General features: G+C 40.0%; 2 protein-coding genes across 2 annotated transcripts; both read right to left on the bottom strand.

The window, feature by feature from the left end:
- Positions 1–12,954: 12,954 nt before the first annotated feature.
- On the bottom strand, positions 12,955–115,230 carry LOC100358989 (A disintegrin and metallopeptidase domain 3). Its single transcript, XM_017350395.3, has 21 exons — positions 115,075–115,230; positions 114,323–114,405; positions 95,945–96,000; positions 93,051–93,126; positions 88,296–88,372; positions 87,328–87,505; positions 86,230–86,295; positions 83,874–83,945; positions 83,502–83,668; positions 82,313–82,394; positions 76,852–76,988; positions 72,817–73,003; positions 66,545–66,643; positions 58,559–58,754; positions 57,991–58,078; positions 57,543–57,723; positions 33,713–33,799; positions 31,060–31,174; positions 16,116–16,281; positions 13,665–13,715; positions 12,955–13,117 (listed from the first exon to the last, which is right to left on the bottom strand). The coding sequence occupies exons 1-21, from the start codon at positions 115,130–115,132 to the stop codon at positions 13,111–13,113; spliced, it is 2,229 nt and encodes a 742-aa protein (XP_017205884.1). The 5' UTR covers positions 115,133–115,230; the 3' UTR covers positions 12,955–13,110.
- On the bottom strand, positions 106,392–107,297 carry LOC100349704 (large ribosomal subunit protein eL29-like). The gene has a single exon (XM_051832386.2). It carries the CDS (start codon positions 107,256–107,258, stop codon positions 106,521–106,523), a length of 738 nt encoding a protein of 245 aa, XP_051688346.1. The 5' UTR covers positions 107,259–107,297; the 3' UTR covers positions 106,392–106,520.
- Positions 115,231–126,071: the final 10,841 nt, after the last annotated feature.

Genomic DNA, 126,071 nt, shown 5'->3' with positions numbered 1-126,071 from the left:
TGGAGGATGGCCCAGGTCCTTGGGCCCTGCACCCCATGGGAGAGTAGGAGGAAGCTTCTGGCTCCTGGCTTCAGATTGGCACAGCGCGCCGGCCGCAACGCACCAGCTGTAGCGGCCACTTGGGGGGGTGAACCAACGGAAAAAGGAAGACCTTTCTCTCAGTCTCTGTCTCTCTCTCACTGTCTAACTCTGCCTGTCAAAAAATATATATTACATAGCAGAATCTGACATAAAAATGTTTGAAATGTGGAAGCCCCAGCTATTCCTTTGCATAAGTCAGTGTTTACCAGTTGAGCATTTTGAATTCATTACAGTTTCTGTACCAATTTCTGGTTATACATTGTTCTTATTTTTTGTTTAAATACAATGCAATATTAAAAACAAGTTAGATAATGGGTGAATATGCTCATTGATGTTTTGGATGCTTAAATTTGTAAAGTGCAAGTAAATTTAGTTTAATTTCATTATTTTGGAGGTTATTTTTCATCGATAATATCTCAGTGAAGTGTCATTGTTTTTATTGAACTAGGTAATTTTTATATCCACATTTCCTAGTGTAGTCACACAGAAATCATGAGCAAGGTATAGAGAAACTTCATTCTTAAAGGTACATTTTATAATCTGCTGAGTTGATTTTCATGTTTTATGTAGTAAAAGTATCATTTTTGGGGAGAAAAATGAATCATGCAGAGGATTATTGGGTAAATGCATCACATAGTCAGTCATGCCAAGTGAAAATTCGTATCATTGTATACTAGGGAAAGAAAGGACTGCTTTTAGATACGGGGAAATAGCAGCAAAAGATCTGGAGGAAGTGCATTCCCAGGGGAGAGCTGGAGAGAAACTGGCAGTGGAAACTCTATAGAAGGAAGAGGGAAGCTGTGGACCAGTGTGGAAGGTGCAGACTTGCAGCAACAAATGCAGACACAGCACCCGACCTCCGCAGCTGAGAACTGAAGGAAATGCCAGCTTTGGAGAGCCAGGTGAGACCTGACTTCATCAGCCCTGGCCACTGGTGATATAGCTGGAGGGAGAGCCTGGTGGAGTACACTGTCTTTGAGTCCAACTTGGAGCCCTAAGGCAGACAGAGTACCAGCATAACCCAGGAAAAAAAAAAAAAAAGAAGTGTTTCTCCCTTCCCATCCACCCAGAACAGCACCTGGCAACAACGTGGGAGAGGGTGCCACTTTGACATCAGTAGCGACTGCCATGGCTCTTGTTCACACACCTGGCAACAGGTGGGGAGAAGGTGCCATTTTGAAATGAGTAGCGGCTTGCAGCAGCTCTTGTGCATGAGGGATATCACCATAGGGAAACATCTGCATTCCTCACTGACTCTGAGTCTGGCTGGAGGAGTGACAGGTGGCTGGGACCCACTTGGGACTATGAGGTCCCCCGGCCTCTCAACATATCACAGGCTCAAACCACTAACATGGAGCATCTACATGCAGCTGGCTCTTGGAAATTCTTGGCCTCTCCATGGACGGGATAGGCTAGTGGGGGCAGACTGGATACTCTGTACCCCATTACTGTGGGATACTTGTGTGCTGTGAAGGTGGGATGCTGTGACTCCTAGATTGGTCACAGGGTGTAGCTGGGTCTCTGGGCAATCATTGTGTGTGGTGCAAAAGACTCAGAGCTGTCTGATTGCCTTGGGTAAGTCATTGTAGCAGATCCATGTCCACATGAGGACTGTACAGATCCTTTGTGTGGTGTATTGCAACCCGGGTGTATATTGCACTCACAGTCCATTAACCCAGGGCAATGGCCACATTAGAAGAGAGGGGGTGAGGGTGTGATTATACCAACAGATATGATTATACCTTCCTCTTTGCTGACAATAAAGGAGATCTAGCACACTGAACTTGAGTGTCACTCTGGATACTCATCCCACTGACTAGAGCTCCCTGGAAAACCCAGCGTATGCCTCTAGGCATTCACTGAAAAGAGAGAAAATCCACTAAGCCACAGAGGAATAGTTCAAAGATAAAATCCATCATAAGAGCAAGCCAACAAATATTCCCACAAATGCCCAAAAATAAATGCAGAAATTCAAGAAACAAGAATAAGAAAGGCAACATGACCCCACCAAAGGAACACAACAACACTTCAATATTAGAATGTGGAGATGAAAAGATTGATGAGGTGCTTGAAAAGGAATTCAAAGTTACTACTTACCAGTAGTCACATTGAACATTAATGGCCTGAACTGTCCAGTTAAAAGACACAGATTGGCTGATTGGGTTAAGGAACAAAACGCGTCTATTTGCTGCTTACAAGAAACACATCCTTCCAACAAAGATGCATACAGACTGAAAGTGAAAGGCTGGAAAAAGATATACCATGCCAACAGAAATGAAAAAAGAGCAGGCGTAGCCATCTTAATATTGGACAAATTAAATTCAACACAAAAACTGTTAAGAGAGACAAAGAGGGACACTATATAATGATTAAGGGATCAATTCAACAGGAAGATATAACGATTATCAATGTATATGCACCTAACTACAGGGCACCGGTTTATTTAAAAGGTTTGTTAAGGGACTTAAAGGGAGACTTAGACTCCAAAACAATAGTGCTGGGGGACTTCAATACTCCACTCTCAGAAATAGACAGATCAACCAGACAGAAGATCAACAAGGAGACAGTAGATTTAAATGACACTATAGCCCAAATGGATCTAACAGATATATACAGAACTTTCACTCCTACAGCTAAAGATTTTACATTCTTCTCAGCAGTACATGGAACCTTCTCTAGGATTGACCACATACTAGGCCATAAAGCAAGTCTCAGCAAATTCAAAAGAATTAGAATCATACCATGCAGCTTCTCAGACCATAAAGGAATGAAGTTGGAAATCAGCAACTCAGGAATCCCTAGAGCATATGCAAACACATGGAGATTGAACAACATGCTCCTGAATGAACAATGGGTCTTAGAAGAAATCAAAAGAGAAATCAAAAAATTTCTGGAAGTAAATGAGGATAACAGCACAACATACTAAACTTATGGGACACAGTAAAAGCAGTGTTAAGAGGAAAGTTTATAGCAATAGGTGCCTACATCAAGAAATTGGAAAGGCACCAAATAAATGAGCTTTCATCTCAAGAATCTAGAAAACTTGCAGCAAACTAGACCCAAATCTAGTAGGAGAAGAGAAATAATTAAAATCAGAGAAGAAATCAACAGGATTGAATAAAAAAAAAAAACATTACAAACAGTCAAATGAGGAGCTGGTTTTTTGAAAACAAAACAAAACAAACAAACAAAATTGACACCCCATTGGCCCAACTAACTCAAAAAAGAAGAGAAAAGACCCAAATCAATAAAATCAGAGATGAAAAAGGAAACGTAACAACAGACACCACAGAAATAAAAGGAATCATCAGAAATTGCTACAAGGACTTGTATGCCAGCAAACAGGGAAACCTATCAGAAATGGATAGATTCCTGGACACACGCAACCTACCTAAATTGAACCAGGAAGACATCGAAAACCTAAACAGAACCATAACTGAGACAGAAATTGAAACAGTAATACCGGCCCTCCCAACAAAGAAAAGCCCAGGACCAGATGGATTCACTGCTGAATTCTACCAGACATTTAAAGAAGAACTGACTCCAATTCTTCTCAAACTATTCAGAACAATCGAAAAAGATGGAGTCCTCCCAAATTCTTTCTATGAAGCCAGCATCACCTTAATCCCTAAGCCAGAGAAAGATATAGCACTGAAAGAAAATTATAGACCAATATCCCTGATGAACATAGACGCAAAAATCCTCAATAAAATTCTTGCCAATAGAATGCAACAACACATCAGAAAGATCATCCACCCAGACCAAGTGGGATTTATCCCTGGTATGCAGGGATGGTCCAATGTGTGCAAGACAAACAATGTGATACACCACTTTAACAGACTGCAGATGAAAAGACATATGATTATCTCAATAGATGCAGAGAAAGCATTTGATAAAATACAACACCCTTTCATGATGAAAACTCTAAGCAAACTGGGTATGGAAGGAACATTCCTCAACACAATCAAAGCAATTTATGAAAAACCCATGGCAACATCCTATTGAATGGGGAAAAGTTGGAAGCATTTCCACTGAGATCTGGTACCAGACAGGGATGCCCACTCTCACCACTGCTATTCAATATAGTTCTCGAAGTTTTAGCCAGAGCTATTAGGCAAGAAAAAGAAATTAAATGAATACAAATTGGGAAGGAAGAACTCAAACTATCCCTCTTTGCAGATGATATGATTCTTTATTTAAGGGATCCAAAGAACTCTACTAATTGACTATTGGAACTCACAGAAGAGTTTGGCAAAGTAGCAGGATATAAAATCAATGCAAAAAAATCGACAGCCTTTGTATACACAGACAATGCCATGGCTGAAGAAGAACTTCTAAGATCAATCCCATTCACAATAGCTACAAAAACAATCAAATACCTTGGAATAAACTTAACCAAGGACGTTAAAGATCTCTACGATGAGAATTACAAAATCTTAAAGAAAGAAATAGAAGAGGATACCAAGAAATGGAAAAATCTTCCATGCTCATGGATTGGAAGAATCAATATCATCAAAATGTACATTCTCCCAAAAGCAATTTACAGATTCAATGCAATACCAATAAATACCAAAGACATTCTTCTCAGATCTGGAAAAATTCATATGGAGACACAGGAAACCTCGAATAGCTAAAGCAATCTTGTACAACAAAAACAAAGCTGAATGCATCACAATACCAGACTTCAGGACATACTACAGGGCAGTTGTTATCAAAACAGTATGGTACTGGTACAGAAACAGATGGATAGACCAATGGAACAGAATTGAAACACCAGAAATCAATCCAAGCATCTACAGCCAACTTATATTTGATCCAGGATCCAAAACCAATTCCTGGAGTAAGGACAGTCTATTCAATAAATGGTGCTGGGAAAATTGGATTTCCACATGCAGAAGCATGAAGGAAGACCCCTTCCTTTCACCTTACACAAAAATCCACTCAACATGGATTAAAGACTTAAATCTATGACCCGACACCATCAAATTATCAGAGAGCATTGGAGAAACCCTGCAAGATATAGGTACTGGCAAAGACTTCTTGGAAAAGACCCTGGAAGCACAGGCATTCAAAGCCAAAATTAATAACTGGGATTGCATCAAATTGAGAAGTTTCTGTACTTCAAAATAAATAGTTAGGAAAGTGAAGAGGCAACCGACAGAATGGGAAAAAAATATTTGCAAACTATGTGACAGATAAAGGGTTGATAACCAGAATCTACAAAGAAATCAAGAAACTCCACAACATCAAAACAAACAACCCACTTAAGAGGTGGGCCAAGGACCTCAATAGACATTTTTCAAAAGAGGACATCCAAATGGCCAACAGACACATGAAAAAATGTTCAAGATCACTAGCAAACAGGGAAATGCAAATCAAAACCACAATGAGGTTTCACCTCACCCCGGTTAGAATGGCTCACATACAGAAATCTACCAACAACAGATGCTGGAGAGGATGTGGGGAAAAAGGGACACTAACCCACTGTTGGTGGGAATGCAGATTGGTAAAGCCACTATGGAAGTCAGTCTGGAGATTCCTCAGAAACCTGAATATAACCCTACCATACAACCCAGCCATCCCATTCCTTGGAATTTACCCAAAGGAAATGAAATTGGCAAACAAACAAGCTGTCTGCACCTTAATGTTTATTGCAGCTCAATTCACAATAGCTAAGACCTGGAACCAACCCAAATGCTCATCAACAGTAGACTGGATAAAGAAATTATGGGACATGTACTCTATAGAATACTAAGCAGCAGTCAAAAACAATGAAATCTGGTCATTTGCCACAAGATGGAGGAATTTGGAAAACATTATGCTGAGTGAATTAAGCCAGTCCCAAAGGGACAAATATCATATGTTCTCCCTGATTGGCAACAACTAACTGAGCAGCAAAGGGGAAACTTGTTGAACTGAAATAAATGGACACTATGAGAAAAAAAAGGAATTCAAAAGTTTAATAATAGACTTCCTCAGGAGCAATGAGAAGCAAATTCACAGGTTAAAGAAATCTATACATGACATGCAAGAAAGATTCTCCCATGAGATTGAGATAAATTAAACTGAAATATTAGAAATGGAAAGCCTAAATAAAAGACTTGATGAGGCAGAAAAAAATATCTGAGTGAGAAGAGAAATCTTTGGAAATCTCTCAGTCAGGAAGAAGAAGGAGAAGAAGAGGAAGAGGAGGAAGAAGAAGAAGAACAAGGATAAGAAGAAGAAGAAGAAATAATTAGAAAAATTAGAAACAGTGTTGGAGATTTATGGGATACTATGAAACAATCCAATATAAAGATGTTAGGAGTTCCTGTAGGTGTGGAAAAAGAGAATGAATTGGAAGGCCCTATTCAGTAAACAATTAACAGAAAACTTCCCCAATGAGGTACATAGAGCTGCTAATAGACATGACCAGAAAAGATATTCACCATGACACATTGTAGTCAAACTTTCAACAGTAAAACATCAAGGAAATATTCTACAATGTGCATAAGAGAAATGTCAGATTACTTTTGGATGATCTTCAATTAGACAGCTGATTTCCCATCAGAAACCCTACCGGCTATGAGAGAATGGAGGACATAGCCCAAGTATTAAGAGAAAAAACTGTCAATGCAGAATACTGTACACTGCAAAGCTCTCATTTATGAATGAAGGTTAAATAAACACCTTCCGTATCAACCAGAAATTTTAAAGAATTTATCACCACTCATTCTACCTTACAAATGATGCTTAAGGATGTGCTACACACAGAAACACAGATGGATCATCACCAAAATGAAAGAATGTGAAGGCTGAACATTTCCCAGTAAAAATACAAAGGAAATCCAAAGCAAACAATAGGAATGTTCATAGAAAGATGGCAGCAGCAAGTCATTACTTGTCAATAGTAAATTTTAATGTAAATGGCCAAAATTTTCCAATTAAAAAATACAAACTGGCTTAATAGATCGAAAAGCAAGATCCATTTATTTTCTGCCCACCAGAAACACTCCTCAACAACAGAGATACATGCTAAATGAAGGTGAAAGGATGGAAAAGATACTCCATGATAATGGAAAGCAAAAATGAGCAGGTGTAGGCATGCTAATATCAGACAAAATATACTTTAACACAACTGTCAAAAGAGATGAAGAAGGGCACTATGTAATGATTAAGGGATAAATTCAACAGAAAGATGCCACTATAATAAACGTATATGCATAAAATTACAGGGAACTTGGGTATTTAAAAGAAATGTCAATGGATCTAAAGGGAGACATAGACTCCAATACAATAGTAATGGGGAACTTCAACACCCTACTTTCAACAATGGACAGAGCAATTAGACAGAAAATCAGCAAAGAGACAACAGAGTTAATTGGCACTATCGACCAAATGGACCAAACAGATATCTACAGAACTGTTCACTACACAGTTGCCAAATACACATTCTTCTCATCAGCGTGTGGAACTTTCTATAGGAGAGACCATATGCTAGGCCATAAAGCAAATCTCAGCAAATTAAAAAAAAATGGAATCATACCATGCATCTTTTCTGACCATAATGGAATGAACCTGGACTTTAACAATTCAAGAGTCTTTAGAACATATGCAAACACATGAAGACCAAACAACATGCTCCTCGATGAACAGTGGGTCATAGGAGAAATCAAAAAGGAAATAAAAAATTCTGGAAACAAATGAAGATGACAATGCAACCTATTGAAACTTATGGGACAGAGCAAAAGCAGTGTTAAGAGGGAAGTATAAAGCAATTGGTGCCTACATTAAGAAACTGTCAAAAAAAAAAGAAATTGGAAAGGCATCAAATATATGAGCTATCAATGCATCTCAAGGATGTAGGAAAACAACCACAAACCGATTCAAAATTAATAGGAAGAATGAAATAATTAAAATTAGAGAAGAAATCAAACCAAAAAAATATAAAAGATCAGTGAAATGAAGAGCTGTTTTTTTTTTTTTTAAATAAACAAAATTGATACACCTTTGGTCTAACTAACCAAAAAAGAGAGAGAAGAACGAAATCAATAAAATCAGAGGTGAAAAAGGAAATGTAGCAACAGATACCACAGAAATAAAAAGAATCATCAGGAATTAGTACAAACAGCTATATGCCAACAAATTGGAAAATCTGGAAGAAATGGGGAGATTCCTGGACACATACAATCTATCAAAATTGAGTCATGGAGTATTTCAGGCATGGAAAGCCAAGATACTCTGGGGGGGAATAAAACCTAAATGAAAGATCTCTGTGAGTGAGATCCCAGTGGAAAGAATGGGCCATCAAAGAAGGAGGTACCTTTCTCTGAAGGGAGGAGAGAACTTCCACTTTGACCATGGCCTTGTCTAAATATGATCAGAGTCGGTGAACTCAGGGGGCTTCCATAGCCTTGGCAGCTCATGACAAGAGCATAGGGTGATTACTCAGGCCATAAACAAGAGTGTCAATTTGTTAAGTCAACAACAGGAGTCACTGTGCACTTACTCCTCATGTAGGATCTTTGTCCTTTGTGTGCTGTACATTGAAATTTAATGCTATAACTAGTACTCAAACAGTATTTTTCACTTTATGTTTCTGTGTGGGAGCAAACTGTTGAAATATTTACTTAATGTATGCTAAACTGATCTTCTGTATATAAAGAGAATTGAAAATGAATCTTGATGTGAATGGAAGGGGAGAGGGAGTGGGAAAGGGGAGTGTTGCGGGTAGGAGGGACGTTATGTGGGGGAAGCCATTGTAATCCATAAGTTGTACTTTGGAAACTTATATTCATTAAATAAAAGTTAAAAAAAAAATGAGTCATGAAGACGTAGAACACCTAAACAAACTGATAATCCAGACCTCGACTGAATCAGTATTAAAGACGTTCCCAAGAGAGAAATGCCCAAGATGGCTTCACTGCTGAATACTACCAGACATTTAAAGTGTGTGTTTTAATTTCACTTTCCATATATATATATATATATATATATAATATATATATATATACGTTGCTATTATGTAGCGACACAAATTTAATTTTATGCATTGAAATTGTGTCCTACAATCTCGTTGATTGCACATTAATTCTGTAAGCTTATGATTTTGTAGATTCTTTCAGATATTTTAATAGACACATCTTTCAGAAGCAGGAATGGTTTTCTTTCTTCCTTTTCAATCTATACTTTTTTATTTATTTAACTTGCCTCAATTTGTACTTGCTGTAATCTACAGTTGAATGACAACAGGAAGGCTTTTCCTCCTCCCATGTCTCCCAGCCATAAGGAAGAAAGTAATCAGTCATTCATTCATAAGGATAATGACTCCTGTTTGCTTTACTCTTATTTCTTGAATTGTTTTTTCTTTTATTGATTTGAGAAGCTTTCACTGTTAAGGATAATGTCTTCAAGTATGTTTTATTCTTATATCCTGAATTGTTCTTTTCTTTTATGAATTTATTAGAGAAACAAAGAGTGCTCCCATCCATCAGTTCACTCTTCAAATGCTTACAGCTGCCTAAGCCTGGGCTGAACTTGGCTGGGACAAGCTGACGAGAAGCCAGGAACTTAATCCAAGTCTCCAGCGTGGATGACAGGAATATCACCAGTGGACTCATCGCTACCACCTCCACCTCACAGGGTCTGAATTAGCAGGAAACCAGAATCAAAAGCCAGATCTGGGTGCTGAATACAGGCACTCGGATGGAGAACACAGGCGTCCTAGCTACTGGCATAATTTCTGGGTCACATGGCTAGCACTGGAGATTTTCTTATATGTTCTCGATTAAGTTGAGGAATCTCTACTCTTGTTTTTGAATGTTGAGGTTTTTTTCCCTTTAAATAGTGTTTAGGTATATAAAATACATTTTCTGCAACAGTTGATGTGATCATATGTTTTTCCTCCCCTATTTGCCCATGGGTGTTAGCTACTAAATTTCAAACCTTGAAACAGATTGTACACCTATGAAAATTTTCTACAACTTCATCCCAGAATGTATAAGTGTTTTTACTCATGACTGGGATTGTTTTGCTGATACCTTGAGTGAGGAATTTTTGGTACAGGATTTTTCCAATTTTGAATTACAATGATTCTGTACTCATAAAGCAAATTTCTTACCTAACTGTTTTGAATTCCTCACTTTGCATAGGAGTTTTGCCTTTTAGCTCATCCAATTGTATCAGTGTGTGCTTTATGTTCACTCTCCAAATGCCCACAAAGATCGCAGTGGGGCCGGTCTGAAGCTGGATGCTGGCAATTCAAGGGAGATATCCAACGTGGACCTTGGGGTGGAACAACTTGAGTCATGATCAGTGGTTGCCTCCCAAGCTCCTGGGAGCACAACCAGCACTCAAACCCAGTCACTCTGATACAGGATGTGGAAATTTCAACCTCCCATCTTGACAGGAGAAGCTGACGGCCATTTACTTTAGTATGCCTTTCAAATTATGCAGTGTTTGTATCTAGCTGCTTTTTAACATCTTTTAATTTTATCTGCCCCAGTCCCTGTGTATATATTTAGGATTGCTATATCTTGCTGATTGATGCTTTGTAAAAAGATCTTATTTATTTGAAAAACAGAGTGAGAGAGAGGGAGATGGGGAGGAAGGAAGGAAGGAAGGAAGGAAGGAAGGAAGGAAGGAAGGAAGGAAGGAAGGAAGAAAGATCTTCCAACTGCAGGTTTAATGCCCAAGTGGCTGCAATGAAGCCAGGAGCCTGGAACACCATCTGCGTCTCCCAGGTGGGTGACAGGGACTGCAGTATGTGGGCCATCTTTTGCTTCTTTCTGAGGTCCATTAGCAGGGAACTGGATGGGAAGGGGAGCAGCCAGGACTCCATTCAGCAACCCAACGTAGGATGCAGGCATCACAGGCAGAGGCTTTAACTGCTGCACCACAATGCCAGCTACTACTCTACTTTTTCTATGCATTGCTTCTGCTCAGTTTCTTAAGTACTTGCACACACTATGTGTCACATGCCATTGCATTTTATTTCATGTTTCAATTTTGGAATAATATTCAGAATCTCATGAAAGAGAAGTGAGTGCATCATTCTTTTTGTTTTTAGCCATTCGGATTTTCTAAAATCCTCATGATACTGAAATTCTCTTACAGTATTGTTTCCTTCGTATTTTGCAAGTTGCTTTTGCTATTTATTATGGATCCTGGTGGAAAGAGGACTTTAGTTATCCTTTTTCTGAAAAAAAAAAAAAGTCTTTAGTTGTCCTTTATGCTACAAGGATGAATTTGCCAGATATAAAATTCATCTTCCTCCCTCCCTCCCTCCTTTCCTTCGTCCCTTCCCCCCTCCCTCCCTCCCTTCCTTCCTATCTTTTCCTTCCTTCCTTCCTTCCTTCCTTCCTTCCTTCCTTCCTTCCTTCTTTCCTTCCTTCTTTCCTTCCTTCTGGCATAATTAGCAGAAAGGGAGGGAGACACACATATACACACACAGTGAAAGAAAAAGAGAAGCAGAAGTCTTCCATCTGTTGCTTCACTCTTTAAATGGCTATAACAGCTGTAACTCTCCATCCTGTCTGCCCTATGGGTGGCAGGGCCAAGAACTTGGTCCATTGTCTGCTGCTTTCTCAGGCACATTAGCACAGAGCTGCATCACAAATGGAGCACCAGGATTCTTTTTTTTAAATTTATTTATTTATTTGAAAGTCAGAGTTAACAGAGAGAGAGAGAGAGGCTTTCTAGCCGCTGTTTCACTCCCCAATTGGATGCAATGGCTGGAGCTGTGCCTATCCAAAGCCAGGAGCCAGGAGCTTCTTCTAGATCTCCCATATGGGTGCAGGGGCCCAAGGACTTGGGCCATCTTCTACTGTTTTCCCAGGCCATAGCAGAGAGCTGGATGGGAACTGGAGTGGCCAGGACTCGAACTGGTGCCCATATGGGATGCTGGCACTGTGGGCAGCAGCTTTACCCACTACGCCGCAGCTCCGGCCCCTGCCAGGATTCTAACCAGTGCTTATATTATGGTGAATGGATGTACCACTTTTCTTCATTCATTTATCAGCTGATGGACTTATGGAAAACATGAATGGGCCTTCACAATGGAGTTCTTCCACCTCTTCCTAGGAGAATTTTTTTCTTTAAAATATTTATTTATGTATTTAAAAGGAAGAGATACAAAGAAGAGAGAGAGAGAGAGAGAGAGAGAGAGAGATTGATTTTCCACTTGCTGGTTCACTCTCCAAATGGCCATGACTGCTGGGGTTGGGCCATGATGAAGTGAAGAGCTAAGACCTTCCTTGAGGTTTCCCACATGGGTGCAAGGGCCCCAGTAACTGGGACATCTCTCACTGCTTTCCCAGGTGCCTTAGTAGGGAGCTAGATTGGAAGTGGAGTACCTGGGACTCTGACTAGTGCCCAAATCTCTGCCTTTGCACGGAGACCCTGCAGGTCCTGGCTGCACTCGGGGTGCAATGCTCTGTGGTACCCAGCAGGAGGGGGTGGGAGAGGGAGACTGCAGCAAGGAAAGCCTACCCAGGGAAGCTGCAGTGAAGACAGAGCAGCAAGTGTGGGGTCCCCAAAGACAAGCGAGCACCTCGGGTCTCAGTTTACATGGGGCCCAGGAAGCACCACCTGGAGATGGAACAGAGATCCGTGAGCAAGGACCCACCTAGGGCCATCCTTGTAGATACAGCAGATGGCAGGACCATCTGGGGCTCTGGAGATGCCGCGACCCGGTGACGCTCCCACTGCATGCTCCACAGCCTGGGAGAGCTGTTGGAGAGGTGCAGGGTCACCATGGCCAAGGGCACCTGGGGCGGGCAGCAGTGGACAAGGCGTTGTTTCCCGCTGGGGCTGCAGCAGCTTCCAGGGCAAAGCTGCGTACTTCCCGGTGAAGGTCTGTGACCGCACCAGAACCACAGACAGCAGCCTGTGCACTTTGAGTCACAGGGTTTATTTGTGTTGCTGAAAGTGAAAGCCTGAAGCCACACCAAAAGGAGAAACAGACATAATTATTCATCTTGAGTCAGGGTAGTTAGCAGTGAGTTTCTTGGTCATACCCTTTCTCCAGTCTATGGTTTTTGATGTTCTTGCTTAGTGGCTGTGAGGGAAATACAGACATTAGAAATGCTCAATTTTCATCATTAATAAAAGTCGTCCACTGTTAAACTAAAGGTATAGCAGTTGATTGGTACACACACACACACACACACAGAAACCCACTGCCTATGTTGAATTTTGTGTTTGATTTCTATGAAATTTGTAAAGCATGGTTTCTCTTTCACGAGTAGTTTGAAAAGGAAGCATTATAAATTAACACTCAGGTGTTTCATATACAATGTCTCTAAAATATATGAATAAAAGAAGATTACCCATGGGGCCTCTTTAAAACCTCTTTAAACTCATTTCTTGTCATAAAAAAAGTTGCTTAATAAATCTCAGGTTGATACGAGTTAACATTCAATATGCCCAAATAAATATGAGTGCTTATTTCAGCACAGGAAATGAGTAAATAAGAACTTAGATGAAATGAATAAATAAAAATTGATATTTGGATAATAATTTTGGTGAATTAGGTAGGGCCGATAATCTAAAAGGACTTCATAGATTATATTGTTTTTGTCAGTAATTTGATGCCTTTGGTTTACCTTTTACTCTGTGACTGAAGGCTGCTACTATTACCGTCTTCTGACACTGATCTGTATAAACGAAGAAAGCATTTTACTTTTAAGGATTAGGAAACAAAGCAATCTGGAGCAATAGCAATAAAACTTAGAGAATAAGGGCTGATGCTGTGGCACAGCGGGTTAACATCCTGGCCTGAAGTGCCGGCATCTCATATGGGCGCCGGTTCTAGTCCTGGCTGCTCCACTTCCCATCCAGCTCTCTGCTATAGCCTGGGAAAACAGTAGAAGATGGCCCAAGTCCTTGGGCCCCTGCACCCATATGGGAGATCTAGAAGAAGCTCCTGGCTCCTGGCTTTGGATCGGCACAGCTCTGGCCGTTGCGGCCAATTGGTGACTGAAACAGTGGATGGAAGACCTCTCTCTCTGTGTTTGTGTGTAACTCTGACTTTTAAATAAATAAATAAATCTTAAAAAAAACCTTAGAGAATTAAAAGTTAAATCTGTGCTAATTCATCAATTATGTGTGAAATTAATGTGGGGAAAGATTATTACATCTAACATAATAATTCCCAAATGTTAGAAAGATCCTGTGTATAAACATCTTCAAATTCTCAACTCACCGTGTATCTACTCATAATTTTTCTGCAAAATAACTATTTAGAGATACAATTATTGGGACTAACCACTCACTCTCCTTATTGAGAGCTTTAATGAGGACCACTAAATCTTCCAGTTACATGTGGCCACATTTTATGGTGCTTAGAGAACCTGCACGCTTGTTTTAGAACACCACTGCGGAGGGCCTGCGCCGTGGCGCACTAGGTTAATCCTCTGCCTGTGGTGCCAGCATCCCATACAGGCGCCGGGTTCTAGTCCTGGTTGCTCCTCTTCCAGGCCAGCTCTCTGCTGTCACCCAGGAGGGCAGTGGAGGATGGCCCAAGTGCTTGGGCCCTGCACCCACATGGGAGACCAGGAGGAAGCACCTGGCTCCTGGCTTCAGATCAGCTCAGCATGCGGGCCATGGCAGCCATTTGGGGGGTGAACCAACAGAAGGAAGACCTTTCTTTCTGTCTCTCTGTCTCTCTCTCACTGTCTATAACTCTACCTGTCAAATAAAAAAAAAAAAAAAGAACACCACTGCACACACCACAGTTAGTGTTGGAAGGGGAGGGTCACGGCTTCCTGCTTTCTGTTACACAGCTAGGACGCCTTGACTATAGTTGATAAGAACAGGTTTGAACGCTGTCCTTGGACTGCTAAGTCCGTGCAGGGTCTGAGTTTAGGTGCCCTAGTGCGGCTGTGTACTTTTGTCTCTGGAGACTATGCACTGAGAAGGCAGTGGCTGTGGGCAGGCTGTCAGCGCTTTCCTTGAAAACTCATGCGGAAGTGGTCGGAAGATGTGCGGGACCCAGTGTAAGCAGAGCGGTCGTGGAGGGACCAGACAGAAACAGGATGAGCTGATTCAAGACTAAAGCCTTTGGGGAATGGAGAGAAGGTCTCGGCTTCCGACCACGCTGCTCATGTCCTCCACTCTTCCCTTCAGCTCTGTTTTGTTTCTCGCCCCTGGCTGTGATGCTGCGGGCTCTTGGGATCCAATTTTGTCATTTGTAACCAACGATTCCTTATTATGATATTTCTCTAAAGGTCTAAATTACTCTTGTCGACTAGTTATGCTTTCTGAGATGTCTTAAGAAAGGGCGCCAGGAAGACCTACGCCAGCTGTCATTCAATTAAGTCAATCAACACTAATTTGATTATGCAAATATCATTATATAGAATCCAGACTACTACTCTGAATTTAAATATAGATTGCTAGCCTTTTGATGTCTTCACTGATTTCATAAATAGAGGTGTTAATGGAAATTTTAATCATGCTTTCGCCTCCATCAGCATTCCTGAGAAACAGCCATTTTAATTTTGCACAGAATGAGATCCACTTATTTATTCTCTTTTCTCTGTTAATACTTCCGTAAATATGCACCGAGCAAATTGTGATTGGCATGGTCGTTATGGTAAGTAAAAATAAAAACCTGTGCAATAGCTTAATTATAAACACATGAACAATATTACTTCTGAGCAAAGTTTAGAATATCCTGTATTTTCTCCCTCATTCTGTGACAGCTCCTATTTTTTAATCACAGCATTTGCTTCCCTGACTGTGTCTGTTCGCCTCCCGAGCACAGGTGGGTGTCAGGGCAGTGGCAGTGGTGCTGCCTGGGAAGTCAACAGAACCTCCTAAAACAATTTCAGCCAATGTGGCTGCTCCTGCAAAGGCCCCAAGGACTTCCTGAGCCGCCACAATTGCTCCTGTGAACATGAGGGATACCCAAGTGCCTGAAGTCTGGGACTTTCTTATTCAGTTCTTCTAAAAATTCACCCTATTCTTCTGAGGATCCTACCTGTAATATTCTAAATGACATTCTTACCATAATTCATTTTAAAACTCAACTTAAAAATAATATGTTTACCTACCCTCTACTCAAAGTTTCTTCTCTGCGCCAGAATCTCTTCCTTCTATTCCAGTTTAGAGCAATGACAGCAATCACAACAACGAGTGGCAGATAAATGTAGAAACTAATCAAAAGGCCATTTTTCTTAGGTGCACCCTGATAGGATTCAGGGAAGTATAAGCTTTTACCTGAGAAAATGAATGCATGGGTAAACTTTTGGAAAAATTATATTCAATTTATACAAATAATTTGAATCATGAAAATTTGGATTTCAAATAATACAGCTGAATATTCAATTTTAATTTACATGTCTTCCCAACCTTCTATGAGAGTAGCCCAAAGTATATTATCTGTTTTGTCAATTAAATGCACTTACACATATCATGACAATAGCTACTGTTAACAATATATAAGTCACATAAGGTTATTTATAATCTCTTTATGCATATTTAGTCTGTACTTCTTTAATATTATCATGTTATTATATTCTCTCAAATTCCCTTACATGCACTACTGTTTAGAACACATTATATAAAATTATCTAAAACTAGGTTTTTAACTTTAAAAAACCTGGAGAAATATTAAAAAGAAGTAAATAAAGAGCTACAAAAGGAAAATAAAAATGAATAACAGTGGTGTTTGGGATCTCTGGGATGCCATCAAATTAACCAACATTTGAGTTTTGGGAATTTCTGATGGAATGCAAAATAAGAATAGTTTAGAAAGTTTATTCCATTAAATAGTAGCAGACAACTTTTCCAATTTGGGGAAAGATTCAGAGATACATATATACAAATTCCTAACAGGGATATGATCAGAAAAGAAGCTCACCATGACACATTATATTCACACTTTTGAAAATAAAATATTTAGAGAGTATCTTAAAAGTTAGGAGAAAAGCATCAGCTCATTTTTAAGAGAACTCCCGTTAGATTGACAGCAGATTTTTCAGCACAGACCTATATAGGCCATGAAAGAATAAAGATATACAGTCCATGTTCTAAAAGATAAAAACTACCAACCCAGAGTACTTTACCCAGTGAAGCGTTCACTCATAAATGAAAATGAAATACAGCTCAACAGAAGCAACAATAGAAAGAATTTATTACCATCCTGCCAGCCTTAAACATGATACTTAAAGACGTATTACATGCAGAAACAGAGAAAAACAACCAGCATCTGTGTCATAAGAATATGAAAGTAGGAAACCCAATAGCAAAAGAAAAAAGGGTGTTCAAAATAAGCAATATAAATTTGTATGGCAAAATGGCAGGACCAAGTCACTACTTTATTAATAATACCCTTGAGTGGAAATGAGCTTAACTCTCCAGTTTAAAAATGCAGACTGGCTGAATGGATTAAAAGAAATAAGACCTAAGTGTATGCTTCACACAGGAAACACTTCACTAGGACACAGACAAACACACACACACACACACACACAGAGGTACTGAAAGTGGAAGGATGGAAAACATTCCATGCAGATGGCAACCAAAAGTGAACAGGAGTAGCTATACCTATATCAGAAAAAATAAAAATACAAAAACTTATCTTAAAGCAAAAACTCTTAAAAGAGGCAAAGAAGGTCAATATGTAATGAGTAGGAAGAGATGCGTTCAGCCTGAAGACAAGACTATTTTACATGCACCTAGCTGAATTCCACAGCACCCAGATTTAGGAAACGAATGTTAATGGAGCGAAAGGGAGGCAGAAACTGTAAGTCCAGGTCACTTTACCATTCCATGTTCATCAATGGACAGGTCAGCCAGGCCAAAATCTACAAAGTAAGAGCTAATCTATACTGTACACAAAATGGACCTAGTAAATATCTACAGAACATTCAGTCCCGCAGGTGCAGAATATACATTCTTTCTATCAGCAATGGAGCATTCTCTAGCACAAACCATTCAATAGGCATAAAGCATCTTAAAATTTTTCTAAAAAATATAATCATATCATGTATGTTTTCTCAGCCCAACACAATAAAGCTGGAAATAAACAACAAAACAAACTCTACAAGTTATGTAAATGCATGGTGACCAGACAGCAAACCTCTGAATGAACGGTGGATCATTGGGAAAACAAAAAGATTAATAACCAGAATATATAAAGAAATCAAGAAACTACAATAACAAAACAAACAGCCCAGTTAAGAAATGGGACAAGGACTTAAACAGACATTTTTCAAAACAAGAAATCCAAATGGCCAACAGACACATGAAAAAATGCCCAGGATCAATAGCAGTCAAGGAAATGCAAATAAAAACCACGGTGAGGTTTCACTTCACCCTAATTAGAATGGCTTTCATACAGAAATCAACAAACAACAAATGCTGAGGAGGATGTGGGGAAAAAGGTACCCTTATCCACTGTGGTGGGAATGCACACTGGTTAAACCACTGTGGAAATCAGTTTGAAAGACATCTCAGAAAACTGAATATAGACCTACCATAGGACCTAGCCATCCCACTCCTGGGAATTTACCCAAGGGTAATGAAATCAGCAAATAAAGAGTTATCTGGAACCCCATGTTTACTACAGCTCAATTCATAATAGCTAAGACATGGAATCAACCCAAATGCCCATCAACTGAAGACTAGATAAAGAAATTAAAAAAATAAAATCCGGTCATTTGCAACAAAATGGATGAATCTGGAAAACATCATATTCAGTGAAATAAGCCAGTCCCAAAGGGACAAATACCATATGTTCTCCCTGATCTGTGACAACTAACAGAATACCTAAAAGGAAACCTGTATAAGTGAAATTGACACTTTGAGAAGCCATGACTTGAACAGCTGTTGTCTTGACTGCCTGCCAAGGAACAGTTTTTTGTTTTTTGTTTTTTGTTTTTTTTTTTTTTTGTTTGTTTGTTTTTGTTTGTTTTTCTTAATGGAGAATGGGACAGGGAATGGGAGGAGGAGGAGGTAGGGTGGGAGTTGGGGTGGGAGGGGGGATACGATGGCAAGAATCAGTATATTCCCAATGTTGTACTTATGAAATTTGTACTCATTAAATAAATCATTTCTCCAGGAATAAAATTAAATTAAATTAAATTAAATTAAATTAAAAAATAAAGCCAATAAATAACAAATACTAGTACATGGTGGAGAAAGGGTTCCTTAATACACTGTTGCTGGAAATGCAAATTAGCACTATTATGGAAAACAGAACACAAATTCCTCAAAAAACTAAAAATAGAACTATCATAGCATCCAGCTACATCACCTCTAGGAATATATTCAAAGAAAATGAAGTCAAGAAAACATGGCAAATTAATTTTTAGCAAAAGTGTAAAAAAATTAAATAGGCAGTGAATAACTCTTTCAATGTTGTGTTAGAATATTCAAATACTCATGAATCAAAAATTCAACTTTGGACTTGTGGCACCACTGTCATATATTCTTGTCATGGCTGACTCCTATATTAGTGGGCCTGAGATTGAATCCTGGTTCTGCTATAGACTTGGTTCCTACTAGTGTGCACCCTGGCAGGCAGCTGGGGATGGCCTAAGGACTTCGAATCTTTGGCACCAATGTGTGAATTTCAGAGGAAGTTCTTGGCTCCCAGCTTCAGCTAGGTACAGCCCTGGCTGTTGTGTGCATTTGGGTAGTGAGCAGTGGTAAAAATATTCTCTCCCTCTTTCTTTCTCCCTCCTATCTTTTAAATAAAAATAAATAAATAAAATGTGAAAAAAAAAACTTTTATCATAAGATTCTGCTACTCCTTACAAAAATTAACCCAAAATGTGTTATAACCTTAAATGGAAAACGTAAAGTTATCCCTTTTAGTATAACAGCAGAAAATCTTCAGCTCCTAGGAGTGATAGAGTCCATATAATTGACAGCAAAATCGCTAACCAAAAAGGAAAAAAAAATAGATTCTTCAAAATCATAAAAAAAAATCTTGGTATGAGAAGAAAACAAATTACTGATTCATGAAATCACATGAAGAAGAGCAATTTAGCGGTTGCCAGGAGTTAGGAAAGAAGGAAGAGAGGATGGATATATTTACAAAGGGAATAACAGCAGGGATCCAAGGAGTGATGGCACAGTTCTATATCACAATTGTGGGCATTCCAAGAATCTGAACACCCCAAAACTGCATAGAACTCATACACCTATATGCACATAGATCCTGGTGAAATCTGATTTGGATCTGTGTATTTTTCCAGTCCCAATTTCCCAGTTGGATATTGTAGAACAGACTTATAACATGTTGCCACTGATGGATGCTGGGTGGAGGTAACAGGGTATTTCCCTCAGGAGGACTTTGTAACACTTTGTAAATCTAATTACTCTGATATAAAATATTAATTTAAAGCCAGTAGGCTATAAACAGAACTCCAAAACTTGGCAATAAAGATCAGGCAAGACAAAACAAAAACTAGATAATATTGTATGGTGGTAAAAGTGTGGATTGGTTGTGCAGTGAAACTGTCATAATGGAAAGACAGTTTGGAAAAATTTTTAGCTTTTACCTGTAAAATTAAAAATCCATTTATGATGTAGCCCAGCAATCTATTTGTGACTTAGCCACGAAATAACCCAAAAAAAACTTATTTATACACAAAAGCCTGTGTACCTGTTTACAGTAGATTTTTTTTTTTTTCACAATTTCCTGTCGCTCCCCCTCTTCATGGAGGAACGACACAGGACCCTGCGCTGTTCTTTTGTCTGCTCGGCCCTCCCCGGGTTTGCTGCTGGTTCTTCCCGGTTGGCTACTGACCCTTCCACCTCCGTGGAAGGGCGGTTCCCCCTAGCCACTTTCCCCACTTCCGCAGGGGAGCAGCACACCGCCGGCCGGCTCTCTTGGGGGCTGCACAGGTGTTCCTTCAGATAGATGTTCCTGGTGCATGTTGTCTCTCTCCTCCTTTATAGTCCTCTTCCACCAATCCCAACTCTGCTACCCACACGCCGAGTACACTGCTCTCCTCCAATCAGGAGCAGGTCCTGCTGTTTATTGGTTGAACTGGAGGCAGCTGTGTAGAAGCTGTTTCCTCCTCTCCCAGCACCGTATTGTGGGAGAGCAGATGCATAGAATAAGTCTTAATTCGAGTAACAGTCTAGTCTGAGTTGCTCCCCACAATTACCAAATCCTGGAAACGGTTCAAATATCTGTCAATAGATGACTGGATAAGCAAACTATAGGTCTTTTCAATGGAAGGCTTTCAGCATCAAATAAAGTTCAAGGGTTGAAACCCATTATAACATGGATGAACCTCAAATACACACGTGTTATACATGAAACTCTAGAAAAAGTAAATCTAGAGGGACAGGCAGCAGGTGATCTGTTGGCGGGGTTGTGAGAGACAACTACAGAAAAGCATGCAGAGGGATGACTGGGTTGACAGGTGTATTCCTTGTCAGGATCATTGTGGTAGGAATGAGAGCCTGTCTATGTCGAGTAGCTATGGAACTCTATTCCACAGACTGAATGCACCGTGCATACATTATTCTGAAGCCTAAAGTGTTTAACATAAATTAAGAATTAAAAAGGAAATGGGCATTGTTTTGCAGAGGGAAAGTTACAGCCTGAGTTGTCTGCACCTCAAATAGGTACCAGTTTGAGTCTCAGCTGCCCTGTTTCTGATCCTGTTCCCTGCCATCGTACCTGAGAGGGCAGCTGAAGGTGCCCAAAGAGCTTGAGCCCCGAACACCTACATGGATGGAGTTTCAGGCTCCTGGTTTTGGTCAGTCCCTGCTGCTGAGGTCATTTGGGGAGTGAACCAGTGGATGGAAGATAACTCTTTGTCTCTCTCTCTCTCAACCTTGCTCTCAGTGTCCCTCTACCCACACACCTTGTAACTGCTTTTTAAATAAATAAATAAATCATTTATTAAAATAGTTTTATTATTTTTTAAATCTCCATAAAGGGAACAAATCTCTTGTATTTCGTTTATACAGTTTTTAAAACATAATGAGGCCGGCTCCGTGGCTCACTAGACTAATCCTCTGCCTGTGGCGCCAGCACACCGGGTTCTAGTCCCAGTCGGGGCACCGGATTCTGTCCTGGTTGCCCCTCTTCCAGGCCAGCTCTCTGCTGTGGCCCGGGAGTGCAATGGAGGATGGCCCAAGTGCTTGGGCCCTGCACCCCATGGGAGACCAGGATAAGTACCTGGCTTCTGCCATTGGATCAGCGCGGTGTGCCGGCCGCCGCGCAATGGCCGCGGTGGCCATTGGAGGGTGAACCAACGGCAAAGGAAGACCTTTCTCTTTGTCTCTCTCTCTCACTGTTCACTCTGCCTGTCAAAAAAAAAAAAAAAGTAATTATACTTCCCATCATACCCTTCCTACCTCCCTCAATTTTTCCACTCTCCCTCCACCTTCTTTATATTTTTCTTTTAATTTGTAATGACATACTTTCAGTATACTTTATAATCATGAGCTTACCCTCCAATAAACAAGACTACAATAAATAGTGAGTAGAAAAACCACTGTTCCTCACAGGGCTGTGAAAATGCAGGGATTATATTATTGGGAAGAATAATAAAAAAGCTTTCTGAGATGCTGTCTCTGGCCTCTGCTGAAGAATGAGATTGGGTGCCCAGGAGAGCTACAGCCTGGGCCATCCCTTCTGCCTTGGCTGCTGATTCTCAGCTGCCCCGGCCAGGGACTGAGAACAGGTGCAGAGAGTGAGGGCTGTTATTTCACCCACCTCTTTCTGCTTTTACAATGGCGTCATTGGGGATTGAGAGCAGGTAGTAGTTGCAGAGTGCTGTGATACCCCTACCACTTACCCCTGCAAGCAGCTGTGTTTGTACCACTTCTGGGATTCCTCTCCCTGACCCAAGGCCAGTGACCTGCTCTCAGAACTGAGGGTGAGTGCCGTTAGAAAAACAGAACAAAACCTTGGAGCTGGAGCTGCCAGTGTAGACAATTCTTCTGGCAAAAAGCATGTCCCAGTGGTTCCAACCTGATCCAGGTGCTTCCATATCACAGCAGCCTCACAGTGGGCATGCCTCCAGTTCATTACGGTGTGCACCGCAATGGTCTAGAATGCCTTCCAGTGACCACTGGAAACTCTGATTCACTCACTGTCTTTTCAAGTATTGGCTACAGCCAAAGAAATGATATACTATAGCATCCCAGTTGGTCCAAGGACAATCTTGTTACCAAGCCAACACACCACATCACATATCCAAGAGAAAGTAATTATCAGGAAAGTTGGTGATATAAATGGACATAGAGACACCTGATCTACCATATGCACAGAAACAAAGGTAGCTATCATGGAGAAAATATGAAATTCTAAAATTCATTAGGGAAAGAAAAGGGAGATTCAAAATAACAACAGTTGTTTACATGATAGTTGATCAATAATAACTTTGAATGTTAACAGACTAAAATATGCAATAAAAGGATATAGACTGGGTGCAAGAATAAAAGACAAAATGAAACAATATGCAGCCAACAAATGAGCGACTTACTCCAGATTTGTAGAAACAACCAGACTGAAAATGGAGGGATAGAAGAATAAGTTCTGAGCAAATGGAAACAAAGAGACAAGTGCTTTTAACACAGTAGTATCAGATAAAAAAGACTTTTATGTCAAACACTGTACAAAGTGTAGGTGGATGCTGGGTCTATTCGGTGACATGAGCTTACAACTGTACACACATGTACCAACAGCAAAGCTCTCAATACATACCACAAATATTATCAGCTATAAAGGGAGAGCTAGATGGCAGTCCAGTAAGATTAGGGAAGTTCAACATCCCATTTCCAAAAAAATGAATTAATTACCTGTGGGGAGCAACTCGGACTATACTGTTACTGGAATTAAGACTTATTCTATGCATCTGCTCTCCCACTGTGGGGAGCAACTCGGACTATATTGTTACTGGAATTAAGACTTATTCTATGCATCTGCTCTCCCACAATATGGCGCTGGGAGAGAAGAAAGAGGCTTCTACACAGCTGCCTCCAGTTCAACCAAGGAACTGTAGGACCTGCTCCTGATTGGAGGAGAGCAGCGTACTTGGCGTGTGGGTAGCAGAGTTGGGATTGGTGGAAGAGGACTATAAAGGAGGAGAGAGACGGCATGCACCAGGAACATCTAAGGGGAACATCTAAGGGAACACCTGTGCAGCCCCCGAGAAGAGCCGGCCGGCGGTGTGCCGCTCCCCTGCGGAAGTGGGGAAAGCGGCCAGGGGGAACCGCCCTTCCACGGAGGTGGAAGGGATAGTAGCCAACCCGGGAAGAACCAGCAGCAAACCTGGGGAGGGCCGAGCAGACGAAAGAACAGCGCAGGGTCCTGTGTCGTTCCTCCACGAAGAGGGGGAGCGACATAATGGTGCCGTGACTCGGATATGAAGCCTAGGCAGGGTTTAGTGTCGTTCCTCCACGAAGAGGGGGAGCGACATAATGGTGCCGTGACTCGGATAGGAAACCTAGGACGGATAGGAAACTTAGGAGGGAAGAAACGGGAAGAAGCAGGAAAATACCGGAGAGAGAGACTAGCGAAGAGCCTAGGGGAACGCCGGACGAGAAAGGTGCCGGAAGAAGCTATTGAAAGCCTAGGCATAGACTTGGATATGGACTGTGGGAAAGAAGTTAGGATTGAAAGCGAAAGTGAAAGCTTTCATAGACTTGGATGCGGACTATGGCGGGGAAGCTAGGAGACTGAAAGCGAAAGTGAAACCTGGAGGAGGCTTGGACTCGGATATGGACTGTGGGGAGTAGCCAGGAGAAATGAGAGGAATATTGTTGGAAGAAAACTTAAGGAAACATACCGGGTAGAGAAAAATGTTAGGGAGGATGAAGCCGCAAGTGCAGGCCGAGGCGGAGATATAAGCCACCTTGGAATTCTTCAAGTCACCCCGGGGAGCAAGAGGCGAAGATCTGGAACCAGAGGCAGAGACGTGGGCCGCCAGGTTGAAATTCGCCAGGTTAGTCCGGGGAACTTGGACTGAATGCCGGTGGTGGCGGAAACATTCGCGGAAGCCGCCGCGTGCAGAGAGAGCACGGGGCGTGAATAAATAGGGAACGCGGGGCTGGCGCGAGGCCGTGGTGCGGGCGCGAAGTGCGTGGAGACTGCGGAGCGTGCGCGCAGAGCCGGGAACCCGCCGGCGGGGCGAGGCGCCGGGAAGCCGCGCAGAGCCGTGAAGCCGCCGCGGGGCGGGCGCCGGCGGGGCGAGGCGCCGGGAAGCCGCGCAGAGCTGTGAAGCTGCCGCGGGGCGAGGTGCCGAGAAGCAGCCTCGGGCGGGCGCCGGGAAACCGCAGGGATAAGAGAAACAGAAGTTTAGAAGTAAAAGGAGAGAAATAGGAATGCTGGAAGATAGAAGTAAAATGGGAGAAATAGGAATGCCCGGAGATAGAGAAATAGAGAAATAGAAAGGCCTCCCCTCAACATGGCAATGAGAAAGCTTGGATTAGGTCTGCCTGATTAAGTGAGGCGATGAGCACCTGGGCGGCTAGCAGCTTATGCGCTGCAGGTCACCGAAGACAGGCACGAATTAACATCAGTAAGGCCTCCCCACAATACTGCAATTAGAAAGCTTGGATTCGGTCTGCCTGATTAAGTGAGGCGATGAGCACGATGAGCACCTGCGGCGGCTAGCAGCTTATGCGCCGCAGGTCACCGAAGACAGGCACGAATTAACATCAGTAAAGCCTCCCCACAAAAAGGCAATGAGAAGGCTTGGATTCGGTTTGCCTGATAGGGCTTGTAAGCCCCTGCAGGCTCGACCAGAGCATGCGCTGCAGGGCACCGAACACAGGCACGCATCAGCGCCTAAAAACCTCCTCACAACATGGCGAAGAGAGGACCCGGATTCGGTTTGCCTGATTGATAGGACTTGTAAGAGCCTGTGGTAACTCTAGCAAGTAGAGCAGAGTGTGTGCCACGGGACACCGAAGACAGGCGCGTATCAACGCCAAAAAATAAAAAGAAAGGGGGATCTGTGGGGAGCAACCGGACTAGACTGAGTTACTGGAATTAAGACTTATTCTATGCATCTGCTCTCCCACAATATGGCGCTGGGAGAGGGGTAAACAGCTTCCGCACAGCTGCCTCCAGTTCAACTAATAAACTGTAGGACTTGCTATTGATTGGAGGAGAGCAGCGTACTCGGCGTGTGGGCAGCCGAGTTAGGATTGGCGGAGGAGGACTATAAAGGAGGAGAGAGACGGCATGCACCAGGAACATCTAAGGGGAACATCTAAGGGAACCTGTGCAGCCCCCGAAGAGAGCCGGCCGGCGGTGTGCCGCTCCCCTGCGGAAGTGGGGAATGTGGCCAGGGGGAACTGCCCTTCCACGGAGGTGGAAGGGATAGTAGCCAACCCGGGAAGAACCAGCAGCAAACCCGGGGAGGGCCGAGCAGACGAAAGAACAGCGCAGGGTCCTGTGTTGCTCCTCCACGAAGACGGGGAGCGACAATTACCCAAACAGAGACTTAACTGACAAACATCAACTCTAAACTATCCTTTTGACCTAATGGACCTAACAAGGATATACAGACCATAGAACGCAACAGCTGCAGGATACATTTTCTGTTCTAGGGCACAAGTAACATCTACCAGGATTGATCATATGCTAGTCCACAAAATGAGGCTGAAAATATATATGGAGATAAAAATAATTTCAAAAATACTTCCTAAACACAATGGTACAAACCCACAAGTCAGTTAAGAAGGTTAACTTTGAAAACTTTACAAACTTTACAAAGGCATAGAAATTAAAAGAATCAACTATCCAGAAAAAAATAATAAGAAACTGGGTCTGGTGCTGTGACTAGCAATTAAAGACACCACCTGCTTTGCTGGCATCCCTTATGGGCATCAGTTGGAGTCCTGGCCGCTCCACTTCCGATCCAGCTCTCTGCTAATATCCTGGGAAAGCAGTGGAAGATGGTCCAAATGCTTGGGCTCCTGAATCCATGTGTGAGACCTGGAAGAAGCTCCTGGCTCCTGGCTTTGGACTGGCCCAGCTCTGGGCATTGCAGCCATTTGGAAAATGAACCAACCAATGGAAGTTCTCTCTCTTACTTGTTCATTCTCTCTCTCTCCTTCTCTCTCTCTCTCTCTCTCTCTCTCTCTCTCTCTCTGCCTCTAAATCACTCTGTAACTCTGCCTTTCAAATAAATTAATAAATCTTTAAAAAAACAAGGAAACTAAACGTATTGATGCACATGACAATGAAAACACAGTGTACTGAAACTTAAGGAATGCAAAAGCAATTCTAAGGGAAGTTCATGCCAATGAACTCCAGTGAACTCCTGTGTCAACAGAAAGAATGAAAATGCTACATTTAAATCAAGGAACTAGGAAAGCAAGATTGAAATGAATAAAAAATACAAGAAAAGTAATGAAAAAGATAACAGCAGAAACAGAAACATGAAACACAAAAGCATAAGGCAATAATTTGAAATTTTGATGGATATATAAAATGGGCAGAACATTATTTACACAAAGAAAAAATGAAAGAAGACTGAAATAAATAAAAATTACAAATGAAAGAGACATCACAATTTTGTGACAGTGGAAAAAGTATCCTAACACAATAAAAGTATGGCAACAAGTTTTATAATCTAGATGAAATGGCTAAATTCCTGGACACCCATACAACTTACCAGCATTAAACTATAATTAAATACAAAATATGAATGAACTCTCCAATATATAAGGAGGAGATTGAGTTCATAAGAAGACTTCCATAAGAGAAAAGCTAGGAAGAGTTGGTTTCATTGACAAATTATGCCAAATAGTTAAGGAAGAACTAATGCTCTTTATTCTCAAACTATTTCAAAAAATCAAAAAAAAAAAAAATAAGGCATACTTGAAAACTTCTGTAGGCCAAGAATTATCCCAATACAAAATCGGAGAAAGAAACAACAACAAAGAAAACTACAGGCAAATAGTCCTGATGAAAATAAAGGCAACACTCCTCAACAAAGTATTAATGAACTAAAATAAGAAGTACATCAAAAAAGATCATTCACCATGCTTAAGTGATATTCATGACACGGATGCAAGCATATGGTTAGGTTTAAATACCTCGCGGTTCTGGCCTTTCATAGCCCCCTCAAAAGGAGACAGACGAAAGAGATGGAGACTGACCTCAGCAGAGACAGCTTGCTTTATTGAAGCTAGGTGGTGGCAACAGTCTCTTCTTGGGAATGAGCTGGGCTTTTAGCTGGTTGCCCTAGGAACTCAGCACCAAGGGCTTTTCAGGAGCCTTAGAGGCCTTTCCCTTATCTTGTTTTGTAAGCTGATTTGCCAAGTGTCTAGAGAGAGAGAGAGGTCCTGAGTGGACCTCTCACGAGGTGGGATGGGTCTCTGGAGGTGGGAAGGAAGTAGGGGAGTGGTCAGGACGAGGACTGCTCTGACTTTCTCAAGCTGAGTAGGGGTGGATCTCAAAATTGAAAATAGTCCAGTGTCTTCCAGAGGCAAAAGAGATGGGTGGGGGGCCGGCACCATGGCTCTCTAGGCTAATCCTCCGCCTTGCAGCGCCGGCACACCAGGTTCTACTCCTGGTCAGGGCGCCGGATTCTATCCCGGTTGCCCCTCTTCCAGGCCAGCTCTCTGCTGTGGCCCGGGAGTGCAATGGAGGATGGCCCAAGTGCTTGGGCCCTGCACCTGCATTGGAGACCAGAAGTACCTGGCTCCTGCCATCGGATCAGCATGGCGGCCATTGGAGGGTGAACCAACGGCAAAGGAAGACCTTTCTCTCTGTCTCTCTCTCACTGTCCACTCTGCCTGTCAAAAAAAATAAAAATAAAAATGAAGAGATGGGTGGGGGAAGGGAAGGGGAGCCAGGGGAGTCCCCTCCGTGGGTGTGAGCTTACTGACAGCCTGGAGGAAGATTCTGGTGTTCTAGTGCGCCTCAGCGTGACTACAGCTCACAACAAAGGATCGCATTGCAAAGTAGCTGGGAGAGAGGATTTTGAATGTACTCACCGCAAAGAAATGATAAGGACTTGATGTGACACGCTTTACTCTAATTTGATTCTTGTACAAAGTATAAATATATGGAAACAATTCATTTTATCCAGAAATATGTAAAATTAGTATGTCAAATGAATATTTTAAAATGAGCTAAATGTCAAAATCCAGTGTTCAATACCACGTGTGAAGGATATGAGTTCTTCGAAAAGTGCCTCTTATGAAAACTCCCTATGAGGATTTAAAAAAAAAATTTTGTCCAAGATAAACTTACATCTTAATTCTATTTTCCATGAACTTTTTGAAGTACCCTAGCATTTAAAGTGTAAGTGTATATTGTATGTAAATAACACAAAAAATATTTAATGCCTAAGAAGGAACACACAAAGAAAATCAAAGAATGTTGAGGAAATGAAAAAGTAAGTTAAAAGAAAAAGGATGAAATATAAGTTGTCAAAATTAATGAAATAAAGTCATCTGTGTCGAAAATTGCTTCTTTCACAAGATACATGAAGTTCCTACATTCTTATCAAAAATGAAATACATACATGTGTGGGTTGCAGGGAACGGAGGAGGGAAAGAAGAACAAAGTATCGATATTACACATTGACCAAAAGCCATCAGTATCATTTATACAGACAAGATCAGAACATTTTGAAAACTTTATAAGCAAAAAAATTATCAATTTGGAGAAAAATGAACACATTCTTTTCAAAGTACAATATCCTATAGTTGACAAACGAATAAAAATTTTCATTAGTACTATGTCTGTAAAGAAGCCTAGTATTTTTAAAATTTTTTTCCTGCAAAGAAAAATATCTTACTGATAAATTCCAGCATTATCAAAAGCAGAATTTTTAAATAATGACACTGAGCTTCTGAGATGAAGAGGAGTCACTTCCCAAATTGGTTCTTCTGCAGGAATAGCTAGAAAAGCTGCACGTTTAATTATTACAAGGAAACAACAATGCATATAAATAATATTTGTAAATTAACAAACATTAAGATATATCATATCAAATATTTTTATGCATCTGGATCTTTATAATTGTAAACATATAAGGAATGCAAACCAGGATGTTACAGTGTTCATCATATGATAAACTACAAGCAGTTAAAAACTGTGAGAATAAAAATACTTCTCCAGAAACCAGATAGTAAAATAAAATAGACTTAAAAGCAGAAATTAACAGAGATTAAGGCAGACATTAATGATTAGAAAATGCAATTACAATACACAAAATTAACTATGTATATAAATGTACTCTTTGAATTGATGTGTATATATATTTCAACTATTTTTCCTTCAATTCACTGAATTTTTTTAATTTTCAGGGTATTTGTGGGGGCAAGGAAAAACATTCTAACAACCTTCTTGAAATATCTTTTATTCTTAACCTCCTAGCCTTTAACTCCTTTACACCAAGCTCTCATGTTATTTATGCAATTATACAGTTATTAGATATTTAATTGTCTTGGCCCATTTGACTTGAATTCATACCTTAAGTATTTATCTGGATACACAATTCTCAGTGTTAAAAAACTGGTATAACGGAAATGAATATAACTATGTTCATTTATACCTTTGTGCCAAATAAGTTTTAAAATAATTGCTGCTGCACACTATCTATTTGCTGTGGGAATGGAGTATTTCAGTATTCTTCCCTTTCGATAGTAGGGTTCATTGTAAAGATGGGACTCAGCACATCACAATAGTTACCCTTGGAACATGCAGTCTACGTAACAAAACCATCACTTTCTCTGTAAGTTACCTGTAGCTGTGTGAAAACTTTGCAGTATCAAGATAGACGATTTGAGGACCCTGTTTGAAATGAGTGGGAGATTTTTCTAGAAGCTCATTCTGGTGTAGCACAAAAACATACACAAAACTTTCATGGATCATGTGATCCAGAGCTGCACTGAATACACAGCCCTGGAACCACTGACATGTAAATTTACACTGAAATGGAAATTCCGGTTTCTCCCCAGCACTGCACCAAGTGCTGAGTCACCACATGAGGACAGCAGAGATCTGGAACTGTTCCGCAGAGCATGAGGACTGTGCTGCTCCGTGAGACTTACTTGTAGGCAGCCAAAACCCGTCATCCACACTTCCGCCTGGTGAAAATGCTGTTTCGTCACATCTAGGAGGGGAGTATCCAGCATCACAGTGACAATTAAGTCGTTCGTTGCAAACCTATGCCAAAATCGGATGCAGTAAGAACATTCATACAGTCGACATACAATTAAATTCATACGTGCACTTGTTTGACCATGTAAATCATTCAAATATTGTAATTTATTATAAGTAATTTTTAACTTCATGTGGAAAATATTTTTCAAATGACAGGTAAATAGCACAAATGTGAATGCAAAATCTTTTCACAGAGGAGTTTTCATGTCTCTTGCACTTCCAAATAAAAGCAGACATAGTGAAAATAGATCTTTGTAAAAAAATAAGAATGGGAATAGGAGAGGAAGGAGGAAGAAGGGTGGGAGTGTGGGCGGGAGGGAGGGTAGGATGAGAAGTACCACTACGTTCCTAAATTTGTATATATAAAATGTATGCAGTTTGTATACCTTAAATAAAAATGTTTCTAGGTTAAAAAATACATAAAAGTGGGCCAGCGCCGTGGCTCACTAGGCTAATCCTCCGCCTTGCGGCGCCGGCACACTGGGTTCTAGTCCCGGTCGGGGTGCCGGATTCTGTCCCGGTTGCCCCTCTTCCAGGCAGCTCTCTGCTGTGGCCAGGGAGGGCAGTGGAGGATGGCCCAAGTGCTTGGGCCCTGCACCCCATTGGAGACCAGGATAAGTACCTGGCTCCTGCGATCGGATCAGTGCGGTGCGCCGGCCGCAGCGCACCGGCCGCGGCAGCCATTGGAGGGTGAACCAACGGCAAAAGGAAGACCTTTCTCTCTGTCTCTCTCTCACTGTCCACTCTGCCTGTCAAAAAAAAAATACATAAAAGTGGACAGCATTCTTCAAATAATTGAAATGTCTCATGTTTTCTAGGTATAGAGATTATGAAACTAGAAAGAATAAGACAGAGGTAAAAATTGTTATGAATTGTGTTCGATTTAAAAAAAATAACAAGGGGCAGTTGTTTGGCCTTATGGTTACTACACTGGTTGGGACATTTGCGTCTGACATCTGAGTGTCTGGGATCCACACAGCTCCTGAGCCCAGCTTCCTGCTAATGCAAGCACTGACAGAGCATCCGGGGCCCCTGTAGCTGGGTTCCAGCCACCGGTGTGGGAGACCTGGTTGAATTTCCGGATTGCAGCTCCAGCGTGGCGCAGCCCTAGCAGATGTGGGCATGTGAGGGGTGACTCAATGAATGGGTCTATTTTACTTTGTCTCTGATTCTCTCCCTCAATCTCAACTAAATAAATGAAAATTCAATAATATAAAATAACCATGATGATAATCAATTTTTATGATACATCGGGAGACCAAAAAAAAAAAAAAACTAAAGGAAGAAAGAAATGTATTAATCGGATATTCATAACCAACATATGTGGAAGGTTAGAAAATATCTATCAATGTGATCAGTGGATGAATATAAAAAGTGGCAGAACAGAACCCAGACATAAGTTCACATGAAAACTGAACAAGCGAGGAAAGAAACAGAAATAAACTAAAAATAGCAGGGCATATAAGCTATGTGCAGGAAAATGCTGAAGCAAGACATGCAGATAGCTCACTTCCTCTTGCTTCACTATAGAAAGCATGAAATATCTCTGTAGTAGAAGTCACTGGGTACAATGTTCAAGCACGCGTCCAAATTCTTACAGAATCTACAAAGTCTCCATCACCCAGGGGATCACTGAGTGACCGATACACAAATGGAGAAGCAAGCAGCAAATATGAACACGCATGCTTCAGAACTGTAGTTCAGTTACTGCTAATAAATCAATAATGTATTGAGCATCTTAGAAAAGGTTTAAGAGATGGAAAAACTAGTCTGCCCGGACAGAATTTGAGGAAATTCAATTTTTTTTTTTTACTATGATGGGTGGGAGTAAAAGCTGAAATAATGTTTCTGAAAGACAATGTACTCTCTGAGACAATTTAAATGGTACATACATTTGGTCAGATAGATTTTATTGCTAATAAATTAATAAATCAGATAGATGTGCCAAGGTGTATGCATACCATTTTCTGTTGTACTACTCTAGGTAAAAGTGAAGTTAAAACATAACATTTCAAAGGCCATCAATAAATAACTTTTCAAAAATAGCATAGAAGATCCATACAGGGAAATAAGTTGAAGGTATCAAAAGACTAAGCAGATCTGAATGGGCAGGGAACTCTGATCCTCTATAAATATTATATGATATGCAACATGCACAGTAAGAAAACACTGTTGTAAGTTGTTATAAATCTATAAGTAAACATGCAATGATGAACATGTACATGTATGATTAAATGCACGGTGCGAGTATAATCTTTAATAATTTCATTTCTAAAACCTAGAAACAGTTCTCTGACACTTTAATTACGCCTTATGTTAAATTTTTATACACAAGTGCAAGATTAGCTCATGCAAGTCAATAACAATCTGATATATGCATAGATGATATGCACACGTAGAAACAATGCAATCTGCCTTCTTCATTTAATTGCAATTTTCCAAAAGGAATTTCCACATTAAATAATTTTAAATGTTATCCTGAAAAATGTGACTGACACAGATTAAAATCACTATATTAAAAAGAGAGTAAATGTTACATACCCCATGCCCCTGACAAAGTGTTTGTGAGTCACAGTTGGGTTTTTCAGCATAAGCATTTAATATTTTGCATTCTCCATTGAGACAAATCTACAAAGCATGATAAAAATGTTAAAGAAACCAAAAGCAGCAAAACTTTAAAAGTGGAAAATCATAATTAATATGAGCAGTATGTACAGGGGTGATACACACAACAATCTGGAATTCATGTCATCCACTCAGTAAAAAGAAACTAACTCAGAATTAATATTGGTAGCAAAATTGTATACCATGATTTTATAAAACACTAAATGTTGCATATGAGATACTATGGTTTTCCTTCAGGGAGTAGAAGCACAGATTTAATGCTATGAGTTGGTATGAGAACAAATGTAGCCAACAAATAATTGGTAATGATTAGAATTTACATGAGCAATTTCTATGCATTTTTATATTATATAACTGTATAGAGCCTGAGTAGAGATTTTCATCCTCATTACATACTTGATGGTAATTAAATTGGCGTCTTAACCCTTGGGCCACGTGTTATTGACAAAGCCATTTTTAAATGGAGAGGCTGCTGTGCTCACCCATCTGAGAGATGAGTGCTACCTGCAGCTATTTAATCTTCTGTTTCTTTAATGAAAATCTCACTTGTCTTTCAGAGCTGTTATCTTCAACAAATTATTGAGTCACTCTGTACATCCGTTCATGTATCTTTGAATTTGCCATGGTAACTAAACCTATCTCACAGGTTAACAGGATTGAACAAAAACAATACCTGGTAAATAGCAAATGTTCATTAAACACAAGCTACAATTCTATTAATTAATTAGAATCACACTGTGATTTATAATTTAGACTCTATATTGCATGTTAACATTCCTTTATCCAGATTAATTTGAATTAATTTGAATTTGAATTGCTTTCAGGCAGCCTCCAACATGACATGCTGGCTTTCCTCTAGGTATCTGATGGAATATTCCAAACATGACAAATGGTTTGGGTTAAAAAGATAAGAGAGAGATGGTAGCTTAGTACCATGCCCCATCAGTTGCCTCTCAAAGAGGATACCAATCTGAACAGCTGTTCATGTACCGTTCTTCCTCATAACAGCTAAGGAAGTCAGGTGAGAGTCCATACTGGCTGGAATTAGTATAGCAATAAAAAAGGATGTGTTGAAGCAGGCAGGAAAAAAAGAGTTGTCCACATCACCTCTCTACCAACTCCAAGCAGCAAAACATGGAGGGAGAGAGAATTAAATACAGACCCAGTACCAGGCCCACCACAGTGAAGATCAGTGTTGGGCAGAACCCCGTGTTCCCTACTCCCAGCTCAGTACCTGAAGAATGAGCCTCTGGCCCAGGGACCAACTTCACCTACCCACCTCCAACTTGGGCAGTGCAGCAAGGGGAAAGACTGCACAGGCTGGGGACTGACCATCTCGACACCCCACCAACTAGGCCCAGAGAAGCAGCTGCTCCCAGAAGTACTGCTGATCCACTCAGGTGAACTGTCCAGTAGGACCTGCTCACCCACCATGGCCTCAGGGTAACAAGCTGGGTGGTATAGCCTGTGTGATTCAGCCTGCAGAGGACGTGTTAAAATAGGGGCACCACCCTTCGCCCCCACTCCCCTTCTGCCCTGGAAGCAGCTGAATGGCAGAGTTCTTGCAACCTGAAATCTAGGAAGCAGCCAAGAGGAAAGCCACTAACTCTCCATGCCCCACAGCCCATGGTCCAAAGAAGCGGTTAAGCCAGCAGTTCTCCAAAGCTGAGCTCATTGAGACCCGAGAAGCAGAGGCTCAACTTCGCTCACTCACTTTTGCACCCCTCACACACACACACACACACACACACACAAAGCTGGACAGGCCTCCCATAGCGGGTTGCACTCAGAGGCCATGTGAAGTTACCAAGGCAGCCATGGACACTGGCCAGTACCTAACTCTGCCACCAGGCCCACTATGCCACACTCACCTAGGTCCAGTGGGATGGCCTTGCCCTCTTGCTACCCATAGAAACTGATGGGCACACACACTCACAGCCCAGTGTTCTGCAGACTGAGCTACCAGCAAACCCCCCTGCACCTAAAGGAGTGACATGCCAGCAGGGAGAGTAAACCCACAGTCACTGAGGCTTAGACATCACCAATACTGAATGCAGCTACGTGGACACCACACAGAATCATCCACTTCAGAGCAAAACCAACTGAGTCCCTCCAGTCAACAGCATAGGACAATCCCGGCAAAGTTTTTTTTATTTTTTATTTTTTTTATTTTAATGATGAGACCACCTTATAAATCGCTGGCAATAACTGACTGGGAAATGCACAAAAACCAACCTAAGGACACATAAAAACATGTAAAGAGAAGATAACATAATGCTTCTAAAAATAAAATAACTTGGAAACAAAAGTCCCCAATAGAACTCGAAATGGACAAAGTGCCCAGCAAAGAACTCAAAGGGATGATTTTTATGTAATGAGATATAAGAGATTGATTGATGGTAGACAATGTGGTGGGTGTGGGAATACAATGCATTATATAAATTAGAGTTTCAGCAAAGAGACAGAGATCAGAAAACAGAATGCATTGGAAATACTGCAGCTAAAGAAATCAATAAATACAAATTAAAATATAGTTAACAGCCTCATTAGTACAATTGATCAAGAAGTAGAAAACATTTTCTGAGCTCTAACACAGATTTTCTGAAATAACCAAGGCAAAAAAATAAATAAAAGAAGAAAAATTAGAAAGAAAGAAAACCTTCAAGAATTACAAGATATGTTTAAGTGAGCAAACATCTACTCTATACAAAGGAAGCAAAAAAAGAGGGAAAAAGACAGAAAAAAGCATACACAGTTGACTAGAACATTCTAAATCTTGGGAAATGTACACACATCCAAGTCCAGGAAGTCCCCAGAACGACTAATAGGTTCCACCAAAAACATATCCTCCCAGAGGCTCACAGCTGTCACCCAGTCAAAAATACAAGGAAAAAAAAATAGAATTTTAACAACAGCAAAAGCTTCAATGTCATTGATGAGGGAATCATCAATAGAGTAATGGTAAACTTCTTAACAGAAAGCATTGCAGGGCAGGAGAGAAAGGGGTAAAATATTTAAAATCCTAGGGGGTGGGTGTGGCGAGGCCAAGGCAACTTCTGCTGGCTGACAAGGACACAGCAGGTCTGTCTCAGCAAGGCCTGAGCAGGACAGCTGAGGTCCTCTGGGTGGTTTTAGGTTTGTTGGAACTGCACTCTGCATAAGAAAGCCAGAGCTTCCTGGTGGTCCTGCTACTGATTGCTGCATTCCTAATTGTAGGGAAGAGCGCTTAGTCTCATAATCCCCAAAATGTCCATCACTTTGTAGAATTTTAATCAAGCAGAATGTTAGTGTGGGAGAAGGGGTGATGCTTTATGCAAGGTTGAGCTGCTTGTGGAAAAGAATTAAAAGGCAACAGGCTCCTTGGTGTATACTTCCCACTAGAACAAAGGTAAATGTCATTAAAGCTTTAATTCAATATGTGCTACAAATACAGCAATGGTTAGGATGCCAAACTGTGGAGTAGATCTCAGAGAACCTTAAATAAGTGCAATAAAGAAATTAAAGAATTACAGAAAGAACTGCAGAGAGGGGATACATTTTAAAAAGGGCCTGCTTTGAACTTGGGCCTTCTGGTAAAGATTAGATTAGGAAGGTACTCTTCTAGCTTGTGTAGCCAATTTCTGCATAGCTCAGCAGCACTCCAGGCTTTGGCTTGTGTGGGCAGCCCGTTTCTCACACCTGTCTGTGATTGTAACCCATGCTCTGAATGTGCCCTTGAAAATCAAAGAAATTGTAATTAGAAAAAAATGGACAACAGACTTGTTATTATGAGAAAAGAGAATCATTATGTGACTTATGATATAAAAATAAAGTCTGGTGCCTGAGAACCAGAGCCATGCCATGCGCCTTGCTGTGAGTGTCTCTCATTTCTTCGAGCGCCGACACCTCTCACACCTTGGGGCCCCTGGACTGGCTGGAGCTGGTCTCCGGCAGGGGTGGTGGGACAAAAAACCTGAATAACAATCCCAGCAAGGATTGTGGAGAAATAAAGATTTTCCATGACAGGCAAAAACTACAAACTCACCAGCATCAGGTAGGACACACTGGAAATGCTTAGGGGAGTCCCTGCTTGGAGGTAAAAGGTTGCCACTATGAATCTCAGCAGACACAGACAAGTGAAACAGAAGAAATAGCTAGCAATCTGGTTTTTATTTTTACTGCTTTTTTAAATTTGATTTTCACTTCTATTAATTAGGATTATTACATTGTAATTTTTCTTCTTTATTTGTTGGGTTTTTCTAAAAAGTATTTATTTATTTGAAGGGCAGAGTGACAGAAAGAGGGAGGCCGGCGCTGCGGCTCAATAGGCTGATCCTCTGCCTGCGGCACCGGCACACCGGGTTCTAGTCCCGGTCGGGGTGCCGGATTCTGTCCTGGTTGCCCCTCTTCCAGGCAAGCTCTCTGCTATGGCCTGGGAGTGCAATGGAGGATGGCCCAAGTGCTTGGGCCCTGCACCCCATGGGAGACCAGGAGAAGCACCTGGCTCCTGGCTTCAGATCAGCGCGATGCGCAGGCTGCAGTGGCCATTGGAGGGTGAACCAATGGCAAAGGAAGACCTTTCTCTCTGTCTCTCTCTCTTTCTCTCTCTCTCACTGTCCACTCTGCCTGTCAAAAAAAAAAAAAGAGGGAAAGACAGAGATATGTTCTATCCTCTGTTTCACTCCCCAAATGGCCCCAGCCCCACAGGAATTTCCCACATGGGTGCAGGAGCCCAAGTACTGGGACCATCCTCTGCTGCTTCCCCAGGTCTCTTAGCAGGGAGCTCTAATACTTTGATGAGATTACAGCGTCACTGTTGGTGGGTTAATTCCTGCCTCACAGGTGGGTTAATTCCAGCCCCACCTATCAGGCTTTATAAAAAGGTACCAGAGTTTTGCTATTTGCTCTATACCATTGGAAAGCCCCCTACAAGTTAGCTGGCTGCTTCTCATTGAGCATAAATCCTGGTTTTCCTTTAGAATAGGAAGTTTCAATAAACATTTCAGATTACACTCTACTTGCTTTTGCTAATCCAGTAAAGTTAAGGTCCCCTTTGTGATCTTACTGTGTTTTTGTTGGCTTGTGTGTTGGTTTTTGTTTTCTGCTCTGGGATGTTTTTTAGACTCAGTCTCCAGTTTAATTTCCTTCAGCATCTTAAAAATATATAACTAAACTATTGTGATGCACCTGCTAGTCAGTTATCAGAAAGTTCTCTGATGAAGCTTGCAAAAATAATTCAACATTGGGCCAGCCATCATTATCAGTCCACAAAATACATTCACTCTCTGTTCTTAAATATTGTCCATGAGGCAATACTACGTTAATCATAATTGATTGGGTTGGTTTTAGGTAAAAAAAAAATATCCAGTCAGCTCTTAGGTGTATTTTCCAAAAGCCCCCGTGCCCTGCTGCTGCTGGTTGTGGGAACCTGCCCTAGGACCTGCTGCTTGCTTTTTGTGGATAACACCTATAATGGCTGAAGAAACACTTGTAGCTCAGAGGTTCCTTGGTGTCCAGAGTTTTGGTTCAACATCTCTCAAAGGAGAAAATTTATAAGGATTTTTGTTTCCAAAAGGATGACAGAATTCCAGCTTCTTCGAATTGTCTGTCCTCTAGAACAAACATGACCCCATTTAATTAGTAGAGGTGTTGTGATCTGAATGCCAGCATTGACAATGATGAGTGTGCTTTATGGACAATTCCCAATTAGGTATTTTATTAAACATGGTGTGCAGGTAAAAAAAAAAAGAATTATACAAACCTAAATCTTCTGCTGTATCAGTCATAAAATAATAATCACCTGAATCATACTTTAAAGGTATATCAGTGTTTTCAGTGAATACAATTCAATGAATACAGCAGCCAAAATTCCTACGTGCAAGAATCTTTCCAAAATAAGATCATGTCAATTTCCCATTCATCTCTCTTTCATTTTTTCTCCTTCCTTCCTTTCTTCCTCCCTCCCTCTCTCCCTTTCCCTCTTCTCTTTGTCTTTCCTCTATCCTTACCTCCCCCCACTGCCATCTCTCTCTCTCTGATTTCTTGTTTGTATTTTTCCTTGCTTCTTTTTTTTTGTGGGAGGGGGGAGAGTCTAGATTTTTCCTGCCATGAGAACATCAGCCAATCGAGTATGCACTAGAAATCCGACTTTCCCAGGCAGGCCGTGTCTGCTGAGGAAGAGTGTAACCAGTGAAGCCCTGAGTGATCACACAGTGCTACGCTGAGTGCCTCTTCCCATGGGACAATTGCCTGATTCTACCGCTTTGTGGAATGGCAGCCATCTAGTTGACTAGCATGGTGATGGGCTGTACCTTCCAAGGAGGCTTCATTAAGTTTATGGAAAGAAGGAATCAACCTGAAGTCTATGTATTTCTTCTTCCTGGTTTTGCCACTTCTATGAACTTCTTCAAGAGCCGTTGTGTGAATATCTACTTATCTTCTAGTTTAATTTCAGTTGTGACTGTAACTATGTTTTTCCCTGTACTTGAGATGCTGTTTCCTACTCATTCATTTAAAAAATTCTTGCTGTTTCTCTTTGATATTCAGGAAATTAATTGTGCTGCTATCCTGCTAGGGATGTCACGTGGCTCATCTGATGTGAGGCTCGCTCATGTTCTTGACTTTGTGGTTTATTTCTTTTGGCCAGTTTGTGAAAATACCAGGCATGCTTTCCTGCAATGCTTTGTCATTCTTAAGCTCTTTCTCCTACTCTTCCACAACAACGGTGTTATGAATGGTGCATTGTTCTTTATAATTTTGCATGACCTTTAGGCCTTCTATTCAGGTACATGTCTTCTCTCTGTTGCTTGGATGCATTCTTTTCTCTTGTGCTATCTTCAGCTTCACAACTTCTTTTCCCACTACCTCCATGCTATTCCTGAGCCTAACATTGAGTTTTATATTGTGGTTACTATGATTTTAAGCTTCATGTGTTTTGTTTTGTTTTGTTTTTTAACTTTTATTTAATGAATATAATTTCCAAAGTACAGAATATGGATTACAATGGCTTCCACACATAACGTCCCTCCCACCTGCAAACCTCCCCTTATCCACTCCCTCTCCCTTTCCATTCACATCAAGATTCATTTTCGGGTAATCGGAGGAGGCAAGATGGCGGAATAGGAAGGGAGCACACTGATAGTCCGGGGAGAGACAGTTTAATAAAAGTGGAGATACTGCAGGTTCAATGAAGAGAAGGGGAGGAAACAGCAGAAGAAACTCTTCCGGAACGCGTGATTCACAGTGGACCTGCGTGGAGAGCGTGGGAGCCCACAGTTCGGGACACCAGCGGCAGACTCAACACACCTGCGCTGGAACGCGAGGTGAGCCAAACCTCAGTAGCCCGAGACACCGGCAGGCAAGCGGAAAGAGGAGACTAGAGAGAACGACCCCGGGGGGAAAGTTCACCAGGCTAACTGGAAGAGAGAGAGAGAGAGAGAGAGAGAGAGAAAAGTGACCCATACGGACACGGGTTTCACTCTCTCCGCTCACCTCTCAAAGGCAAGCAAGACAAAGAGCAGGCGCCATCTTGGACATACGTCATAAGCAGAGCGACCTCAGGTCTGCACCGGCCCTGAGCCTAGCAGAAAAACATGACTCTGGGTGGGGCGAATTAACAGGAGATTAGGACCTAGTAAATTTGTGGTGCTACTGAACTGAGACTGTGAAAAAAGAGACAGTGGGGGAGAGAACTCACAGAATTCATGTGAGTACTCTCCAGAGACGCTACAATTCTGTAACTTTGGCAACCCAGTGGGAGACTGAAGGAGAATCTGAGCCCACCCTGAGGGCAGAACAGATTCCCTGTGTGGTCCTTGGGAAAGAGCTTCCGATCTTTGGCTCCTGTGGGTATATCATTTGCATGCTAACTACCTCCAACTTTGTTCAGCTGTGCGGAATTACTTCCCTTTTGAATCAAAAGAGAGAGAGAGAGAGAGAGAGAGAGAGAGATCTACCATGCCTAACCTGGGAGTGTCACCTTTGGCACACCAAACAGAGCTCTCAGGCCACACCCATCTCAAGCCTCTAAGGCTCCATCAAAAACAGACAGTCCACTTAATCTAGAGTCATAGTATAACAAGAAAAAGCACCATAGTGAAGAAACCAAATATCTCCAATATGCCAAATAACAAACGCAAAAACCGAGGTAATAAAAACAAGGAAGTCACCATGATGCCCCCAAATGAAAAAGACACCCCAATTCAAGATTATGAAGATGATGAGATAGAAGAAATGCAAGAAGCAGATCTCAAAAAATTGATAAGAACATTAAGAAGTTCTCAAAAACAAATTCTTGAACTACAGAAATCCTTAATGGACAAGGTAGAAAATCTCTCTCGTGAAAATGAAATATTAAGGAGGAATCAAAATGAAACAAAACAACTAGTACAACAGGAAACTGTGATAGTGACGAGAAATCATAATGAAGTGAAGAATTCAATAGATCAAATGAAAAACACAATAGAGAGCCTTACAAACAGAATGGGTGAAGCAGAAGAGAGAATATCGGACTTAGAAGACAGAGAACAGGAAAGGATACAGTCAGACCAAAGAAAAGAAGAGGAAATTAGAAATCTAAAACATATTGTTGGGAATCATCAGGATACTATTAAAAAAAACAACATTCGGGTTCTAGGAGTTCCTGAAGGCATGGAGAGGGAGAAAGGATTAGAAGGCCTTTTTAGTGAGATATTAGCAGAAAATTTCCCAGGGTTGGAGAAGGACAGAGAAATCCTAGTACAGGAAGCTCACAGAACCCCTAATAAACACGACCAAAAGAGATCCTCACCACGACACGTGGTAATTAAACTCACCACAGTGAAACAGAAACAAAAGATCCTAAAATGTGCAAGAGAGAAAGGTCAAATTACTTTCAGGGGATCTCCAATCAGACTCACAGCTGATTTCTCATCAGAAACCCTACAAGCTAGGAGGGAATGGCGAGATATAGCCCAGGTACTAAGAGAGAACAACTGCCAGCCCAGAATATTATATCCTGCAAAGCTATCATTTGTGAATGAAGGTGAAATAAAGACTTTTCATAGCAAACAGAAATTGAAAGAATTTGTCGCCACTCGTCCAGCCCTGCAAGAGATGCTTAAAGATGTGTTACACACAGAAACACAGAAACACGGTCATCAATATGAAAGAAGGTAAAGGAAGGAAACCTCACAGCAAAAGATCACAGGGAATTCAAAGCATATATTAGAACTTATCTTTGGCAAATGGCAGGGCAAAGTTACCACTTTTCATTAGTCACATTGAACGTGAATGGCCTGAACTGTCCAGTTAAAAGACACCGATTGGCTGATTGGGTTAAGGAACAAAACCCATCTATTTGCTGCTTACAAGAAACGCATCTTTCCAACAAAGATCCATACAGACTGAAAGTGAAAGGCTGGAAAAAGATATACCATGCCAACAGAAATGAAAAAAGAGCGGGCGTAGCCATCTTAATATCGGACAACATAAACTTTACCACAAAAACTGTTAAGAGTGACAAAGAGGGACACTATATAATGATTAAGGGATCAACACAACAAGAAGATATAACAATTATCAACGTATATGCACCTAACTACAGGGCACCTGTTTATCTAAAAGATTTGTTAACAGACTTAAAGGGAGACTTAGACCCCAATGCAATAGTACTGGGGGACTTCAATACTCCACTCTCAGAAATAGACAGATCAACAGGACAGAGGATCAACAAGGAGACAGTAGATTTAAAAGACACTATAGCCCAAATGGATCTAACAGATATATACAGAACTTTCAATCCTACAGCTAAAGATTTTACATTCTTCTCAGCAGTACATGGAACCTTCTCTAGGATTGACCACATACTAGGCCATAAAGCAAGTCTCAGCAAATTCAAAAGAATTAGAATCATACCATGCAGCTTCTCAGACCATAAAGGAATGAAGTTGGAAATTAGCAACTCAGGAATCCCTAGAGCATTTGCAAACACATGGAGATTGAACAACATGCTCCTGAATGAACAATGGGTCATAGAAGAAATCAAAAGAGAAATCAAAAATTTTCTGGAAGTAAATGAGGATAACAGCACAACATACCAAAACTTATGGGATGCAGCAAAAGCAGTGTTAAGAGGAAAGTTTATATCAATAGGTGCCTACATCAAGAAATTGGAAAGGCACCAAATAGATGAGCTTTCAATTCACCTCAAGGATCTAGAAAACTTGCAGCAAACTAGACCCAAATCTAGTAGGAGAAGAGAAATAATTAAAATCAGAGAAGAAATCAACAGGATTGAATCCAAAAAAAACATTACAAAAAATCAGCCAAACGAGGAGCCAGTTTTTTGAAAAAATAAACAAAATTGACACCCCATTGGCCCAACTAACTCAAAAAAGAAGAGAAAAGACCCAAATCAATAAAATCAGAGATGAAAAAGGAAACGTAACAACAGACACCACAGAAATAAAAAGAATCATCAGAAATTACTACAAGGACTTGTATGCCAGCAAACAGGGAAACCTATCAGAAATGGATAGATTTCTGGACACATGCAACCTACCTAATTTGAACCAGGAAGACAGAGAAAACCTAAACAGACCCATAACTGAGACAGAAATTGAAACAGTAATAAAGGCCCTCCCAACAAAGAAAAGCCCAGGACCAGATGGATTCACTGCTGAATTCTACCAGACATTGAAAGAAGAACTAATCCCATTTACTCTCAAACTATTCAGAACAATCGAAAAAGAGGGAGTCCTCCCAAATTCTTTCTATGAAGCCAGCATCACCTTAATTCCTAAGCCAGAAAAAGATGCAGCATTGAAAGAGAATTGCAGACCAATATCCCTGATGAACATAGATGCAAAAATCCTCAATAAAATTCTTGCCAATAGAATGCAACAACACATCAGAAAGATCATCCACCCAGACCAAGTGGGATTTATCCCTGGTATGCAGGGATGGTTCAATGTGTGCAAGACAATCAATGTGATACACCACATTAACAGACTGCAGAAGAAAAAGCATATGATTGTCTCAATAGACGCCGAGAAAGCATTTGATAAAATACAACACCCGTTCATGATGAAAACTCTAAGCAAACTGGGTTTGGAAGAAACATTCCTCAATACCATCAAAGCAATCTATGAAAAACCTACAGCCAACATCCTATTGAATGGGGAAAAGTTGGAAGCATTTCCACTAAGATCTGGTACCAGACAGGGATGCCCACTGTCACCACTGCTATTCAATATAGTTCTGGAAGTTCTAGCCAGAGCTATTAGGCAAGAAAAAGAAATGAAAGGGATACAAATTGGGAAGGAAGAACTCAAACTATCCCTCTTTGCAGATGATATGATTCTTTATTTAGGGGACCCAAAGAACTCTACTAAGAGACTATTGGAACTCAGAAGATTTTGGCAAAGTAGCAGGGTATAAAATCAATGCACAAAAATCAACAGCCTTTGTATACACAGACAATGCCATGGCTGAGGAAGAACTTCTAAGATCAATCCCATTCACAATAGCTACAAAAACAATCAAATACTTGGAATAAACTTAACCAAGGACGTTAAAGATCTCTACGATGAAAATTACAAAACCTTAAAGAAAGAAATAGAAGAGGATACCAAGAAATGGAAAAATCTTCCATGCTCATGGATTGGAAGAATCAATATCATCAAAATGTCCATTCTCCCAAAAGCAATTTATAGATTCAATGCAATACCAATCAAGTTACCAAAGACCTTCTTTTCAGATCTGGAAAAAATGGTGCTGAAATTTATATGGAGACACAGGAGACCTCGAATAGCTAAAGCAATCTTGTACAACAAAAACAAAGCCGGAGGCATCACAATACCAGATTTCAGGACATACTACAGGGCAGTTGTAATCAAAACAGCATGGTACTGGTACAGAAACAGATGGATAGACCAATGGAACAGAATTGAAACACCAGAAATCAAATCAAACATCTATAGCCAACTTATATTTGATCAAGGATCTAAAACCAATTCCTGGAGCAAGGACAGTCTATTCAATAAATGGTGCTGGGAAAACTGGATTTCCACATGCAGAAGCATGAAGCAAGACCCCTACCTTACACCTTACACAAAAATCCACTCAACATGTATTAAAGACCTAAATCTACGACCTGACACCATCAAGTTATTGGAGAACATTGGAGAAACCCTTCAAGATATTGGCACAGGCAAAGAATTTCTGTAAAAGACCCGGGAGGCACAGGCAGTGAAAGCCAAAATCAACTATTGGGATTGCATCAAATTGAGAAGTTTCTGTACTGCAATAGAAACAGTCAGAGTGAAGAGACAACCGACAAAATGGGAAAAAATATTTGCAAACTATGCAACTGATAAAGCATTGAAAACCAGAATCTACAAAGAGGTCAAGAAACTCCACAAAAACAAAACAAACAACCCACTTAAGAGATGGGCCAAGGACCTCAATAGACATTTTTCAAAAGAGGAAATCCAAATGGCCAACAGACACATGAAAAACTGTTCAAGGTCACTAGCAATCAGGGAAATGCAAATCAAAACCACAATGAGGTTTCACCTCACCCCGGTTAGAATGGCTCACATACAGAAATCTACCAACAACAGATGCTGGAGAGGATGTGGGGAGAAAGGGACACTAACCCACTGTTGGTGGGAATGCAAACTGGTCAAGCCACTATGGAAATCAGTCTGGAGAATCCTCAGAAACCTGAATATAACCCTACCATTCAACCCAGCCATCCCACTCCTTGGAATTTACCCAAAGGAATTTAAATTGGCAAACAAAAAAGCGGTCTGCACCCTAATGTTTATTGCAGCTCAATTCACAAAAGCCAAGACCTGGAAGCAACCTAAATGCCCATCAACGGTGGACTGGATAAAGAAATTATGGGATATGTACTCTTTAGAATACTATACCGCAGAAAGAAACAATGAAATCCAGTCATTTGCAACAAAATGGAGGAATTTGGAACACATCATGCTGAGTGAAATAAGCCAGTCCCAAAGGGACAAATACCATATGTTCTCCCTGATTGGTGACTGTGGGGAGCAGCCCGGACTGGACTGAGTTACTGGAATTAAGACTTATTCCATGCATCTGCTCTCCCACAATATGGCGCTGGGAGAGAAGTAAACAGCTTCCGCACAGCTGCCTCCAGTTCAACCAATAAACTGTAGGACTTGCTCCTGATTGGAGGAGAGCAGCGTACTCGGCGTGTGGGCAGCCGAGTTGGGATTGGCGGAGGAGGACTATAAAGGAGGAGAGAGACGGCATGCACCAGGAACATCTAAGGGGAACATCTAGCTGAAGGAACACCTGTGCAGCCCCCGAGAAGAGCCGGCCGGCGGTGTGCCACTCCCCTGCGGAAGTGGGGAATGTGGCCAGGGGGAACTGCCCTTCCACGGAGGTGGAAGGGACAGTAGCCAACCCGGGAAGAACCAGCAGCAAACCCAGGGAGGGCTGAGCAGACGAAAGAACAGCGCAGGGTCCTGTGTCGTTCCTCCACGAAGAGCGGGAGCGACAGGTGACAACTGACTGAACACCAAATACATTATCCCTCTTAGTAGTTTTTTTTTTTGTCTGTTCTACTTAATATGACTGGTTTAATTCTGTAATTGATACACAGTTATTCTTAAGTGTTGAAATTTATGTGATCCCTGTTAAACATAAGAGTGGGGATAAGAGAGTGAAGAGATGTACAATTTGGGACATGCTCAGGCTGACTTGCCCCAGATGGTAGAGTTAGAAACATACCAGGGGACTCCAATTTAATCCCATCAAGGTGGCATGTACCAATGCCATCTCACCAGTCCAAGTGATCAATTTCAGTTCACAATTGATCATAATGAAAGGACTAAGCGTCAAAGGGAGCACATAAATACTAATACTAACCGATAGAATAAATAAAGTGGAGAGTGATCCAACATGGGAAGTGAGATACTCAGCAGACTCATAGAATGGCAGATGTCTTAAATAGCACTCTGTGCTCAGAATCAGCCCTAAAGGCATTCTAATCTGGCTGAAAATCCCATGAGAATATTTCAGGCATGGAAAGCCAAGACACTCTGGCAAAAAAAAAAAAAAAAAAAAAAAAAAAAAAAAAAAAAAAAAAAAAAAAACCTAAATGAAAGAAAGATCTCTGTGAGTGAGATCCCAGTGGAAAGAACAGGTCTTCAAAGGAGGAGGTACCTGAAGGGAGGAGAGAACCTCCACTTTGACTATGACCTTGTCTAAACAAGATAAGAGTCGGAGAACTCAAGGGGCTTCCATAGCCTTGGAAACTCATGACTGTTGCATAGGGAGATTACTGATGCCATAGACAGGAGTATCAATTGGTAAAGTCAACAACAGGAGTCACTGTGCACTTACTCCTCATGTAGGATCTCTGTCCTTAATGTGCTGTATATTGAGGCTTAGTGCTATAACGAGTACTCAAACAGTATATTTCACTTTGTGTTTCTATGGGGGTGCAAACTGTTGAAATCTACTTAATGTATACTAAACTGATCTTCTGTTAAAAAAAAGAAGAAATTAGTAATTCCCAACTTGACTCTCACTGGGATTAAACATGACAATAGGTCTGCTCTGATTTCATCATCATTTAAAAAAAATCATCTATTATTTTTCACTTTATGTTTCTGTGTGGGAGCAAACTGTTGAAATCAGCTGCCAAGGCCATGGAAGCCCCCTGAGTTCACCGACTCTGATCATATTTAGACAAGGCCATGGTCAAAGTGGAAGTTCTCTCCTCCCTTCAGAGAAAGGTACCTCCTTCTTTGATGACCCATTCTTTCCAATGGGATCTCACTCGTGGAGATCTTTCATTTAGGTTTTTTTTTCCCCAGAGTGTCTTGGCTTTCCATGCCTGAAATACTCTCATGGGCATTTCAACTGGATCATCATGCCTTAAGGGCTGCTCATGAGGCCAGAGTGCTGTTTAGGACATTTGCCATTTTATGGGTCTGCTGTGTATCTCACTTCCCATGTTGGATCATTCTCTCCCTTTTTGATTCTATCAGCTAGTATTTGCAGACACTATTCTTGTTTATGTGATCCCTTTGGCTCTTAGTCCTATCATTACGATCAATTGTGAACAGAAATTGATCACTGGGACTAGTGAGATGGCATTGGTACATGCTACCTCGATGGGATTGAATTCAAATCCCCTGGTATGTTTCTAACTCTACCGTTTGAGGTAAGTCAGCTTGAGCATGTCCCAAATTGCACATCTCTTCCCTCTCTTATTCCCACTCTTATATTTAACAGCGATCACTTTTCAGTTAAGTTTCAGCACTTAAGAAGAATTGTGTATTGATTACAGTATTCAACCAAAAGTATTAAGTAGAACAAAAAAAAATATACTAAGAGGGATAACATATTAAGCTGCTCATCAACAGTCAGGGTGAGAGCTGATCAAGTCACCATTTCTCATAGTGTTCATTTCACTTTAACAGGTTTCCATTTTGGTGCTCAGTTGGTTGTCACCTATCAAGAAGAATAAGTGGTATTTGTCCCTTTGGGATTGACTTATTTCACTCAACATAATGTTTTCCAAATTCCTAACAAGGATCACTTTTCAGTTACAATTTAAACACCTAAGAATAATTGTGTGTTAATTACAGAGTTCAACCAATGGTACTAGAACAAAAAAGAAAATACTAAAATGGATAAAGAATTACATTGTACATCAACCGTCAGGACAAGAGCTGATCAACTCACTGTTTCTCATAGTGTCCATTTCACTTCAACAAGTTTCCCCTTTGGTGCTCAGGTAGTTGTCGCCGATCAGGGAGAACATATGATATTTGTCCCTTTGGAACTGGCTTAATTCACTCAGCATGATGTTTTCCAAATTCCTTCATCTTGTTGCAAATGACTGGGTTTCGTTGTTTTTGACTGCTGTATAGTATTCTATAGAGTACATGTCCCATATTTTCTTTATCCAGTCTACCGTTGATGGGCATTTGGGTTGGATCCAGGTCTTAGCTATTGTGAGTAGAGCTGCAATAAACATTAATGTGCAGACTGCTTTTTTATTTGCCAGTTTAATTTCCTTTGAGTAAATTCCAAGGAGTGGGATGGCTGGGTTGAATGGTAGGGTTATAGTCAGGTTTCTGCGGAATCTCCAGACTGATTTCCATAGTGGCTTGACCAGTTTGCATTCCCACCAACAGTGGGTTAGTGTCCCTTTCTCCCCACATCCTCTCCAGCATCTGTTGTTGGTAGATTTCTGTATGTGAGCCATTCTAACCGGGGTGAGGTGAAACCTCATTGTGGTTTTGATTTGCATTTCCCTGATTGCTAGTGACCTTGAACAGATTTTCATGTGTCTGTTGGCCATTTGGATGTCCTCTTTTGAAAAATGTCTATTGAGGTCCTTGGCCCATCTCTTAAGTGGGTTGTTTGTTTTGTTTTTGTGGAGTTTCTTGACCTCTTTGTAGATTCTGGTTTTCAACGCTTTATCAGTTGCATAGTTTGCAAATATTTTTTCCCATTTTGTCGGTTGCCTCTTCACTCTGACTGTTTCTTTTGCAGTACAGAAACTTCTCAATTTGATGCAATCCCAATAGTTGATTTTGGCTTTGACTGCCTGTGCCTCTAGGGTCTTTTCCAAGAAGTCATTGCCAGTACCTATATCTTGCAGGTTTTTTCCAGTGCTCTCTAATAACTTGATGGTGTCAGGTCGTAGATTTAGGTCTTTAATACATGTTGAGTGAATTTTTGTGTAAGGTGAAAGGTAGGGGTCTTGCTTCATGATTCTGCATGTGGAAATCCAATTTTCCCAGCACCATTTATTGAATAGACTGTCCTTGCTCCAGGAATTGGTTTTAGATCCTTGATCAAATATAAGTTGGCTATAGATGTTTGATTTGATTTCTGGTGTTTCAATTCTGTTCCATTGGTCTATCCATCTGTTTCTGTACCAGTACCATGCTGTTTTGATTACAACTGCCCTGTAGTATGTCCTGAAATCTGGTATTGTGATGCCTCCGGCTTTGTTTTTGTTGTACAAGATTGCTTTAGCTATTCGAGGTCTCCTGTGTCTCCATATAAATTTCAGCACCATTTTTTCCAGATCTGAAAAGAAGGTCTTTGGTAACTTGATTGGTATTGCATTGAATCTATAAATTGCTTTTGGGAGAATGGACATTTTGATGATATTGATTCTTCCAATCCATGAGCATGGAAGATTTTTCCATTTCTTGGTATCCTCTTCTATTTCTTTCTTTAAGGTTTTGTAATTTTCATCGTAGAGATCTTTAACGTCCTTGGTTAAGTTTATTCCAAGTATTTGATTGTTTTTGTAGCTATTATGAATGAGATTGATCTTAGAAGTTCTTCCTCAGCCATGGCATTGTCTGTGTATACAAAGGCTGTTGATTTTTGTGCATTGATTTTATACCCTGCTACTTTGCCAAAATCTTCTGAGTTCCAATAGTCTCTTAGTAGAGTTCTTTGGGTCCCCTAAATAAAGAATCATATCATCTGCAAAGAGGGATAGTTTGAGTTCTTCCTTCCCAATTTGTATCCCTTTCATTTCTTTTTCTTGCCTAATAGCTCTGGCTAGAACTTCCAGAACTATATTGAATAGCAGTGGTGACAGTGGGCATCCCTGTCTGGTACCAGATCTTAGTGGAAATGCTTCCAACTTTTCCCCATTCAATAGGATGTTGGCTGTAGGTTTTTCATAGATTGCTTTGATGGTATTGAGGAATGTTTCTTCCAAACCCAGTTTGCTTAGAGTTTTCATCATGAACGGGTGTTGTATTTTATCAAATGCTTTCTCGGCGTCTATTGAGACAATCATATGCTTTTTCTTCTGCAGTCTGTTAATGTGGTGTATCACATTGATTGTCTTGCACACATTGAACCATCCCTGCATACCAGGGATAAATCCCACTTGGTCTGGGTGGATGATCTTTCTGATGTGTTGTTGCATTCTATTGGCAAGAATTTTATTGAGGATTTTTGCATCTATGTTCATCAGGGATATTGGTCTGCAATTCTCTTTCAATGCTGCATCTTTTTCTGGCTTAGGAATTAAGGTGATGCTGGCTTCATAGAAAGAATTTGGGAGGACTCCCTCTTTTTCGATTGTTCTGAATAGTTTGAGAGTAAATGGGATTAGTTCTTCTTTCAATGTCTGGTAGAATTCAGCAGTGAATCCATCTGGTCCTGGGCTTTTCTTTGTTGGGAGGGCCTTTATTACTGTTTCAATTTCTGTCTCAGTTATGGGTCTGTTTAGGTTTTCTCTGTCTTCCTGGTTCAAATTAGGTAGGTTGCATGTGTCCAGAAATCTATCCATTTCTGATAGGTTTCCCTATTTGCTGGCATACAAGTCCTTGTAGTAATTTCTGATGATTCTTTTTATTTCTGTGGTGTCTGTTGTTACGTTTCCTTTTTCATCTCATTTTATTGATTTGGGTCTTTTCTCTTCTTTTTTGAGTTAGTTGGGCCAATGGGGTGTCAATTTTGTTTATTTTTTCAAAAAACTGGCTCCTCGTTTGGCTGATTTTTTGTAATGTTTTTTTTGGATTCAATCCTGTTGATTTCTTCTCTGATTTTAATTATTTCTCTTCTCCTACTAGATTTGGGTCTAGTTTGCTGCAAGTTTTCTAGATCCTTGAGGTGAATTGAAAGCTCATCTATTTGGTGCCTTTCCAATTTCTTGATGTAGGCACCTATTGATATAAACTTTCCTCTTAACACTGCTTTTGCTGCGTCCCATAAGTTTTGGTATGTTGTGCTGTTATCCTCATTTACTTCCAGAAAATTTTTGATTTCTCTTTTGATTTCTTCTATGACCCATTGTTCATTCAGGAGCATGTTGTTCAATCTCCATGTGTTTGCAAATGCTCTAGGGATTCCTGAGTTGCTAATTTCCAACTTCATTCCTTTATGGTCTGAGAAGCTGCATGGTATGATTCTAATTCTTTTGAATTTGCTGAGACTTGCTTTATGGCCTAGTATGTGGTCAATCCTAGAGAAGGTTCCATGTACTGCTGAGAAGAATGTAAAATCTTTAGCTGTAGGATTGAAAGTTCTGTATATATCTGTTAGATCCATTTGGGCTATAGTGTCTTTTAAATCTACTGTCTCCTTGTTGATCCTCTGTCCTGTTGATCTGTCTATTTCTGAGAGTGGAGTATTGAAGTCCCCCAGTACTATTGCATTGGGGTCTAAGTCTCCCTTTAAGTCTGTTAACAAATCTTTTAGATAAACAGGTGCCCTGTAGTTAGGTGCATATACGTTGATAATTGTTATATCTTCTTGTTGTGTTGATCCCTTAATCATTATATAGTGTCCCTCTTTGTCACTCTTAACAGTTTTTGTGGTAAAGTTTATGTTGTCCGATATTAAGATGGCTACGCCCGCTCTTTTTTCATTTCTGTTGGCATGGTATATCTTTTTCCAGCCTTTCACTTTCAGTCTGTATGGATCTTTGTTGGAAAGATGCGTTTCTTGTAAGCAGCAAATAGATGGGTTTTGTTCCTTAACCCAATCAGCCAATCGGTGTCTTTTAACTGGACAGTTCAGGCCATTCACGTTCAATGTGACTAATGAAAAGTGGTAACTTTGCCCTGCCATTTGCCAAAGATAAGTTCTAATATATGCTTTGAATTCCCTGTGATCTTTTGCTGTGAGGTTTCCTTCCTTTACCTTCTTTCATATTGATGACCGTGTTTCTGTGTTTCTGTGTGTAACACATCTTTAAGCATCTCTTGCAGGGCTGGACGAGTGGCGACAAATTCTTTCAATTTCTGTTTGCTATGAAAAGTCTTTATTTCACCTTCATTCACAAATGATAGCTTTGCAGGATATAATATTCTGGGCTGGCAGTTGTTCTCTCTTAGTACCTGGGCTATATCTCGCCATTCCCTCCTAGCTTGTAGGGTTTCTGATGAGAAGTCAGCTGTGAGTCTGATTGGAGATCCCCTGAAAGTAATTTGACCTTTCTCTCTTGCACATTTTAGGATCTTTTGTTTCTGTTTCACTGTGGTGAGTTTAATTACCACGTGTCGTGGTGAGGATCTCTTTTGGTCGTGTTTATTAGGGGTTCTGTGAGCTTCCTGTACTAGGATTTCTCTGTCCTTCTCCAACCCTGGGAAATTTTCTGCTAATATCTCACTAAAAAGGCCTTCTAATCCTTTCTCCCTCTCCATGCCTTCAGGAACTCCTAGAACCCGAATGTTGTTTTTTTTAATAGTATCCTGATGATTCCCAACAATATGTTTTAGATTTCTAATTTCCTCTTCTTTTCTTTGGTCTGACTGTATCCTTTCCTGTTCTCTGTCTTCTAAGTCCGATATTCTCTCTTCTGCTTCACCCATTCTGTTTGTAAGGCTCTCTATTGTGTTTTTCATTTGATCTATTGAATTCTTCACTTCATTATGATTTCTCGTCACTATCACAGTTTCCTGTTGTACTAGTTGTTTTGTTTCATTTTGATTCCTCCTTAATATTTCATTTTCACGAGAGAGATTTTCTACCTTGTCCATTAAGGATTTCTGTAGTTCAAGAATTTGTTTTTGAGAACTTCTTAATGTTCTTATCAATTTTTTGAGATCTGCTTCTTGCATTTCTTCTATCTCATCATCTTCATAATCTTGAATTGGGGTGTCTTTCATTTGGGGGCATCATGGTGACTTCCTTGTTTTTATTACCTCGGTTTTTGCGTTTGTTATTTGGCATATTGGAGATATTTGGTTTCTTCACTATGGTGCTTTTTCTTGTTATACTATGACTCTAGATTAAGTGGACTGTCTGTTTTTGATGGAGCCTTAGAGGCTTGAGATGGGTGTGGCCTGAGAGCTCTGTTTGGTGTGCCAAAGGTGACACTCCCAGGTTAGGCATGGTAGATCTCTCTCTCTCTCTCTCTCTCTCTTTTTGATTCAAAAGGGAAGTAATTCCACACAGCTGAACAAAGTTGGAGGTAGTTAGCATCCAAATGATATACCCACAGGAGCCAAAGATCGGAAGCTCTTTCCCAAGGACCACACAGGGAATTTGTTCTGCCCTCAGGGTGGGCTCAGATTCTCCTTCAGTCTCCCACTGGGTTGCCAAAGTTACAGAATTGTAGCGTCTCTGGAGAGTACTCACATGAATTCTGTGAGTTCTCTCCCCCACTGTCTCTTTTTTCACAGTCTCAGTTCAGTAGCACCACAAATTTACTAGGTCCTAATCTCCTGTTAATTCGCCCCACCCAGAGTCATGTTTTTCTGCTAGGCTCAGGGCCGGTGCAGACCTGAGGTCGCTCTGCTTATGACGTATGTCCAAGATGGCGCCTGCTCTTTGTCTTGCTTGCCTTTGAGAGGTGAGCGGAGAGAGTGAAACCCGTGTCCGTATGGGTCACTTTTCTCTCTCTCTCTCTCTCTCTCTCTCTCTTCCAGTTAGCCTGGTGAACTTTCCCCCCGGGGTCGTTCTCTCTAGTCTCCTCTTTCCGCTTGCCTGCCGGTGTCTCGGGCTACTGAAGTTTGGCTCACCTCGCGTTCCAGCGCAGGTGTGTTGAGTCTGCCGCTGGTGTCCCGAACTGTGGGCTCCCACGCTCTCCACGGAGGTCCACTGTGAATCACGCGTTCCGGAAGAGTTTCTTCTGCTGTTTCTTCCCCTACTCTTCATTGAACCTGCAGTATCTCCACTTTTATTAAACTGTCTCTCCCCGGACTATCAGTGTGCTCCCTTCCTATTCCGCCATCTTGCCTCCTCCCTCTCACTTTCTATTATCTTAACAAGCCTGCCTTCAGGAGAAAGTAACCAGCTTCATGTTTTTTGATTGGTTGTTTTTTATATGTTCATGGTTTTTATATGTTCAGTTATTTCCCATAACATGCTGTTGTTTGACGGGTTTCATGCATGTCTATAATTGTTCATTCAAATATGAAGGCTAGCCTCTTCACAAATTCTTTGAAGGATACTTCTAACATCTGTGAACTTGAGACTGGTGTTTTTTATTAATCTTTTCCACACTCCTGTGTGAGATTTTCTGGTTCTTAGTATGAAGAGTGACCTTTACATAAAACTTAGATATTTGGAGTATTTTATTATGAGACTGTCAATCTAGTTAACCATTTTGTTTTAACAATCCTCCTCTACTAAAACTGAAGGGAAGAAACACCTCGTCATTATTGTCAGGTGTTGCTGGAACGTCAAGTGTCGTTAGCACATCGGGGAGTGGGGGAGTTCTCCCTTGCTCCCATCAGCAGAGGAAGCAGCGCTCTCTCCAGCAGGCCTTTGCTCCTGGCACTCTGGCGGGGTTCAGCTGGGTAGGTGGGACACTTGGGACTTTTCCTCTGCACTTTCCATGTGGGTAGGTAGGTTGCTAATAGAGAGTGGTTGCATTGTGACAGCTCCGGCTAACCTGTGCAGATACCCTGGCTAACTGGCAACACAGTCACAGCTGTGGGATCTCCAGCAACCAAACTTCCTTTCTTTGCACCACCCAAACATTATCCCCTTCTGTGTGCCTTCTGTGGGCTACTGAAACACCTCTACTTTCCAAACTTAGAGCCAGCAAATGCTCAGGCATGACTGAAGGGATTTATTAGGAGTAACAAAAGCATTCCCATTGTGCATGGAATTCCAAGTGCTATATTAGGAGCTGTATGACAGGAAACAAGGACAAAGAGCAAACATTTTCATACTATAACACATATATGCTGTATTTTAGTGATATTTTAGGTGACACCATAAAATTAGCTGTGTATTTACACTGTATTTATAATTATTTTTGTCAGATTGTTTTTAATAGTCTTTGAGATAATTATGCATTAAAAGGTTGGTCAGTATATTCTTTTGTGATTATCATTTTCATGTGATAGTATCTTCCCATTCAGGAATGTTTACTATTCATTTTTAAAAATATTGTATATAGATGTAAATTATTTTATTAAAGTATGTGATAACTATCTTTTTCATTAGTCAGCTAACATTCTTAAATAATAACAGGAAGTATTTTATTGGTTTTCTCAAAGTGTATCAGAAAAGGAAAAATAAATAGTTTAAAATCTGTTTTATTAATAATACTGAGGGTTTGGGGGAGAAGTATTTGAGGAGTAGATTAATGAAGAAATAAATCAAATATTTACTTTTTTGTTAACCTTGACACTTTTGTGATGTTTTTTGTAACCTTTTCTGGTTTCCTATTTGATTCTCTTAATTCTCAGTTTATAAAAATTATTGCAGGCCTAATCCCAATCTAGGCTAAGACTGCTCACAAGTATCACAACCTAGGTTTAAGTATCTATAGCAAAATTCTTTTTAAGAGTTCTTTTGACCATTAAAAATTCAGATTTTTGTATCTTAAATCATGATGCATAAAGCAGCCATTTGGTATAGCAATTAAGAAGTCACATGGGATTCCCAACTCTCCTATGTGACTAGTTTCAAGCACCAGTTCCGTTTCTGGTGACAACACCTGTTAATGCCCACCCTGACAGACAGCAGTAGATAGTTGAAATACTTGTGTCCCTGTCTCCCATGTGGGGCAACTGGATTGAGTTTTAGTTTTGGCTTCAGCTTGGCTCAGCCCCAGCTGTTTCAGGCATCTGGGCAGTGAACCAGCAGATGAATAATTCTCTCTCTCTCTCTTTCTCTCTGCCTTCAAATAGAATAAAAAATACATTTAAAAAATTTTAAAAGATCTTGGAGCAGTAACTATAATTAATATTAAAATAAACTATTTACGAACTTTCACATACACACATACACACAAGCACACTCAAACACAAACAAGTCAACCTTGTATAAAATGAAGTGAAATTGTATTTACCTTTTTCTCACCACATACAGAACCATGTTCCACAAAAGTATCATCTGACCTTGATACGTTTCTTAGTGATGCAGTCACACATATTTGGTCATTAATATAAGTATATTGTACGTCATATTCCTTTGATGGTGCTAAAACTGCTTTTGTCCATCTGCAAGCTAGCTTTCCACAAAGGACAAAACTGGCAATTTAAGGAAGCAAATGTTACCTGTTAGTCATGTGTGCATGTACTACATTAGGTAATTAACAATGCAAAACATAATATTCAAAATATACTCAGATCCCAATACCAAAACTTTTCAGAGTGTACAGGATCTCATGAAGTGCAGTTTACTAAGCCTTCATTACATAGTAGGATAATAATCTCACGTTTGCTTTAAGGGAGTCTGAAGCATAACACAGCATATTCCCACGTATTTGGAGAATGTATAATTTTCTAAATACGTACTTATAGTTACATTGTCTTCGACAGCTTCCAAATTTGTCATTGTGAAAATTGAGTTCTTCTTCACACAGATATGTCCCACTCTTGGCAACTGAAAACAAATAAGAAATTCCAATTGTTCATGTTTTAAAAGTCATTAGAAGCTAAAAGTAAGACAGATTAACAGAGCCATGTAAGAGCCAAAATGCCCAAAGTCATGTCCTAAATGTTTTTTGTCATCTACTATCTGGACAAGAAAGAAAAATACAGGTTGAAAGCTACTCTAAATAGGAAAATTTGTAGTAGAGTGCAGAAGTGACTGAGAAATGGGTCATTCGCTCTCTTTTATTCAAATAATCCAGTCTTTTCCCAGCGACCGCCTGAATTTTGACTAGTGTGCTCTTCTGTTTGTCCTATAGGGATTAGATCCATTTAGTATCTTGACTTAGGTCAATTGCTTTAATATGCAATCTTATTTTCAAATATGGATATAAAGATAGCATCATTTTCAAGTTTGGCTATAGGATCATTTATTGTCTTCAGAGTACCTACTATTTAAAAATGAATCCCAGAAAATAGATAAAACTCTTACACTCTCCAAATATCCCTAAACATTGTCTATCTCGATCTCGACATCTTCCTTTAAAGCAGAAGGCAGTCTTATTGTTGCATGGTTCTAAGTCAGCTGATTTCACATCAGGTACACAAAATTCAGATGTTCCATTGCAGAATTCTGGAAAATCACATGGATCTGTGCTTTTCCTGCATAGTTTTCCTCTATTGGCTATCTGTGAGAAAAAGAACAAACATCTGTGAGCGTGTGTGTGTATGTGTGCGTGTGAGTGTGTGTGTGTGTGTGTGTACCCCTCCATCATCAAGGATTGAAACTAATGAATTAATTCTGGGAAAGACAGGTGCACTCTACTTTTTTGAAAAATTGGCACAGTGTGGATTAAAAAATCAAAAAGCTTCAAAATGAACACACACGGAGAGCATTTGTTTGAGAGTTTTCATCAAAAATACAAGGGCACTTCCCCTGTGCCATAAATGCTTAGGAGAAGAATCTTGTTCCTGTTTCCTTCCTTCCTTCCTTCCTTCCTTCCTTCCTTCCTTCCTTCCTTCCTCCCTCCCTTCCTTCCTTCCTTCCTTCCTTCCTTCCTTCCTTCCTTCCTTCCTTTTTGAAGATTATTTACTTATTTATTTGAGAGGTAGAGTTACAGACAGTGAGAGGTAGAGACAGAGAGAGAGGTCTTCTTTCTGTTGGTTCACTCCCCAAATGGCCACAATGGCTGGAGCTGTGCAGATCCGAAGTCAGGAGCCAGGAGCCAGGAGCCTCTTCCCAGTCTCCCATGTGGGTGCAGGGGCCCAAGTACTTGGACTATCTTCTACTGCTTTCCCAGGCCATAAAAGAGAGCTGGATCAGAAGAGGAGCAGCCAGGACTAGAACCAGTGTCCATACAGGGTGCTGGCAGTGAAGGTGGAGGATTAACCTATTGCACCAAGCACCGGCTCCATTGTTCCTATTTTAAACTTGGCTTCACCCAAGTATAAAACTAGATTCATCTTCAGTCCAAGTTTTCTAAGTGCTCATTTGTTTTTCTTTGCTTACACATCTGTCAATATACAACTGACAAACATATAATTAATATGATGGTGTATCAATGTATTTTTTTCTTTTTTTGACTTTTATTTAATAAATATAAATTTCCAAAGTACAACTTTTGGATTAGAGTGGCTTTCCCCCCCCCCATAACCTCCCTCCCACGCACAACCATCCCATCTCCCACTCCCTCTCCCATCCCATTCATATCAAGATTCATTTTCAATTATCTTTATATACAGAAGATCAACTTAGTATATACTAAGTAATGATTTCAACAGTTTGCACCCACACAGAAACACGAAGTATAAAGTACTGTTTGAGTATTAGTTATAGCATTAATTCACATAGTACAACACATTAAGGACAGAGATCCTACATGGGGAGTAAGTACACAGTGACTCCTGCTGTTGATTTAACAATTGACACTCTTATTTATGACATCAGTAATCACCCGAGGCTCTTGTCATGAGCTGCCAAGGCTATGGAAGCCTCTTGAGTTAGCCAGCTCCGATCTTATTTAGACAAGGCCATAGTCAAAGTGGAAGTTCTCTCTTCCTTTCAGAGAAAGGTACCTCCTTCACTGATGGCCTGTTCTTTCCGTTGAGATCTCACAGAGATCTTTCATTTAGGTCATTTTTTTTTTTTTTTTGCCACAGTGTCTCGGCTTTCCATGGGTGAAATACTCTCATGGGCTTTTTAGCCATGTATCAATGTATTTTTTACATTTTTATTGGAGAAGGAAGAAGGCAGAGAAAGACAGACAGTGCCTGTCCTCTGGTTCATTCCTCATATGACACCCACAACCAGGGAGGGTTGGTCTGGCCAGAGTAGGGAAGCAGGAATTCAATCCAGGACCAACACACCCTATGCTTCTTGATAGTATAAAAGCACTATCTGGGTCTGGTGCTGCGGCACAGCGAGTAAAGCCACTGCCTGCAGCACTGGCATCCCATATGGACGTCGGTTGGAGTCCCGGCTGCTCCACTTCTGATCCAGCTCTCTGCCATGGCCTGGGAAAGCAGTAGAAGATGGCCCAAGTCCTTGGTCCCTGTACCCGAGGGGGAGCTCCTGGCTCCTGGCCTGGATCGGCGCAGCTCAGGCTGTTGCAGCCAACTGGATAGTGAACCAGAGGATGGAAGACCTCTCTCTCTCTCTCGCTCTCTCTCTCTCTCTGCCTTTCCTCCCTCTGTGTAACTCTGACTTTAGAATAAATAAATAATTCTTCAAAAAAAAGGCTACCTAACCATTATTGGAGGCTTTTTATTCATTCTTTTTCTTGCTCTTGAGCTTGCCTGCACTTACATCCTGAGTGTGTACATTTCCTTTACTTTAAATATATCCTGCTTCCTAGCATGTCTTCAGGCCTCCGCATTGAATTTGTTCATCTGTGGAGGGAAGAGCATGAATGGTGAGGCCAAGGCAACTTTGGCTGGCTGACAAGGCGTGAGAAGGACAGCTTTCGGTCCTCTTGGTGGTTTTAGGATTGTTGGGAATTGCACTCTGCATAAGAAAGCTGGAGCTTCCTGGTGGTCCTGCTAATGATTGCTGTATTTTTAATTTTAGGGAAGAGCATTTAGTTTCAAAATCCCCAAAATGTCCATCGCTTTGTAGAATTTTAATCAAGCAGAGTGTTAGTGTAGGAGAAGGGGTTGATGCTTTATGCAAGGTTGAGCTGCTTGTGGAAAAGAATTAAAAGGCAACAGGCTCATTGGTATATACTTCCCACTAGAACAAAGATAAATGTTATTAAAGCTTTAATTCAATATGTGCTACAAATACAGCAATGGTTAGGATGTCAAAACTGTGAAATAGATCTCAGTGAACCTTAAATAAGTACAATAAAGAAATCAAAGAATTACAGAAAGAACTGCGGAGAGGGGATATATTTAGAAAAGGGCCTTCTTTGAACTTGGGCCTTCTAGTAATGATTAGATTAGGAAGGTACTATTTGGGGCTGGTGCTGTGGTCTAGCGGGTAAAGCTTCCGCCTGAAGTGCCAGCATCCCATGTGGGCGCCGGTTCTAGCCCAGACTGTTTTTCTTTCGATCCAGCTCTCTGCTATGGCCTGGGAAAGCAGTAGAAGATGGGCCAAGCCCCTGGGCACCTGCACCCATGTGGAGACCAGGAAGAGGTTCCAGGGTCCTGGCTTCAGATTGGCACAGCTCCAGCTGTTGCAGCCAACTGGAGAGTGAACTAACAGATGGAAGACCTCTCTCTTTCTCTTTCTGCCTCTCCTTCTCTCTCTGTGTAACTCCGACTTTCAAAAAAAATAGATAAATCTTTTTTTAAAAAAGAAAGGTGCTATTCTAGCTTGTCTAACCAATTTCTGCACAGCTTGACAGCACTCAAGGCCTTGGCTTCTGTGGGCAGCCCATTGTCTCACACCTGTTTCCCATGCTCTGACTATGCCCTTGAAAATCAAAGAAATTGTAACTAGTAAAGGCAAGATAAAATACAAGCTCAGTGGTTCTAAGAAAATGGACCTCAGACCTGTTATTGTAAGAAGAAATAATCATTATGTGACATGATATAAAGTCTGGCGCTCGAGAGCCAGAGCCATGCCATTTGCCTTGCTGTGAGTGCTCATTTCTTCCTGTGCTGACACCTCTCACACCTTTAGAAACCCCTGGACTGGCTGGAGCTGGACTCCGGCACCTCCACATTGAATTTGTTCATCTTTGGATTGAAAAGCATGGAATAAGCCCAGTTAGGATTCCCATTGCCCGCAGCGTATGTGGTGAGCCAGCCAGGAGGGAGGAACATGAAATGGAAACCCATGCAAAACATTGGTGAGTTTTGCCCAATTCTCACCCCTCTTGTGCCTTAAGGATCTTGGTTTCTTTCTGACATTTTCCCCTTCCATTCTGACCTCCCATAGACTTACTCCTCCTAACTCATCCATGTATATGCCCTCCAACTATTGTTGGATGTGGAAAGTGCAAGAGCTGGCATCATGCATATCATATGCCTTTGGATCCTTCCTGAAGAAGCTTTATAAGGCTGGTTGCAATTTTCTCCCAAGACACTCAGTGACCTGAGGGTCTCCTGTTTTCCTACTGTAATATGGCCATAGACTTTTAAGCTTGCCTATTTTCCTTTCACCTATGCGTTTTAAGCTCCCATCCTTTTTGCTCCTTTGGAATGATTTGCACCACTGCATATTTTGTCATCGCAACAACCAGGTGTTTGATTTGCATGCAGTTAGCATCTGCCTATGTCTGACAAATAGATTTTGTCATCCTATGACCCCTGAGCACCCCTGCTGTCTCTTTGGAAAATCAGTTGGTATTTGGCTCCCTGCACACTCACACATACACAAAATACCTACACAAAACCGACATCTCCCTATTTATTTTGGTGTGGTATTCTTCTGTTATCTTCCATGGCAAAGTATAGAATGAGGGGTCTGGAGGTGGTCCTGGGACATAGTGTTTGGATACTCTAAGGAATATTTTATTCAGTACTTTAAAGAATGGTACTGAAGTGCAGATGCAGTTGAAAGAGCCAATTATAATCTGGCTATGCTTTGGCAAGAGGCTTCAGAACCATGAATCAAGCATCCTCCAATTATGATTAAGGAACAGAAACCTCCAAGGGGGAAATGATATGGGCAGGCACATAATGTTAGCAAAAGAAGCTTAGATTTGAGAATACCAGCTGACCTGCCACGTTATAGCCTCAGTCAACCGAAGCAGCCATGCAACCTGTCATGGGCCAGCTTTTCCTGATCAGCAGTGGTACAGCTCTGGCCAGAACTTGCAGCAGTCTCAGGCAGACCCTACATGACAGCCTGGTCTGCACCATCAAAACTCCCTTTCCATGCAGCACCTGAACCTCCCTTTCTGTGCACTACCAACCCACCAAGCTGCCCATCTCCTTGCACAATATTGAAAACTTAGAACCAGCATCAGGTGGAAGTATCCAATAACGCCACAGGACATGTCTTTGCCATAAACTTGGAGATAATAATAAAATTATCCTGCAGCCACTTCTACTCCATTATGCACCTGGCATCATGACACTTCTTATCTTTGCAAAAATAGACACAAAAACAGGTGATATTCAAGCACCAACCCAAACTCTACCCTCTTTTGAATATTCAACTAAACCCCATGCCATACAGAAAACATTATGCTTCCCAATAGTGTAGAAGGATGGCCTGAACCTTGTTGAGGGGGTGTTTGTTCATCCTCTTTCTCTCTCTTGACTTTCTCAGCAGTTGTTGCTTGAGAGTGCACTTCTCCTTTGCTTTTAAATAAATCTTACTTCAAGCACATCTTTATACCTCCACCCTGAATTCTTTCACATGTGGAGGGAAGAGTCTGGAACAAGACTCACTGGGGGTTCCACTGCCCACAAAACTAGAGTGGGTAAGCATTGAAGAATGCCTGGACAATGGCTGTGAAGCCACAGCAAAATACTCTTCAGCAGCAGGTGAGGAGACTGGAGGCCAACATTCTGATTGTCCTGGTTTTCCTGAAGCAGCTGCACAGAGGCTTGCAACTTCTGACTGGATCACTTTCCTCTGTTGCTGTGGATTCATTCTGAGAGGAGGAACACGATGGGGGCAAGAGGCAGAGTCACCACACAGACACTGGTAGTCAGGTGAAAGCGGGCCAGAGGTGAGCAGCTCTCAGACTCATTTATTTCAGTTGGTACAGCAGCTTATATAGCCAAGGCAGCCAATCTGGTCAAGGGGTGGTTTATGCCCTAACCAATCACAGCTTGTTGCTAGGCAGGCTCCATTGCCGGTTGGGTTCCAAAGCCATTCCTGAGTAACTGACCCTCACTTGCCAGTGGCCATCTTGGCATGGCCTTCTCATTCAACCACATCCCTCAATCAAGCCCCTCATCATAGAACACACCAGAAATTTTTCATCTTTACCTCCACAAAAAGTGATATCAGCAGTATGACAATCTCCAAACTTCATACCAAAGCTTATTTCAAGAAGTAGTAGGAGCCCAGACACCAAGAAGACAAGACAATCAACAAGGAGGAAGAGATACATGATATGACACAGCAAATCATGGTTGACTAGAAAGCTGTGGACTCACAAAATTTTTTTTACCAAAAATCAAAGGTATTTCTCCAATTTTTGAGCTATGTGTAATATGTTTTTTCTCGAACAAATGGAATTCATCCTTATAAATTGATGTTTTAAATGCCTTACCAAGAAGCTAATTAAGAAACTGATACTGGGGCTGGTGCTGTATGTTAAGCTACCTTCTGCAGTACCAGAATCCCATGTGTGTGCTATTTTGAGTCCCAGTTTCTCCACTTCTGATCCAGCTCCCTGTTGGTATGCCTAGGAGTGCAGAAGAAGACATCCCAAGTGCTTTGGCCCCTGAACCCACATGGGAGACCCAGAAGAAGCTCCTGGCTTCTGCTTGGCCCAGCCTAGGCTGTTGTGGCCACCTGAGGAGTGAACCAGCAGATGGAAGATCAATCTCTCTCTGTTCCTGTCTGTTTCTCTCTTCCTCTGCCTCTCTGAAATATTTTTTTAAAAGAAACTGATACTTATTTCTTAAGAAGAAAACAGTTTCAAGCTACACTTTGATATTTGTGTGCTACATATTACCATTATTCATTGATTCCTTTTCTTCCATTTTCAAAAAATGAATTTTTTATAAATATTTGTTTTCATCAGAACATTGCACATCAAATTGTGTAGGGTGATTCATTTAGGATTTTGTGATTTTGTTCTAAGATGTTCAATCATGATGAGTTACATTAAGATATAAAGAAGATGAATTCATAGGACCAAAATAATCTGGAATTAGTGGTGTATTGAAGAGCTGAATGAGTCTTCAGGGGAGAGTGAAAATTTTTATTGAAAAAATGGAGCTAAGAGAAAGGTTGAAATATACCAAAAAACATCTTTGAAATAGTGAAATCAGTTGAGCATGAAATATTAGTTATCAGAAGACTAGGCTATTGACTTGAAAACACACACACATATAAAACATATATTTAATATATAAATCCATAGAAAAATAACAAATGTCCTCCAAAAAACATACTGCGCAGACTAGTTAAAGGCATGAAATATTTTTTTTTAAACTTTTATTTAATGAATATAAATTTCCAAAGTATGACTTATGGATTACAATGGCTTCCCCCCATACCGTCCTTCCCACCCACAACCCTCCCCTTTCCCACTCCCTCTCCCCTTCCATTCACATCAAGATTCATTTTCGATTATCTTAATATACAGAAGATCAGCTTAGTATACATTAAGTATGGATTTCAACAGTTTGCTCCCACACAGAAACATAAAGTGAAAAATAATAGATGATTTTTTTTAAATGATGATGAAATCAGAGCAGACCTATTGTCATGTTTAATCCCAGTGAGAGTCAAGTTGGGAATTGATAATTTCTTTTTTTTTTTTTTTACAGAGGATCAGTTTAGTATGCATTAAGTAAGGATTTCAACAGTTTGCACCCCCATAGAAACACAAAGTGAAATATATTGTTTGAGTACTCGTTATAGCATTAAATCTCAATGTACAGCACATTAAGGATAGAGATCCTACAGGAGGAGTAAGTGCACAGTGACTCCTGTTGTTGACTTAACAAATTGACACTCCTGTCTATGGCATCAGTAATCTCCCTATGCTCCAGTCATGAGTTTACAAGCCTAGGGAAGCCCTCTGAGTTCTCCGACTCTTATCTTGTTTAGACAAGGTCATAGTCAAAGTGGAGGTTCTCTCCTCCCTTCAGAGAAAGGTACCTCCTTCTTTGATGACCTGTTCTTTCCACTGGGATCTCACTCGCAGAGATCTTTTGCCAGAGTGTCTTGGCTTTCCATAAAGGCATGAAATATTAACATGCCATTAAGAACCAGACTATAAAAGCATATCAAAGTGAAAATGAATTAAAACCATGGAAATACTATTTTAAAAAGGTAAACACAACTATATTAGAACACAGTAAATTTCATGAAAGAAAATAATGTGATATTTTGAAAGCTTACCAGGCAAGTTTTTGCGTCACAGCATGGTCCAGTGCCACACTCGGAAAATCCAATCAGAGTACAATCCACAGGATTACAGCATTTTTTGTGACTGCATGACTAAACGCAAATATATTCAAGATAAATACAGAAACTTTGATTCCCAAAATGATTCTACTGAGTCTGTACCACATGTCACATGATGTTTTGGTCAAGGGCAGATTGCATGTACCATGGTACTTTCAAAAACTTGTAGTGGAGGTGAAAAATTCCTATCCCCTAGTGATGTGGCCATCTTCACTGTAGTGCAACATTATACTCAAGTGACCGTGCAATGCTGGTGTGAACAAACTACTATGCTGTCAGTTATGGAAAATGGGGCACACACAACTGGCTACAGTACATAACATTGGATAATAGCACTGCAAACCACCATGCTACCAGCCTAATGTGTATTCAGCACACTGTACTTCTGTCATTGTATTGGAGTGTCCTCCTTCTACCTGTAAGAAAGAAGAGAACTGTAAGGCAGCCTCAGCAGGTGTTTCAGGAGCTGTCCAGAATAAAACACTAACACAGGAGATGACAGCTCCACGAGTTATTGGCCCTAGTGAAGTGCCCCTGAAGGCAAAAGTGGAGGTGGAAGGTGGTGTTATTGAGGATGCTGACCTGGCGTAGGCTTGGGGAATATGTGTGTTTTCTCTTAATTTCCAACACAATATTCTAAAGCAAAAATAAAAATTAACAATAGATAAAAGTTTATTGACTAAAGACATAAAGCAATTATTTTGCATAGTTTATAGTATGTGCTTAAGAAATTTCATTACAAAAGAGGCAAGAGTTTAAAAAATGTTACGAGCTCATGAAGTAATCACAATAGGCTGAGGCTAAATTATTAATGGAGAAATATGTTTATCAAATTTCATGTGTCCTGGGCCTTCCCCTGCACTCACTGCTCCCTCACTGACCCACTCAGAACAACATCCAGGTCACAATCATGATAACTGTTCTATTGAGGGTACCATTTCTTACCCTTGTGTCATATTTTAACTGTGCTGCTTCTATGTTTAGATATATCCACATGCGCAAATTCGTATCATTGTTTTCAGTTGCTAGCAGTTTTCAGTAGAGTAACACTACTACACATACTTGGTGCCTAGAAGCAGCAGGTTTTTATCTAACTGTGTATAGCCTAGGTGTATAGTATCCAGCAATAAAATTGCCTAACAAGTTGTCCCCAGAGGGATTCCAACATGGGGAAATAGAGAGTGGCCACTACGCTAGGCTGGGCATAGCTAAACACAGAAACACAGATAGTCATCATTGTGAACAAGTGAACAAATGTAAACACAGAAAATTTCCCAGTAAAACTACAAAGCAAATAAAAAATAAACAATAGGAATATTTATGGAAAAATGGCAGGGTCAAGTTGTTACTCATCAATAGTAACTTTGAATTTGAATGGCCTAAACTCTCCAGTTAAAAGACACAGGCTGGGGGACCAGCACTGTGGCATTTGAGTACCAGGTGCCCCACTTCTGATCCAGCTCTCTGCTATGGCCTGAGATGGCAGGAGAGGATGTCCCAAGTCCTTGGGGCCCTGCACCAGCCTAGGGGACCTGGAAGAAGCTCCTGGATCTTTGGATTAGCCCCACTCTGGCTGTTGTGGCCTTTTGGGGAGTGAACCAGAGGATGGAAGATCTCATTCACCTTCTCTGCCTCTGCCTTTCTATAACTCTGCCTTTCAAATAAATAAATCAAGCTTAAAAAAAGATACAGGCTGGCCGAAAGGATTACAAAAAAAAAAAAAAAAAAAAACAAACAACCCTGGGGCCGGCTCTGTGGCGTAGCAGGTAAAGCTGCCGCCTGCAGTGCTGGCATCCCATATGGGTGCCAGTTTGAGTTCCAGCTGCTCCACTTCCAATCCAGCTCTCTGCTATGGCCTGGGAAAGCAGTAGAAGATGGCCCAAGCCATTGGGCCCCTGCACCCATGTGGGAGACCTGGAAGAAGCTCCTGGATCCTGGCTCCAGATCATTGCAGCTTCAGCCATTGCAGCCAATCGGAGAGTGAACCAGCAGATGGAAGACCTCTCTCTCTATGTCTCTCCTTCTCTCTCTGTGTAATTCTGACCTTCAAATAAATAAGTAAATCTTAAAAAAAAAGAAACAAAGCAAGACCCATCTATTTGCTGCCTACAAGAAACACATCTCACCAACAACAATATAGGCCAACTTAAAGTGAAAGAATTGAAAAAGATATTCCACACTAATGGAAATAAAATAAAATGGAAATAAAATAAGGGACTAATCCTAATATCAGACTAAATAGACTTTAATATAAAAACTGTTAAAAGAGACACAGAAGGGCACTATGTAATGATTAAGGGATCAATTCAACAGGAAGATGTGACTATAATCAATGTTTGTGCACCCAATTACAGGGCACCTGGGTATTTAAAAGAAATGTTAATGTATCTAAAGGGAGACATAAACTCCAATACAATAGTAATGGGGGACTTCAACACCCTACTTTCACCAACTGACAGATCAACTAGACAAAAAAAACCAACAAAGAAACAACAGAACTAACCAACACTATGGAGCAAATGGATCTAAATAATATCTACAGAATCCTTCATCCCGCAGTTGCAGAATGCACATTCTTTTCATTGGTGCATGAAATTTTCTCTAGGATAGACTATATGCTAGGACATAAAGCAAGTCTCAGCAAATTAAAAAATAAATAAAATCATACCATGCGTCTTCTCTGACCACAATAGAATGAAGCTAGAAATCAACAACTCAAGAATCTCTAGAGCATATGCAAACACATGGAAACTGACCAACATGCTCCTTAATGAACACTGGATCATAGAAGAACTCAAAAGAGAAATAAAAAAATTTCTGGAAATGAATCAAGATGATCATACATCATATAAAAACTTATGGGATACAGAAAAAGCAATATTAAGAGGGAAGTTTATAGCAATTGATGCCTACATGAAGAAATTGGAAAGGTACAAATGAACAATTGGTGCATCTCAAGGACCTAGAAAAACAACAAACCAAAACCAAAATTAGTAGGAGGAAAGAAATAATTAAAATTGGGAAAGTAATAAGAAAAATTGAAACTAAAAAAAAATAAAAAAGATCAATGAAATGCAGAGATTTTTTTTTGACAAACTAAACAAAATTGATACAGCATTGGCCCAACTTACCAACAAAAAAGAGGGAGATGACACAAACAAACAAAATCAGAGATGAAAAAGGAAATGTAACAAGAGATACCACAGAAATTAAAAGAATCATCAGGAATTACTACAAAGAGCTGTATGCCAATATATTGGGAAACCTAAAAGAATGGATAGATTCCTGGATACAGACAATCTATTAAAATTGAGTCATGAAGGCATAGAAAATCTAAACAGACCAATAGCCAAGATAGAGATTGAATCAGCAATAAAGACCCAACAAAGAAAAGCCCAGGATCAGATGGCTTCACTGCTTAATTCTACCAGACACTTAAAAAAGATTTAATTCCAATTCTTCTCAAGCTATTCAAAACCATTGAGAGGGTGGGAATCCTCCCAAACTCCTACTATGAAGCTTGCATCACCTTAATTCATAAAACAGAAAAAAAAAAACAACCAAAGGGAGCGATAGGCCAGTATCCTTGATTAACATATATGCAAAAATCCTCAACAAAATATTAGCTAATTAAATCCAACAACACATCAGAAAGATAAATTCACTTGCACCAAGTGGGATTTATCAAGGATATGCAGGGAAGAAGCTCCAGGCTCCTGGCTTTGGCACAGTACAGCCTCTGCCAATGTGGCCATTTGGGGAATGAACCAGCAGATGGAAGATCTCTCTCTCTCTCTCTCTCTCTCTCTCTCTCTCTCTCTCTCTCTATCTATCTCTCTTCCCAACCGCCCCCCCCAATCTGTAACTCTGCCTTTCACATTAATAAAAAAATGAGCTTAAAAGACATTAATGCATTATGCCAACCTGTTTGTTGTAGGGGTAGGGATGTGTGTGTTATATTTACTTATTTGAAAGGCAGATTGACAGTGAGCAGGAAGGAGAGACAGAGATATCTTCTATAAACAGGTTCACTCTCCAGAAGCAGCGTCAATGGCTGTGACTGTTCCAGGCTCCCTTTGGATTCTCATGTGAGTGGAAAGGACCCAAGACCTTGATACTTGAGCCATCTTCTGCTGCTTTCCTACATGACTTAGCAGGGAACTGGGATTGGAAGTGGATCAGCCAAGACTGGAACTGGCTTTGTCACACAATGGATGCCAGCATCGCAAGTGACAGCTTAACCTCTTCCCGGGTCCTCAAAGTATAGTTTCACCAGATAAAACAAGGTCTTTGCGACCCAACTGTCAATAGCCAAGCTCTCCATGAAACCTCAGATGGAAGCAGTTCCCGCAAGCTGGCACTGCTGTCCACCTTGAGAAGCCACCTCCTGCTGGAATCCTGTCAACTCCAGTTCCCAATGATACCTTTTTACAGCACGAAGTAGCCAGAGTAGTCATTGCCCAGTTCCCCTAACAGAAGTTGAGGTCCATTTTTGTTGAGGGGGGAATGTGAGGAGTCAAATGGGTTACTAAGCAGTCTGGAAATGGAGGGTAGAAAATGTTCCCCCCCAAAAAGTTACCTTTAGCAAGATCAAAAGTGTCCATCATCCTTCCTCAGGAATCTCCAAATTTACCATGAGAATAGCGAGGGAGTGGGGGATCCCATCCTCCCAAGCTCACAGTTTATTGTGAAAACAAGTTCTCCATCCCACCACTCTGGATGGTTTTTTGTTTCATCATGAGCAAGCCAGATAGGATAAAGGATTGTAAATCAAGTCTTTTGATGGGTTTTTTCCTTGCCTTCTAACTAAATGTCAATCAAAATAGTGCTTGAAAACTCTACCACCGAACTCTTCTGGTTTTTTCCTCTCTTGGAAGCCCCCTTCCATGCTGCTCTGGCTGGAGGTCTTTCACTCTAATAAATCTTGCTTTATAAATCTCAAAAAAATATTAATGATCACTATAGGGAATGTACAAATAACTACAAGGAGAAAGAACAGGATGCTTAATAGATGAAACAAATAAACATATATTTCACAGCAAACTTATGGGACCAGTATGGCTAGTATACATAGATATATAATTTTTCTAGTAAATAAGGAAATTCCAATTGAAACCACAATTAGTTAACACTTTATACTCAAAATTGGCAAACATCAAAAATTGGCAATACCATATGCCGAATAGGGTTTTAAAAAGACAGGATTTATTATACAGAAAAAAAAAAAGAAAATATAAATTAGCACAAACATCTTTTAATCTAAATTTTTGATTTCTCAGGCATCATTCATCTAATCAATGACCTGGAAATTCCATAACTAGATATATAGCCAAATGACTCTTATGTACATCAGAAGTTTTATACAAGACATGAACTCTTAAGAAAACAGAGAGAAAAAAATGTATTTATAAACTTTCTGAGTTTTCATAAACCAAAAATTCTTGTAAGTCTATATCCCCAATCATAATATATTATTAAATAGAGAAGTGAATTAATATTTATATTAATATGAACATTTTAAGTAATAAAGAAAATTTATCTCACAAAATTAGGCTTTATTACAATTTTGTGAAATTCAACACTAATAAAACTTGTGATAAATTAATGAAAAATGTATAATAATAATAATAAACCTAACATTTGGGTACTATTTACTTCTCAGACAGAAGTTTAGGATCAGAGTAAGAAACAGATGGACACGCACATGTAATTGTTTAGTCGTGTTATATCGTCATCACAATGACAGTGAGCCAAAGATTGTGATTAACCCAATTCTGTTGAAGCAAATAAAAGTAAATAACCACAGATACAAAATAATGAAAACTAGTAGATGAGAAAATGAATATCAGGAAACATCTAACAGCTTATTAGGGAGACTGTACAAGCCATTTTGGAGGGAATTGTGAGATGTAATAGGTGATGATCATATCATTGATTCTACTCTGGTTCATTGTACTCAAAAGTCAAGATGAAAATCTGTTTCTGCAATCCATACCACAGATCCCCAGGAAATGAACTCTTCAAATGCTTCAAATTGAGGATAAGTCCATTATCACCTGCCCCATATACCGCCCCCCCCGACAGACATAGTTAAGAAAATACATAGAATGTTAATGACTCCCCTTTAACATCACATCCATCTTTGAAAGATTATAACAGAAAAAACAAACAAATCTTTGGATAACCTGATAAAGTTTGTGACTAACCTCTCCAACGCCACAATCGCACTGCTCTGATCCTTCCAGAATTCCATTGCCGCAAGTTCCAGATTTTCCTTGGAAAACCACTGTTGGAACTTCTTTATACTGAAGACATTCAAATTTAGGCAGTGACACTGATTGTTTAAATTCCTCCATGCTGCAGCTGCTAAAGAACTTTATACCACTGGATAGTCTGAAATTAAGTTAGATGCCTCAGATAAATGGAGCAAGAAACCTGTACTGCAGTAACACTCTCCCATAAAGTGCACTGAATTCCGAAATACTTCACTGCAAGAACAGTCAAAAGACAATGGGAGGGTGCTTTTAAATCCATAGGTCACAAGCAAATGCAATATGTTCATTTATGCTGTAATTTGTTATAAGAAACATCTGGAAAGTAAAGAACGTTAAAAGCAAAAAACTCTTAGTGCTTGGTGCAAAATGGGCTCTCTTTGAGTATATCCTATTATTGCCAACATCATTATTACTATATGAAGCCCAAATGACTGTTAAGAAAATGGAACATAATAGTAAATACAAGTGGAAAAGGTTAAGAAATAAAACTAATTATGGCTAATTATGTCAGTATAAAATTAGAATCCCTTGCTCCTTGGTATTGCCACTTTACAGCAATAGGATCCAGCTGAGAATAAGCCCATGCATTTAGTTCTATGACTCTCCGGTGTACTGACCTAAGTGCTTTGTTTCAACTTTCTTAACTGACAGAAGTTTTCTAACTGCTTAACCATTGCTTTGTAGAATGTCCTCCTATTTGTGTTTTTGAAATGTGTCCTGAAAGACTGAGGTTAGGAATCCTGGCAACAATGTCATAAGGATTATCCCTCCAATGTTTCACTGGGACTGAAAAAGTTGCTCAATATTTCAATTTATTTATAGTATTTAAAACAGTGACTTTGATACAGTTGTGTCTATTAGTCTTCATTACTGTCTTTCACCATAGCAACATATACTTTTTAATAATGTTTGACAAAGATAGTCTTTGTTAGTTTTTTAAAATTTTTATACAGTAAGCCACATCTCCACCTGAGTTTCCCAAGTGGCTGGGAGAAACTGAAGTAATTGAGTCATTATCTGCTGCCTCGCAGGATCTGTTAGCAGGAAGTTTGTTTGCGAGTGGAATACCCAGGACTTGAGCCAGCACTCTTATATGACATGCTGGTATCCTAAGAGGAAGCTCACCATCTAGAAATTTTAGAATGTCAGTGTTTGTCAAAACTACATACCAACAATATTAAAAATCACATCTATTTTTATATTTTTTGTCAATTAGTCATTCATAATTTCTTTCAATGAAATAGAACCAATGATAATGTAACATCTAAATATTTCCTGTGTGGTTACAAGATAATAATTAAGTCCATTTAAACTTTAAGCCATTTCCTCTCAATGGTTTAACTTGTTGCACTGCAGCTCCCATTCACCAGTATTATTTTTCATGTTGAAATTATCTCAGATTTCAATTCAAATTGAATTTGACAATCCTTGCAGCACAACACCAGATGCCTGAAGTTTTATTATTTTTTTCTAATTTCCTAGATTTATCTCTGCGTTGTAAAAGTGTTTGGAGAAATTAAAATACTACATTGATGTATTTACCATCTGACTTCAATCACTCCTTTTTTTTTTAAAGATTTATTTATTCGACAGGTAGACTTACATAGAGAGAAAGGGGGAGAAAGAGAAAGATCTAGATCTCCCTCCACTGGTTTACCCCCCAAGTGGCAACAATGGCCATGATCCTGCCAGGCTGAAGCAAGAAGCCAGACACTCCACCCAGGTCTCCCATGTGGATGCCAGGGGCCCAAGCATTTGGGCAATCTTCTGCTGTTTTCTCAGGCTCATTAACTAGGAGCTGGAATAGAAGTGGAGCAGCTTAGTACCGGAATATCTATAAATATGAGATGCTTGTGTTGAAGGTGGCAGCTTAACCCACTGAGCCACAATGCTGGCCCCTCTCCCATACTCTTAAAGCACATTTTGGGGGCCAGCACTGTGGCACAATGGATAAAGCCACTGCCTGAAGCACCAGAATCCCATGTGGGCACCGGTTCAGGTCCTGGCTGTTCCACTTCCGATCCAGCTCTCTGCTGTGGCCTGGGAAAGCAGTAGAAGATGGCCCAAGTGCTTGGATCCCTGCACCTGCGTGGGAAGAAGCTCCTTGCTCCTGGCTTCGGATTGACTCGGCTTTGGCTCACACACTCTCGCTCTCTCTCTCTCTCTCTCTCTCTCTCTCCTCTGTAACTCTACCTCTCAATAAATAAATAAAATCTTTTTTAAAACCCCACACAGTTGGCTCTAAAGAAGACTCCACATCACTACCTTGGTTTTTGTTTTTTTTTTTTTCTTTTCCCAGCAGATGTCGCTGCTGTCGCCTCAGTTATTCAGACTGTACAGGCACATTCTGTTGCAGTGAGTTAGACCACTAACTGCAATGCTGACCTCCTATATCAGAGTGCCAGTAGGAGTCCCTGCGGCTACATTCCGGATCCAGGTTCCTGCTAATGCCCCTGGAAGGCAGCAGCAGATGATTCAAATATGTGGGCTCCAGCCACCCATGTGGGAGACCAGGATTCTGTTTCTGATTGCTGATTCAGACTGGCCCAAGTTGCAGTCATTTGAGGAATGAACCATGGGATGTAAGATCTCTGTCGCTTGCTCTCATTCACTTTGTCACTCTGCTTTTCATATAAATAAATCTTTAAGATTTATTTAAGATTATATACGCTCATGTTTTTTTTTTATTATTATTATTATTAGTTATATGAAAGGCAGATTTACAGAAAGAGAGAGAGAGAGAGAGAGAGAATGAATCTTACATCCTCTAGTTCACTCTTCAAATGGCTGCAACAGCCAGGGCTGGGGAGGCCTACACCAGGAGCCAGGAGCTTCAGCTGAGAGTTCCACATGGGTGGCAGGGGCCCAAACACAGGGGCCATTTCTGTTGCTTTTCAGCTGGACTTTTAGTGGGGAGCTGGATTAGAAGTGGAACAGCTGGGTCTGAAACTGGTGCCCATGTAGGATGCCGGCATAGCAAGTGGCCACTTCACCTACTAAGCTACAATGCTGGCCCTACTATGTTCAAGTTTTTAATTCTCATCAATCCATTTTGGATCTCTTGTTCTCTGAGAACTGGACCTACATAACCATGTACTTAACAATTCCAACTTATTTTGTCCAGATTTAATCTATACAAACTATACTATACAACTTTCCTGTTTCATAAAATTTTATGTTTTATGATACTTGCTATTAATATGTCCAAAATTCCATAAAAGACATTTGGGCATCTCCTTTGTATGTCAATCTTAATACTATAGGTTAATATGAAAGCTATCATCTCTCAGATAGTATATTCAGTTCCCTCTGATTCATTTTGCATTAACTTACAAGAAAAAATTTTATTGTCCACACTTCATAGGTTGATTAAAAGAGTTTCTGTTTTATTTTTCTTAATAGACCTGCATCATGAATGCAGAAGCAGACTCTCTTCTATATTTCATATATTGTGTCCTGGTCTTCTCCCTCTGATTCATGTTTCTTTAGCCTTGTGCTATTTCACTTTCTTTGCCCTATGCCTAAAACGCCATTCTTTACAGTTCCAACCACTTCTAGTTTTTTGCTCCACTCACCCACAAATCTCCATACTCCAAGTCTGTTGGTTTTCTACATTTCATTATCCCAGGAGCTCTTCAGTGCTTATCCTGAATGGTTTTTCCAATACCTTCAAGAAGACTCCAGTAAGCTCCCACAGGTCTGAGTCAACACCCACTTCCTTTCCACACAGTGGCTTCAAGCATGCATTCTACAGTATCCTACAGTTATTCTCTTTAGTATGTCAAATAAGTGCTTGTGTACTTAACACATATGTTGATGGTCAAGTTATATTGTAAGAGATTGAACATCAAGGGATAGCACAAGCATTCACAAAAGGGGAAACATATATATATATACACACACACACACACACACATATATATATATATATATACACATACACAAAACACTTAAAAAAAACCTTACATTGCTTCAGGATTCATTATGCACATAGGTCCTGGACAGTAACAATTGTAGATGTCATCATATGTTAATCCCAGATTAATTCCAAGCAATTGTACCACAACGACTGAAAATGCCTCTAAAGTGCCCATGTTTGGATACTAAACAGAGAAAAAACACAGAATAATTGCCCACAGTACTACCTCAGTGCTTTAATCTTGTCAACTTTTTTGGGCCATACTGCCTAAATGCAAATGCAAACTTAGGAAACAGTTACATCAAAGCTAGTTATTTTCTTAAGGATTTAGAAGACAAAAAGATAACTTTTTGAGTAACACTGTTTTTCAAATAGCATTGTCATATAATAAAATATTAATATATTAATGATAAATATGAATAATAAAATATTGATATAGTTTTTGTGATATTTAAATATTTTATGAATTTAAATCTAATGAATATCAACATTCACTTTGAGATTTACAAGGATTATTTCAGTAACTATTATTTCTGTACAGAACACATATTTTTTAATATATATTAAAAATATACAGCTTCTAAAGAGTTTAATTAGAAACTGGTGACAAGGTGAATATGGAAAAATGTTAAAAAATATTGACTCTGAACTAATAATAATTATTATGAAAAGAGATAATTTGAAGAGTCAAGTTAATTTTTTTCTCAAAGCAAAGCAATATTGCCAAGTAGCCTTTTTCCAAACATTTACAAGTCAATGATTTTTTCCCTATCTCCATGATTGTCTATTCCCAATATCACACAGTTAATATAATACAGTAAATATACGCCTTTCATGTTAGCTTCTTTTACTTTCCAAAATCTAATTAATGAGAGTCTGTGTCTTTTTGGGAGTTAAGGCATTCGGATTTGGCTGAAGAGGCCATGAGAGTATTTTAGGCATGGAAAGCCAAGACATTATGGCAAAAAACAAAAACAAAATCAAAAACAAAACAAAAAAACTAAATGAAAGATCTCTACGAGTGAGATCCCAGTAGAAAGAACAGGCCACCAAAGAAGGAGGTACCTTTCTCTGAAGGGAGGAGAGAACTTCCACTTTGACTATGACATTGTCTGAATAAGATCGAAGTTGGAGAACTCAAAAGGGTTCCATAGCCTTGGCAACTCATGACTAGAGTGTCAATTGTTAAGTCAACAACAGGAGTCACTGTGTACTTACTCCTCATGTGGTATCTCTATCCTTAATATATTGTCCAATGTGAATTGACTAGTACTGAAACAGTATTTTGCACTTTATGTTCTGTGTGGGTACAAACTGATGAAATCTTTACTTAATATATATGAAATCGATCTTTTGTATGTAAAGATAATTGAAAATGAATCTTGATGTGAATGGAATGGGAGAGGGAGCGGGAGATAGGAGGGGTATGAGTGGGAGGGAAGTTATGGAGGGGGGAAGCCATTGTAATCCATAAACTGTACTTTGTAAATTTATATTTACTAAATAAAAGTTAAAAAAAAGAAACTCAACCAAAGAATATTGTTTTGGACAAAACAAAGCTACCATTAAAAATTGATGAACAAATTATGACTTTTCCAGATCTGTAAAATCTCTTTCGAGTTCATTAGCATATATGACTTACAGGAAATGTTGAAGAAATATCTCAGATTGCAAAGAAAGTACACTAGATAGCAACACCAAGTTATTAGAAAATTATTAAGTCCTCACGGGGTGGGAAGTGTGACACAACATGTTAAATAGCCTTTTGAGATTTGTACATCTCACATTGGAGTGCCTGGTTTGGATACCGGATACGCGTAACTTCTGACCCAGCTTCCTTCAAATTGCACCTGGGGGAAAGGGGATGATGGCCCATGTACTTAGGTTCCCAAAACCCATGTGGGAGACCTGCATGGGGTTTTGCCTCCTGGCTTTGGCCTGGCCTACCCCTGAGAGATGCAAGCATTTCAAGAGTGAACCAATGAATGGAAGATATCACTTTTTCATCTCTTCTCTCTGTGACTCTGTCCTTAAAAAAAATTAATAAAATCTTTCAGAAAAAAAAGGATTTCATTATATAATTATTTGGTAAATTTAAACACAGGAGAGTATTTTAAAATTTTCATTGAAAATGTAATCATTAGATATTTATTGTAGTGCTAAGTAGTTTTGAAATTCAGGCATAGCATTTTCCTTTTTTAAATATTTATTTTTTATTTATTTTTTAAAATTTTATTTATTTATTTATTTTTTGACAGGCAGAGTGGACAGTGAGAGAGAGACAGAGAGAAAGGTCTTCCTTTGCCATTGGTTCACCCTCCAATGGCCGCCGTGGCCGGCGCACCGTGTTGATCAAAAGCCAGGAGCCAACTGCTTCTCCTGGTCTCCTATGCAGGTGCAGGGCCCAAGGACTTGGGCCATCCTCCACTGCCTTCCCAGGCCACAGCAGAGAGCTGGCCTGGAAGAGGGGCAACCGGGACAGAATCTGGCACCCCGACTGGGACTAGAACCTGGTGTGCCAGCGCCGCAGGCGGAGGATTATCCTATTGAGCCGTGGCGCCGGGTATTTTTTATTTATTTGAAAGGCAGGGATATAGAGAGGCAGAGGAAGAGAAAGGTCTTCCATCCACTGGTTCACTCCCCAAATGGCCATAAAAGCAGGAGCTCAGTCTATCTGAAGCCAGGAGCCAGGGACTTCCTCCAGGTTGCCCATGTGGGTGCAGGGACCCAAGCACTTGGGCCATCTTCTTCTGCTTTCCCAGGCCACAGCAGAGAGCTGGATTGGAAGAAGAGTGGCTGAGACATGAATTGGTGCTCATATGGGATGCAATGGTACCCATGTATAGAATGTGCAAAGCACACACATTCATAATCTCTATCCTGGTACCAAAAATGAACAAATTATTATAATTTTTGTATATAAATTCACTTCAGTATTGGATGCGATGTGAAAAAAATATAAATAAAACACTAAAAACCTATGCAATGACTGTTCTATATAAACATATGTAATTTGTGACATCAAGAACATGAGAGGAGGAATAGTTTGATAGAGTGGAGTTTTTTTATGTAATTGAAGTTAAATTGTTATCAGTTTACAATAGAATTAAACTTTATGGAGTTTTTTTATAATTCAATTGGTAACAACATGCAGAAAATTGCTATAAAACATACACAGAAGGAAAAGATTAGAATTCAAGCGTTTTGAAAAAAAATCCTTCAAACATTAAGAGGACAGTAGGGAAAGTACAAAAATTCTACAAGATATACAGTCAAGAACAAAATAACTGTAGGAGATTCTTCCCTATCACTAAATACTCTAAGTGTAAATGGATTAAACTTCCTAATCTAGGGAAATATTGACTGTATGAGTTCAAAAACATGCTTAAAATGTATGTTCCTATAAAATAGTCACTTTAGACCCAAGAGCAAACGTTGTCTAAATGGGAAAGGAGGGAAAGGATTTGTCATAGAAACAGTAATCAAGAGAGAACAATCGTGGTTGTACTAGATATCAGATAAGACGTACTTTCAATGAAAAGTGTAAGAGGCCAAGGCTGCTATAACATGGGACAAGAAAAAAAACGAGAAATTCACCAAGCTGATGCGAGTCATTTTAACTGTGTGTCAACATGAAAAAAAATCATATTTATGAAATAACTGAAGGGAATATGAAGTGGCAATGCAATATTAGTAAGAAACTTCAAAGACTCCATTTTAACCAAAAGCCCCAGAAAATCAGAAATTAGAGAGATGCATAAAAGATGTTTTCAGCCATAAAGATAGCCCAACTGGAATGAAAATGCATTTATATAGCAATCTACCAAAAAGCGGCAGGATGCCCAACAGCCTTCAGCACATACAGAACATTCTCTAGTGTCAAATACCTCTTAGGCCACGAAAAAAGTTAATAAGATTCTTAATAACTTTTTAAAAAAGTACTGAAATAACATAATCTTTTACCTATCTCAGTGTGATAAAATTAGAACAAATTAAAGAAACATTAATCCTCACAAATACGTGATGATTAAAACACATTCTTATTTTTTTTCAAAAAAAACCCATGAAATCTGCTCCCTTTTTAAGTCATGCGGATCCAGCTGAAAAGCCCATGAGAGTATTTCAGGCATGGAAAGCCAAGACACTCTGGGGGAAAAAAAAAAATGAAAGATCTCCGCAAGTGAGATCCCAGTGGAAAGAATGGGTCATCAAAGAAGGAGGTACCTTTCTCTGAAGGGAGGAGAGAACTTCCACTTTGACCATGGCCTTGTCTAAATATGATCAGAGTCAGTGAACTCAGGGGGCTTCCATAGCCTTGGCAGCTCATGACAAGAGCCTAGGGTGATTACTGATGCCATAAACAAGAGTGTCAATTTGTTAAGTCAACAACAGGAGTCACTGTGCACTTACTCCTCATGTAGGACCTTTGTCCTTAGTGTGCTTAACATTGAGATTTAATGCTATAACTAGTGTTCAAACAGTATTTTTTCACTTTATGTTTCTGTGTGGGAGCAAACTGTTGAAATCTTTACTTAATGTATGCTAAACTGATCTTCTGTAGATAAAGAGAATCGAAAATGAATCTTGATGTGAATGGAAGGAGAGAGGGAGTGGGAGAGGGGAGGGTTGCGGGTGGGAGGGACGTTATGGGGGAGAAGCCATTGTAATCCATAAGCTGTACTTTGGAAATTTATATTCATTAAATAAAAGTTAAAAAAATAAAGAAAGAAAGAAAAACACAAAATAGTAAAATTCCTTGAAAGAAATATAGGAGACAAGTGTTAGAGACATTAGACTAATGCAAATATATCAAACTTAGAAACATTTATGCTTCAAATTACACAGCCATAGAACATAAAGCAACTAATGGAAGCATGGAAAATATTTGTAAAGCCCATATCCAATAAGGAGTTTATATCCAGAATATAAATACCTTTAATAACTCCACAACAAAAAAAATCAAATAACCCAATTAAAAAATGGCAATTTGATTCAACAGACATTCCTCCAGATATACATTTAAAAGTTCAACACTACAAACAATAAAGAAAATGCATGTCCAACACAATTAGATGTCACAATTAGGCAGTCATAGAAAGACAGATATTGCATGGCTCCACTTACACATGGAATCGAGAGTTATGAAACTGATGGAAATAAAAAGCAGAACTATGATTACCAGGGACCAAACAGTGCAGTGCCATTAGTGTAGAGTTTCATTTTTGCAAGATGAAAAACTGCAGATCTCTTTCATCGTCATGTGAAGATATTTGACTGCTGGACAGTACACTTAAAATGCTAAGATGGGAAGTTTTATGCTATTTACTTTTCCAAAATAACAAATCCTTTAAAACTGATAATATTTGAGTATCAAAACCTGAAGGCACCATCTTATAAACATTCGGCAAAGCGTTATGATAGGTGCAGTACTTGCACTTTTGTTGAGTGACACGAATGTTAACGTTCTGAACCTCATGTTGTGAATGAAGTGATGGGACAGGTGCGTACCAGAGCAACTCCTGTAGCAAACTTTGGATCACACGCCATTCCATGATATGTTGTTCCCACAAATGTAGCATAGTCCCTGTAACTAAAGAACAGAGTTATTTCTTGTGAATATCTGCTTTGAAAAGTTTCATTAACAATGTTTTACAAATTGGATTATGCACTAGAGTTACGCTTTCTTTAAGAACATGTTGAAGACCACCACGTCTTATGCTGTCAACATGTATTATTTGATTCATGTAGTTCACATAGAGTTAATTTCAAAAACTGCTGAACATTATATGATGGTAAAAGTCCCAAACCTAGCAGTGCCCAACCTATCCCCCAGTTTGAAATATCACTGCTGCCCTTGCAGGACGGATGCAATTCTAAGATATAAAAGTCAAGCCAGTTTATTGCCATGACTCGCACATAGTGTATCAACCCTAACAGTAGTAAAAGTATTGGATTGGAGCATAGGGAAGAAAGAGATAAAATATGCAATAAAGGAAAAGAAAGACAGGATGTAGCCAAGTGTGCACATTCATTTTAGTACTTTTTTATTGTTGCTTCTTAGATTCCACTTGAGGGAACCACCAATATATTTAATTTTTTTCATGTTGCTTAAGATAGTTAACATTCTGTTTCTCTGTATAAAAATTAAATAAGGAAAATAAATATCTATACAAAAGAATCTTGGAAGATGTGGATAGATGAACAGGTCCCCCTCGGGTCAGCAGGAACATACCAGAGAGTAGTCTAACCACAAGGATGGTGAAGTTACTGTTACAACGCTTTTTGTGATAACAAGCACGTTAGGCAATCACTGTGTTCTGCGAGGTAGTTTGCATTTATCTAATGCTAAAGTGATGGTTTCAGTCATTTCCCCGAGAACTTCACAACCACAGAGGACCCAGCATGGTTCCCAGGCTTTCCAGCTCCCCGCGCTTTGTAAGTGGTCTACTCAGACAGTGAAGGCATAGTAGCACTTAAACAACGTCTTGACTGTTTTTTATATTTTGTAGTTGCATATACAATATTCAAATAAAATATTCAAATAAAATATTCAAATAAATAATTCAATATTCAAATAAAATAAATAAATTTTAACATTGTTAAAAAATTATTGTTAGATATAAATTTTGTATGTTATTTTGATAGTTAACATATGAGACAAATTGTTAAACTCTGCCGGTGTGAATAAAATGCTTACATAAATAAGTAGGACATTTCATGGGGATTTTGAAATGGATCATTTTGTTTCCAAGACAGAAATCTTTTTAGTATTTCTTCAGCATCTCCATTTGTTGAGATCTTATTTTTGTCTGACCAGAGCTCCAGAGTGGACAGCATAACAGTTATTTTAAACTGAGAAAACATCTGAAATAAGAAGATAGATGATGCACAGCTTTGGGTAACCCTGCAGCAGATGTAATACATTCAATTAACTATGATTTGGAGAGGAATCTATTGGTAAATGGAACTAGTATACAGAATTACATTGTTAAAATGCAAATTCAATTTATGCAATAATATCACTGTATCAAAACTATTTCTAACTTAAATATGAAACATTAATACTTACAGAATTAATGAGACTAAAGATACGGATAACTTTTTCAGCCACAAGTTCTTCTTCCGAGCCCATAACGTCATACTGGAAGGCAAATGTTTGTTTCTTAATTTTTTGATAAAATTACTTCGCATTTTAAATGATAGAATTCTAAATATAAAAGCTAAAATAATGCAATGTTCAAATCAAGAGGCCATAATAGAATTAAGATCTCCTCTCCTCTCCCCTCCCTTTCCCTTCTCTCTTTTAAAAGGTGGCAGGAGTACTTAGGATATGAGATTCGGTGATTCCTGATGTCAGCTTGACCCATTATTAGTGACGTTAATTATTTTGATAATCTGGAATTTTACTAAGTTAAGTCATGTTCAGTTAGTATTTTTCCCTTCTAATAAATAATTTGTGAAAAGATGCTTAGAAATCATGTAAAAAGACTCTCTTCCCCCTCAAACGGCCACTCTCTTAGCCTGAATCATTTATTATGAAGCTGGTTGCCGGTGATTTTTTTTCTACCTCCAGAATCCTTTCCACGTTAATTAGTTGCTATTTTACTCCAAGGAAAAGCTTCCTATCTCATGCTCATTTATCTATTTTTTGTTAAATGTCAGATTAGACTCATAGATAATTATTTAATATGATGAATATTATACTATTGTAATTTTCTTTTTTCCCTTTTTTATTTTTATTTTCAACTATCATTTTTAAGTTTTGATGTTAAAAATGCCTCATATTTAAAAGCCCCATCAAACCAGCTACAGTGATTTTTTTAATATGAAAATTGTGTCCTCATCATTTTTAGAGCACTTGGCTGGCACAAGATGTTTCGAGTTTATTGTGTAGTTTCCCAATTCTAGTCTCCTAACCAGCCATTTTCCAAAGCATCTTATTCATTTAATGAATCTATAATTTAATATTCTACATTATTTTGATTAAACTTAAAATTAATTTTAGTTGCCTCATTTTAATACTTACAAATTAAAGATGAAAATAGCACAATTTCATATAAACTACATTAGGGAGACATATCAGAAATGAAGACTTACTAGAAAGGGCGTAAAGCTTTGGGAGTTATGAACATGTAGAAAAAAAGTAATACATTTTTCTTTCACTGAATTTCTCTAAACAACAATTCATGTCTTACAATAATTTATTTTGTGGTGTATGACAACTGGCACACAAAATGCGACAAAGTGGCAATGAGTGATGGGGGTTAAATGGAATATTACTATTGACAGGCTCTTTCTTTACATACGTGATGGTATAATACTAATTCTAGATCATGGCAAGTTAAAAACACTAACGGGAAGTAAAAGAAAAACTACTGGCCTGGGGTACTGGAAACAGAGTTAGCAGGAAAAGGAACCTCAGTTTGGAGATGAAAATAGATGTTAAGGGCAACCCAATAGTCCAAAAGGAGGAAGAACAAAAGCACCAGTCATTGATGAGACCTAAGAAGAAAACTACTGCGTAACCCACATACACAATTTTCAGGACTTTGATAAATACAAATGTACTCAATCTTATTATAAATGATTCGTCCCATTTTTATTTTTTTATTTATTTATTTATTTATTTTTTATTTTTTGACAGGCAGAGTGGACAGCGAGAGAGAGAGACAGAGAGAAAGGTCTTCCTTTGCCACTGGTTCACCCTCCAATGGCTGCCGCGGCCGGCATGCTGCAGCCAGCGCACCACACTGATCCGATGGCAGGAGCAAGGTGCTTTTCCTGGTCTCCCATGGGGTGCAGGGCCCAAGCACCTGGGCCATCCTCCACTGCACTCCCTGGCCACAGCAGAGAGCTGGCCTGGAAGAGGGACAACCCGGGACAGAATCCGGCGCCCCAACCGGGACTAGAACCCGGTGTGCCGGCGCCGCAAGGCAGAGGATTAGCCTAGTGAGCCGCAGCGCCGGCCTCGTCCCATTTTTAAAACTCAGGGCTTCCACCAAGAAATTATACAAAAAATGGTCTTATAAAGGATATCTAAGAAAAAGGTCTTCCAGTTTAGAAACTAATGCAATAGTTTACATTAAAATGAATGTAGATGTAAGAAAGAGTTTTAAGGAGAATTGGAGACGATCCAGGCTGTTGGCTGCTAGTTCTTACTGCATACATTTTATTGTAGTAGAATCTTGCCATACAAAGATGCATTATTCTAGAATTCTATGCTATTTTGGAAATCAGTGTGGAAATATTGATTCCATACGTCTATGTAAGGGAAAATGACAGTTCTTTATTGTTATAATGTACTGAGACACCTGTTTTGAAAAGAGTAAAATGTATCTGAATTGAAAACAATAGAAGTTTATTATGACTGTTTCCCACAAATGGAGCACAATAGAAAGTCATACTAAAACATCAATGATTCATACCATGGCTTTATCCATAATGATTTTCATTTTTAGCGTTGTTTTCCGTAAGCTAGTATCTGAAATTCCCTGTTAAAAAAGGACACAAATTAAATAAAACATTTAAAAATTATTATCTTGTGCAATACATACAGACACACAGAGGGAGAGAGATAGATATATCCAGTTTCATAGATACAGATAAAGACGCACTAAAACAAAAACATTGTTATCAAACAATTTTGTGGCAATTACTTTCCTCTGTGTGTGTGTGTGTGTGTGTGTGTGTGTGTGAAGGATTTAATGGGAAATCACAGGCATCCAATTCACAGTCCTGATTTGGCAATCTGACTTCCGCTTTTTTCCTAATACAAATCTGTAAAGGGCATCAATTTTTCTTCAGGTAATAATGTAAGAAAGGAAGCATTGTCAGGGTTTGCTTCACAGGATGCTCAGGAAGAAAAATTTGGAGTATCCTTGTATGCAAATGTGTCTCAAGCCATAAAACTTATATATTATGGACTTTAATCAAGCCATAAAGCTTATATTTTTATTTTTCTCTTTTAATTTCATTTTTACATGAACTTTTTGAAGCTCACTTTTATAAGTGGAACAAATTATATAAACATACAACAAAAAATGTTAGCAATAGAGTCCCCCAAGGACTTGGGCCATCCTCTGCTGCTTTTCCAGGAGCCTTAACAAGGAGCTAGATTGGAAGTGGAGCAGCCAGGATTCAAACCGGTGCCCAGAAGGGATGCCGGCACTGCAGGCTGGAGTTTAATCTGCTGCATCACACACATATTTCATATTTAACTTATTTGAGAACCAATATTATTTACCTTACATACCAAGAAATATCATATAATTTAATAAGAAAAATATGTTATCTTCTTAATGACTAAATGAAAATTTCAAGGAAGCATACGCTGTTAGATCATTTTTCTGTTTCTCATCCTAGTACATCTTATATTTCTAACCATAATCTTAATAAGCATCTTTAAAAGAAACACAGTATATAAGCAAATATTAATATAATCAACATCAGTTTAAATTTGTTTTCCATCCATGTCAGATCTCAGTAGTGATGTAAATGAAGATACAGTGAAAAAGTTCACTCACCTCTGATTTGACCAGAATCCTGTAAGAACTGCTTACATATTGATTTGTAAGGTGATTTTTTTGGAAAAGTGGATAACCAATTTTATTATTCTTCGTTTGAAAAACTATATGCTCGTTATTAGCTGAACTGTCCAGTGGTTCAATCCCATAACTGACATTCTCAAACTGCAATAATCCTCTAAATATTGAAATACAAAAAAAAATTTCATTAGAACACATTTCCCATTAAGAAATGAAAAATCAACAGTAAAATATTGTACATTTTGATAGCTATCTTTGCATTCCAATCCCTGATAACCACTCCATAATTCTTAAATTAACTTCCAAACCCAAGTTTATAACTTCTTCTGTCTACCATGGAATTTAGGCACGGCGATGGTTTGAGTCTGGCTAAGAAATGTGAATATTCTTCATGTTAGATGGGGTTTTTTATTCATAAATATTGTGACTTAAAACCTGTGTTACTAAGAAAGGAAGAAAAGTAAGAATAAGAGAAAGAGGAAAGGAATGTATATGGAGAGGGGCCAGCACTATGGTGTTGTAGGTTAAGCTTCTGCCTGCAGCACCAGCATCCCATATGGGCACCAGTTCTTGTCCCGGCTGCTCTTCTTCTGATCCAGCTCTCTGCTATGGCCTGGGATAGCAGTAGAAGATGGACCAAGTCCTTGGGCTCCTGCACCCGCATGAGAGACACAAAAAGCTCCTGGCTCCTTGCTTTGGATCGGCATAGATCTGGCCATTGCAGCCATCTGGGGAGTGAACCAGTGGATGGAAGATCTTTCTCTCTCTCTGTCTCTCCCTTTCACTGTCTGTAACTCTATTCGCAAATAAATAATTTTTTTTTAAGAAAAGGAAAATATATAGAAGAAAACACAATAGGCATCTATCTCTCTTTGTTTCACTCTACCCTTCAAAGACCTTCTGAGATGCGACTCATCTCAGGGCGCATTTCCAGAACATACCATTACCTGAGTCCAGAGCAGATGCTCAGTGTTACGGCGGATTTTGGAAACTCTTTACTATATCCTTGGTAAAAGCACTGATCCTAAAAAGAGGTATAGGAAGACACATACATAAGTAATTTATAAATCAGGTCATCGGTTTTATGCTTACTCCCCAGAGGGCATCAAAGCATTCAAACTTAGCTGTTATAACATCAGTCATCAGCAGTTCATGTTCCTCGTCATCTGTCTTCAGTTTCTTCCTCCTACCCTCTCTGTCTATGAATCATCATGACTGCCATCTTCTTCCACATAACTCTTGCTAAAATTTTATTTTCATACACTACTTTCTTATTGACATTTTACTTATTCGGTTTTTTTCCTAGCTATGGAATTTGTACCTTCTTAATTTTAGTTAAAATCATGTCTACACCTATAGGTGAACCATATGTGGTGCAGTGGGATCCCCAGCAGAAGCAAAGGATGAGGCACAAGCCACAATACTGTAAGTGCTAAGAAAGCAGGAGAGCAGGCAACACCAAACCTAACTTCACCTGGGAACCCACCTTGCAAAGCAGAGCATTGAAATAACAGCAAGTGTCTACTTTGACTAACTATCAAAGAACCAATCAACATCACTCATCACCTAGAAAACCAGGAAATCACAAAGATGGGGAAAGAAAATGAACTGATATGGATATCTAAGTGTGTGACATGTGGGAACTACCAAATCAAGACTTGAGAGATGCTACAACAAAGCTGTATCAATGAATAATTAGGAATTTTCTTAAATAAATTAAAGAAAAGAAATGAAAGAAAGAAAAGAAGGAAAGAAGAAAGGAAGAAAAGAGGAAAAAGAAGCCATAAAAATGAACAAATTAAAACACTGAGACATAAAATAAACAACAAAGAAAACAACAACAAAAAGCACACAGAAAAACAAACAACAACCTTATGTAACCTTCATACTATAGATGATTAAGGACGGAAGCATAGAATGAAAGAATTCAATAGAACTCATCCAATCTGTGCAACAGAGAAAAGGGATAGGAAAAAATGCTTAGTCTCAGTGATTTGTAGAATAGCAAAATGTCTAAAAAGAATCCATCATAGATTCAGAAGCAGAGAAAGAACTTTGGGTTCAAGCAATATTCCAAGAAATGATGAGGACAATTCCAGTGAGTAAGATGTTGGAAAAGGAATTCCTGGTCACCCCTTCTCTCCACAGGCACACCAGTTCTGCAGTGCACACAGAAAACTTTTCTTCGTGAAAAATCACAAACTAGTGTAAAATTCCTGGTGGCCTTGGGGGATGTAAAACTAGACTCCCCGGTATCTGTAGGCACATTCAAGACACATGCTTAGCAGAAACCCTGATACTGGAGCAGCACCCCAGGATTGGGAAGAGGTTCCCTGGAAGCCACCTTCACCAACAGGGGAGGTGAGAGGTTAACTTTTGTATCTGTCACCCTGACATTTTCACAAGGGCCCGAGAAACATTTTCATAGTTTCTCACCAGTCCTGAGACTCTCAAGACTATGTCACAGTCCAGGCACTTGGGGGACAACAGAGGTGGCAGCTGGGACTGGTTACAGCATTGTTCTTCATCATTTTTGCTTTACAGAACACGCTGACAAAAGCCACACCTGCTTGCTTCTTCTTGGTGTGGGAACCTGTGCCGAGGGGCACCAGCATTCCCTGTCTAATAGGCTGAGAGCTTCCCCTGGATTATAGCAGTCTTTCAAGAGTGGTAGAGGTGCCTGCTTTATCTTCTCCATGGATGCCAACACAGAATAAAGACTAATAAAGGATTGGTCCAAGATATATTAAAGAACGAACATTATAAAACTCTAGAAATGAACCGCAAGAAATGAAGCTACGTGATTTACCTGAGAAAGCATTAAAACAAACTGTCATGAAGGTGCTTAATGAGGTCAAGACAATAATCATGAACAAATAAAGAATTGCAGTGGGAAGATAAAAATATTAAAAAGTACCAGAGAGAGGGGCCAACGTTGTGGCATAGCAGGTAAAGCCACTGCCTGCAGTGCCAGCATCCCATATGGGCGCTGGTTCGAGTCCCAGCTGCTCCTCTTCCAATCCAGCTCTCTGCTATGGCCTGGGAAAGCAGTAGAAGATGGCCCAGGTGCTTGGGCCCCTGCACACACGTGGGAAACATGGAGGAAGCTCCTGGTTTCAGATCAGCACAGCTCCGACCGTTGCCGTCAACTGGGCAGTGAACCAGTGGATGGAAGACCTTTCTCTCTCTCTCTCTCTCTCTCTCTCTCTCTCTCTACCTCTACCTCTACCTCTATCTCTACCTCTACCTCTACCTCTCCTTCTCTCTCTGTATAACTCTTACTTTCAAATAAATAAATAAATCTTTAAAAAAAAGTGCCAGAAGGAAATCATGAAGCCAAGGAATACAGTAACTAAATTGTAAAAAAATTATCCTGGGGAGTGTTTAATGGTCAACATCAAGAAAAAGAAAATCACAACAACACAGTGACAGATTGCTGTAAATAATTTAGCCAGAGGGGAAAAAAGGAAAATGAATTAAAAAAGTTTTTAAAAAAAGGTTAAAGAAATTAATGAGGGGCCAGTGCTGTGGCGCGGTGAGTTAACGCCCTGGCCTGAAGTGATGGCATCCCATACGGGTGCCGGTTCGAGACCTGGCTGCTCCACTTCCAAGCCAGCTCTCTGCTATGGCCTGAGAAAGCAGTAGAAGATAGCCCAAGTCCTTGGACCCCTGCACCCATGTGGGAGACCTGGAAGAAGCTCCTGGCTCCTGGCTTCTGATCAGTGCAGCTCCGACCATTGCAGCCAACTGGGGAGTGACCAAGCAGATGGAAGACCTCTCTCTCTCTCTCTCTCTCTCTCTCTCTCTCTGCCTCTCTTCTCCGTAACTCTGACTTTCAAATAAATAAAAAAGGGAATTAATAGGACCAACACACAGATCAGTAATAACTCTGTGAGTCTCAGAAGGTGGAAAGAGAAAAGATCAGACATAATGCATTTGAATAAATAACAGTCAGTAATATATTAAAATAAATATATTGTTAAATGATATAGTAGAATATCTGGGCTACCCAAAATTGTAAGCATTTGTACTTTCTTTGTGATGAGACTATTAAAAACCTTCTCTTCTATCTGTTTTTATTTATAAATAAAAATCATTAAGTATAATCACTTGTCTATGTAATACCATAATTATTATATCAATTACAAATGAAATAAACAAGTAAAAGGATATTAAAATATCTTATAAATATTGGCTGCACGCTTATCAGGTGAGGAAGGAAATTATTGATACTCAGATTGAAGAATCCCAAAGAGACTAATAAAGATTCACCTTCAGCCACATTTTACTGAAATTCTCAAAAGCCAAAGCCAAGAGAACATTACAAAGGGAACAAGAGAATAGCGACTTGTCACATGCAGGGACACTCCATAGGACCATCAGCACGATTTTTTTTCTGGAGATTCCTTTCAGACCAGAAGGTTGTGGGATGAAAGACAGCATGAGTATCTTATCTAGCAGGTGAGTTGCTGGTTGATATCCCATGGCCCCCATCAGAGTGTCTGGGTTGGACTCCTGGCTACCGTTTCAGTTTTCTGTTTCCTGATTACAGATCTTTGGGGAGTGAATCAACAGACAGAAACACTGTTTGTCTCTCAAATAAATGAAATGAATTTTTTAAAATGAAGGACAGAAGAGACGGAGCCAGAAAAGGAAAAGGAGAAGGAATCTATCATCTTAGGTCTGCTTTCATGGAAATGTCCAAGGAATCTTTTCAATTTGATTCCAGTAATCAAATGTGATGCCAGTATCACAGGTGCCAGCTTAACCTGCTGTACCAGAATTACAATCCCTGAATTTATTTTTTGATGGCTAAACTCTGAGTTTAAACATAGTTGTTATATTTAATAAGTTTTCAGGGGTGGATGTTTTGGAGCAGCTGTTAAGACCCCTTGAGTTACCTGCACCCCTGTGGGAGCGCCTCAGATCAGTTCCTGGCGCCAGTCCTGATTCAAGCTTGCTGACAATATGCACACTGGCTGACAGTGCTGAGGGCTTAGGTATGTGGTTTGCTATCATCAACATGAGAGATACAGATTGATTTCCTAGCTCCTGGCTTTGGCCTGCCCAGTTCTATTGTTGTGGGCATTTGAGGAGTTCACCAGCAGCAAACAGATCTCTCTTTCTCTCTCTCTCTCTCCCATTCTCTCCCCTCTTCTTTTTAAGATTTCATTTATTTATTTCAGAGGTAGTTACAGACAGTGAGAGGGAGAGACAAAGAGAAAGGTCTTTCGTCCTCTGGTTCATTCCCCAAAAAGGCTGCAGCAGCTGGAGCTGCACCGATCCAAAGCCAGGAACCAGGAGCTTCTTCCAGTCTCCTACACGGGTGCAGCGGCCCAAGAGCTTGGGTCATCTTCTACTGCTTTCCCAGGCTACAGTAGAGAGCAGGATTGGAAGAGGAGCAGCTGGGACTCGAACCAGCGCCCATATAGGATGCAGGCATTGCAGGCGGAGGATTAACCAACTGAGCCCCAGCGCCGGCCCTCACCTCTTCTTTTCTCTTTACCTCTCTGTCCCTTTATTTTTAAGATGGAGAAAAATAAAAATATTTTTTTAATAATACACCTCCAAAGGAATTGTCACTTTGTATGACTTTGTGATGTGTTTACTAATTTTGCAGGCAGTAAAGAATTTGCATTCTTCCTAAGAGTGGTGCCATTGTAACATGAGAGAAAGTTAACTAGGTAGATTATAAAACTTACCTTTATTACTGGAGAAAATGTGCTCCGTGTTCCTGACTTGTATGAATACACCATGAAATAGGGGGGTAAAAACGACCTAGTTCAACCAAAACAATAGCATTTCATTGTAATAATATCATCAATCAAAAATAACTTCTAAAATACTGAAATCAAACTAAATTCACATTCAATTTTACAAACTCAAATGTACCAAAACTAAATGAACATATCTGTACATTTCCAAGACAGTCTTTTACTATCATATTGCAATTTATAAGAAAAAGATGAGGCCCAGATATAACCAGAAATTAGTATAGATGCTGTAATTAGTACAGATATGTAAATGTAAATTAGTATAGATTCAAAATGCCTCACTGGCAAACACAGACTTATGTAAAATAATAGCTTAGGCTTCTACATTTCAAAAACCATTTGCTGTTATATTCTAGCAATAAATCTTATGGGTGAATACTTTAGTTAACCGTTATTAATTGTTCATTTTAGGTTCATCACACACACACACACACACACACACACGGGTTATTTCAGAAAATTCATAGAAAATGTAAACTAAAGTCTATGTGAGTGCAAAAATTTTAGAAGTCCATGCATATTTGTTCATTATATACATTCTCCATGAGCTTTCTGAAGGCCAGGTATCTATTTGCACTATGTATTGCTTATGATATTATACTCTGTGAACAAAATCCAGAAATCTCAATGCCTTAAAAAAATGATGGAGGAGTTTGAGTTGTGGCATAGCAGGTAAAGCCGCCACCTACAACAGTGGCATCCCACATGGTAGCTGTTTCAGGACCTGGCTGTTCTACTTCCAATCCAGCTCCCCACTAATGGCTTGGGGAAAGCAAACAGAAGAAGGCCCAAGTACTTGGGCCCTTGTACCCCAGTGGGACACCCTGATGAAGCTCCTGGCTCCTGGCTTTGGCCTGGCCCAGCCCTGATAGTTGTAGCCATCTGGGGTGTGAACCAGTAAATAAAAGATATTCTCTGTCTCTCTCTCTTTCACTTTCTTTGTATCTCCCTCTCTGTGTAATTCTGACTTTCAAATAAGTAAATAAATCAAAAACACTGAGATCACATCGAATCTGTAAGTTGCTTTGGGTACTATAGATACTTTGATAATATTAATCTTCCCAACCTATGAACATGGAAGATTTTTCCATTTTTTTATGTATTTTCTTCTATTTCCTTCCTTAATGTTTTGTAGTTTTCATTGTAGAGATCTTTCACATTCTTGGTTAAATTTATTCCATGGTATTTAAATTTTTTGAATGAGACTGATCTTATAACTTCTTTCTCAGCCTTAGTATTATTAGTATATACAAATGCTATCTATTTTTGTGTGTTGGTTTTATATCCCACAATTTTGCTAAACTCTCTTAAGAGTTCTAATAATCTTTTAATGGAATGTTTTGGTTCCTCTTGATATAGGATCATGTCATCTGCAAACAGGGATAATTTGAATTGCCCCTTTCTTATTTGTTACCCTTTAATTTCTTTTAATTGCCTAATGCCTCTGGCCAAAACTTCCAGATCTATATTGAATGGTAATGGTGAGAGTGTGCATTCTTCTCTGGTTCTGGATCTTAGTGGGAATGCTTCCCGGTTTTCTCCATTCTATATGATGCTGGCTGTGGTTTGTCACATAGTGATATGACTGTGTTGAGGAATGTTCCTTCTATGCCCAATTTGCTTAGAGTGTTTGTCATGCTTTATCTGCATCTATTGAGATAAATCATATGGTTTTTATTCTCCATTTTGTCAAGGTGATATATCACATTCCTGCATCCCTGAGATAAACCCCACGTGGTCTGGCAGGATGATATTTTTATGTGCTGTTGAATTTGATTAGTTAGTATTTTGTTGAAGACTTTTGCATTTATATTCATCAGGAATATTGGGCAATAGTTCTCTTTGTTATATCTTCAAAATACCAAGGACAGTCTTCTCAGATCTAGAAAGAAATGATGCAACAATTCATATGGAAACACAGGAGACCCTGGATGTTTAAAACAATATTAATAAAAGCAAAGCTGGAGGCATCACAATGCCTGATATCAGGGCATACTACAGAGCTGTTATAATCAAAACACCCTGGGACCGGTATAGAAATTGAAATGTGGATCAGTGGAACAGAATAGAGACCCAAGAAATTAATCCATGCAGCTACAACCAACTAATCTTTCAAAAACACTAAAATCACTGCCTGGAAAAAGGACAGTCTGTGCAGGAAATGGTGCTGTGAATATTGCATCTCTGCGTGCAGAACTATGAAACAAGACCCCTACCTTACACCGTATATATAAAAAAAAAACTCAATGGGTGGATCAGGGACCCAAACCTAATACTTGAAATCATCTAATAGCTAGAGAAAACATAAACATAAGGGAAATGCTGCATGACATTGGCATAGGCAAAGACTTCTTGGATAAGACTCCAGAAGCACAGGTAATAAAAGCAAAAATAAACAAATGGGATTAAATCATGTTAAGAAGCTTCTGAACTGCAAAAGAAACACTCAGCAAAGAGAAGAAGCAACCAATAGAATGGGAAAAAATATTTTCAAACTATACTTCTGATAAAGGATTAGTAAGCAGAATGTATGAGGAACTCAATAAACTCAACAACAACAAAACAAACAACTCAGCTAAGAAATGGGCCAAGGATATGAACAAATAGTTTACAAAAGCTGAAACACAAATGGCCAATAGACACATGAAAAAAATGCTCAGGATCACTAACCATCATGGAAATGCAATTAAAAACCACAATGAGGTTTCACTTTGCTCCAGTTAGAATGGCTATAAATTAATAGATACAGTATCAGTTCTTATTTAAGATAGCAATCTTGAGACATTATAAACAGATACCTGTAAAGAAAAATGGACACTTACTGTTTTTCAAGAAGCAGAGTGTGAAACTTGTCCTCAATTTTGAGAAAGTAAGTGACCTAAAGCCAAGTATTCAGAGATAAAGCATTTATTAGAAATTGCACAGTATTTGAAAATGCATTTATTCTTTCATATATCATAGATTATATCCTACATGTCAAAAAAGTAGCATCTACTAAGTATCATAATAAGATTTGAATTTAAACTGAAGATCACATTTAGGGATGCTGAGCAATGACTGAAAACACTTAAATTTTGTTATCTTTTTTTTCTCCTCTGTTGTTCCCAGAATAGGTCAATTGAAAAACAGATACGACAGCACAACTTCCCTGACAGACTGAGGATGCTGTCTTCAGCGGCCTATCTATCCTCCATGGAGAATTAGGTCAGAAAAAGAGGCTCACATCGCGCAGACACAAATTTCCAGGAGCTGTGTCACCACTGACAAACATTTTGATACAGTCATATCTTGACTTGATACAGTCATGGCTTCATGACAAATAGAGCTGCAAATAGTAAGACCTTTCGTTGATGCACTTGTGACTTGTAAATATCTTCTTAAAAAGATTTTTATTTTGTTTAGATGAAAGGAGGAGTTCCACAGAAAGAGAGGGAGATATAAAGAGAGCGATCTGGTGGATCACCAGATCACCATTGTGGATCACCATTGTGATTAATCCCCCAAGTGGGTGAAATGGTTCGGGCTGGACCAGGACAAACCCAGAGCATGAAATTCATTCTGGGTCTCCCTTGTGTTTGCAGGGCCCAAGCAGTGGGGCTGTGTTCTGCTCCTTTCCCAGGCTCACTGGCATGGAGCTGGATCAGAAGTGGAGCAGCTGGGACTTGAACCAACGTCCTTATGGGATGCTGATATTGCAGGCAGTAGCTTAACCTGGTATACCACTATGCTTACCCATCTTGTAAATATTTTCAGAGTGATAACTTCTTGATAAATTTATCTACTCATCATTACAAGCTGTCATTTATTTTATCCTTGAACTATTCTTGTTCTGTAGTTTACTTGGTGAAAAATTAATTCATCAGTGCTACCTTATTGGGATTGCAATATTAGTAAGATATATTTTGTAATTCTTTAATTTTATTCCATTGATGACTTAACATTTAAAGAGCATAATAGATAATTTTCAATTTTTTCATCTAGTATGGCAGTCTCTAACTTTATTTAAATGTTACATAGGTTACGCTTATAGAGATTTACTATATTAGGAAAAAACCCTATTGTTGCTTGTTTCTGGCATATGGTATCTGTTCTCTCCATTTTTTTCTGTCTTTTCTTCTAGTTTTGGATTGGGATTGGATATACCAATATAAGCTTAAATTTAAATTAAACATACACATGCATGTTTATTCACACCACATACATGTCCTTACACATATATTTGCATGTGCTTTGATGTGTGCACCAATGTTTTCTGGCTTAGGTCACTTGGTCATAGTAGGATCAATGACATTCAGTAAGATTCATATACTTAACACAAATTGGCTTCAAAAGACCACCCTCATTCGAAGGAAATAGGCTAAAATACAATTAATGAGAGAGATGGCAATAGTGAAAAAGAAGACTTGAAGGGAATTGTAAAATGTAATAAAAAGAGAGAGTGTAGGTAGATAATAAATAATCTATAGGTTTACAACAGCCATATAAGGAATTTGAATTTGTAATGATTACAAATTTTGATGATTAATATTGCAAAGTCCCAAACAAAATAAAAGCAAGCTAGAGCAAATTTTAAAATGCAAATTATATTAGGGCAAAGTGGGGTTGACCCCAGGACTGAAAGATTGATTCACTACACTCACGGAAGAAAACACACAGATGTGCACACCCACATACACAGACAAATGCAAACATATCTGTCTAAAAATAATGCTTCTTTTTTTTTTTTTTTTTAAACAGGCAGAGTGGACAGTGAGAGAGAAAGGTCTTCCTTTGCCATTGGTTCACCCTCCAATGGCTGCCGCGGCCAGCGCACTGCGCTGATCCGAAGGCAGGAGCCAGGTGTTTCTCCTGGTCTCCCATGGGGTGCAGGGCCCAAGCACTTGGGCCATCCTCCACTGCACTCCCTGGGCACTGCAGAGAGCTGGCCTGGAAGAGGGACAACTGGGACAGAATCTGGCGCCCTGACCAGGACTAGAACCTAGTGTGCCGTAACCGCAAGGCAGAGGATTAACCTAGTGAGCTGCGGCACCTCCAAAATAACACTTCTATAAACACATAAGGGACATTAACAAAACCTATAGCCAACAGCACATTTATTTTTAAAGATTTGCTTCTTTTCCTTCAGTAAGAACAAAATCAGGCAAACAAGTAAATGGATGAACTAATGAACTATTCCCTACAGTTCAACATAAAATGTGAGTTCCTGGCCAGTACAAAAAGGAAAACACAAATACGGAGAAGCAGAACAAAACCAGATGACCCTGATTTTCAAACTGCAATTGATAAAAATCAAAGGAAACAGTAAAGGACTATTATTAATAATGAAAGTGATCTATTATATACAAGACTGATATCTACATTTGGATATACAAAGAAATGTTATTTCTATAAAATGAGTATTACAAAACTGGAACACAAACCTCATACATCCAATATTATCAAAGTATCAGCAAACATAACATGCGTAACATAGGAGAGAAAAATAAGACAAGGACAAGGAAAAAAGATACTGTGGTGAATTGGAAAACTGCAGGGATTTTGTTTCAATGACAACTGATTTTACAGACTAAACATTCCCTAGTTGAATAAGTGATTGCTTTAGGGAGTATAGGCATTTGAATTATATTAATTCTTCCAATAACTGAGCATGGGATCTCTTTTCTTTTTTGTGTGTCCTTTGTGATTTATTTTATCTCTAATTTTAGAGATCTTGCACTTCTTTGGTTAATTTATTCCTAAATACTTGACTTTTGTGGCTACTGTGAATAGACTTTCTTTCATGGTTTCCTTTTCAGGGATATTTTTATCAGTGTGTAGAAATACTAGTGATTTTGTGTGGTGGTTTGGTCATCTTACTTTACTGAACTGGTTTATCAGTTCTAATAACTTTTTTGTGGACTATTTAGGTTTTTCTAAGTACAGCATCATGTCATCTGCAAACACGGGTATACCAAACTCCTCCTGTCCAATTCTGAAGCCCTTTATATCTTCCTCGTCCCTAATTGCTCTTGCCAATATTTCCAATACCATACCAAATATGGATAGACATTCTTTTCTTGTTCTAGATATGAGGGGAAATACTTTCAGATTTTCCCCATTCAGTATGAATCTGACTGTCATTTATGGCCTTCATAACTTGAGGTTTTTTTTTAACTTTTATTTAATGAATATAAATTTCCAAAGTACAGCTTATGGATTACAATGGCTTCCCCCCCATAACATCACTCCCACCCGCAACCCTCCCCTCTCCCACTCCCTCTCCCCTTCCATTCACATCATGATTCATTTTCGAATCTCTTTATCTACAGAAGATCAATTTAGCATACATTAAGTAAAGATTTCAACAGTTTGCTCCCACACAGAAACATAAAGTGAAAAATAATAGATGATTTTTTAAATGATGATGAAATCAGATCAGACCTATTGTCATGTTTAATCCCAGTGAGAGTCAAGTTGGGAATTGATAATTTCTTCTTCTTTTTTTTTTATAGAAGATCAGTTTAGTATACATTAAGTAAAGATTTCAACAGTTTGCACCCCCATAGAAACACAAAGGGAAATATACTGTTTGAGTACTCGTTATAGCATTAAGTCTCAATGTACAGCACGCTAAGGACAGAGATCCTACATAAGGAGTAAGTGCACAGTGACTCCTGTTGTTGACTTTACAAATTGACACTCCTGTTTATGGCCTCAGTAATCTCCCCATGCTCCAGTCATGAGTTTCCAAGGCTATGGAAGCCCCTTGAGTTCTCTGACTCTTATCTTGTTTAGACAAGGTCATAGTCAAAGTGGAGGTTCTCTTCTCCCTTCAGAGAAAGGTACCTCCTTCTTTGAAGACCTGTTCTTTCCACTGGGATCTCACTCACAGAGATCTTTCATTTAGGGTTTGTGTGTTTTTTTTTTGTTTTTTTGTTTTTTTTTTGCCAGAAATACTCTCATGGGCTTTTCAGCCAGATCGGAATGCCTTTAGGGCTGATTCTGAGGCCAGAGTGCTGTTTAGGACATCCACCATTCTATGAGTCTGCTGAGTATCTCGCTTTCCATGTTGGATCACTCTCCCCTTTATTTATTCTATCGGTTAGTATTAGCAGGTACTAGACTTGTTTATGTGCTCCCTTTGACTCTTAGTCCTTTCATTATGATCAATTGTGAACTGAAATTGATCACTTGGACTGGTGAGATGGCATTGGTACATGCCACCTTGATGGGATTGAATTGGAATCCCCTGGTATGTTTCTAACTCTACCATTTGGGGCAAGTCAGCCTGAGCATGTCCCAAATTGTACATCTCTTCCCTCTCTTATTCCCACTCTTATGTTTAACAGGGATCACATTTCAGTTAAATTTCAACACTTAAGAATAACTGTGTATTAATTACAGAATTAAACCAGTCATATTAAGTAGAGCAGACAAAAAACACTACTAAGAGGGATAATGTATTAAGTTGTTCATTAACAGTCAGGGCTATGCTGATCAAGTCACTGTTTCTCATAGTGTCCATTTCACTTCAACAGGTTTCCTTTTTGGTGTTCAGGCAGTTGTCACCAATCAGGGAGAACATATGGTATTTGTCCCTTTGGGACTGGCTTATTTCACTCAGCATGATGTGTTCCAGATTCCTCCATTTTGTTGCAAATGACTGGATTTCATTGTTTCTTTCTGCGGTATAGTATTCTAAAGAGTACATATCCCATAATTTCTTTATCCAGTCTACCGTTGATGGGCATTTAGGTTGGTTCCAGGTCGTGGCTATTGTGAATTGTGCTGTGATAAACATTAGGAGGCAGACCGCATTTTGTTTGCCAATTTAAATTCCTTTGGGTAAATTCCAAGGAGTGGGATGGCTGGGTAGAACAGTAGGGTTGTATTCAGGTTTCTGAGGAATCTCCAGACTGACTTCCATAGTGGCTTGACCAGTTTGCATTCCTACCAACAGTGGGTTAGTGTCCCTTTTTCCCCACATCCTTGCCAGCATCTGTTGTTGGTAGATTTCTGTATGTGAGCCATTCTAACCGGGGTGAGGTGAAACCTCATTGTGGTTTTGATTTGCATTTCCCTGATTGCTAGTGATCTTGAACATTTTTTCATGTGCCTGTTGGGCATTTGGATTTCCTCTTTTGAAAAATGTCTATTGAGGTCCTTGGCCCATCTCTTAAGTGGGTTGTTGGTTTTGTTTTTGTTGAATTCTTGATCTCTTTGTGGATTCTGGTTATTAATCCTTTATCTATGCATAGTTTGCAAATCTTTTTTCCCATTCTGTCGGTTGTCTCTTCACTCTCCTGACTGTTTCTTTTGGAGTACAGAAACTTCTCAATTTGATGCAATCCCAATAGTTGATTTTGGCTTTGACTGCCTGTGCTTTCCAGGCCTTTTCCAGAAATTCTTTGCCTGTGCCAATATCTTGAAGGGTTTCTCCAATGTTCTCTAATAACTTGATGGTGTCAGGTCGTAGATTTAGGTCTTTAATCCATGTTGAGTGGATTTTTGTTTAAGGTGTAAGGTAGGGGTCTTGCTTCATGCTTCTGCATGTGGAAATCCAGTTTTCCCAGCACCATTTATTAAATTGACTGTCCTTGCTCCAGGAATTGGTTTTAGATACTTTATCAAATATTAGTTGGCTATAGATGTTTGGGTTGATTTCTGGTGTTTCAATTCTGTTCCATTGGTCTATCCATCTGTTTCTGTACCAGTACCATGCTGTTTTGATTACAACTGCCCTGTAGTATGTCCTGAAATCTGGTATTGAGATGCCTCCGGCTTTGTTTTTGTTGTACAAGAGTGCTTTAGCTATTCGAGGTCTCTTGTGCCTCCATATGAATTTCAGCATCATTTTTTCTAGATCTGAGAAGAATGTCTTTGGTATCTTGATTGGGATTGCATTGAATGTATAAATTGCTTTTGGGAGAATGGACATTTTGATGATGTTGATTCTTCCAATCCATGAGCATGGAAGATTTTTCCATTTTTTGGTATCCTCTTCTATTTCTTTCTTTAAGATTTTGTAATTCTCATCGTAGAGATCTTTAACGTCCTTGGTTAAGTTTATTCCAAGGTATTTGATTGTTTTTGTAGCTATTGTGAATGGGATTGATCTTAGCAGTTGTTTCTCAGCCATGGCATTGCTTGTGTATACAAAGGCTGTTGATTTTTGTGCATTGATTTTATATCCTGCCACTTTGCCAAACTCCTCTATGAGTTCCAATAGTCTCTTAGTAGAGTTCTTTGGATCCCCTAAGTCAAGAATCATATCGTCTGCAAAGAGGGATAGTTTGACTTCTTCCTTCTCAATTGGTATTCCTTTAATTTCTTTTTCTTGTCTGATGGCTCTGGCTAAAACTTCCAGAACTATGTTAAATAGAAGTGGTAAGAGTGGGCATCCTTGTCTGGTGCCAGATCTCAGTGGAAATGCTTCCAACTTTTCCCCATTCAATAGGATGTTGGCTGTGGGCTTTTCATAAATTGCTTTGATTATATTGAGGAATGTTCCTTCTATACCCAATTTGCTTAGAGTTTTCATCATGAAAGGGTGTTGAATCTTACCGAATGCTTTCTCTGCATCTATTGAGATAATCATATGGTTTTTCTTTTGCAGTCTGTTAATGTGGTGAATCACATTGATTGATTTGCGAATGTTGAACCATCCCTGCATACCAGGGATAAATCCCACTTGGTCTGGGTGGATGATTTTCCTGATGTGTTGTTGTATTCTATTGGCGAGAATTTTATTGAGGATTTTTTCGTCTATGTTCATCAGGGATATTGGTCTATAATTTTCTTTCAGTGCTGTATCTTTCTCTGGCTTAGGGATTAAGGTGATGCTGGCTTCATAGAAAGAATTTGGGAGAATTCCCTATTTTTCGATTGTTCTGAATAGTTTGAGAAGAAATGGAATCAGTTGTTCTTTAAATGTTTGGTAGAATTCAGCAGTGAATCCATCTGGTCCTGGGCTTTTCTTTGTTGGGAGGGCCTTTATTACCGTTTCAATTTGTTTCAGTTATGGGTCTATTTAGGTTTTCTATGTCTTCATGGTTCAATTTAGGTAGATTCCATGTGTCCAGGAACCTATCCATTTCTGATAGATTTTCTTGTTTGATGTCATACAAGTCCTTGTAGTAATTTCTGATGATTCTTTTTATTTCTGTGGTGTCTGTTGTTGTTTCCTTTTTCATCTCTGATTTTATTAATTTGGGTCTTTTCTCTTCTTTTTTTAGTTAGTTGGGCCAATGGAGTGTCAATCTTGTTTATTTTTTCAAAAAACCAGCTCTTCGCTTGGCTGATTTTTTGTAATTTTTTTTGGATTCAATCCTGTTGATTTCTTCTCTGATTTTAATTATTTCTCTTCTCCTACTAGATTTGGGTCTGGTTTCCTGCAAATTTTCTAGGTCCTTGAGATGTGCTGAAAGCTCATTTATTTGGTGCCTTTCCAATTTCTTGATATAGGCACCTATTGCTATAAACTTGCCTCTCAATACAGCTTTTGCCGTATCCCATAAGTTTTGGTATGTTGTGCTGTTATCCTCATTTACTTCCAGAAGGTTTCTGGTTTCTCTTTTGATTTCTTGAATGACCCAGTGTTCATTCAGGAGCATGTTGTTCAGTCTCCATGTGTTTGCATACTTTCTGGGGTTTCCTGAGTTGCTAATTTCCAGCTTCATTCCACTGTTTTCTGAGAAGCTGCATGGTATGATTCTAATTCTTTTAAATTTGCTGAGACTTGCTTTATGACCTAGTATGTGATCAATCCTAGAGAAGGTTCCATGCACTGCTGAGAAGAATGTAAAGTCTTTAGATGTAGGATTGAAAGTTCTGTAGATATTTGTTAGATCCATTTGGGCAATAGTGTCGATTAAATCTGCTGTTTCCTTGTTGAACTTCTGTCTGGATGATCTATCTATTTCTGAGAGTGGAGTATTGAAGTCCCCCAGCACTATTGTATTGGAATCTAAGTCTCCCTTTAAGTCCCTTAACATATCTTTTAAATAGACCGGTGCCCTGTAATTAGGTGCATATACATTTATAATAGTTACATCTTCCTGTTGAATTGAACCCTTAATCATTATATAGTGCCCCTCTTTGTCTCTCTTAACAGTTTTTGTATTAAAGTTTATTTTCTCTGATATTAATATGGCTACATCTGCTTTTTTTTTGGTTTTTGTTGGCATGGAATATCTTTTTCCAACCTTTCACTTTCAGTCTGCATGCATCTTTGTTAGAGAGATGTGTTTCTTCTAGGCAACAAATAGTTGGGTGTTGTTCCTGAAGCCAGTCAGCCAGTCTGTGTCTTTTAACTGGACAGTTCAGGCCATTCATGTTTAATGTGACTATTGATACATAGTGACTTTGCCCTGGCATTTTCAAGGAGATATTTTCTAGTATATGCTTTGAGCTTCCCATGCTCTCTTACTGGAAGGTTTTCTTCCTTTCCTTTCTTTCATATTGATGGCCGTGTTTCTGTGTTTCTGAGTGTAGCACATCTTTAAGTATCTTTTGCAGGGCCGGACGAGTGGCCACAAAGTCTTTCAATTTCTGTTTGCTATGAAAGGTCTTTATTTCACCTTCATTCACAAATGAGAGCTTAGCAGGATATAATATTCTGGGCTGTCAATTTTTCTCTCTTAGCACCTATGCTATGTCTCGCCATTCCCTCCTAGCCTGTAGTATTTCTGATGAGAAGTCTGCTGTGAGTCTGATTGGAGATCCTCTGAGAGTAATCTGACATTTCTCTCTTGCACATTGTAGGATCTTTTCTTTATGTTTCACTGTGGTGAGTTTAATTACAACTCCTAGAACCCGAATGTTGGTTTTTTTATAGTGTCCTGTAGATTCCCAACAATATTTTTTAGATTTCTAATTTCCTCTTCTTTTCTTTGGTTTGACTGTATCCTTTCCTGTTCTCTGTCTTCTAAGTCCGATATTCTCTCTTCTGCTTCACCCATTCTGTTTTTAAGGCTCTCTAATGTGTTTGTCATTTGATCTATTGAGCTCTTCATTTCATTTTGATTATTCTTCACTATCACACTTTCCTGCTCTACTAGTTTCTGTGTTCCATTTTGATTCTTCCTTAAAATTTCATTTTCACGAGAGAGATTTTCAATCCTGTCCAATAAGGATTTCTGTAGTTCAAGGATTTGGTTTTGAAAACTTCTAAATGTTCTTATACATTTTTTGAAATTCGTATCTTGCATTTCTTCTATCTCATCATCTTCATAATCTTGGCTTGGGGTGTTTTGTTTATTTGGAGGCATCATAGTGTCATCATTGATCTTGTTCCCTTGATTTCTGTGTTTATTGCTTGGCATGGTTAATTCTGTTTCCCTCACTGTGAGTTTTTTTTTTTTTTTATTATACTATGTTCGTGTTAAGTGGACTGCCTGCTGTTGGAGGAGCCTTGGAGGCTTGAGATGGGTGTGGCCTGAGAGCTCTGCTTGGTTCTTCAGGGTTACAGGTGTGCAAAGGTGACACCCTCAAGTTATGTGTGGTAAATCTCTCTTTATTTATTTATTTATTCATTTATTTTATTTTATTTTATTTTTTGTTCAGGAGGTAAGTAATACTGCAAGGCTGAGCAGAATGGATGGTATTTAGCTTCCGCTGGCTTCTACCCAAAGAGTCTCTGCAGGCTTGGTTTCTCCTGCGGACTCCCACTGGGTTGCCTAGGCTACTGAATTGTAGCCTTAACTCTCCCCTTTTATTATGTATATCCCAGCTCTTTGTCTCTTGCTTGCCTTTGCAAGGTTGGCAGAGAGTGGAACTTGTCTGTACCAGTATTCCCCCTCCTCTTTATTTATTTATTTATTTATTTATTTATTTATTTTTCCTTTTCTCCTGTAGCCAGTCTGTTGGACTTTCCTGCTTCAAATCCTACGTCCCTCTAAAATTCTGTCCGCCGTTTCCCCGCCAATGTCTCCGGTTACTGAGCTCACCTCCGCTTCCAGCGCCGATGTGTGCACTCGGAGCCCTGGGCGTCCCTCCTCTCCCCACTGGTGCTGGTGTCCTTGTCACATAGACTCCCCTTCCCGCACTGGCGCTCAGACTCTGCAGCTCCCGCGGTTCGGCTTCCGCGTGGTGGGCGACCCTGCTCTCCCCGTAGGTCCTTTGAGTCACAGCGAATAGCTCCGGAAGAGTTTCCTCTGCAATTTTTTCCTGGTCCTTTTTCTGAGGCTACCATAACTCCGCTTTTATTAAACTAAATTTTCCCGGACTATCGGTGTGCGCCCTCACTATTCCGCCATCTTGGCTCTGCCGAGGGTTTTTTTTAATACCTAATTTTTTTTTTTTTTCCCTGTCTCGGGTTTATTTGTACAAACAGCACAGGAGGACGCTAGCCCCATGCAGACAGCAGCCCAGGGGTCACACCAGTCCTTCTGCCTTTGCATTGGCAGGCAAAGGCTGTTACTAGGGAGCCTTTGCGGGGGGCTGGGCACCTTTGGGAGGAGCCTGAGCCGGAACTGGGGCTGCAGGTGTGGCCTGGGCCTTGGGCTTGGTTTGGGCCTGAGCCTTGGGTTTGGCTTGGGCCTGGGCCTTGGGCTTGGCTTGGGCCTGAGCCTTGGGCTTGCCTTGGGCCTGGGCCTTGGGCTTGCCTTGGGCCTGAGCTTTGGGTTTGGCTTGGGCCTGGGCCTTGGGCTTGGTTTCGGCCTGGGCTTTGGGCTTGGTTTCAGCCTGGGCCTTGCCTTTGCCCTTGCTCTTGATTTGAGCTTGAGCTTGGGCCTTGATTTGAGCCTTGACCTTGCCCTTGATTTGGGGCTCAGTCTTGGCCTTTGCCTTGGTCTGTGGCCGGGACAGCCTGAGACCCCTAGCAATGCGGGCACGGGCACGCCTTCCAAGCTTGGGGTGGGCAATGTAGGCAAGCCGATCGAGCTTCCGGCTGACACCCTTCGGGATCGTGGGCTTTACTTCCTTAGGCTTGACCAGGGCCTTGATAGCTTCAGCACGCACAGCCATAGCCTTGGCGTTGTTGGCCTGCATCTTCTTCAGGCCCTTCTTGTTGTGCTTCTTGGCAAAACGCATGTTCCTCAGGAACTTGGGGTCCACCCCTTTCAGAGACTTGTATCTTTGTGATCGCGGTTTCTTGATGCCATTTCTGTGCCATTTTCGGGACTGGTTGTGCGTGGTGTGGTTCTTGGACTTGGCCATGTCTGCACCCTGCCGCCACCCGTGAGCTATGGATGGTGTCGGATCTAATACCTAATTTGTTGAAGGTTTTTATCATGAGGGGATGTTGGATATTTTCAAATGCTTTCTCCATGTCTGTTGGAATGATCATACAGTTTTTTTTTTTTTTTATTTTATTTATTTATTTATTTTTTTTTGACAGGCAGAGTGGACAGTGAGAGAGAGAGACAGAGAGAAAGGTCTTCCTTTGCCGTTGGTTCACCCTCCAATGGCCGCCGCGGCCGGCGCGCTGCGGCCGGCGCACCGCGCTGATCCGATGGCAGGAGCCAGGAGCCAGGTGCCTTTCCTGGTCTCCCATGGGGTGCAGGGCCCAAGCACCTGGGCCATCCTCCACTGCACTCCCTGGCCACAGCAGAGGGCTGGCCTGGAAGAGGGGCAACCGGGACAGAATCCGGCGCCCCGACCGGGACTAGAACCCGGTGTGCCGGCGCCGCTAGGCGGAGGATTAGCCTAGTGAGCCGCGGCGCCGGCCCGATCATACAGTTTTTATTCATTATGTTGAAATTATGGATTATGTTTATTTCTTTAGCTACATTTCCATCTGCAGAATTAATCTCACTCGATTATGATGTTTTTGATAGAATGTTGGATTTGATTTGCTACCATTTTGTTAAAAACTAGCAAAGTTCCATTTTTTTTTCAATATTTTGGAGTAGTACAAAAGAATTTTAATTACTTACTCCTTAAATGTTTTGTAAAATTCACTGGTAAAGCCATCAGATCCTAGAATTTTCTTTGATGGGAGATTATTAATTACTGCTTCAATTGCGTTGCTTGTTATGGGTCTATTTAGATTTTCTCTTCTTGTGTTAAAATTGGATGTTGTATGTATCCAGAAATTTACTCCATTTCTTTAAGGTTTTCCAATTTGTTAGCATGTGGTTGATCATGGTAGTCTCTTACAATTCTTTGTATTTCTCTTATATCTGTTGTCATGTTCCTTTTTCATCTCTCTAATAGATATTTGAGGGATTTTTTTCTCTTTTAATGTGGCTGAAGTTTTGTATATCTTCTACATAAAAGATTTTCATTTCGTTGATTTTGTATTTTTTTAATTTCAATTTCATTTGTTTCTGCTCTGATTATTATTATTTCTGCCTCTTGGTAACTTGGGTTTGGTTTGTTCCTGTTTTCCTAAATCTTTGAGATACATTATCAGATATTTTATTTAACATCTATTTTTAAGATACAAGCATTTATGGCTATAAACTTTCCTCCTTGTATTGCCTTTAGTGTTTCTCAAGATTTTGACATGTCATGTTTGTATGTTCATTTATTTCAAAAAGGCTTGTAATTTCTTTTTAAATTCTTCAGTGATCCATTGATCATTAAGCAGCATGTTGCTTAATTTCCATGTATTTATAAGTTTTTCTATTTTTCTTTTTATTGTTGACTTTTAGTTTTATTTCTTTGTGGTTTGAGAAGATACATGGTATGATTTAAATTCTTTAACATGTATGGATAATTGATTTGTTTTCTGATACTGTCTTAAAAAAATGTTCTATCTGTTGATAAGACTGCAGTTTCTGTAACTGTTGGGTGAAATGTTCTGTACATGTTTGTTAGGTCCATCTGATCAATAGAAAAGTTCACCTCTGATGTATCTTTGTTGATTTTCTGTCTACATGGTCTAATGACTATATTTGCTCTGTGTGTGTGTGTGTATATATATATATATATATATGGGTGGTATTGTGTTTGGTACATATGTATATATAAATATATATGTGATTGCTTTATCTTGCTGAAGCAATACTTTTATCAATACACAATGCTTGTATTTATTTCTTTTTACAGCTTTTGATGTAATTATTCCTGCTGATTTTTTTTTTTGACAGGCAGAGTGGACAGTGAGAGAGAGAGACAGAGAGAAAGATCTTCCTTTGCCATTGGTTCACCCTCCAATGGCCGCCGAGGCTGGCGCGCTGTGGCCGGCGCACCACACGTATCCGAAGGCAGGAGCCAGGTGCTTCTCCTGGTCTCCCATGGGGTGCAGGGCCCAAGCACTTGGGCCGTCCTCCACTGCACTCCTGGGCCACAGTAGAGAGCTGGCCTGGAAGAGGGGCAACCAGGACAGAATCCGGCACCCCGACCAGGACTAGAACCCGGTGTGCCGGCACCGCAAGGCGGAGGATTAGCCTAGTGAGCCGTGGCACTGGCCAGAATCCTGCTGATTTTTGATTCCCATATTTTTCTTCACTTCCAGGCTATGTATATCTTTAATTGTGAAGTGAGTTTCTTGAATGTAGCATATAATTGGGTGTATTCTTTAAGGGTTATTTATGTATTTGAAAGGCAGAATTACAGAAAAAGGGAGAGACAAGAGAGATTAATATCTTCCTTCTTGGGCCAGTGTTGTGGTATAGCAGGTAGACACCACTTACAATGTTGGCATTGCATTTGGGCACCAGTTGGAATCTGGCTATTCCACTTCTGATACAGCTCCCTGCTAATGTACCTGGGAAAGCAGAAGATGGCACAAGTCCTTGAACCCCTGAACTCACATGTGAGATCCAGAATAAACTCCTGGCTCCTAGCTTTGGTCTGGTCCACCCCTGACTATGTGGCCATTTGGGAAGTGAGCCAGTGGATGTAAGATTTCTCTGTCTCTGTTCTTCCCTCTGTCTCTGTATCTCTGCCTTTCAAATAAATAAAATAAATCTTTAAAAAAAATCTTCCCTCTGTTGGTTTACTCCCAAAATGGTTGCAATGGCCAGGGCTGGACCAGGTTAAAGCCAGGAGTCAGGAGCTTCTTCCAGGTCTTCTACATGGGTGGCAGGGACCCGAACACTTGGGACATCTTCCCCTTTCTTTCCCAGGCCATTTGCAAGCAACTGGATCTGAAGTGGAGCATCTGGGATATGAACTGATACCCATAGTGGCTGCTTAAGCCACTATGCCACAACACTGGACCTAGGTCTTGTATTTGTTAATCCATTCAGCCAAACTATATCTTTTGACTGGGGAAATGATTCCATTTACAGTCACAGTTAGCTGGACAGATAATGACTAATGCCTGCCATACTGCTGACTGGTTACTAGTTGCATCTACTCTGTTTGTGAGCTTGGTGCTGGCATGTGTTTTCATAGTGTTTATTTCTGAAAGGGGTGGCACTCCCTTCAGGATTTCTTGTAAGACTGGTCTGGTGGTGATGAACTCTTTCATGCTTATATAATGCCTGTATCTCCTTCACTTCTAAAGGATATCTTTACTGGATATAAGGTTTTGGCTGGCAGTTATTTCTTTCAACATGAAATATATACTCCCACTCTCTTCTGGACTGCAGGGTTTCTGCTAAGAAGTCTGCTGTAAGTCTCATTTTTTCCCTCTTACATGTGTAACTTGATTCTTTTCCCTTACTTTCAGATTCTCTCCTTGTTCTTAAATTCGACATTTTGACTATAATATGTCTTGCAGAAAGTCTTTATGGTTGAGTGACATTGATATCTTTGAGTTTCTTCCATCTGGAAATGCATGTCTCTTTAAAGATTCAGAAAGGTTTCCAAAATTATTTAATTCATTAGGTTCTTTTCCTTAAGGAATCACTATATGTATGTGTTCATTTAATAGTTATCCCATATTTCACATAGACTTACTTCATTCTTCTACTTTTTTTCTGACTGGGCTATTATAAAAGTCCTGTCCTCCAAATCAGAAATTCTTTTGTCTGCTTCATCTATTCTGCTGTGATGCTCTCAATTGTGTTTTATTTCATTGACTGAAGTTTTCAGATCCAAAATTTCTGTCTGCTTCTTTTTTTCCTTAAGATTTATTTTATTTATTTGAAAGACAGAGTTACAGAGAGAGGTAGAGACAGAGAGAGAGGTTTTCCATCCAGATGGTTCGCTCCCGAGATGGCCACAATGGCCAGAGCTGCGCCGATCCAAAGCCAGGAGCCAAAAGCTTCTTCCAGGTCTCCCATGTGGGTGCAGGAGTCCAAGGATTTAGGCCATCTTCTACTGCTTTCCCAGGCCATAGCGGAGAGCTGGATTGGAAGTGGAGCAGCAGGACTCGAACTGGTGCCCACATGGGATGCCAGAGCGTCAGGCCAGGTCCTGTCTGCTTCTTTTTAATGATTTTTCTTTATTGAATTTCTCATTGATGCCATCTATTTTCCTCATTTGTTTTTCATTGTTCTTTTTATAAATATTTACTTATTTATTCAAAAGGCAAATATACAGATAGAGTGGGAGAAACAGGGAGAGATATCCTCTATCTACTGGTTCACACCCCAAATGGCCACAGTGGCCAGTGTTGGTCTAGGCCAAAGCTGGAGCTTGGTACTTTGTCCAGGCCTCCCACAATTCCTAGAATTAGCAGAGAGATGGATGAGAAGTGGAGCAGCTGTGACTGGAACCAACACGAATGTGGCATGCCAGCATCACAGGTGACAGTGTAACTTGCTACACCACAAAGCCAACCCCCTTCTCATTTCTTTAAGCTCTGTATTTGTACTCTCTTGCATGAATTTAGCGTTTCACTTGGGATGAGTGTGTTGAATTCTTTTTTCAGATATTTCGCAGATTTCCTCCAGATCAAGGTCTGCTTCTGGATAATGTTGTGTTCTTATGAGGTTGCATGCACTCTGCCTCTTCATGCTTCCTGTGTCCCCATATTGATATCCCTTTTTGTTGAGTAGGTTTTGTTGGAAAAGAGGAGTTTTTGTAGTTGTTGTGCTTGTTTCTTTAGATGGCTGAGTGGTTCTGGAGCTTGTGATACCAAAACAGTGGGTCTAGGATTGTGTGAATTAGATTGGACCTTCCTCGGTTCTTGCTGGTGAGTGGGAGTGGTGCTGGGGCTTATAGAACGACAGTCCCTGATTTCAAAACTGGGGAATTTGATGGGGGCCTTGCTTCATTCCCACGGAGTGACTCCTAGATACACTGGGAATTTATTACTGACAGGTGTGAGTTTGAAGAGGTGGGATGTATGTAGCTTTGTCCCTGTGCCAAACAGGACAAATTCCAGTGAGTTTGAGGAGTTTAGTAACCTAGCCTAACAGCCACAGTCCTGGTGCTACAGAAAACAGTGGGGTCATTAACCAGATCTCATGGTGTTAGAGCCAACTGTGCTGGGAATTCTAAAATTGTGAACTGGCACCCTCCCATACACAAGCAGAGGAATACGGATCAAGTTCTCCAGATACCACTGGTGAACTCAAGTTATACTAGGGATTGTAACACCAACATCAATAGTCCTAGTTCTAGGCACAGATGGAACTGCTCCCAGTTCCCACAAGGAACACAAGGGTGATGCTGGGTCTTAGGCGTGGGCACCCAGCACCATGTTCTATGAGATGCATCAAGATTTCCTCATCTGTGTTGCGTTCAGATTTTTTATGGATGGCTTCTGGTGCCAGCCCAAGGAAGGCAAAGGGAACTGCCCTCAATGTTGCAAAGTGACCAAGTGTGGGTCCGGAGCTTCAGTTCAGAATTCCCACAGCCACAGGGCACACAGTGTCTGTGCTCTGCTCCAGAGAATGTTCTGTCTCTGGCTCTGGTGGCTTCTGGTACTAGTGGGGCTGCTGCCTGTCCCTTATGTCAGAATGGAGGTTAACAGTGGCTCTACCACAGTAGATTGGAGCCTGGTACTTTGAGACGATGGGTACAAAGTGGGTGGGTTCCTTTTTCAGAACAAAGTAGTCCCTTAGACCCTAGTCAGTTCTATATGTTACTCTCTGCTAAACATTTAAACCTCTCTCCTCTCTGGATATTTACGTCGTTGGTGTAGTGATTTCTATTAACACCTTGACTCTGTTTTTTTGTTTGTTTGTTTGTTTGTTTGTTTGTTTTGGTACCAGGAAATGAATGATTCAGACCACCAAAGTATCACATGTACGTTAGAGCCTATGATTTTTAATTGAAGACTCTGTATTCCTTCTTTATTTTGTACTTATATAAAAGGAACAAAACCCGTGTATTTCATATATTTGGTTTTGACAGCACACGCTACCCTCTCTTCCCTGTTTCCACACTCCTTCCTCTCTACTGGCTAAGATCTAGTGTAGTATCACCATTCCACTTACACCTTTCTTCTGATGTGAGATCAACACTTCTTCCTTGAAAACAAAGTGTCACAGGCAGAACTACTAATCATTATAAAAAAGAGAAGTCAAAATCAACAAGAAATTAACAAAAATTGCCATCATATTATGTTAAAACTAAATAAAAATACCAATAGAAAATGAGACATTTTTGTCGATACTGACATCAGCAGAGAGTAGAAGGCTGAATCAAGGCAGGTGAGGGCTTAAGAAGTTAGGCATCACGGTTCTTTGTTAATGGGTGAAAAATACAATGCAATCTTTCTGGAATATAATTTTGTGATCATTAATCCCCATTATTTTTTAATGACTTACACATTGATTCTATAGAGATCAATATCAAAGAAGGTTTATGAGCATCTCCACATGTCAAAATTTGATAATATAAATGATGTTAAATCCATGTAAATTAAAAAGCCATTAGCACTAACATATCATCACTGGAATGCATATATGTATGTCAAGATATCATTACTTCACACTTACTATCTTAGAAACTGGAGTAGATACTCACTGGATTCACAAATCTCTGCACTAGATTCTTTTACAATGAATATTTTTATATTGTAATCAATTATTTCTTGCTGAAAAGGAGTTAAGTATAAATATGTGTATGCATGAAGATGTTAATTTTATACTTTCATTTAAAGACATGATACAAGCATCAGCATGACCTCAGTTAATAAGAATATATATTGAAATACCTGTGTTCAGAGAGTCAGTGACCTATACAGGCTATTTTATATTATAGGAATTTGAGGCATTTTTTTCTGAATACGTATTTTTAAATTGTTACATATGGTACCATATTACTTGAGAAATTAAGAGAGAAACAAATATTTTCTCTCAGGCCAAACAACTCGTTAGCACCATAAATTACAACACACACAAAATTTCAAAAAGGAATATGTGTGATTGGTCAGAGCCATACAGTCAAGTAACAACAAAATAGCCCCAATTAAAAAAGGAAGTCTTAGTTACGTGAGTTTCGGGAGGATAGCCTTGGCTGCTGTTCAGCCCAACCCTCTGCGGCACTGTGAGGTACAGAAGTGGCATTTCAGAACCTGCAGCAAAGGAAACCAGTTAGCATCCGCCAGAGGCAGCAGCGTCCACTTCCCTCGTCCTCTGATGTCTCCTCACTCTAGCACCCAAGCCTATATACACACACACACTCACATATACACACACATACACACATGCACACATACACAAACATAACACACACACATACATATATGCACACACATACACACAAACACACATTACACATACACACATGCACACATACACAAACATAACACACACATACATATATGCACACACATACACACACATATACACATACACACATGCACATACACACACGCACACACACACACACATACGTACACACTGTCTCATTCCAGGAGGAGGCTCCCCAGGAGGGAGACTGACTGATCACTGTCCGGAGACTCTGGGGCTGTTGACCTCAGCCCTGAATGGGGCAGTGTGGGCTGTCAGTCTCCAGCCCCATCCACCCTCCCTGCTTGTGCAGGGCCAGGTGTACCCAGCTGTACCCTGAGCCTCCAGGCGCCAGGCCCAGCCGGACCCGGACCCTGGCCCTGAGGCGCTGAGGCCCTGAACCTGGGCCCTGAGCCGCTCCGAGCTGAGCCCGTGGAGCAGGGAGGGGGCCGCCTGCCTGGCCAGGCGGTGAGGAAGGGCAGGGGAAACTGCCAGCAGCCTTCCCCACTTACTCGGGGCCGCGGATGCCAGCGGGCCCAGGCTGGAGAGGATCAGCAAGAGATGTAACATTGTATTGGGCTGGATGACTTGGCCACATTGCTGTCCGTTGGAATTGGAACTGCAATAGCCCGCGACCGCGGGGTTCCTGGCTCGCGCGAGGGGCAGGATCCGGAAGGAGCGGGGAGCACAGCCACCTGGCGGCCGAGAGAGGAGACCGCAGCGGCCGGGCCCAGGCGCCCCGGCACCGTGGACGTCTGCGGACGGCGCTCTGGGGGCGCGCACCCCAGCCCCCGGCAGGTGCAGGAGCCCCTGGGAGCCAGCAACGCGGCGCGCGTGGGCTGCATTTTGCAAAACTGCGGTAATGCTTTAAATTCATGCAGCTTTCACATAATGGACATTAGGCGCTTTTTTCTAAATTAATTTTAAAAAGTAATTAAAACTTAATTTTTAATTTTTATTAATATAAACGATTTCGTCTATGTCATATGTACAATTCTAAGAAGATAACCATACTTTCCTCTCTCCCTCTCTACCTCCCTCACTCCCCTCTTCCTTCCTTTCTTTGTCTTTACTTTTTGCAAAAGCATAATTTCAATCCACTCCAGAGAGAAGAGGATTGTAAAGGTATGAAAGAAAACTTGGAGATGATGGATATGTCCATTATTTTGACTATGGTTCATTATTTTGAATTGTGGCTTTTAAATATACATGAAGAATTGTGTATCAACATATACTAATAAAAGAAAATATAAATATAAAATAAAATATAAGAAAACTGGAAATGTAATGCCCATTTACACTTTTGATTCACATCTCTCTTCACTTTTTGCTGGACCTGTCCTGGTACATTTGTGATTATACTTGCCGTAGTTTCGATATGGAATAATATGAGCTGAAGGTGACAAACCTCAAGGGCCTGTCCTCATAGGGTTCTATTCCACTTGTCTATCAGAACAATCTCTTTCCTAGCATGCTTTGTTTTCATCAGGGACCTCTGATAAAGGAGGCATATAATATGTATATTTGTAAGCATATGTATATAAACCATGTATGTATATACATACTATATATGCACATGTGCACGTGTGTGTGTATATATATATATATATATATATACACATATACATTTATCAAAGCTTTCTGTGGAACTTTATGGAATTATCTTAAAACTCCCAGGTGAGCACATTACCTCATGAGAGGGGTGCTGGGAAGTGCTCTCTTCTTCCACTGGAGACCAAGACTCAAGGAGCTGCTGAGCGGTTCCACCTTTCTCTGCTTTTCTTCCCCCAGCACTTTCTCTCTCTCTGTCCCCCATCCACTCCTCAGCTATGCCCACACATGTGTGTGTGTGTCACGTGTGTGTGTGTTTGCTTTCTCGCTTTTTAAATAAACTTTCACACTTTGTGCACCACATGTATGCAAGTACTTAGAATGCTTCTCTAGGTAGAAGCAAGGGCCTCTAGTGGGCTCTAAACTGTCCCACGTCTCCCACCTGTCTCTTGGTGAGCCAGCCAGGAGAAAAATCATATGAAGGGAGTGGGGTAAGTGGATCTCTGTCTCAGTGGCACATGCTTTTTGTTTATTTTGTTTTTTGTTCAAAACCTCTCTCTAACTCTCACTGCAGTCAACGGTCTCTGCAGGTCAGCTAGAATGCAAATGTGGGTAGCTTTTCCCTAATGTTAATAGCTGCAGTGGAGGGGCAGCTAAGACAGACTGGTAGCATAAATGGAATTTGGACATAGGAAAGGGGAGAGAGTGGACCAGCTTGTTAATGTTTGCCAATTTATAAGTGTCTCCAGGTTATTTGATGTGTTTTTAAAGTTAATTTTTATCACAGGAAAAGCCTGAACTTAAAGTCTTTATTTTTGCCGATGGATCTCATGTGGCAGATGAGTATTTTCTTTAAAGGGATTTTGGTTGAAATCCAGCAGGGTTTTCATGTGCCAATTTATCCTCTCCACCTGGTTGGAAGGGTATGCAAGCAAGCTCTGTTGCCTTATCACCACACCCACATCAGGAGGCAGGACTCCAAAGAGGAAAGACTTCACTTCCTGCCATAGAAGGCGGGGATTCTGCCTCCAAAATGGTGACCACCAATGGGCACTGGAAGATTGGCAACAGATCATCTAGTGTTCTCAGTAAAGGGGTTTTCTCCTCTAACATCTGGAGGTGCTTGAATAGCTCCAGGGTTTGAGCTAAAACTCTGGCAGCTGCTTGCAGCCATGCGCTGCTTTTCTCTTCTTTTTCATTAATTCAGGTGCGTGGCTTTCTGACATGAGTTTATGCATCCTGTAGTTCAAAATCGCCAGCAGTGTGGTGGTAACAGCCTCCAAGCAAATGTAGGTGTTATGGACATGCCCCAGACATTTCTGTGTTTGCCTCTGGGTGGACTGGTGATCTCACAATGGTAATACACTTCCTGGTAAAACCATACAGCATACCTGAGGCATGGTGGCATGTATATATATGTATATACACATATATGTATATACATTTACATACATATATGTACACACATGTATATACATATATATACATATATATGGGATATTGGATGGTAACACCCCTAGATCTAGATCTATATAGAGAGCACCCCCTGAGTGAGCTGGTTACTACAGGGGGCCCCTGTAGCAGACTGTATAAAATAGGGAACCCAATTTTGGGGTACAGAAAGATTCTAAGGCACCAAATTACATCTTTAAGTCACATGCTTAAGTGGAACTGGTCTTGCGGAGAGCCACATCTAATTTTGTCTTCTCAGTCTCTACAGACTGTTCAGCTGTATATAGCACTGCGTTCATTCCTATGGACTTATTTCTAGTGGTGCAGTTTCAGAGACGGGCCATGGGACCCCAAATCCCATGAGCTGTTTGGCAACAATATAGCATTTCATGTATTTAGTAATCATGTAAATAAGGTTAAAAAGAAAGGATGCTCCAATATAGGAATTTAAACAGCAGACTCAGAAAATGGCAATCAGTATAACTAGCACTTAGTGATCTAGAAATCAGCTCCAAAGGCATTCTGGTCTGGCTGAAAAGCCCATAGGAGAACATTTCAAGTGTGGAAAGCTGAGGCACTGGTGCAAGGAGTGTCCTGACAGGAAGCACCTCTGTGGGCCATGCCTCAGTGCCAAAAGTGGTCATCAAAGAGGAAATGCACTCTTCGGAAGGGAGGGGGTAACTTCCACTTTGCTCGTGACCTTGTCTAAAGACTGATGGAGTGTGAGAACCCAGGAGTCTTCCACAGCCCAGGTACTCATGTCAAGAGCCTCAGATGATCACTGGCATCATACAGAAGAGTGCTAATTTGTTAGCAATAGGAGGCACTCTATACTATCTTGACAGGACCTGTGTCCCCAGAGAGTTGCTTTGTTAGGAAGGCTGATGGTTAACCTTGCTCTCTAAGATGTACCTGTTTAGTGTATCAGATAGAGAATGTTCTTACCATTCACCAGTTTTTAATTATATCTCAATGCCCAACTCCTTTGTTTGGAAGAGATTCGCTATTTTTGCAAGTGCTTTTTTCCCAAGTCTAAGTCCTTTGTTATGATGTTAGTCTGTACCGAGGCACTGCCCAATTTAGATCATCTATTAAAATAAAAGACAGAGTGTATCCTCAAACCTGAGCTCCAGGAATACCTGGGTGGGCCGTACGTGCTCTGCCTGTCAGAGTGTTCTTAGAATGTGAGTCTGCATTTCCTCATCAGTGTCAGTGTCCCACAAAATCAGAAGCTAGTTGTGTGCTTCAACCCTTGACTGATAACTTCTCAGACATGGGCTTTTGGTTCTGATATCATCCAGCTTATTAATAATTTTAAATATTGATAATCTTAGTGGATTCTTGACATCTATTTAGAGAAGAATTCTGAATACTGGCTCAAATAGACCAGACAACATAGTAAATTCTTAGTGTTTTCTTCAATGAAAGAAACATACAGGAAGGTGAGGGGTTTAATTAAGGGAGGAAGAGAAGTCTAGAAGCTAAGTTGGGTCCATACTGAGCAGAGAGCAGGCCAAGAGCTGCGTGGAGCAAGCATGCGGGCAGGAAAACAGAGGCAGGGCTGAGGCCATAAGGCCTCATGCCCAGGGGCACAGTGTAACAAGGGAGGGGCCCACATTGGTCCAGGCCTTTTATCTACTTCCAAAGGGCGTGGTTAGGTAGTCTGATTTGCAGGTGGGTATAGAAGTGGTGTCAGGTAGGGGCATGACATCACAGGGGTGTGGTCTCCCAGCTCACAAATCGAATTGACTTTGCCCTACCTGCCTGCCTGCATCCCTTTCTCACTGCTGACATCCTCTTTGCCTCAGAGACTCAAGACCGGATAAAGTATATTATTAATCTGGGTCAGGTTAAAAGGCTTTAATGGAGTATGGGAATAAAATTCTCCCAGTTCCAGATCCCAAAGGTCATGAGCAGCCTATCTCCTCAGGAGACCTTGTTTTATTAAGACTTAGAAGGGGGAAGCCGGCGCCACGTCTCACTTGGCTAATCCCCTTGCGGCGCCCACACACCGGGTTCTAGTCCTGGTCGGGGCACCAGATTCTGTCCCGGTTGCTCCTCTTCCAGTGCAGCTCTCTGCTGTGGCCCGGGAGTGCAGTAGAGGATGGCCCAAGTGCTTGGGCCCTGCACCCGCAGGGGAGACCAGGAGAGGCACCTGGCTCCTGGCTTTGGATCACCGCAGTGCGCCGGCCGCAGCGGCCATTGGGGGGTGAACCAATGGAAAAGAAAGATCTTTCTCTCTGTCTCTCTCTCTCTCACTGTTCACTCTGCCTGTCAAAAAAAAAAAAAAAAAAAGAAAGAAAAAAAAGAAAAGAAAAGAAAAAATGAAAAGAAAAGAGAAGGGGGGGCTGGCACTGTGGCTTAGTGAGCTAAGCCTCCCAATGCAGTGCCAGTATCCCATATGGTGCCGGTTCTAGTTCTGGCTGCTCCTCTTCCAATCCAGCTCTTTGCTGTGGCCTGGGAAAGCAGTAGAAGATGGCCCAAGTCCTTGGGCCCCTGCACCCACATGGGAGACCCGGAAGAAGCCCTTGGCTCCTGGCTTCAGATCAGCGCAGCTCCGGCCATTGCGGCCATTTGGGGAGTGAACCAGTGGACGGAAGACCTTTCTCTCTGCCTCTCCCTTTCTCTGTATGTAACTCTATCTCTCAAATAAATAAATAAATAAATAAAATATTTTAAAAATACCTGGAAGGAAGGGTACCCCTTAAACCAATTGCAGCCCAATTAGAAGGAACACTACCAGATGCTACTGAGTACTCCTTACCTCAGTTAAATTGCAGGGCATCCCAGGCTGGGTACATCTGTCAACAATTAAACTTCTTCCTCTTGAGTCTTCACAGATGCAAACAGATTCATAAATCTCAAATACCTCTTCAGAAGGCAAAAATTTAAGTAAAGCCTTGGCTTTTGTCATATTAAGGCTGTGATACTTTATGGAAGACATGTTTTACCTACCTCTTCTATTGATTCTCTCAGGAAGCTGCTTTTGGAGTAAAACTCAAAATGAGTTATTTTGTTGAAATGCTAAAAGATCCTGCTCTGCCTTATAAAGCTAATTTTCAAAATCTGTCTATGCTTTGGGCAACCTAGCCTACAATTCAGTTCAGCTTTTGCAACATCTGTAGATGTTCTATTTAAGGAAGTCATGGACAACTAATTGTCTATGACTTGTTTATGACAATTAGTCATAAAACATACTGGTAGAACAAAGAGGAACATGTCCAGTAATTCATTTATCTTAACAGCTGTATACTCACTGGAAGAGGCATTTCAAAGTTTTATACACAGGCTAACTGGTCCTATAATTTGAATAAAAAAAGGATTATCAGCACACACTATGTGGGAAACAGCAAAATGTACTTCTTTCTTAAAGGGGATTCTGCCTGTGATTTACCTTTATTTCCAATACTACTCATCCTGACTGATAAATTTGTTTCTTTTGGGGGTTCAACAGCTTCTCAAAATAATGATGACCATGTGGGGACCGAAATCGTTTGGCAGTAACTGATAATTTCCAGCACCTGAGATGGAAGCGTTAGATAAGATAGGAAGAGCTGTACAGGCCCTGGACAGGCAGAGGCCATGCCTCTGCTTAGCAGGAAGTAGATACAGAAGATGGGATGGATTAACATCCGTCAGCACCCCCTGAGGGGGCGATGATTCGGGAGAAGGTACCTAGCTGAGCAGAAGGACTGGAACCACAAGGCCCTGCCCCATGTGGTACCATTCTCCTTGTGCGTCAGAACTCTGCTTTGCTATCGTGGGGATCTCCAATAAAGGGGCCGTATAAGTATGTATATTAAGCTCCATGTGCAATTTCACGGAGGTATCATAGAACTCCCAGGTGACAACCACCCTATCTTGTAAAAGGCGGTGCTGGCAGGAGTTCCCTCTCTCTCCCATTGCAGATCAAGACTAAAGGAGGTAATGAGTTGCTGTCCCTCTCTCTGCGTTCCTTCCCACACTCCCCTGCTCTCTCTGGCCCACCCCACTCCTCAACTCTGCATACCTGTGTGTGTGTGTGTATGCGTATGTGTGGTTTCTCACCTTTTAAATGACCTTTATCATTTTGTGCACCACATATGTTCCTGTACTTAGAATGCATCCCAAGGTAAACAGAAACAGCTTGTAATAGGAATCTAGACTCCACTTCTCAAACTTCAGTTTTATCAAACATTTTAAATTACGACACATGAGGGGGATTTGCATCAGACTATAACAGCTTCCATTTTACAAAAAGATGCTTACATTCTTTCTCTATATATCTTAATATTGTTAATTATGTTCTATGTATACCTGTTGTTGCATTAAATAAAATATTGTATATTTATGGTTGGACTCAACGTCTTATCACTTATCTATACAAGAATCCCTCCCTTGCCCCTGGGGAAGAAGCTGGGGCAGTTCTATAGACTTGTCATGCCAAGGAAGAAGCCACCCAGAAGACAGGCACTGTTATGCTGCTACCTTTTAGACATGGAAAAACTGATTCAGAAGCCAAATAACCCCTCATGGAGAGAAGCTCAAGGTTTGAGGACTCTGTGGCTTGTCCTGTGATCTCAACACCAAGAATGATGAATTACAAATTTGATAGGTCATTTGTATCAAAAGCCAATTAATGAGGCACCTACAATTTTTCAATTATACTACTGTATTCTCTGGGTTCTACCTTAGCCCAGCCAGTATGAACATTTCTTTTTCTATTATGGGTCTTGATTATTTTCCCTTCCCTGGAAATTGGTTTTATTTGATGTGTCCAAGTCTTATGTTTCTCAATAAACAAAAAAATTCCATTAAGAAAAAAAAGAGCACTCTACTTGTTTCTTTCTGGTAGCTTCCCCCTTATGATTTATCTTTGTGTAGGATGAGAAATGCCACATCCACGCTTTCAGAAAGCCCTTTATAGTGTATTTTGGTGGCCTGGTCAAACTATATACTAATTTATGATTCTCTTTAATTTATATAAAACATATAGCTATTACTATAACTATTGTAGTACTGCCTGACCCACGTACATTTACCTTCTGAAGGCAAGCAGCTTCTGAATGACTGAACCAATTAATTCACCATTTTCCAATTATAACTTTTATTTGGAGATCAGCAAAGTGGGATAAAATGCTTAGTTTTCAGGCTTTTATGTAAAAAAATAACAAGGATTCTGTCAATAAGGGCTCTAAATTACCCATGAAAGAAAGCTGAGGATCAGGTGTATGAAGGTAGTGGGAGTCCAGAGGAGAAGGAAATGAGGAATTCGGCACAGTAAATTCCTTAGTTCCTCCACCAGTCCTGAAGCCCACTGCACCCTCCCTTACCTGAAGAAGAGCCACATGCAGTCAGTCGTTCCAGGCACCCTGCAATGCTCTGTCCGTCATGGTAATGCCTTCCCATAATTAATGAGCACCTGCAGAGATGGTACCTGCCTCTGAGACTCAGCAGGGCACCCGTGTGGCCAGGGAGCAGAGCAGGCAAGGACAGGGTCACTCCCCTTGCTGCAATATTCCATGGGAGAACTGAATCCTCAGTTGGCACATGCTGCTTTGCAGTATTTGATGGAAGGGATGGAGGCAATAGGACACTGTGCCATTGGCAGGTGCATCCTCTCAAGGGGGAGAAATAAGAAGAGGGGAGAAGCCCTCCAGGGAAATTGGGGTGTTCATTGCAGAGAAGAGACACACTGGAAAGAGGAGTGCCCAAAATTGTAGGAGATGAACGAAACCAAAGACAGATGGTCTCCCATGTTCAAAACTCAGTTTTGAACAGTTTTGACAGTAAGTGATGCAGCCCAGGGGCTCCCTGGATGATATCAGCTTCTAGATGTCTCCCCAACAAGGTCCCCACCTGCGTGCAACTGACAGCAAGGAATCAATTATTTGAGTTTTTGATAGATATCAGAGCCACTTACTCAGTACTTAATTCAAAACTGAGTAAAGGCAGTGGCAATTGTGTGGCCTCGTGGACTACAACAGACAGTCTCAACAAGGGTCATTTCTGCTGCCGCTGGAATGTCATTTGAGGGAAGAAAATTTACCACCATTCCTTCTTTTTCTTGGTTAGGTGGATCAATAGGGTATCAATTTTGTTTATTTTATCCCCAAAATAGCTCTTTATTTCATTGCTCTTTGGTTGTCAATTTTGCTTTAGTTCTTCTCTAACATTTATTAGAGAATATTTATTATTGTTCTTGTTTTTCTATCCCATAAGTTTTGATATGTCTACATTTATTTCTAGAATTTTTTTGATTTCCCTTTTGATTTCTTCTGTGATCTACTGTTCATTCAGTAGCATGTTGTTCAGTCTCCATATGTTTGCATAATTGCAAGAGCTTCTTAAATTGTTAATTTCCAGCTTCTTTCCACTGTGGGCAGAAAAGATACATGGTATTATTTCAACTTTTTAAAATTTATTGAGACTTGCTTTGTGGCCTTGCATAGTCTATTGCAGCATTATTACTGTATAGAAGCATTGATAAAAAGAATGTGTGTTCTACAGCTATGGATGAAATGTTCTGTATATATCATTTAGGTCTATTTGGTTAATTGTGTAGATTAGCTGTGCTGTTTCTTTGTTGATTTTCTGTCTAGTTGATTTGTCCATTTTTGAAAGTGGTGTGGCTAGTCCATGTGCAGTGGTGTTCACAATGAATGTATTTTGAAATAATGACATCTGAGTCTTCCAAATTTCGTTTTATTTTTCAATATCACTATGGTAATCTGTAGTCTCCTGATATTCCTTAGGAATTTTGGATTTTTTTCTACTTTTGGAATAATGGTCTTGCATCAAAAATACTGATTGTTTTGGGTAGTTTGGGTAGTAGTGTATCTTTTCAGTATTACAATCTTACAAACTCATGTATGTGGGATGTCTTTCCATTCATTTGTATCTTTTTTATTTTCTTAATTTTAATAATATAAAGAGTACAGATTTCATGTATTTTGTAGATACGATTCTAATAAGATAATCATACATTTCTCCCTCCTTCTCCCCCCAAGTCATTCCCCTTCTTTCCTTGCTTTTTTATTTAATTTTTGCAAAAGCATAATTTCAATTTGCTTTATAATCACACACTTAATGCATCACTAAGTATAATATACAACAAGCAAAAAGTAGAAAGTCCACTGTTCCACTGAGGTATAGACAAGGGCTATAATCAAATCATAAAATGTCTATTTCAGTCTTATACATTTTTGTATTCTTCATTAACTATCACATATCAGAGAAAATATATAGTTGTCTTTTTGGTACTGGCTTATTTTACTAAGCATAATGGCAATGGAAACCATTTTTTGTATCTTCCATAATTTCTGCCAGCAATATCTTTCAGTGATAAATGAACAAGTCTTTCACATATATGGTTAAATTAATTCCTGATCACTTTAATTTTTGTGGTGTTCTTGTAATTGAAACTGTTCCTTAAGTATGCAGATTATTCATCATTACTGTATAGAAGTGATAGGGAAACTTTTTTTCCGCCAAGGGCCATTTGAGTATTTATAGCATCATTCATGAGTTACACAAAATTATCAACTTAAAAATTAGCCTGCTATAGCTCTGGCCATTGCGGCTATCTGGGGAGTGAACCAGTGGATGGAAGACTCTCTTTCTCTCTCTCTCTCTCTCTGCTTCTTTGTAGCTCTGCCTTTCAAGTAAATAAATGAATCTTTTTAAAAAATTAGCCTGCTACAGATTTAGCAGATTTGAATTGCCACCAGTGATGGCATTGTCAGTGCCACCCCAAATGATATCTCTGGCCTTTTGTGGTCCCCTGGTGCTGCTGTCTAGAAACCATTCTACTTTTGTATGCTGGTTTTGCATTTTCCATTTTTGCTGAATTTATTAGTTCTACTAGTTTCTTTCATGTGGAATATTTAGGTTTTCTACATAGAAAATCAATTCATCTAGAAAAGTTAATTTTCTTCTTCAATTTCATTTTGTAGAACATGTACTAATTTTCTTGATTAATTTCTCTAGTTTGATTTCTCCAATATTATTTAGATTAAAATAGTGAAAGTGAACATCCTTGTTCCTGTTCTTAGAAGAAAAATAAACAACCTTTAGTTACTGAATCTGCTATTACCTGTAGGCTTTTTATGTAAGGTCTTTTTAGAGCTAATTTCCTTCTCTTAGCAGTTCATTAAGAGGTTTTGTCATGAAACCGTGTTGATTCATGTGAACTTCATTGTCTGCCTCAGTTGAATGGATCTCATTTTTTTTCCATCTTTAATTCTGTTAAAGTGGTGTGTGTTGTAAACATCTTCTATTCCTTGCATGATTCTTTGAATATACTACTGAATTCAGGCTGTAAGCTTTTTGTTGAAGGTCTTTGCATCTATATTTCACAGGAAAAATTTCAAAGACCAATTCTTCATGTTATTGTTCCTTCTACTGTATTTATCTTTATCTTATCTATTTACCACTGCTTTACTTTTCATTTTTTTATTTTCTTCCTCTTGCTTATGTTTAGCTTCTTTTTCAAATTTCCTCTAAGTATAAATTTGGATTGCAGAGT

This window comes from Oryctolagus cuniculus, chromosome 2, assembly GCF_964237555.1.
Source record: "Oryctolagus cuniculus chromosome 2, mOryCun1.1, whole genome shotgun sequence".
NCBI classification, from domain to species: Eukaryota; Metazoa; Chordata; class Mammalia; order Lagomorpha; family Leporidae; genus Oryctolagus; species Oryctolagus cuniculus.
This window is presented reverse-complemented; position numbering and strand designations above follow the sequence as displayed.

Coding starts and splice junctions, on each gene's coding strand:
- LOC100349704 (XM_051832386.2), bottom strand. CDS start 107,258: ATGGCCAAGTCCAAGAACCACACCACGCACAACCAGTCCCGAAAATGG.
- LOC100358989 (XM_017350395.3), bottom strand. CDS start 115,132: ATGTTACATCTCTTGCTGATCCTCTCCAGCCTGGGCCCGCTGGCATCC. Junction 93,127..95,944: donor ACTCTGCTTCTTGAAAAACA/GTAAGTGTCCAT, acceptor TGGTTGAACTAG/GTCGTTTTTACCCCCCTATT. Junction 87,506..88,295: donor AGCATCTGCTCTGGACTCAG/GTAATGGTATGT, acceptor TTCAATATTTAG/AGGATTATTGCAGTTTGAGA.